General features: G+C 37.9%; 1 protein-coding gene across 1 annotated transcript; it reads left to right on the top strand.

Moving 5' to 3' along the window:
• Window positions 1-70678: 70678 nt before the first annotated feature.
• Window positions 70679-138766, top strand: TNKS2 (tankyrase 2). The gene is made up of 27 exons (XM_043983500.1): window positions 70679-71020; window positions 94435-94659; window positions 95951-96046; window positions 97444-97480; window positions 97637-97712; window positions 98405-98499; window positions 100417-100483; window positions 102256-102442; window positions 104060-104181; window positions 105199-105290; window positions 105368-105446; window positions 107771-107942; window positions 109418-109497; window positions 111503-111648; window positions 112077-112242; window positions 113576-113795; window positions 115473-115582; window positions 116072-116260; window positions 120047-120299; window positions 121044-121126; window positions 123708-123828; window positions 127457-127554; window positions 128420-128494; window positions 132307-132412; window positions 134321-134507; window positions 135663-135819; window positions 136292-138766. The coding sequence occupies exons 1-27, from the start codon at window positions 70816-70818 to the stop codon at window positions 136352-136354; spliced, it is 3507 nt and encodes a 1168-aa protein (XP_043839435.1). The 5' UTR covers window positions 70679-70815; the 3' UTR covers window positions 136355-138766.
• The last annotated feature ends 5413 nt before the right edge of the window (window positions 138767-144179 follow it).

Here is a 144179-nt window from a genome sequence, read left to right as displayed (position 1 = left end):
CTCCCTTCTACCTACCCCAACCCTACCTCCATTAGAAAAAAATAAACAAAAACAAGATCTTTACAACTAATATGCATAGTCAAGGAAAACAAATTCTCACTTGGTCACATTAAAAAAAAAATTCATCTTACTCTACAACTTCATTCCATCACCTCTCTATCACTAGGTATAAAGCTTGTTTCATAATTGATTCTCTGAAATTAGTCAATCATTTCACTGATCAGAGTCCTTAAGTCTTTCGAAGTTGTTTGTCTTTATAATGGCATTATTGTACAAATTATTCTCCTGATTCAGCTCACTTCACTCTGCATAAGTTTATACAAGTCTTCTCAGCTTTCTCTGAAACCGTTCTTTTTGCGGTTTCTTAATTATCCCAATTACAATTATATAACTTAATTTATTCAGCCATTGCTCAGTTGATAGATACCTTCTCAGTTTCCAGTTTTTTGTCACTAGAAAAAGAGCTATGAATATTTTTTGTACATATGGGTCCTTTTTTTCTGTATTTGTTCTCTTTGGGATTTAGGCCTATTAATATTTCTGTCTCAATGTACATAGTTTGGGGACTTTGGAAGCAAAATTACAAATTGTTTTCTAGAATAGGTAAACCAGTTCACAGTCCCATTAACAATGCACTTTAATATACTGTTTTCCTGCAGTCCCTCCAACATTTGTGATTTTTCTTTTTCATAATCTTTGCCAATCTGAAGGGTATATATTGGAATTTTGGAATTACTTTAATGTGCATTTCTATAATTATTAATGATGTGGAGCATTTTTCACATGGCTGTGGATAACTTGGATTTCTTCCTTTGAAAGCTACTGTTCATATAATTTGATCATTTATCATTAGGGGAATGGTACAGCCATATATTTGCCCTATTTTGAACCCAAACAATATGGGGAATACCAGAGCTCAAAGATACATTTGTTTGTTAAATTATTGGTTTCTTTCCCAATCCTCCACATTTTTATGTTTGTGACCTTTAGTTGTCCGTCAAACTGACCTTGTTGCTGGGAATTTGTTAATTGAATCAAAGCCTCTGATACCCTTACATTTTCCATGATGTAACCAACAAAACAGGAAACTATATATGATCAGTATTCAGTATATCACAAGTCTATCTAATATAGTCTACTTTCACTTACCAAATATTAAAAAGACATTAATTCCTTGTTTTTTAAAAAGCTATTTATAATAATATACATAATAAATTACTATTTTGTCTTTAATATCCTATCACTTGAGTCCACTGCAGATCATAATATCACTTCTGGATTTTTGTTCAATTTTAGTAACCTTCATGATACAACCCTGACCTATTTCTTTGCCTCTGCTCCTAGAGATAATTTTATTGTTTCATTAACCCTGTATGACTTTGACGTGGAATCCCCTTCTACTGATTGAATTATTTTATGATCATTAATTTTACTTGAGGTTCACCACTGATTTGTATATCAAATGTTCCTGATTACTGTGTCTTATCAAATAATTACCTAAATCCTTATCCCTGGTCTGAAGAGAAATTAAAATTTATCTTTAATCTTCATGGATTGTTCCCAATTTAGTTTTATAGAAGATTCTGGAGCAAAGTCTGATGTCCTCTGAATCTCTGTGAATCATGCTCTAGTTTATTCTCTCTTTTCTTGTGAACACTGAATAATTTTGTGCAGTTTAAGTAGAAGTACTTTGATAAAAATGAGTTTTTCTTCTTAGTTGTTTGTAAAACCCTCTAGTTTGGGCAACTTTTGTCCAAAAGTTCCTTGTTTTTATTCTAATCCAATGATTTTAAAATTATCTCTCTGTCTTCTAATTCTGCTTTTTTTTTTTGTGGTTGTTTTGTCCTTTGATCTTATTTGGCTGTAATTTCTACTTCTACTGCTTTTTCTTCAATCATGAGAATTTTATTTTCTATGGATTCCATTTCTATATTCACATTTTCTACCACTTCAAAGTTGTTGATTTTTATTTTCAATTTGTCTTGCTCCATATTTACTAATATTGAATCCAGAGTCCAAACCAGAATAGGATAGCTAGAGCTTTGCCCCAGGGCACCAACAGCTGGAAGCAACAAATCTTTCTTCCCTGGGGAGTGGAGTATACTGCCTCCCTGAAATCACCACCCTCTCTGCACCCAGTCTCATGGTAGATCCTTTGTCACTGTCACCCTATGGAGTAAACACAACCAGGCTACCGTCTAAAAGGTGTCAGTGTCTCAGTGCCCTCCTGCCAGGACCTACCTTCCCACCAACCTTTACGGGAACAGGAGCTGAACTATCTAAAAGACAAGCCACACTCTCTCCCAGAATAATTGCCCCATTGACCCTTGCATTGTTGCCAACAACCTTGATGCTGCACCACTGTGCCCCACTCCTAAACTTGCCTCAAACTCAATAATACCTATTTCTAACCCTAAATGGTTCTCTCATTAGAGATGGCAGCTTTTTGGTTACCTAATCCAGATCCTTCATTTCCTTTTCATTATGCAGTCTGATATGCATTAAGTTAGGTCCAGTTTTATTTCTTGGGTTATGCTTGGAGTTAATTTGTTATTTTTTTCCTTTTGTCAAATTTTCTCAAGATTTTTAAGTCTGGAGTGTTTGCTGAAGATTTTATTAGTGACTTTCTCATTTCCTTGTCCTTTTATTTTTTCTTATCTATGAGTCTAGAGTTTTTAAGGCTCTTTGATTTCTTCTTTTCATTTCTCTCCCCTTTGAAAATATTTCTTTATTTAATTGTAGTTTAAAATCTATTAAAAAATGAGGAGTAGAAACTAAGCTCATCTCTTCCACCTCTCCAGCTACCTATCATCTTCTCCTTCTTTCTTGGTTTCATGGTTTTTCTTTCTTTCCTTCCTTCTTCCCTTCTTTTCCTCCATTTATTTATTACTGAGACCTGGGAAAGACCTTAGCTTTAAAAAGCCAAAGTCTCCCACTGCAACTGGGGCCCTCTTCAGCCATCCTGAGGAATATCTTGCCATTGGACCCAGATGTCTTTGGAGGAGAGAGTGAGACTGGTGACTTTGCATAGCCCTCCCTCACTTAAATCCAGTTTACTACAAGTCCAGATGTCATGGTCCTCTTCGAGAAGAAAGAATGAACAACAACAACAACAATCTTCTAAAACTCTCATTTGACTCTTTTTAAGTATGATCTTAACCCTTCATTTTTTGTCTGAAGCAGGAAGTTAAAAATGAAAGCAGTTAAAAGTTTAATGACAATTATTGGAGGGTATATTTTCTTTAGAAAAGAATAATTGTCATTTAAAGGATTTGATTGCTTATAAATCTCTGAAAACCCTAGAGGGTTTTTCTCCAGGTTTTGTAGTTGTCATTTATTTTAATAATACAGAGCAGCTAGGTGACACAGTGGATAGAATGTTGAATTTGGAATCAAGAAGACCTGAGAGCAAATGCTGCCTCAAACATTTCCTAGTTGAGTGACCCTGAGCAAGTCACTTAACCTCTTTCAGACTCAACTTCCTCATCTGTAAGACTGAGATACTTATAGCACCTATTTCACAGGGTCTTAGTAAAAGAGGCACAAAACAAGCACTGAAGAAAATAGCACTTTAAAAGGCAGAATAGATAAAATTAAAATAAAATAAATAAAAGGCAAAATAGGTCAAATGATAAAAGAGGCACAAAAATCCATTGAAGAGGAGAGCTCCTTAAAAAGAAAAATTGACTAAATAGAAAAGGATATTTTAAAAGCCAATGAAGAGAACTACTTAAAAAGTAGAAGTAAGGGGGCAGCTAGGTGGCACAGTGGATAGAGCACCAGCCCTGGATTCAGGAGGACCTGAGTTCAAATCCGGCCTCAGACACTTGACACTTACTAACTATGTGACCCTGGGCAAGTCACTTAACCCCCATTGCCCTGCCAAAAAAAAAATAAAAGGTAGAAGTGACCAAATGGAAAAAGAGATTCAAAGATTCACTGAAGAAAATAACTCCTTACAGAGTTGGCCAATGGAAAATAAGGTTCAAAATCTCACTAAAAGAAATAAATCCTTATACTAGCTGTGTGACCCTGGGCAAGTCACTTAACACTCATTGCCCCACCCCCCAAAAAATTAGAATTGGACAAGTAGAAGATAATGGTTCCATAAGAAATCAAGAAACAATAAAACAAGATCAAAAGAATGAAAAATAGGAAAAAATGTGAAATGTTTCATTGAAAAACAACAAATCCAGAAAGTAGATTGAGGAGAGATGATTTAAGAATTGTTGGACTGCCTGAAAGTCATGATCAAAAAAGAGCCTAGAAGGGCAGCTAGGTGGCACAGTGGATAAAGCACCGGCCCTGAATTCAGGAGGACCTGAGTTCAAACTGGATGTCAGACACTTGACACTTACTAACTGTGTGACCCTAGACAAGTCACTTAACCCTCATTGCCCTGCACCCCCCCCAAAAAAAACAAACAAACAAAAAGAGTCTAGACATCATATTTCAAGAAATTATCAAGGAAAACAGGGCTGATATCTTAGAAACAGAGGGTAAAATAGAAATTAAAAGAATCCACCAATCACCTCCTGAAAGTTATCCCAAAATGAAAACTCCCAGGAATATTATAGACAAATTCCATAGCTCCCAGATCAAGGAGAAAATACTACAAGCATCCTAAAAGAAACAAATCAAATATTGTGAGGCCACAGATTGGATAACACAAGATTTAGCAGCTTCTACACTAAAGTAGTAGGGCATGGGGGCAGCTAGGTGGCACAGTGGATCTCATCTTCTAGATAGGAAATTGTCTTTTTTTTTTTTTTAGTGAGGCAATTGGGGTTAAGTGGCTTGCCTCACCAAAAAAAAAAAAAAAAAAAGAAAAAGAGGGGGGAAATAGGATGGAGAGAAATACACAGTAAACATAATAGAGAAAAAATTACCCCAAGTTTCTTGGATAAAGGCTTCATTTCTCAAATATATAGAGAACTGAGTCAAATGTATAAGTCATTCTTCAATTAATAAATCCTCAAACATTATGAACAGGCAGTTTTCAGAAGAAGCAATCAAGGCGATCTAGAGTCATATGGAAAAAGCTCTAAATTGCTATTGATGAGAGAAATGCAAATTTTTAAAACTCTGAGGTATCACCTCACACCTATCAGACTGACTAATGAAAAAGGAAATTGACAAATGTTAGAGGGGGTGTGGGAAAGTTGGGACACTAAAGTATTTGGGGTGCAATTGTGAACTGATCCAATCATTCTGGAGAGCAATTTGGAACTATACAAAAAGGACTATAAAACCATGCATACCCTTTGACCCATACAAGACAATAATTATTAATAATGGATTTCTAGGAGAAACCCAGACATTAGTTTTTGCTGCTCTCTCCTCCCCCCCCCACACACCAGAAATCTGCCTGGGATGAGTTCACCTTAACCAAAGGAATGCAAATTGATTCTTTTGATTAGCTAGGGGAAGACACACCTACTGCAGGATCTTGCTCTCTAAGATTCATGTCAATCAATGGAGCTCAATGATGCTAACCAATCATGTATAGTGATCTGCCTCTACCAAAAGAGGATAAAAAGACTGGACCACAAAAAGCTTGTTCTTTTACTCTCCACACACCCTCTCCTCTCTCTCTCATGCTGCTCTTAGCTCAATATGCTGGCTTTGTAATTGTTTAGGCCTGTAAGCCTGTGGCTAGTGGGAAAGTCAGGGAGACATGTGGTCAATACTTTAACAATATGTGATATTAATTAATAATAAATGCTTACCGCCAAAACTGGTACAATAGCCATTATTATTTTAATTTTTTTGTTTGTTTTTTGTTTTGGGGTGAGGCGATTGGGGTTAAGTGACTTGCCCAGAGTCACACAGCTAGTAAGTGTCTAGGGTCTGAGGTCAGATTTGAACTCAGGTACTCCTGAATCCAGGGCCATTGCTCTATCCACTGCACCACCTAGCTGCCCCCCATAGCCATTATTATATAAATAGCAGTTAATGAAGCAGCAACAATAATCTTAGTACACCCAGCCTAGTCCCCAAATAATTTAAATAACACACCCAACAACACCACTACAGGATCTATATCCCAAGGAGATTAAAAGGGGAGGAGGGAAGCATAAAGACCTATATGTACAAAAAATATTTATAGCAGCTCTTTTTGCAGTGGCAAGAAGTTGGAAATTGAGGGGCTGCCCATCAGTTGGGAAATACCTGAATAAGCTGTGGTATATGATTAAGATGGACTACTAATGTGCCATAAGAAATGACAAGCAACTAGGTGACGTAGTGGATAAAGCACTAGCCCTGGATTCGGGAGGACCTGAGTTCAAACCCAGCCTCAGACACTTGACACTTACTAGCTGTGTGACCCTGGGCAAGTCACTTGACTCTCATTGCCCCACCCCAAAAATGACAAGCAGCATGCCTTCAGAAAAACCTCAAAGGACTTATATGAACAAAGTGAAGTGAGCAGAACCAGGAGAACAATGTACACAGTAACAGCAATATTTTATGATGATCAACTGTGAATGACTTAGCTATTCTCAGCAATACAATGATCCAGGAAAATTCTGAGAACTTATGATTAAAAATGCTATCCATCTCCAGAGAAAGAACTTAAGGAGTCTGAATGAAGATAAAAGCATACTTTTTAAAAACTTTCTTTTATTTTTCTTGGGGGCTTTTTGTCTGTGTTTTCTTTCTCAAGATGACTAATGTGAAAATATATCTTGCATGACTGCACATGTATAACCTATCAAACTGCTTAGTTTCTCAATGGGGGGAAGGAGACAATTTGGAAATCAATTTTTTTAAATGAATGTTTAAAATTGTTTTTACATATAATTGGAAAAATAAAATATTTTTAAAAGTAAAGAGGCTTCAAGCATTTCCCCAAAACATGCTTAATGTAATTTCATGCATTTTAGTGAATTCATTGTGTTTTAGTTCTTTTTACCATATAGATTTTTTGAAACAATTTTTGCTCCCAGGCACAATGCTGGTTACTTTGAAAGATACAAAATAAATCTAAATTCCTGAGTTTTTAAAATAGCATTCACTCAATTGGTTAGAGCTAATGAAGCTGTAGTGGTAGGTCTGGTCTCTCTAGTCCACTTAGCTTCACACAGAAAAATAATTATACTCTACCCCTACTGATTCTACCCCAAATCCCAGCCAGGAATTAGAAGATAGTTCTAGCACCTTGGTCCCTACTCCAGTAAGTGAGTAGAATCCACCTGCATGTGTCTGCCCTTCTAACCTAAGATTAGCATCTAGGTTCCTGGAGCCATCTACACCCCACAGGCAGACAAACAAGTCTGAGCCAGAGGGTAAGAAGAGTAATCTTAGCTCAACTTTATATCCTGGTTCAAGGTCTTCAGAACTCATAATCTCATTTGATCAGTGCTCACCTGCTCTCTTTGCAGATGTCACTACAGTTGACTTTCTGACCTTCTAGACTCTATCTTCCTAGACCTTTGGTACCTGTCTAGACATATTTATTGTATTAGCCTTGCTGGGCTCCTTGAACTGGTCCAGAACAAATATTTTAGAATACATTTGTTTTGCTTTTTGGTGTTTTTTTTTGGGGGGGGGGGTTGTGGGGCAATGGGGGTTAAGTGACTTGCCCAGAGTCACACAGCTAGTAAGTGTCAAGTGTCTAAGGCTGGATTTGAACTCAGGTACTCCTGAATCCAGGGCCGGTGCTTTATCCCATGAGTCACCTAGCCACCCCCTTAGAATACATTTGAAAACATGCAACCCTCCGCTTATATTATCATCACTGGACACAAATACCTGGATACAGAGTCACACACACCTATCAGTATCTCTCCACACATATCATAGGATCATACAATTATTGAGTCAAAACATAAGAGATTGCAAGCTAAAAGATACCTCATAGACCATCTAATCTAAGAAACTGAGGTCAAGTGACTCCCCTAAATTATACAAATGTTAAGTCTCAGGAGTGGGGAAACTGCTTAAAGGGTATTTAAAACTAAGGAAGATAATATCCTCCTAGGATATGCAGCCAGACACCTCCACCCCAAACAGTGCTGTGTTGATATACCCACCTAATTACAACAGAATTCTGAGCTGTTGTTTTCTTCTGACTTTTCTTTGGATCACCAACTACTACTGCATACCTTACCTATTCCCCCCTAATTAGCCCAACACAGTAAATTGTGGTCTCAGTTTTGTCCTATGGATTCACAGTACCACACCTAAGTGGTGATCTCACATTATCTCTCCCACCTGAACAACCTGACCAGTCTTCTTGTGCTAGTCTTCCTTGCCCTGGAGCTATGTATAATGCAGGGTTGATATTTTATCTACCTCAATCTGTGGGGTCTGCTAGACTATTGATCCTGCCTTCCCAGCCAGTCCTGTTCCACTGCCTAAGAATGCATAGAAGTAATAAAGAGAGGACTGAGGTCAGAGAGAGGAAGGCCATATTTTGTTCTTATTGTTAGGTTTTCTTTGCTTCTATCTGACCCCAGCAAGTTAATCAATCATTTCACCTCCCAAGGGAAAATCCCCCAACTGGGCCCGGGCCTACCACTACAACACTATGCGTCCTTTTGGGTAGGGTTGATTTTTGCTAAACTGTTTTTCCCCTCTTTTTTATTCTTTCTTTTGAGAGATTGATCAATAAATAGGGGAAGGGGATTAGATTGGGATAAGTAGGTGATGTTAAAAAAATTATATCACTTTTTTAAAATTGTAGTGAATTTAGTCACCAGGTACAGTTGACTTTCTCAAGTAATGATGATGAAAGTGATGATGATGACTAGTATTTATGTAGTGTTTTAAAGTTTGCAAAAATACTTTTATAAATATTATCTCATTTTACTCTCACAACAACCCTGGGAATTATAAGATGCTATAATTATCCCCATTTTACAGAGAAGGAAACTGAGGCAGATAGAGGTTAAGTTATTTTCCCAAGGTCACACAGCTAGTAAATGTCTGAGGCTGGATTGATCAAGTCTTCCTGACTCAAAGTCCAGTGTTCTATCTACTGTGCCACCTAACAGTGTGAAGTAGCATCTGAGTAGAAATGGAGAAAATGGATGGTGGGGATAACCTAGGCTTGGAGTTTGACAAGCTATAATTGGCAAAAGGACAAGAAGATGAAGGACTCGGGATAAATGATAGTGTGTGTTTAAACTGGTCAACCATATGGTCAAGACTATGAACGAGGGGAAAAGGAGGGAAGTGAGATCAAAGCTGGGTGTTAGACTGTAAAAAACAGGAATGGGCAGAAGGAGTAGCGTTCCTAGTGTGGACAAAAGATAGATTTAAAAGGCATGAAACAGACTTATGGATTATTGAAAAATTGGAGGTTATGTTCAGGAGAGGGATTTCAGAATTATGGATCACAAAGGCAGAACAATGATGGATGATGGTCCAATCAAGGATACAATGATACCTATGTATGTTTGAGATGGAATAAAGACAAAGGTCATGGAAGTTTAAGAAGTTGATGAACTTGGATGCCAGGTATTCAAGGAGATATAGATGAGAGAGAGAGAGAGAGAGAGAGAGAGAGAGAGAGAGAGAGAGAGAGAGAGGAAGAGAGAGAGAGAGAGAGAGAGAGAGAGAGAGAGAGATAGAGTTAGAGGTAGAAGTAGATATAGATGTAAATGTTGATAAAGTAAGTCAATAAATATTTATGAAGTGACTACAATGTGGCACTGTGTTAAGTACTGGGGATGCAAAGAAAAACAAAAATCTGTCCCTATTCTCAAGGATCTCAGTCTAATAGGAGAATAAAACATGCAAAAAGAAACTGAAAAGGAAAGGAGGAAGAAGAAGGGGGAAAGGGTTCTCAGTGCAGGGGGTATGATGGAGTCCTGCAGCCAGGTGGGAAAAGAAAAAGTGACTGCTTTGAGTGTCTTGCCTTAAAGGCCTAAGAGAAACTCTACTCTGATGCCCACCCTCTACCCACTCCAATAAGAGACAAAGGGTACTGAGAAGGTATGAGTTTGAGTTGACATGCTCTTGCAGGAAGATGAGTTTCTGGAGAGAGATGACGTCCAGGAGAGCAACCAGGTGAGAAATTATGAGATGGTTATCCTGGCCCACCTCATTAAATGGAGGCTCTAGATCTAGCTCTAAATATAGATATGTTTGGGGGGTACTTGCAACCTAGATTAGGGGGCTAGCTTACATTGGAATTGGAGGCTCATCACAAATCTTGTAAAATAAAGAGATTTGTTAGGAGAGGAATATATGGCTGGGGAACAGATCACCTTGGTGACTATCCCCCTAGAGTAAGATAAAACCTGTCTTTTGTATCTTTACAAAACAAAGGGGAGGAAAAGGCATTACAAAGAAGTAGGGTGGAAATGCAACAACAGGGAGGGGATTTTGGAATAATGGGGCATCAGTAAGATATGCAGTACCCATCCATATCTTGCATAACAGTGTACCAGGGTCATGCTAGGCAACACCCATTCCTGAGGTGGGAGATAGAACTGCCCCCTCCCCTGGGAGAGTTCAAGGATTCCTTGGGTTTGGGATCTTTAGGTTTCTTGGGGTCCTACTGCATTCCCATAACAAGAGCACAATTTATAGCCAGTCCACCACCAACCTCAACACCTCACTGACTATCAGTGATATGGATGTATACATCATTCTCCCATGGATGTGAAGTATTCTCACTTTTGGAGCAGGCTGCTAGTAAGTTAACCATCATTTCATCTACCCCACCCTCTGGTTAGCCATTGCCCCAAGACAGAAAATAATGTGTATCTTTGGAACTCAGACCTCTCTAAGCTCCACCTACTCCAGTTAATTGCACAGAAATTCCAAGCCAAAAAAAAAAAAAGATGGATTTTCTCCTAATTATTTTTGTTTTCCCCTTCTTATCCTCACCTACTCTTCCCACCCACCTGCCCTCTGTCCCACTCAGTCAACTAGTCAATAACATTTGATGAGTATCCATGTTGTGCAGACCCTTGCTCTAGATGAAAGAGGAGAGTTGCACAAAAAGGATAGGAATAAGTAACTCATGCCTGCACAGAAGAAAACAGACAGGCATTAAACCTCTAAATATATTAGCTTGGCCTCTTAACCAGCTGATGACAGCAGAGGAATAAGTAGTTATGGTTGGAAAGTTGATCAAATCTACCCTTTCAGGTTCACTGCTGAATAAAACTGATGGGCAAGGGATAGATACGACATTCCAACCAAAGATATTTTTCAACCACAGCCCTACTGATCAAGCTCACATGATTTACCATCAGTTAACATTGTGAAGTAGGGCCAAGGGTATACTTGAGCATCATCTCAAAGTCATTTCTGGTAGGCTAGGACAAATCCCCATACACTTTACAGAACCATAGAATCTTAGAGTTGGAAAGAACTTTTGAAGCTACTGAGTCCAATACATGCCTAAACAAGAATCCCCTCTACACCATATCAGAAAAGTGGTCATCCAACCTTTTCTCCATGATCTTCAGCAATAAGGAACCCTACCTCCCCAGGTGGCTCATTCCCATTTTAAATAGCTAAAATTGTTAAGAAGATTTTACATAGGGCAAGCTTAAGTTTGCCTCTGCAATTTTCATCACCGCATTAGAAAAACAGAAGCATTCTAAGGGCACACTTCCATCTAGGGAGGGATGCCTGCTAGACTTATCATCTTTAATGCAGAAAAACATATTAAGAGAAGATAGAAAAACCCACCACTGGTACTAAGATAGTACTCTACTTTCAAAGATATTGCATGTTGAAATCCATTTCCCACAGGTACAAATGAGATAGAAATAACTAAAATAGTCATATGCATAGAATTTTTTAAACTAGCTCTAAAATTTAATTTAAGAAAAAACTCTGGATACCTACCCCTACTAATAAATCACAACTTTCAGATTTTCTACCTTGGCTTCTGAGCTAGGTTCAATGCTTTCAGGTTCAAAAAAATGTCAGCCAGCACCAAGAGAGGGGTTGCACCAGCAGAGTGGTTGCATAAGTCAAGAATACACATTTCCCCCTACCCAATCAATCATTCATTAAGGACAGCAGCCTGGAAGGGATCCAGAAATAAACTGATTGGGAAATGCTAACTCAACGACCCCAAATTGTCATTGGACTTAAGCCACCAATAGAAAATTCATAGGGGCCCTGTTGGATGTTGTTCAAATAAAGCTATTCCTCCCCCTATTCAGGATCCAGAATAGGTTGTATCAAGAGGATAAGAGTCAACAGGAAGATACAGATTATATAATGAATGCTAGTCTCCATGGCATCTGCTTTATTCATAAAGTGTATGACCCCTTCTCTCTTTCTGGAGGCTTCTCAAGAGGTAATGGATATTTAGTGGTTACAAAAGATACAGAGAGTCAAATCTATTAATCCAGAGCTGTTGTTGTTTTTTGTCCTTGATTCTCAAAGAGAACCATCACACCAGGAGGTGATGTGACGACTTGCAGTGAATTGGATTTAAGTGAGTCAGAACTGTGCAAGGTTACCAATCTCACTCTCCTCCAGAGACTCCACTGAGTCCAGTGGCAAGATATAGATCAAGATGACTGGAGATGGTTCCAGTTGTTTAAGGCAACTGGGGTTAAGTGACTTGTCCAGAGTCACACAGCTAGTGTCTGAGGTGAGATTTGAACTCAGGTCTTCTTTACTCCGGGACCAGTGCTCTATCCACTGTGCCATCTAGCTGCCCCATGAATCTTGTGAAAGATAGTTTCTAAGAAGTCCTATTATTATGGGTCCAAATTACTCACAAACCAATCTAGATTAACAGATAAGAGACCCCTTTTTTTTTTTAATTTGGGAAAACAAATTTCAAAAGATTCATGGAATCCCAGCATGGAAGTGGAAAGTATATTTTTCCCAAGTTGAAAGGGACTTCAGAGGTCATCTAATCCAACCTGGATATGATAATAAAAATCTATCTTCATAACAACATTAACAAAATAGCCATCTAGCCTCTGCTTGAAGACATAAGACATCCAGTGAAGTGAAACTGACTGCCTTCTAAAGTGGCTGATTCCATTTTCAAATACCTCTAAATGTAAAAAATATTTCTTTGCATCAAGCCAAAATTTGCCTCTTTGCAATTTTCTCTCGTTGATCTTTGTTTTCCTCTGAGGCCAAGCAAAATAAGTCTAATTCTTCTTCCATAGCAATCCTTCAAATACTTGAAAGCTATCACGGGTCCCTTCAGTCCTTTCTACAAACTAAATAGCAGTGGTTCCTTTAGTTGGTCCTCAGATAGGATACTGTTGAACCCTTTGACCCTCCTCGTCACTCACAGTATCCCAGCTATTATTTCATTGGAACACAGCAACATGGGGCTATTCAACTTTGTCATTCTATACTCCATGCCTCTCTTAATGCAATCTAAGAAAGCATTAGCATTTTTGGTTTCCATGTTGGTTCCACTATTGATTTACATTTAGTCTAAAGTTTACAAAAGATACCCAGATCTTTAAAATGTATATATTATCTTTCCATACTTCCCCCCTCCTATATTTGTGAAGTTGAATTTTTAACCCAGATGTACAACTTTACCTTTAGTTCTATTATGGTTCATCGTATTAGATTTGGCCCATCACTCAAGTATATTAAGACCATTTGAGATTCTGATCCAGACATCCAATGTATTAAGTGTTTATGGACAACTTGGAGGACATTCTCTAATGACATGTGCCAAAATGATCTGCCTTAGCCTGGTGCTGGTGCTGATCAATATTTCAATTAATGACTTGAATGAAACTTTTGAAGTTATGCTGTTAAATTTATAGATGACATGAAGGTAGCCACAATCCTCTCAAACTCAGGTCATCTGCAAATTAATTCATAACTTTAACAGTTTCATTCAAGCCATTAATTAAAACATTGATTAGCACCAGCACCAGGCTAAGGCAGATAATTTGACACATGGCATTAGACACTGCCCTCCAAGTTGACCATACACACTTAATATTTATTCTTTGAGTCCAAACATTGAACAAAGTTGGAATTCCCCTATCCTGTTATCTAGCCCATATCTCTCCATCTTATCCATAGGGATAGCATGCTTTGCTGAAATCTACTTGTATGATATCCACAGTATTTCCATGATCTAGCAATCTAGTACTCTTATTTAAAAAAACAAAGATATGATGTTAGTCAGCCATGATCTGTTATTGATGAAACCATGTTAGTCTTTAGTGGTCTCTGCTCCCCTTATAAATGCTCACAAATCATCCCATTAACAATATGTTCTTTATCAGTGTGTGAGGGCCAAAATTTGATATATGGAGAGTTATTTGGGTGACTCACCTTAATATTGGGGTCCCAGAAATATGAGGAACATTTTAGGTTCTCCTTATGCTCTGAACTGCCCTTTTTAGATATTTCTCCCAGGCCAATAAGAAAGGATCCTCTAAGCTTTAGTTCACAAAAGGATAAGATTTTATTACTTGGGAATTAATTAAACAACAAAGGTGAAACTAATAAAAATCAAAGATAAGGAAATAGGAAAATAGAAATACAGATAGATATTCTTAACTCTAAGCTTAACCTATTCACTGCCCAGACTGTTCCCAATTAAGCTAGTTCAAAGGAATTTAGGGTTTTCCATAATTAACTCATCAACTCCATACAGTCTACAGTTGTTCACACCATGCCAAGACAGAAGGAACACCCGCCACTGCAAGGAGAGTTGCCAGACAGAGAGAGCGAAGAGAGAGCTTGCCTTCCAGAAGAAGCCTAACGTTCCAGAAACAGTACTCCCCCTCCCTTCAGGGAGCATTCAATCTTTCCTTCCCCAAAAGGGGAGGTCCTTCAAAAACTGCCTATGGAGAGTTTTCCTTCTCAGTTCAGTAGCATACATAACCTCGGGTGGGCCAGGTGTGGCCCCTCCCAAATGAGTTAGCTAAAAATGGGAATATTAATCTTTACCACAAATAATTTTTACCATAACTTTCACTGTACTTCTTTTTCCTCTTCTTCTTTTCCTTTTTTTTTTTTGTGGGGCAATGAGGGTTAAGTGACTTGCCCAAGGTCACACGGCTAGTGAGTATCAAGTGTCTAAGGCCAGATTTGAGCTCAGGTCCTCCTGAATCCAGGGCCGGTGCTTTATCCACTGTGTTACCTAGCTCCCTCCCTCTTTTTTCCTCTTAAATAAAATATTCTTTGCTATATGGAATGACTTTCTGGGAGGAAGAGGGCTATAAGGAGAAATTTATACAATGTAAAACCAAAAGATAACATTAAAATTTATTTTTAGTATATTATATAATTTTGCTTCAATTCTTCCCTTTTTAAAAAATCTGGATGATTTGTCTTCTCTTAACCCTGTAGCAACTCTGTCATTCTGTACATTCTATTCAAAAATCATTGACAGTGGATAACCAACCATTTTTATTAGTCCTTCAGAACTATCTCTGTAGTTAATCTGAGTCTGAACGATACAGAAATCCATTAGCAGTTATTCATTCAAGTCACTGATCCCCATTTCATTCTTCTGTTTTCTTCCTCACAAAATCATTCCTCAGCAATGTGCTTTTTTAGCTATTATAATAGCAAGAAAATTGGGAACAAATTGTGTTCATGGTCACTTGAAAGAGGTCAATGTGAACCTATGGAGCATAATCCCAGATTTTCTATAGGACTAGATATTATATAACTGAATCATGACATTCTGTGAAATTGACTTGTATTATTTTCATCTCAAGTTTGGTGATGTTTTTTTCGAAGTTTGAAAATCTTTAACTCATTGGGAGGACTTTGATGAAATTTTGCTACCTCCTTACTTATCATCAATGTTAAGTTCCTGTCACCTGTTATTCATATATATTCTAGTTTTGCAGGAAAAAATAAAATGGGGAGTGAAAACAGAAATAAAATAAAAGTTAGGTAATTCAGTCTTCTTACCAATGACAATTGTCATTATTCCATTACTCTTTCTTTCATATTTTCCTTATTCCCCAACATAGCTAAACACCAAAGCACCCTTTTGTGGTCCTTAGCACAAACATGTTCTTGTTGTCCTCTCTTTAGAGAGAAAATAGGTATGGCCTTGTGATCAGAGATGTTAAATAGGAATATGTAACTCAAAAAGGAACGAAAGACTAAAAAAAAGAACCTCTGACTCTAAATATAATGACTCCTTTTGAGAATGAAAATCAGAAGGCATCTAAAGAAACCAATGTAACAGCAAAGGGAACTCTCTAATGAACTCTGATTTTAAAATGACATGTATAAAAGAAGATAGGAGGAGCATATGAAACCAAGGGTGAATGAAAGAGTGTCATAAACCAGCATAAATAATATCAGGGAAGCTAAAGCTCAGAAAGAATGTGCTGAAGTTTGGGGGAAATTCTAAAGACAACAACAAAGTGCATTTTTAAAACTGCAAAACAAGAAGAACAAGGTAAGATAGGCATAGTGCTTTAGGGCAGATGGTGTAATATAGATAGAAAAAAGAGGGGGAAAGGCAGGACTACTTGACTCTTATCTATATTCTTGATTGAGGACTATGACCTGAAAACTGGAAAATGCAGAAAAAACAAGGCTAAAAAAGGAACTGAAATTCAAGACAGATGAGGAGATAATAAGAATCACCTAGCCACTCTCAATGAGTTCAAGCCTGCAGGCTAGGATTCTGGAAGAATTTGTGAACATAATTTTAACTACTGGTGAGTTCAGAACTCAGGTCCTCCTGAATCCAGGGCTGATGCTTTATCCACTTCACCACCTAGCTGCCCCCTACATAGAGTTTTAAAATGTATTTTTTATGTGCATCATCTCATTTGATCCACACAACAACCCTATGGGGCAGGTACTTCGTGGGTGGGTTATAACCATAAATAGGGTGAATTTTCATTTCTGCAAAACATCTAACAAAATCTCTGATGAGATCCTTGTAAACAATGAGGAAATGTAGGCCAGAAGATAGTGTAGTTAAGAAGACTCATAGTTTGTTCAGTAGCTTTATTCAATGATAGATTTTTTTATCAATTTGGGGGAAGGATGGGGTGGCACCTCTAATAATATGCCACAAAGTTCTTTTCCTAACGGCATTTTTATCAATGAAGTAGATGACAGAGAATATTTAGAAAGCATACTTGTCAAATTTTCAGATGAACCCAAAGCTGGAAAACATCCTTAATATGTCGGAAAACAGTCATGATTCAAAAATATCTCAGGGCAGCTAGGTGGTGCAGTGGATAAAGTACTGGCCCTGGATTCAGGAGGACCTGAGTTCAAATCTAGCCTTAGACACTTGACACTAGCTGTGTGACCCTAGGCAAGTCACTTAACCCCTATTGCCCCACAAAAAACAAACAAACAAAAAATCTCAATAGGCTGAACTAGTGGACCAAATATAATAACATGGCATTCTGTGTTTGTCTCTTATGCAATTTTGGACAAGTTACTTAACTTATGAAATTTGGTTTCCTGACTTTTACATGAAGGAGTTGGATTAGGAGGCCTCTGAGGTCCTTTCTAGCTCTATCTATATGATCCTATGTTCCTAGTAAAAATAAATATGAGGTAGGTATCAGGCCTTATATTTGCATTTTACAAGCAGTCACACAAGCACAGGAATGAAACATCTGGCTTCCCAGTCATTCATCTGCAAAAGACTTTAAAGAGTTTAAATGAACAAGCTTCCTATGAGACAATAGTATTATGTGGCTATTTTAGACCATATATCATCTTCTCTTCTTTAAAGAAAAGTAGAGTGTCCAGATCAAGGAAGATAAGTGTCCTTTCTGTGTAAAGCACTGGACAGAGTACAACTGAAATACTGAGAACACCATATTTTCAGAGAGGTATTGACAAACTGTAGTATATCCACAAGACTGTGACCAGGATGATGAAAGCTCTGGAAATCAGGTCATGGGAGGAATGGTTACAGGAACAGGATATGTTTAGCTTGAAGAGGAGATAGGAGAATTGTCTTCAAATATTTGAAGGACTAGCACGTAGAAGAGGCAGTAAGCTTGTTCTGCAGAGGACACAACTAGGATTGATAGATGTAAGATAAGGAGATCCAGATTTCTTTTTCAGAGTAGAGCTTAGCACAATGCCTGGCACACAGTAGGCACTTAATAAATGTTTATTGACTGACTGAGTGTAACAACTGGAGCTATTCAGAATTAGAACAAGCTACCTCAAAAAATGAGCTCTTTGTTATGGCACATAACTTGTAAGTCCTTGATTTGAAGGCTGAGGCTGGTGGATCACTTGAGTTCAGGAGTTCTGAACTGCCATTGGCTAAAGCCAATCAGGTGTCTGCATTAAGTCTGGCACCAATATGATGAGCCTTTGAGAATTGGGGGAAAGGGATATAGACAAGGAGGAGGACACCAGGTTCCCTAATGGCCCAGGTCAGAAATGGAGCAGGTGAAAGCTTCCCTAATAATCTGAAATAGTGTCAGACCTATGAGAGACTATTATATTTCCAGCCTCATTGAGTCAACTAGACTGGGATAGATGGATGGATGGATGGATGGATGGATGGATGGATGGTTGGATGGATGGAAAGATAGGTAGATAGATAGATAGATAGATAGATAGATAGATAGATAGATAGATAGATAGACAGATAGATAGATAGACAGACAGATATAAATATACAGATATATATATGTATATATATAATGTGAGATTTAAAATTGGATACTAGAGCATTAACCTCCCCTTCCTAACCTTTTCCTTATTTTATCTCCCAGATCAGTAAGTAAAGAAGCCTCTGGTCTCTAGTTAGAGCTTTTATTGTTTGGAAATTATTACAAGGTGATGTTGATTAGAGGGATAGGAAAGTAGAAATACAAATAGTCTTAAGCCTAAGCTTAGTCTATATTCCATATAAAACTCACCAAAAACCCAAGGCCACCTTTGGGGAGGAGAGCCGCGTCAGGCACGTGCTGCTAATGGTGAGCCGCCGAGTCGAACTCCAGTCAGCGTCTGTCTGAGCAGTGCAGTCATCGGACCAGGAGAGCAGGAAAGACCCTACTTCCGTTCTCTCCTTGCCTTTTAAGCTCGCACCCCAGAAGTGGAGTGCTTGGCAGCCGGACTGAGCCCATGCATGGCCATCAGTCTCCTCCCCGAAAGGGTGGTCCTTTAAAAACTGGCGTACTTTTTGTATTCACTAACTGACTATTAAAAACTTTTTACCACAATAATTTTTTTTAAGAATGAGCCCTCTATAATGGAAACTGTTCAAGCAAAGCCTGGACATTGTAGAAATAAATCTTGGGTTGGAGCTTGGACTAGATAATCTATAATGTGTCTTCTAACACTTATAGTCTAGAGGCAGTTAGGTAGCACAGTGAATCAAGAGCTGGACCTGGATTTCAGAAGATCTGAATTCAAATAAAAGTTCAACCACTTGCTAGCTAACCTTTTTCTGCCTCAGTTCCCTCAACTGTAAAATGAGAGCACCTCTCTCTCAGAGTTGTTGAGAGGAATAAATGAGATAATCTTTTTAAAGTACTTTGCAAACCTTAAAGTGCTACTAAACGCTAGTTATTATTAATATTATATTATTTGGAAAATGCAGTGCTTGGTACATAAGTCCTACATAAATATTTGTTCCTTTTCTTCCTTCCTTTCATCCTGGTATGTGTTTGAGTGACTTTGAATGAGAACCTTTCCTTCCTTAGGCCTGACACTCCATATACATGAATGAATTTCACATTATCTCTTTCATTTAGGCAACACTATATTATAGCTCCAAGCATCATGGACCCCCACAAGTCTTACATCATTTTGTCTTTGTGTTCCATCAAACCAAACCAACACCTGTCAAAAATAGAACAAAGGAGATAGGAAGAATAGAACCTAGGGTCACCCCCAATAGTAGGTGGGGCGGTATAGCAAAAAGAGCACTTGGTTTGGCTTCCAAAGATCTGGGTTAAAATGCCAACTTTAATGGGGCAGCTAGGTGGTGCAGTGGATAAAGCACTGGCCCTGGATTCAGGAGGATCTGAGTTCAAATCCAGCCTCAGACCTTTGATACTTACTAGCTGTGTGACCCTGGGCAAGTCACTTAACCCCAATTGCCTCACCAAAAAATAAATAAATATATATTTTTTTAAATGCCAGCTTTTCTGCTTCTTTACTTGTGTGACCTTTGATGGATTATTTCATCTCTCTGGGGCTTTGGTTTCCTCATCTGTAAGCAAGGGAGTTGGAATACACAATCTTGAGGGTCTCTTCAAATTCTGAGCATCTTCAATCCTTGTCATTCCTCAAGTGTCCCAGTCAGCTCCATATTGTTCCAGGTTTATTTCACACCTCATTGCCTCGCCTTTCTCTCCCCATTTGCCAACTTAGCCCAAGGATTTTCTGAAACTTTGCTTCATCCCCACTCCCACCTTTCTTGACTGTTTGAGCCAACTAACATGCATTCATTTTATCATATAACAGTCAGTTCACTACCTACAGGAAAAAAGGAATTTACAATTGTTCATTTTCATTATCTTGTCAGAATATAAGGTGTGACTGTTAGCTGCTATACATGAAAAGATCAAAATGAGACAGTCCTTGACCTCTGGGAGCTTACATTCTATAGGAAGAGATAAGCCCATAGTAAGTGCTTGATAACTGCTTGTCACACTGAATAGTGGGCACTTCATTAAGTACTTGTTGAATAATAGGAAGGAGAGTTCCTGATCTGTGAAAGTATAAAGGCATTTTGGAGACAAAAGTCCTAGAACTAAAAAGGTAGTTCCTTATACTTCAAAAATTACCAGGTAGCCTCTGAGCTCAAAGGTAATCCTGATTTCAACACAAAAATAAGACAATCCAGTCTCTATTAAGAGGCAAAAAGGAGAGTGAGCTCTTGAACTCATAACACGATCACTCCAAAAAACATCCAAATAATAGGACAATGCCTGGAGCAGCAAAACTCACAGAAGAATATGCTGAAATCATCTTCTAACCAAGAACAGCTTGGAAGGTCAGAAGGAGGGAGCTGCTGTGCTGATACAGGAGTCGAGCCCAACCCCACAGTCACCCTGACACAGATCCAGTCCCAGGAAAGCCTCACCAGAGAAGGAGACCCCCAGAGCCTCTGAATCAGCTGAAGTACCAGTGTTGTCTGGAACTAAACTCACAGTCTGGTGAGAGGGATGAGCCCTTGGCAGGGAGGAGACTATGGGGTCTATGCTGGTGCTGAGGCAGAACTTGGGTTTTTCACCCCTGCTGGGAACCAGGAGGTAGGCTTGAATAGCAATGGCCCAGGTGGGGGAGGGGCACAGACTTGTCGGAGCTGACAACCACAACACACAAAGCTGGCTGATTAGCAAGTTGTTCTGGGGTCATCTACAGACCAGGTAACAGGCCAGGCAAGTGAAGAACCTGATCCTTCTTAAATCATACCACCTGGGACTTCCTGAAGCTTGGAATGTTGCAGCCTGGAAACAGTGCCCCACTTTAAGGAGCTAAAAGTCAAGTAAAAGAAAGGCAAGATAATCAGACAGAGAAAGGTGAAGACCATAGAAAGTTTCTTTAGTGACAAGGAAGATTGAAGTTCACCCTCAGAGGAAGATGTCAACATCAGGGCCCCTATTTCTAAAGCTTCTAAGAAAAATATGAATTGGTCTCAGGCCGTAGAGGCACTCAGAAAGGACTTTGAAGATAAAGTTAGAGAGGTAGAGGAAAAAATGGAAAGAGAAATGAGGGTGATGCAGGAAAGACATGAGAAAAAAGTCGACAACTTGAAAAGCCAAATGGAAAAGCTCTCTGATGAAAATAAATGCCTAAGAATGAGGATTGAACAAATGGAAGCCTGTGACTTTATGGAAAACCAAGACACAATAAAGCAAATCCAAATGAATAAAAAAATAGAGGGCAATGTGAAATATCTTCTGGGAAAAACTGCTGACCTGGAAAATAGGTATAGGAGAGATAATTTGAAAATTATTGGTCTACCTGAAAACCATGATCAAGGAAAGACCTTAGACATCATCTTCCAAGATATTCTCAGGGAAAATTGCCCTGAAATTCTAGAGGCAGAAGCTAAAATAGAAATTGAAAGAATCCACCAATCACCTCCAGAAAGAGATCCCAAAAGGAAAACTCCTAGGAATATATTATAGCCAAATTCCAGAGCTCTCAGGTCAAGGAGAAAATATTACAAGCCTCCAAAAAGAAAGAATTCAAGTACTGTGGAGCCCCAGTCAGGATAGCACAAGATAAAGCAGCTTTTACATTAAAGGACTGGAGGGCATGGAATATGATATTCCAGAGGGCAAAGGAATTGGGATTACAACCAAGAATCACCCACCCAGCAAAACTGATCATAATCTTTCAGAGGAAAAAATTGGACTTTAATAAAAAAGAAGACTTTCAGATATTTATGATGAAAAGACCTGAACTGAATGGAAAATTTGACTTTTAAATACAAGACCCTAGAGAACCATAAAAAATTGGAGTTGGAGGACAATACCTGTGGTCATACAATGGGTGACTATCTTGTGTCTGAGGCCACGTTTTGGCTGAGATCCCCCTGGGTCCAGGGTGGATGTTTTGTCCACTGTGTCACCTAGTTGCCCCATGATGACATCTTTAGGGTTAAATTGAGGGGTGAGGGGAATGCACAGGGGGAGGGGGAAGGGCAGAGGTGAAATCCTACATGAAAGAAACAGGAAAAGGCTTATGGAGTGGGAGAAGAGATGGGGAGGAGCAGGGCAGTAAATGAATTTTACACTCATCAGAAAAGGCTCAAGGAGGAACTAACACACACACCCAACTGGGTGGAATAATCTATTTAATCTGGGCAGTAAATGAACCTAACACTCATCAGAATTGGCTCAAAGACCTCAATCTCTTTAGAATTGGCTCAAGGAGGGAATAATGTACACACTCAATTGGGTGGAGTAATCCCTCTAACCCTGCAGGAAAATAGGAGGGGAAGGGGATAAAGAGAGAGGGGCAAAAGAAGGAAGGGCTGAGTGGGGGAGGGGACAGACAGAAGTAAATCCCTTTTGAAGAGGGATAGGATGAAAGAAGATGGATAATAGAATAAATATCATGGGGAAGGGAATAGGATGGGAGGGAAACAGTTAACAATAGTAATCATGAAAAAGAGAAAAGGGGGAAATTTTGTACAAAAAATATTTATAGCAACTCTTGGTGGAGGCTAAGAATTGAGAATCAATTCCATCAATTGAGGAATGACAGAAGAAGTTGTGGTATATGATTGTGACAGAATGGTCTTGTGCTATAGGAAATGACAACCAGGATGATCCCAGAAAAACCTGGAAAGACTCATGAACTGATGTATAGTGAAGTGAGCAGAGCTGGGAGGGCATTGTGCATAGTGACAGCAGTATTGTTCAATGAGCAATTGTGAATTACTTAACTACTCTCAGCAAGGCAATCATCCAAGACAATCCCAAAGGAGTAATGAAGAAGCTTACTATCTACCCCCATAGAAAGAATAGATAAAAAGAACACTTGTAGATTGTACATATATAACCTGATTGTGGTCTTGTGGAAGGGGGAAGGAAAGGGAGGGAGGGAGGGAGAAAAATTTGGAACTCTAAATCTTATGACAGTGAATGTTGAAAACTACCCTTACATGTAACTGGAAAAAAATTAAATAAATGTTTGTTGCTAAATAAAAATTTTTTTAATTAAAAATTTAAAAATTTTTTAAAAGAGGCAAAAAGGAATCTGGTTATCATTAAGGAAATTCTTCAGATGTTAATGGGCAATGACTGACTGGTTGTTCCATTTAAACCCTTTAGCAAGCAGGCAAGAAAAGATTTCGTGTTCAATGATCATTTGAGAAAAGGTATACTTGCACCGGTTTCATTCCCAAACCCTCAAGGTCAGAATAAAGAATGTTTTTATTTTTTATTTTATTTTATTTTGTGGGGCAATGGGGGTTAAGTGACTTGCCCAGGGTCACACAGCTAGTAAATGTCTAGGGTCTGAAGCCAGATTTGAACTCAGGTACTCCTGAATCCAGGGCTGGTGCTTTATCCACTGCGCCACCTAGCTGCCCCTAAAGAATGTTTTTAAAAGATACATAGAGGTCAAAAGAGGCCCATGTTTTAATTGATCCCCTGCCATATTCTATTCGATGCTGTCCTACCCACAATCACAGGCACTAGTGATCATAGTGACTTTCCCTGTCCCATTTTCAAGTCAACAGCCCTCACTCACTCTCTTGCTTGGTGAGTCTTCCTCAGCACACTGAAAGGAAAGCAGTCATAAATTTGGCACATCACTTTCAAAGTGTTGCCAAATCCCTGATATAGAAGATTAGCTATGTGCTTTTCCAGATGTAGATATTGCCTATTTCCTTTATTCACAATGCTATTTTATATTTTTGGAAATGAAAATATGGAATAAGGCTCTCCAGGATGGGCAAGTAGCCTTGGCAAATAATAACCAAAAATAGAATGACAAATCCTTGTGATTAACATTAGTGTCAGCCAAGTTGTACCTGCTTGTTCAGAAAGACTAGTTTCCAGAAACATATTCTTTTATTAAGTTCTAGTCAAATCCTTGCTTCCCATTTCACCCCCTTCCAAGCAAAGAAGTGTATAGGAAGTCATTGATGTCATTATCCTCTGTTTATTCATTCAGCAATCATTTATTAACCTATTATGTAGCAGTCAGTGTGCTAGACCCTAAAGGTAAAAAGACAAAAATTTAATAGTCCATGCCCTCCAGGAGTTTAAATTCTACTAGGGGAAAAACTGCATTGTCTCACTGAGCCTTACCCCAACCCTGTGGTAGGTACTACAGCTAGTAGCTTCATCTTCATTGTATAGATAAAGTGAGTTGCCCATGCTTACATACCCAGTAAATATCTCAAAAAGGATTCAAACCCAGGTGTTCCTAATTCATAGGCTCATAGATCTTGAGCTGGACGGGACCTCCAGGGCCATCTCATCTAACCCTCTCATTTCAAAGATGAGGAAACTAAGGTGGCAAGAGGCTAAGTGATTTGTCATAGATCATGCAGGAAATAGGCATCAAATATAAGCACAGGTGCTCTGACTCCAGTAAGTATCGTTTCCAATGTGCCATGCCTACTCCAGGTCCACCAATCTATCCACTATGACATTCTGCTTCTCTCTCTGTTCTTTCTTTCCTCATCTTAATCCCAAGAAAAAAAGCTTTCAAAGTAGCCATCCCCCTCCCCCCCCCCCCGCCCATATTCCTCTTTGTATATCATGCATCCACTTTCTTTTCCCTGTGATACTACTAAGAAATCTTCTAGAAATAAGGATATCCCAGTTGCCTCAGGGCAATTCTAAGCTTCAATAGCTATCTCAGATATTTATAGGTTATGTGAGCGTCGGCAAGTCAATAGTGCAGTTTTAAACTGTTAAAACTTAAGTTTTATTGAAGTTTTAATTTTAAGTTTCAATAGCTTTAAAATGCTATGATTTTTGGGACGCCCTGAACAGAAGCAATATTGCTAACCTTCATAATCAACTTTTGGTGGCAAAGAAAAAGTCTCAGATTTGGAATCAGAACCTCATTTCTTGGTTCAGTTAACTAGATATATAAAACTGTAGCTACATACCCTAGGAAAATCACTTACTTTTCTTTGCCTCAAATTTTTTGCCCTATACATTGGGGAAGATGATACTTTGTACCACCTATCTTTCAGAGTTGTGATTAACAAATGATATAACAAATCTAAAAATACTTTAAAAATCATGATATTGGGGCAGCTAGGTGGCACAGTGGATAAAGCACTGGCTTTGGATTGAGGAGGACCTGAGTTCAGATCTGGCCTCAGACACTTGACACTTCCTAGCTGTGTGACCCTGGGCAAGTCACTTAACCCACATTGCCCCACCAAAAAAAAAAAAGGTAATGGGGGCAGCTAGGTAGAGCAGTGGGTAAAGCACTGGCCCTGGATTCAGGAGGACCTGAGTTCAAATCTGGCCACAGACACTTGACACTTACTAGCTGTATGACCCTGGGCAATTCACTTAACCCTCAATGCCCCACCAAAAAAAAAAAATTAGCAAGTAAAAATATAAAAAAAACCACTTCCCCCTGAAAAACCATATTTATAAATCATGATAAAATGTAAGCTACTGTTGTTATTGATGATGGTGGTGATTATTGAGGAAAAAGGCAATAACTTGTCAAAAATAAGTATGTATTGACCCTCAGTCAATTATTTCTGCATAAATCTGATGATCCTAGCATCATTTGGGGCATCTAGTGTTTGTTATAAAATTATTTTAAAGGGAAAGAGAACATTTTATATCACATTGTGATAAGATAATGAAAATAAACTTCCATAAACTTCTTCTCTTGGAATCAATGACCTGAGTGTTATAAGCAATCTAGAGCTTTAACTTCCAATGTCACAATCTCCGATTAGCATATGTCCCACTTAATGAGTAACCAGCTGCTGAATAAGACCTCAATTAGATTGCAGCACAAGATATACAAACCAAACCACTGGGTTGTTTTTTTTTTCTATTTTTAACAAGGTTAAAGACTAACAAAAGTGTTTTTAAAGCTCATTGAAAAGTACCTCCAAAAAAAAGTTTTGTTAGTACAACTAAGAAAATGCATCCTTTTCATTGCTGCTTAGTTTACTCAGATATATTGGGCTTGATTGTTCCCTTCAGACTCAGGGAAAATGCAACAGTAGAATCTAAGCTGCCTTTAGCTCCTACCTAGGTTCTCCATGGTGTTCAATGTCAGACATGGGACAGCAAGGTTCCTGCCTAGCCAAGATCTCTTGACTGATGATAAAAGTTAACCTAAGGTTAAAGGTTAACAGGAATGGCTTGGCAGAAAAATCATTCCATATCACATAATCTGACAGGGGGAAGGAACCTCAGAGGCCAACCAATTCAAGCCATGTCTATCCAAGAATCCCTTCAACAACACCGCAGCAAGAAGTCATACAGTTTCTGATGGAGGTCCTCCAGATGAGGGTCTGCTCCTTTCTGGAGTAGCCCACTTCATTTTTGAACAGCTTTAACTTTTGGGAAATTTTTCTTACATTAAGCTAAAATTAGCTACTCTTTAGCTTCCACTCCTTAGTGCTCCTAGATCTTCTCTTGGGAGCTAACCAGCACAAATTTAATCTCTTCCACAGGATGGTCCTGCAAATTCTTGAAATATCATATTTCCCCTAAGTCTTTGCTTCTCCATGTCAAACTTCCCCAGTTCCTTCAACTAATCCTTATATGGTATGCTATCCAATCTCCTCACAATCTGGATCACTCTCTGTTTTAAAATAGTAGGTAGTAATAGCAAGCATTTATATATTGCTTTAAGATTTGCAAAGTGCTTTACAACTCTTATCTTGTATTATCACAACAACCTGGGGAGGTATTTTATAGATAGGAAAACTGAGCCATAAATTAAGTGATTTACCCAGTGTCACACATCTAATAAGTATCTGGGGTCAGATTTTAACTTGTCTTCCTTCCTCCAAGTTCAGCATTCTATCCACGGTACCACCCTAGCTGCCACTAAAAATCTTATAATTGTATCTTTTAAATTATGCCCTGATATAACTTAGACTAGAAATATCAATCCTTTTATAACAGGAAGCAGTTTATGTAAAGGCAGGAATATCTGAATCTATGCTATCAAATTCAATTGGGGACCACTTAATAAGAATCAATACAAGAAACATTCAGCCCCTATACACTTAATGGGATTGAGTGAATTCTCATCTGAGAAGTAAAAATTAGTTCCTTCTGATTGGAAAAAGAAAATCCTAGAACTCACATGGCTGACATTGAGTGTATTGTGACACCAGACCCTTAATTTCTTTTTTTGTTTGTTTGTTTTTTTAGGCAATGGGGGTTAAGTGACTTGCCTACGGTCACACAGCTAAGTAAGTGTCAAGTGTCTGAGGCCGGATTTGAACTCAGGTACTCCTGAATCCAGGGCCGGTGCTTTAACCACTGCGCCATCTAGCTGCCCCCCAGACCCTTAATTTCAATGATGCCACTATGTTGTCTGTGTTACTGGGTAAATTTTCTTGAGTTGTAGCTAGCTGAGTTTCAGAACATTGGTACATGATCTATTAAATGCTGCCTTTTCACATCAGATACCAGCAAGACTCTTCACTAATTCAAATAATGCTATATTTGTGGCATAATAGAAAGGACACTACCCTTTCTCCACTATTATTAGGCATGGTTCTGGAAATGCTAACTATAGCAAAAAGACAATAGAGAGGAATTAAAGATCAAAACATCGGGGGCAGCTAGGTGGTGCAGTGGATAAAGCACCACTCCTGAACTCAGGAGGACCTAAGTTCAAATCCAGCCTCAGACACTTGACACTAGCTGTGTGACCCTGGGCAAGTCACTTAACCCTCATTGCCCCACACAAAAAAAAAAAGAATGAAAGAAAAAAGATCAAAACATCAGCAAAGAGAAGACAAAATAATCCCTTTGTGTTTATGATATTATAGTTTAATTAGAAAACCTTATCAAATCAGTGAAGAAACTAATCAAAACCAGCAAAAGCTTCAGTAAAATAACCACAAAATTATCTGTATTTCTACAGAGTATTAAAGATGGGCTAGGGACTCAATCTGTTATTTTGTTTGTATAGGGAACTCCCTATAGAAGGAACTTATAATGTTAGTGAGTTGCCTAGAGCATTGAGAAGTTAAGAGATTTGCCCAGAGTCACATAGCCAGTATGGGTAACAGTATTTGAAAGCAGTTCTTCCTGATTCCAAGAACAGCTCTCTATCTACTATATAACATTGCCTCTAGAAAGAAACATCACTTAAAATAACTATAAATTGTATAAAAGATTTGGAAATTAATCTTTCAAGAGTGATAGAGTATTTATGTAGATGTAGGTGTATATGTATATAATTATAAAACTTTCTTTGCAGAAATAAGAGAGAACAGATAATTGGAGAGAAATTAATTGTCCATGACTAGGTCATGCCAACATAATAAAAATTAATTTGTTGATTTAATACTCTTTCAATCAAACTACCAATGGATTACTTACAGAACTGAACAAAATAACATGAATTTTATTTGGAGGAGTAAGTTTTAGAATCTCAAGGGAAATGAGGTTTAGATAGTAAGAATTAAGAAAGCTAGAATTATAGATCTCAAACTATATTATTAAGCCACAATCCTCAAAACTATTTGTTACATACTAAAATATGCAATGTTTTGAAGTTGGTTAGTGGGGTAGACTAGTGAATCAGGACTTGAAAAGAAATGAATCACAGAAGCTCACTATCTAACAAATCTTGAAAAGCAAACCTTTGGAATTCCCTAATCAATAAGAATTGCTCAAAAACTAGAAGTCAGTTTGTCAGAAAGTCAATTTATACCAGCATTTTACAATAAACACCACAATAATCTCCAAAATAGATAAGTAGATTAAATTTAAGGAGACTGGGGTGGGGGGCAGAGGGATAGAATTTGGAACTCAAATGTTTAAATAAAAAAAATTTTTTTTAAACTTTAACAGGGATCTATGATAGTAAAAGGTCTGAGACAAACCCATGCCATGTTAGGAAAAGTAAAAAAAAATTAAGGATTTCTAGCCTGAAGAAAAGAAGATTTTGTGGAAGACATGATAGTTGACTTTAAATTTATGAAGGACTATCACTATGGAAGGGTGATTCAACATATCCTACAAAATAAGGGGAAAGAATTAGGACTAATGAGTAGAAGCTAAAAGGAAGCCGACTTCGGTTCAAGCTAAAGAAAAGATTTCTGACATACAGTTGCCCAACAATGGAGGGCACAAATTAGTAAACTTTCCACAAATTGAAGAGATAGATAGATGACTATCTCTGAGATGCTGTCAGTGGAAGGTTGGACTAAATGACCTCTCAGGTTCTGCTTGTTTCAAAGAGGTCATGCTTTAAAGAGTTCTCCTCATTCTAAACCAGGACTTAATTAATAAATCCCAGGTCACTCTCCATGACTTTAGAGAATTCAATTCAATTTTTAAAAAAATAATTCTGTTTAATTGAGCAAGTATTCATTAGCACCAATCATACCTTCTCATCCTATACCTTTTTTATAATGAAGAATCCCAGTTCTTTCAGGCTCCCCCCACCCATTCCATCATAAATTGCCCTTCTTTGGACATTTCTCTCCATTATTCAACAACCAAAATGGTGCACAGTATTTCCAGTGCTTCTAGGGCATGACAGACACAGGTATAGTGCTTCTATCCAGGAAGGCCCAGGTTCAAGTCCTGCCTCTGACAGAAAGAAGTTCTTACCCTGGGTAATTCCTATGGTCTCTCAGTGTTCTAAGCAAATCCCTAAGGCTGTAAATTGCAGAGGGGACTACTTATATTAGTACAGAAGGTTTCCCCACCTGGGATGTAAGGAATATCAATTAAATACCCTATATCAGGGGCAGCTAGATGGCACAATGGATAAAGCACCAGCCCTGGATTCAGGAGGACCTGAATTCAAATCTGGCCTCTGACACTTGACACTTACTAGCTGTGTGACTCTGGGCAAGTCACTTAACCCTCATTGCCCCACAAAAAAAAAAAAAGAAAAAAAAAAAAGAAATGCCCTATATCAGTGAAATCACAGGTCCAATCCCTATCTCTATTTCCAGTGAAGAGGCAATGTGGTATAGGGGGTAGATAAGTGGCCTCAGAACCAGGAAGACCTCTGTTCAAATCTTTTTTTTGGGGGGGGGCAGGGCAATTAGGGTTAAGTGACTTGCCCAGGATCACACAGCTAGTAAGTGTTAAGTGTCTGAGGCCGGATTTGAACTCACGTCCTCCTGAATCCAGGGCCAATGCTCTATTCGCTGTGCCACCTAGCTGCCCCTCTGTTCAAATCTTAACTCTGAAACAGTGACTGTGTAACCTTAAGCAAATTCTAGACAACTCTCTAAGTCTGTGGCAGAGAAGGTGACAACCTGCATTGATAGAGGAAGCTTTCTCACCCAGAAGTTCCCCATGTCAATAAAATCACAGGTCTACTCCCAACCCCTGTTTCTAGTGCAGGTGCATCATAATTTTTATGCAAAAGGAATAAAGATAATCAGGATTAGATTAAATTTGATACTTCAGCAGCATAACCTGCACCAACCTGCATTGTGTGTGTATATTGTGTGGGTGGGTGGGGGGTGGAGAGGGAACGGGAATTGGAAGCTACATGAGACATGATGAAAATCAACAGCAACGCCATAAACACCCCCACAAACTGTAATCACCACAAGTAGAAGGGTTTCTTGTCAGGATCTTACCAGGAGTTAAATATTTTATAAATGTTCTAATACCCATTGAAGGAAAGACAAGGGGACAGGGTATTATTAGGAAAGAGATGGGTTCAGATTTGGCCCAGGAGGAAAGATAAATAAATACAAGTCCCTCTTTTCATTGGAGAGATGAGGGACTATGGGTGTGGAATGCTATATATGATATCAGCGTCATATGTGTGGGATGGTTTTGCTAAACTGTTAGGGGTACTAATCAATTTTTAAAGACTCACTGGGGAAGGGAATGAGGGAATATATATTTTTTTTTAATTTTTTTTTTTTTGGTGAGGCAGTTGGGGTTAAGTGACTTGCCCAGGGTCACACAGCTAGTAAGTGTCAAGTGTCTGAGGCTGAATTTGAACTCAGGTCCTCCTGAATCCAGGACTGGTACTTTATCCACTGTGCCACCTAGCTGCCCCTGTTTGTTTTTTGAGAAAAAGACAAAACTTTTTTCTAGTTAGAAAAAAGAAATAGTCACAAGGGTTAACAGAGAATCATATTGTGACTATAATCTCTTTTTTTGCAGCAGAGAGGAAAGCTAAGAGCAGCTGATGCCAGAAAGAAGACCACTTCCACAGATCACTACAGATCTTAGTAAAGATGAGATAGAAGGCATTGCTACAGGCTGTGAAAGAAGATATAGGTCTGTTATTCTTTGTTCAAAAAGGAGGATTTTATGAAAGGTGGCAATGGAAATTATTAGGAAGTGATTATAGTATAAAAAAAGGAATAGTAAGATTTATTGTTTTAAAAAAAAGAAACTACAAGAATAGAGACATAACACTAAAAGAAACTATGGAACTAGGCCACAAAAATGCCTAAGGAAAGGGGGGAATAACAATAAACCAAAGACATAAGAGAAAGGGGCTAATGGTTTTTCTTTTTAAAGTCATAAAGGATTCATAAAAGTTAAGAATTAGTGAGAAAAACACCAAAGTGTTCCTAAGTGTTCATTTCGTAGGATCATTAACTGAGAGCTGGAAATGACATTAGAGGCCATCTAATCCAACCATCTCATTTTACAGCTGATGCCCAGAGGACTTAAGTGACTTATGTAATGTCACATAGATAGTAAGTAGCTAAGCAAGGATTTAAACCCAGGTTCACTGACTCCAAACACAGCATATTTTCCACTGGACTGTAGTGCCTCTCTGAATCCTTTTCTAAGTTGTTATGACCATATAAATAAACATATATATATATATATATATATATATATATTCTTTGGAAATGTTATTAAGTCTGTTTTAATTTTTTTAAAACAAATATCAAGTAGAAGAACACACTGATCATCCTTTTAATTAATCATGTTTATATCAAATCCTTGATATTCAAACCATGAGGATATAACCACTCTTGTTATGATAAACTACTTTAATTTCAGGGAAATGAATTCAAGGGTAAATGAACAACCTATTGAATACTGAAATTAAAAACCTAAATTTTAAAATGACAAGAAAAACCCATACAAATATAATAGCAGGATAGCAGTGGCTTCTGGGGCAGTAGTAGCAGACAACAGTGAAGCATTTACAGAGTACTATTGGGAAAAAATCATCTAAGGGTGATTCAGGGAGTGAGATACCTTGGGGTAGAGAGAAGTGCTGCCTATGTACTCAAAAGAGTTATTAATTCTCAGAGCCAAGGACAGAGATACACCTAAGGCAAACCTCATGAGAACTCTATAAAGGGAATAAACAAGACTTTGAGTAAGCTAGATCTACAAGGTATCCCTTTGCCACATATGTTCTCTCCACATGTGCCTCACTACCTTTGTACTTTAAGTTTGAGTACACTCTCCTTTAGTAATCTTTGCTAAAAGTTAATTGAGAATACTTACTGATAATCAGGGGAAACACACCAGTGGGAGCTCATGAGTGACAGTACTAGAAACCCAGCCCCTCAGAGTTACTCCTAAAATCTTGAGGAAAGAGAATAATCAACTGTTTCTGGGGACCCAATCCACAAATGTGAAGTAGAAGTTGCTTCAAACCTAGTCAATTAACAAGCATTTTCTGAACATGTATGATGTTTTTAGCATAATACCAGGTTTTAGCTGGTTAAAAAAAGTTTTGTGAATAATACTTGCATATGAGTTTTTAAATCTAGTTGAGCAGATTACGCATAAATGCATGAAATAATTAGTGACCGTGGCAATGAAATAGGAGTACATATAAGGGAAAGGACCACCTTTCCCAGGAGGCTCCAGACCTCAAGGACAGACTTAATCTAAGCTTCCCATGACTTCAATCCCTATGATAATATGTGCATGCAGGGCAGAGTGATTGAATCAATTGGGCAATAGAGGGGCAGCTAGGTGGCACAGTAGATAGAGCACTAGCTCTGGAGTCAGGAGGACCTGAGTTCAAATTCGGCCTCAGACACTTAACACTTACTAGTTGTGTGACCCTGGGCAAGTCACTTAGCCCCAGTTGCCTCACCAAAAAAAAAAAAAAAAAGAGGGCAATAGAGACCTGAGAAAGAAGAAAGAAGAGCTTCTTGGAAAAGTTTGTTTCAGACATGCCTGATGCAGAAAGAGGAAGAACAGTAGCCCATTCTCCTTGCCAGCTACCAAGCACAAGTCCTAATGAGACAGTGGAAAGCATTAAATGATCTGATCAGAGATTCAGTTGCTGCATGAGTACAATCTTCCCAACCTTTACTTCAGCCATGCAAGGGACATTTGTCATCCCCTCCCCACACTAGAATGTGAGTCCTAGAAGGTCTCCTGTTCACTCAGACAAATGACTTTAATTCTGGCACTATGTGTTTTCTGAGAATGAAGCAGCCAGATGATATAAGTGGATAGAGTGCTGGACTTAGAATGAGGAAGAAAGACCTATAATATATATAATACTCTATAATATTATAATAATATATAATATCATAATGCTGCCTCTAACATTTATTATCTATGTAACTTTTGGCTTGTTTTTTTCTTTTCAGATAAAGTGCCGCAAATTCAGTCTTTATTATTTCCATTAAAATCACAGAATCTTAGAATTGAAACAGACTTCATATGTCATCAACCTCTGCCTTACTCACAAATCCTGTTTACAAAAACCCATAAGAAGTAGTCAGACATTATTTGAAGGTCTCTAAGGTCAGAGAGCTCATCATTCCTCAAGGGAATCCATTTCATTTTGAGATATTCTAACTTCCTCAAAGAAGTTTTTTCCTCAGATTACACTGAAATCTTCTTCCTTCAACCCACTGGCCTCAATTCTATCCTCTAGAGTCAACAAAGAAACTGAATTTCTCTTCTAAAAAACAACTCTTAAAAAACTTAAAAGCAAGTTTTCTCATGTCTCCCTTAAATGTTTTTCTTCTCCAAGCTAAGCAGCCCCTAATTGTGTATAGTACAGTTTCAAGTCTCCTCAGTCTCTGGGTCTCCTTCCTATGGATATACTTCAGTTTGTTAATACTTCCTAAAATGTTACACCCAGGGGGCAGCTAGGTGGCACAGTGGATAAAGCACTGGCCCTGGATTCAGGAGGACCTGAGTTCAAATCTGGCCTCAGACACTTGACACTAGCTGTGTGACCCTGGGCAAGTCACTTAATCCTCATTGCCCCTGCAAAAATAAATAAATAAATAATGATAAATAATAATAAAATGTTGCACCCATATGAAGTTTAAGGAGTCCACCTATGTGGCTTTTGGCAAGTTACTTAACTTCTTTCAACCTCACTTTCCTTATCTTTAAGATGGGAATGATAATACCACTAGGGCTGTTGTGAGGATCAAATAAAATAATATATGCAAAGCACTTTGACAACCTTAAAATGCTATCATTATTACTACCTTATTTCTTTGCTAACTGTTTTAGTTGCATTTAAAAGTTTTCATATAGCAATATATGTTTCTTGTCCAGTGTGCTAGGCTTGTACAAACCAAATTTAGATGACCACAGATAGATATTCTAATCTAGGATGGGGGCTCAAACCAAATAGAACACATTTATCATCCAGTATTTACCATATTGAACCCAATAATATAAGTCAATCTAGAGCTAACAGCCACATAGGATACCATAGTGTATAATAAGGTGTTAAATTATAGGTTGAGAGTTGGAGAATGGCAATATAGAAAGTTTATTTTATACAAAATATAAACAGAGCTAAAAATGGAAAGCATCATTATAGGCTAGAGTAACTCCACAAAGATTTTACAGGGGAGGTAGGCTTGAAGCCTGGAAATGTTATGAATATTTGAAAAGGAAGGAGAGGAGCCATCCAGAGAGAAGACCAGCCTGAACAAAGAAATATGATTGAACCTTGGAGAAAGAGGAAGGAAACTATAAGGACATCAGTCCAACTGGTTTAAAGGATTTTCTTGGAGAATATAAGTTATGCCTGTGAAAAGTTGCTATTCATACAGGTAACCAGAGAAGTAGGTGTATGTAGGAAAAGCATGTGACAATCCCAATTTTGGGGAAAAAAAAATTTAACCACAAAATGTCACTTTATACCCCTTGATACAAATTAAATAACTGTCTGCTAATTTTAATTCTCATTTAATGGATCCTCCTTCCATCTCCAGACTATAGAATAATAAAATGTTAGAACTGAAAGGGACTTTAGAGATAGACTGGTGCAACATCGTTATTTGACAGGTAAGGGAATTGAGACTTGGCCATGGTCACAATGTTAGACACATCAATCAACAAGCTTATTGAATGCTTGCTATGTGTCTAAAAACACATGGGGGGAGGGGGCAGGAGGCGGGAGTTGCAAAAGATTTCTTATGTAAGAAAACTGAAATGTCATCAGTCTAGTGACAAGGTAAAGCCAGAGCCATCTCTACTCTGACAGGACTCTGGGATAAATAGGGCTCTCTCCATGCAGAAAGTAGAGGCCATAGGAAGAAAATATTCTAGAACCTTAGAGTTGAAAGAGATCTCAGGGGCCTTACCTTCCATTTTTGTGACTGTCATTGATGTTCACGCAGAAGTCCTCCACAGGAGATCCACCAATACACTAGGTGTCTTAACTTTACATAGATTCCAGTAGAGGATGCAGACTGTACTAACTGGATTATACTGATCACCTCTCAAGGGGGCCCATTTCATTTTTGAACAGTTCTAAGACTTAGAAAAGTTTTCCTGACAACAAGCCTAAGATTAACCCTTTGTATTTTCAACCCATTACTCCTAATTCTGACCTTGGAGTCAAACAGGAGGAGGAGGAGGTGGAAGAAGAAGAGGAGGAGGAGGAGAAGAACAAGAAACAAGAACAAGAACTAATTCATCTTCTACCTAATGGTCCTTTAATACTTAAAAACGACTAATTCATGCCTTCGTTCCTCTCTGGGGTCTGCTCTTGAATCTCCAGACTTCTTTTTCCTCATAACCTAGAAGCCTTCTTACCCCAGAAAATCACATCACACTGCTGCCCCTTCTGATTGGTCAGTTCCTCCCAGAACCTCCATTTTAAAGAAAGTGTCCAGACCAGTAATATTCATTCCTCTATATGCTCAGAGCTCAGATCCTGACTCTCCAGACTTTTTTGTCCACTATGCACATACCTACCTCTCCTTGACTGACCCCCACCACTTTTCAACTTCAATTTATGTGTTGTCTTCCCTCATTAGAATGTAAGCTCCTTGAGGGTAAGAACTGTCTTTTTGTTTATATTTGTATTCTCAGCTCTTAGCTTCATAAATACTTCTTGGTTTGGTTTGATTTGACTTAATTTGACTCAATTTGACTTGAAAACAGCTATCATATTCCCCCCTGAGTCTTCTCTTCTTCAAGATAAATATCCCTACTTCTGTTGAAAAAACTATCCTCAAAGCACTGGTCCTGGATTCAGGAGGACCTGAGTTCAAATCAGGCCTCAGACATTTGATACTTACTAGGTGTGTGACCTTGGGCAAGTCACTTAACTGTCATTGCCCCCTCAAAAAAAAGGAAGGAAGGAAGGGGAAGAGAGAGAGAGAGAGAGAGAGAGAGAGAGAGAGAGAGAGAGAGAGAGAGAGAGAGAGAGAAACTATCCTTATATGGCATGGCTTCAAGATCTTTCTATGTACCTTCCTCTGTATACTCTCTAGTTTATCAATATCCTTAAACCACAGCAACCAAAACTGAACACAATATTTCAGATGAGCTCTGATGAGGGCATCATCCCCCCTATTCTTGCTTAAAATAGGCCAAGACTGAATGAATTAGCTTTTTTTGGTTGCTACACTACACCAATGCTTCTTATTGAACTTTTAAAATCCACTAAAACCCCAAAAGCTTTTTAGAACAAGAGGTTCTAGGGGCACCCAGGTGGCACAGTAGATAAAGCACTGGCCCTGGATTCAGGAGGACCTGAGAGTTCAAATCTGGTCTCAGACACTTGACACTTACTTGCTGTGTGACCCTTGGAAAGTCACTTAACCCTCATTGCCCTGCAAAAAAAAAAAAAAAAAAGAACAAGGGGTTCTAACCATGCCTCCCCATCTTGTACCTGTAAAACTGATTTTTGTGTGCCCAAGTATAAGATTTACATGGATCACTATTGAATTCTAGCCCATTACATCTAGCTCAATACTGTAACTGAAGACCCACATTGACCACACTTTTTAAAACAATATAAATTCTGCTATGCAGACAGAGCTGGGAAAAAAAGAGAATCATCCAGAAATCATAGATATTAGCACTTCTCTGAAGTTCCCACAGGTCTTGGGTGGAACACATAACTACTAACATGAATATAGGTAGTGGTAAGCTACTAAACGTTTAAAACCAGGTTGGGGGGGGGTGGAATGTATGCACAGCACACTCTTAAGTTTGATCTGCATTATTAACATTTTATCCACCACTTTAAGTCTAGACAATCAACAAAACAGTAAGTCAAAGCCTGATTTGTGTCATTTGCCAATTTATGAGGTGTAAGTGCTGACAGTGAAAATTTGACAATCAGCTCTCTCGTGTTTGTTTTGCCTTTTCATGCTAGCTCCAGCAAACTCCTAAATATGATTCTTCAGTTCCTGATTATAATCATGAATAGAAACAGGCTAGTGATGTTAGCACCACCAGGTGGTTAAATTTAACAGATCATTTCTAAAGAAACTGCCATGTTCTCATGGGCAGCTTTTATAAGAACCCTTTTCTGTTTGTAAATAAAATGAACACAGGAAGTTATTACTTAAAATTTTTTGAACTACAATTATTTTCAACAAGCCATTTAATGTTTTATTCCTTATTAGGAAAGAATCTCCATAAGGAGAGCAAAGAAAATTTGTTAGAACAGGTACTCAGGAATTGTCCCCTTTGACCAGCTGAGAAACCTTTTATTTCACTGAAATCCCCAACATCCTGTGCAATTGTCTACCTTTCCTTCCCCTAAAATGACTTACTTATTTCTTTGACATTTTGCTAATATAATACATTCAAGTATAGCTAGGCAGTGGTGATGGTGGGCATGAGAATAAGTTGTGTTTGGGGTAAGGATAATGTTGGCAAAGAGAAAAATCAGCTTGCTGGTGGCTACATTTGATCTTTGCTCAAGAAAAGTAGTAATGAATGGCATTTTCATAGTTCTCAAAGAAGAATGTTCTTATTTCAGCTTACCTTTTGTGAAACAATGCTTGCTTATTATACGTTAGAATGTTTTTATTGTGCATACCAATGCTTCTTAAAGATTATCATAATTAAACATTTGTAATTTATGAAGTATACTTATATAGGAATACACTTATAATTATAAGTCCAAATATTTGAGTTATTTAATAATAATAATAATGTTTGTTTGTTTTCTGGAATCATCACTGGGGTGATTCAAGGAGACCAAGGGTACTTCTTGGAATTAATCAGGAAAACTTCTTTTGAGATATTGCAATATCCTTTCCACTTCTAATCTTATAATAAGAAATGGTTGAATATATAAAATTAAATAGATTCTTTTAAATAAACCCAAAATAATTTCTGATTCATATTTGAGCCTATCAACCTAAATTCATTCATTTTCCATTATAAACATAAGCATGTCTGTTTCCATTAAATGGCTATCTTTATGAGGAACTATGAAAGAGCTAGTCAGCTAGTGTCAGCTAGTGATAAAGGCTTGTAGAAGTATAGAGATTTTGCAGGCATAAGGATAGGAATTGCACCCCCACTCTAGTTAATCAATCAGCAGAATAAAATAGGCATTAAGGCATTAAGAAATTTTCTGGGGGCAGCTAGGTGGCTCAGTGGATAAAGCACTGGCCCTGGATTCAGGAGGACCTGAGTTCAAATCTGACCTCAGACACTTGACACTTACTAGCTGTGTGACCCTGGGCAAGTCACTTAACCCTCATTGCCCTCCACACACACACACACACACACAGAAAGAAAATTTTAAAAAATAAATTTTCCTATAGCCACAATACAATGTGTGGGAAAATTATTCATCAGTTTGAAAGGATCTTAAGACTTTGGGCTATTCGATGAAAGATGCAGATGATGCCGCAGAAGAAATATCTTGTGGTTAGTTGGAAAAGTCCTACGTCTTAGGCTACATATAAAAAGAGCAATTAGTCCAATGATGATCTGAGTTCAGCAGTGAGCCAGTCAAGTGGTGAAGGACTCAAGACTCAAGAGTGCCTTGAGCAGGCAGACCCTTACGCATGTAACAAAGAGGGGAGGGAGCCCAGAGGGAGCCTTAGACTTTCCCACCCCCCTCTCCATTGACCACATTGTTAGACAGACTGGACCCAGCAGAGACAACAAATCCAACTGAGAACAGAGAGACTTCAGGAGTTCCCAAAGAAGGAAGAAGTTACTTCAGATAGTGCTACCTGTCATGGCAAAGAGAATGAAAGTTATGGACCCTAGAAAAGAATGGATTGTTGGTAGCTGGTGAAGTGCCTTACCTAAAGGAGCACTTTATGAGAGCTCCACAAGGGGAGAAAAGAATTCTTAGTGTCCTCACTTGTTAGGTCCCACTTTGCAAGTACAATGTGTTTGCTATACATGTGCCTCACCACTTTTGTATGTCACATTTAAGCCCACTCTCCTAATGGGACTTATGTGTTCAAAAGGGAGTGTGCACTCCCTGATTTGAGGGAATCTTTTTCTTTCTTTCTTTCTTTCTTTCTTTCTTTCTTTCTTTCTTTCTTTCTTTCTTTCTTTCTTTCTTTCTTTCTTTCTTTCTTTCCTTTCCTTTTTTTTTTTGTGAGGCAATGAGGGTTAAGTGACTTGACCAGGATCACACAGCTAGTGTCAAGTGTCTGAGGCCAGATTTGAACTGAGGTCCTCCTGAATCCAGGGCCTGTGCTTTATCCACTACACCACCTAGCTGCCCTGGGGAATCTTTTCATACCTACAGTTCTTACGATTCCACCTTAATAAATACCCTTTGCTTTAAAAAACATGTAATTGTCTGGCTGCTTATTAATGGGAAGCTCACTAGCTCACTAGTAGGAGTTCTTGAATGACAATACTAAAAACCCCAGGCTCTCAGGGTTACCCCCCTACAACTCTGAATAAGTGGTGGTAGCCACCCTCTGGGGACCTAACCTATCACCATCGTCCAGTTGAGGAGTGGCCCCTGAAGGGTTGCCACAATTTTAGTCTTTGTGTCTTTTTGTTGCCCTGTTAAAAATAAGAAGAAAAAAGGATGTTTTCTTTATTCCAAGATGACCATTTCCTCAGGAAACTAAGTTTTCCCTGGAAGGAAGAGAATAAGATTTTATTTAACAGGGATCTGGAAAGCACATTGTAAACCTTATGTCAGACTAAATAAATCATCTCTATTTTTTTTTACATAGTCATCTCTGTGTGTATGTCCATAAGTAATATGCCAGGAGGAAAATATATATATTGATATTCAAAAATAAGTATCCCTCAACTTTTGAGGAAGGCAACCGTATACTATTGTTATTATGCATTTATGCTGCATCTTTCATCTAAAGGAGAAAATTATAACTAGCTTATTAATATCCAGAATTAGATAAGATATTTCAGAGGAGCTCTGATAAGGGCAGAATATAGTAAGCCTTTCAATTCTCCTTTCCTTGAAGCTGTGCTTCTCTTAAAGTAGCCCGACATCACATGCAAACCTCCTCAGCTATAAGGATCAATAAAGACAGGTCTCATTCTAAGAACATGGACTCCAGGGATATAAATAGTGGTATAATCCTGTTGATAACAGTTTGGAAAATTTTATTCCTATAATGGAAACTTTCACAGCTTTCCAACAGATATAAGATAAATTCCCTTGATTGATCCTATTCCCTCTTCCCTTGCCCAAAACCTCGTACTATCAAGTATCTCTCTTGCATATTCTGTCTCTCCCCCTTCACTGACTCCTTCTGCTTTACTTATGAACATTTAAAATAATGGAAATTTATTTCTCCTGTTCTTAAAAAAAAAAACAATCTTCAATCCTGCTGCCCCTCACCTTAAGCAACTCTTGCCTTCACCATCAAACTTAATTAAAAGATTAGTCTACACTGTTTCTCCACTTTCTCACCATTCACTCACTCCTCAACCACTTTCATTCTGTATTCTACTCCCTCTTCTAAAAGATTGCTAGTAACCTCACTTTCAGTAAAATCTCTTGGTCTTTTCTCCGTCTTCATTTTCCTTGCCCTCTCTACACTATTTTACACGATCGACAACCCTGTCCTTCCTCATACTATCTAGTCCTTTCGCAACTCTGCTACTATGCTTTTGTGGTTCTACCTTTCTGAATCTTCCTTTTCTTTGTCCTACACTAGATCCTCTTTCCTCCATTCTCTAAATGTGGTCATTCCACATGGCTTTGTTTGTCTTACTCCTCTTCTCTCTATATACTTCCTCCCTTTGTAAACTAGTGTATTCTCATACCTTCAACCAGCACATTAATGCAACATTTTTATCTCTGCCCCAACCTCCCTCCCAAATCCACATCTACATTTCTAAGTGTGTTAGAATCTCTAATTGTATGTTCTGCCATCATCTCAAATTCAAGATGTCCAAAACACTCATCTACCTCCAGAAAAAGTGTTCCTCCTCATTAATCTTTCCAATTTCTATTAATCACATTACCATTCTCCTACTCACTAGCATTTGAAACAGACAGTTGAACTCCTTTCTTTCCCTTTACATCCATTCAACTACTAAATGCTGTCAATTCTGACTCCATATATTTCTCAAATTTATCCCCTATTTTCTATTCCCACTTCCACCACACTAATTTAGACTCTCATTTGTTGTTGTTGTTGAGTCATTTTCAGTCGTGTCCAACTCTTCGTGACCCCATTTGGGATTTTCTTGGCAAAGATACTGGAGCTGTCTGATATTTCCTTTTCCAGCTCATTTTACAAATGAGGAAACTGAGTCAAAAAGCTGTGACTTGCCCAAGGTCACACAGCTAATAAGTTTCATATTCCAGATTTGAACTCAGGATAGGAGTCTTCCTGATTCCAAGATTGGCACTCTATCCACTATGCCACCCAGCTGCCCAATTTGCTCATTACCTAAATTTACAATAACTTCCTAACAGTTCTCCCTATATCCACTTTCTTCTCTCTTCAGTCTTGTCTACAAAGAGACCAAGAGCCATTCCCACATAAAGGCATTGATTTAGAGTTGGAAGGGACTTTAGAGGTCATCTAATCCAACTATATCATTTTATAGATGAGGAAACTGAGGGATAGTGAAATAAAGGAAGTTTTCTGAGGTTGCACAGGTATAAACTTACAGGGTCAGGATTCAAACCCTGCTCTTTTGATTATAAATCCAACACTTTTCCCACTATACCAGATTAGTCTTTCACATGCACAGCTTTCGTCACTCTCCTACTCAAAATAATCAATGGCTCCCCTCTACCTACAATATAAAGTACAAGCTCCCTTACCTGGTATTAAATTCCCTCCACAATATGATTTCACCAAGCCTTTTTAGCCTTATTTCTGGTTGTTCCCTTTCATATTTCTTTCTTTTCTTTTCTTTTCTTTCTTTTTTTTTTGTGAGGCAATTGGGGTTAAATGATTTGCTCAGGGTCACACAGCTGGTAAGTATCAAGTGTCTGAGGTCACATTTGAACTCAGGTCCTCCTGACTCCAGGGCTGGTGCTCTATCCACTGTGCCACCTAGCTGCCCCACCTTTTCATATTTCTTAAACTCCCTTTTCAACCTGGACTACTCAATATTTGCTCAACATAGCCCATGTTTTTCTGACTCTAAACTTTTGTTCACCCTATTCCTTATGTTCAGAAAGCTGTCCTTCTAATTTTTAAATCATATCCATCCTCTAATGCCCAGCAGTTAGCACAGTGCCTGGCACATAGTAGCACTTAATAAATTCAAATTGATTTGCTGAATAATTAAAATGTTATCTTCTCCATGAAGCCTTTGCAGTCAGAAGTGATCACTCTCTAAATTCTCTTGAGTTTGTTTATATCATTCTTATAGCATTTTTAACATTAGAATTTGTATTATAGTTACTTGTATACATTTTATTCCTTTCACGAGCTTCTTTTAAGCTCTTGAAAGGCAAAGAACCATGTTTTACTTATATTTATATAAATATGCATTCAATACCTTTTAATTCAACAAAGATTTATTGAATGTATATACTATTTGCCAGGCATCGTACTAAGTAATAGGTATACAAAAAAAGACCCTGTCCTCAAGGACCTTCCATTCTACTGGGAGAAAACAACAATACATTATGTATACAAAATATATGCAGTAACCTGACTTGCCTTTATGAACTGAATAAATATTATTTTGATTGATTATAAGACAAAAGAGTAGACCACTATAACAGAACCTCTTCCCTTGGGACTAGCAACTTTAGACCTCTGGCTAACTCCTGCAGTAATAATAGGCACAATTTCCTCATTTTCCTCAAGAGGGAGCCCTTTAATCATAATTGGAAGAGTCACAACAGGTTCAAAGACCTTTTATCTCTTCATGTATAATATGACTCATCATTGCTTTTTAAAAATCCATTTTGATTCCAAAGACAGGGACACTCTGAGAAAGTCTAAAGAATTGAGGGAATTGGTTTTCCCCATAGTTTATTTGCTAGAGTAGATTATACCCACTGAACTCCCAGTTGGATTTGAATTAAATAAAATAGAAAAGCATTTATTAAGTATTTCTTTGTGCTAAGCACTGGAAATACAAATTTTAAAAATAGTGATAGCTCTTACTCTCAAGGAGTTCAAATTCTATTTGAGGGATAAAATACATAGGAAAGTTCAGTTGCATGGAGAATGTAAAGGGTCTTTAGGGTGGGTCATTAAGATGCAACAATCAGGCTTATGGCAATGCTTGAGAGTCTGGAGGCCTGTTTCAGGGAAGATTGAAAAACCTGGTGATCCTCCATCTTACCAGAAGGATTGTAATTAGTGACTCCCTACTAATTGAGAGTGTGAGAAAGAGGAGATCCTGGTGAGATATGGGGAGGAAAGATGTCAGGTTGGCGTCATTAGGGACAGGAGTCAAATAAATATAATTAAAGTAAATCCAATGAATATTTATTTAGAGTATATAATTTTTCTTCTTTCTTTTTTTTGCAGGGCAATGAGGGTTGAGACTTGCCCAGGGTCACACAGCTAGTAAGCGTCAAATGTTTGAGGCTGGATTTGAACTCAGGTCCTCCTGAATCCCGGGCTGGTGCTTTATCCACTGTGCCACCTAGCTGCCCCTGAGTAAACAATTTTCTTCATGTTCTTCCAGCATTTCACAAAGACAAAGTTGTCATCAAGGTGCATCAACACTTACAAGTTTAAAAAAAAAAAAACCCACTTACAAGGAGTTCATTTCTCTAACTTACTTTCTCCATCAGTTTTTAGAAGGTATCAGGTACCTTCAAGATGTGTTTAGGCAAGTTTGTTTTTTAACTAATTAATGCAGGGGAACAGATGAAAGTAGACTTTTCATTATCTTCCTCTGCCATGGGTATCTGGTAATAACCACTGCATCAATGTAACATAGAAAACTATTGACTGCCTAATAGATAATCCAGAGCATCTTGAACTCTTGATATGGTGCATTGGTTTACTTTAGTTGTTTTGTTCAAGGTCTCATCATCTACATAGACATGTATCCTTTTCATTTTTCTACCAACACTATGGGCAATGCATGTGGGTTATTGAAGTGTGATGACACCATTCACCAACAGGTTCTTAAAATATCAGAGTAGCAGTGGGGCAACTATCCAAACCTAGGTCTACTAGAGTAGTGGGAGGCTAATTATCAGCACATCGGAGAGATTTGTATGGAGAAACTTTACTTGAACATGAGAAAGAGGAGAAGACCATTGGACTGGGCATAGATGCCTTTACTGATGGCAGACACAGGATTAGTATGCCATGGTAGAAGAACCACACTGGCCAAAATTAGGAACTTCCTCAGGAGTTATGGACAACTGAATGATGAATATGACAAACCTAGACTACATGACCATCAGTTGCAATATAGAAATGTAAAACCTTTGAATACAGTAAAGAGAGACAGGCTAACAGGGATCCTCAGTGAAAAAACTGTTTAGTAATGCAGATATGACATGGCAGACTTGTCTAAAAAACTTTTTTAAATTGGGGGAGGTAAAATCAAAGCAAATTCTTGCTAAGCAGGTATATTGTACATTTGTGGCTTCTACATTTCAGCCCAAAGAGCAATCTGTCTATATTCAATATAGACATCAAATTATAGAAGCTGGCAAAGATGGGGGCAGTAAAGCACAAAGTTGATATGAGATCAAATTGAAATGAGTTGTCATGGGCTTGAAATCCAATGAATTAGGTGGCGCAGTGGATAAAGCACTGGCCCTGGATTCAGGAGGATCTGAGTTCAAATCTAGCCTCAGATGCTTGAAACTTACTAGCTGTGTGACCCTGGGCAAGTCACTTAACCCTCATTACCCCACCCCACCCCAAAAAAAAAGAAAAAGAAAAAGAAATCCAATGAATTAGTCATAGTTGAATAGTTGAGACTTTAATTGTAACCTACCAAGTTTTCATTCAGTAATGTCACAGGTTTTTTACATAACTCCTCTATTTCTGATGGAGAATCAAAGACCAATATATGGATACTATTCCCTATCTGCACCTTGGTTGAAATATTACAGCACTTAATTGGGTCTGATAGTATATCCAGAATGTCCTTAGTATTCTTGTTGTTCAGTCACTTCAGTCAAGTTCCACTCTTCCTGACTCCATTTGGGATTTTCTTGGCAAAGATACTGAACTGGTTTGCCATTTCCTTCTCCTTAGTATACAGAGCTGCTGATATCCTTACACTAGCTCTCCTGAGATCCCTGAACTGTTTAACATGTTTATAATATCATCATTCTCATACTCAAGGTCTACTGTCAATATCAGGAATCCCTTATGTGTATTGCATTGTATAAGGAGATAGCAAATTCTTTTTTTTTCTTTTTTTGAGATGGTAAATTCTAAGCTTCACTTTCAAGGATTTGATATATTAGTTCATAATGCCAGTTTTTAACCAATGGCCAAAAATCAATTCAAAAATCTGACAAAACAATTTGGTCAGTTGAGCCACAATATATAAGCATTACTAGAAGCAATGAAATAGTAGGGTGGGTCAACACAGTGGAAGTTATTACAGAGATAGAATTTTGAAAACCAAATGCCAAAGTTAACAACAACAAAAATAACAGAAAATGTCTCCCAGGTAGATAAAGACCAAAGGTTTCTTTTTCCCAGACTGTTTCCCACTTGTGTCTCCAGGGAGAGAAAACTTCAATATAGGCTCATGGTTAAGTCTAGAATGGCTTTTAGAGGTTCCCTTGGTCCTTCCTTAGCATCTGGTCCAATATTTACAGAAATACTAACTCAAAATGAAATAAAAACCATTTATCTTTTGTAGGCAGCAAAAAAGAAGAAAAAAATTTAAGGGTAAGCAATACCAATCCAATGGGCAGTGATGAGGTACAAGAGAAGAGTAAATGGAACATGGAAAAATGTACATGTCCAACTACAGCAGCAAATCCTGTCCAGACAAGTCATTCCATAAGCATGTCAATGAGCCTGATGAAGTTCTATGACTATATTCAGTTCAGGGTCACAGTATCCTTCCCTTTCAATTGGCTGGCTGCTAGCATGAGCTCAAGTCCACAACCAAGGCCCCGTTGGCCACAGAGTTCAAAAGTTCCAGGGCTTCCCCAGCTTCTGTCTCCTGTGGTCCTTTAATCCTACTTCCAAATTAGAAAAACTACCTTTCACCTCAATCCCCTTGCTGATAAAGGACTACACATAGAAGGACTAAGCTGCACATATGAGAAACCCTGATGCTAAGTGACAAACGCATAGTCAGAAAGCTAAAAGAAAATGACTCATTGGTAGGGTCCAAGACTGAGGCACAAGGTACCTGTGCAGTAAATGGGAAAAGACTGGCACAGTATCTGGCTTGATGCTGCCCTCATTTTTACTGAAACAGGAGCTCATGTTTAGCTACCTGACTAGGCTAGAGCTGGGGTCAAGAAATGGGGACTGAGTTCAGATATAGCAGCCAAGAAAATACAATGAGCTAGAACAGACAGCTTTTAGGATGGGAGAGGGGATAAACCATGTTCCCAATATCTAGTGCCTTTTGGTTGTTGCCCTTCTACACAATGTCCCTTTATCTTTAAAAAATAATAATAATAATCTTCTATCCTTTCCCACTGCAATTCCTTTTAACCATTATCCTATTCTTATTCCTCTGTAGATGAAATGTCAGAATGACTGGTCCATACCATACCCATTGCTTCAATTTCTTTACCACCCACTTTCCCCTAAACCAATCTCACTTCTATTCCCCATGATTCCACTGAAACAGCTTTCTCTAAGGTTACCAATTATATCTTTTTAGTTGAATTCAATGGTATTTTTCCAGTATTTATTCTCCTCAAGCTGTTCTATTTGACACTGTTGCTCTCCTCCCTCCCTTCCCTTGTTCCTTTGGCTTCTGTGATATTGTACTGTTACTTCTCCTCCTACTTCTCTAGCTGCTCTCTTTCTGTTTCCCTCACTGCTTCCACTTCCTCCTTCCATCTTCTGACTATAAGTTTTTGTTCTGCCTCCTCTGAATCCTATAGTCAATGCTCATTCTGACCAACACAACCCAAGAGGTTTTGTTCTAATTCATAGAACTTCAACCCATCATGCATTTCTCTGTGTCTTAGAAGCAATAGAGTAATATCCGTATTCCCTTCTTAGATTCTGACTTCTTGTTATCCAGTTCATTTTTCAGAAATTCTAACCTTTTTTCCCCAGTCCCCTGATCTGAGTTCCTGGCCTTTTGGACCTTTACTTTTTTAGACCCAAGACTGGATGTGTATTCAAGTGTCTTTGTTGACTCTTCTGAATATAAACTCTGTCCTGTCAAATTTACAGTACCTGTAAGGCCTCTCCTGTCTTGCAACATTCCCAGTCCTGGTCACTTCTATCCAAATCTGACTTGTTGCCACATCGCCTAGAATGATTATAACTCCCTAACTTTATCTTCTACTTCTCAATAAGAAATCCTTACAATTTGGTTGTAATCTAATCAGTCCTTTCTGTACTCCATCAAGACAATATTCATTCCCTATATCTTTGCTCATGTTGTTCTCTAGTCTTTAATGCCCTCTCCTTTCTTCTTTACCATTCAAATGCTATACTTCCCTCAAGATCTAGCTTAAATTATACCCATTATCCATGAACCCCACCCAAATCACTTTCTCTTTTTCCTGAATTACTTGCTCTGAATCTGCAGTATTAGAAAATATTTGCTTGTGTATACTATCTCCCTTAGTCATAGGCTTCTCAAAAACCGGAATGTCTTTTTTACTTCTTTTGTTCTTACCATGGAGTCTGTCTAATGGTGTTCAGGAAATATAAAAAGTCCCAATTGGCCTGAATTTTTAAAATTTTAAATATTCTTCCAAATCACTAAACTACCATCAAGAGAGAAACCCAGGGGGCATCTAGGTGGTGAAGTGGATAGAGCACCAGCCCTGGATTCAGAAGGACCTGAGTTCAAATCCAGCCTCAAACACTTGACACTTACTAGCTATGTGACCCTGGGCAAGTCACTTAACCCTCATTGCCCCCACAAAAAAAAAAGAGAGAGAGAGAGAGAGAGAGAATATCTAAATCCTCTCTAGGACAGAGGCAAGACAACAGAAACTATGTTGGTGTAGGAAGAACAACCTCTCTTACTAATCTAGTCAGGAAACATGACTATAGGCCCCATTGTACAATTAAAAATTCATCACACATCCTCCAAACTTCCATAAAAGGTAACAAAATTGTCCTCAAGCTTTGACTGGCCCAGAGGACTAAGGCTTGAACACATAGGCATAACTCCCTGGTTATCTAAGGCATAAAACCCTAGTAAATATAATCTAGAAGCCTGAACTTTGGTGAACTTGCTACACAAGATGGAAGACCCTTCTGACCAGGCATGGGGAATTGGGAGTAGGAGAGAGGGGGCTACATCCAACTAAACTAACACTGTATCTTTACTTGCTATCCTTCCTATGCTATTATTAAGTAAGCTTCTTCTGTTAAATGAAAGTATCATTTCATTCCAATCTAAAACCTGAACCACCAGACTGCCCTGAGTCAGAAAAACCCTAAACACTTCAACTAACAGCACTCTATGACAGGATAAAAGGGCAGCTTCATCATCCAGGATTGGTTTCCTCTCTTCCACTAACCTTGGACTCAGACTTCCAGCCTCCTCTGAGATTGTTAGGAACAGCCATTGCCATTGTTTCTCTTGTTACTGCTACTGCTGTTGCAGCCAGAGACACAAGTATCTGGGGGGAGACATTCCATTCCCTGGAACAGATGGGAGGAATTACAAGGAGAAATGATACTAAATTGCCAAAACTGCAAACTACTGTGAATTTCTGGGCTAATGTCTAGGAAATGAGGCTGATTTCTATCACTGTCATCTCCCATTCTCCCTTGTTTCTAATCCTTGATCCTAAAATAGGGTATGGATACTCCCCCCCTACCTTCCATTATTCTTTTCCACAAGCCATGTGGTAGAGAATCCCACACACATACCTAAAGACCTGGAAGAGTAAGTAGAAGGAATGTTAGCAGATGGCTGTAGGCATAGAACTCTATATGGGTGCACTTGATCTATTTCCATTCACTTTTTTCTATGTACAGTGAACTATGTGATCATACTGTACTGTCTTTGTGGGTGGTCATGAACTGAGGGTGGTTTTTTTTTTAAATGAGACATGTTCAGACCAAAGATTTGATATTTGAATATTTTTAATGATATTCCATTTCATCCCCTAGATTAATTACAGTGCTGGCAAATGTTAGCAAAACCAAATTGCCAACACAGTCTAGACATCTGCAGGTTGAACATCCTCCTCTGGTGCCCAGTTCAGATACTGCAGTTTATGAGGAAGGCTGTCACATGCATGTAAGCTGACAGAAACTTAAGAGGCCCCTGAGCTGGTGACTCAAGTAGATCTTCACCTAGTGGGCAGTTGGGATCTTACATTCTTTCCTTAGGTATTAAAACTACCATAGCTGTCTTCCTTTAAGAAGATAGCACCTGGGGCAGCTAGGTGGTGTAGTGGATAGAGAACTGGCCCTGGAGTCAGGAGGACCTGAGTTCAAATCCGACCTCAGACACTTAACACTTACTAGCTGTGTGACCCTGGGCAAGTCACTTAACCCCAATTGCCTCACTAAAAAAAAAAAAAGAAGAAGAAGAAGATAGCACCTGAACCATAGAAGTAGATCTGGCCTGCTTACACTAATAAGAAATTTATACTAAGTTTTCCCTGATGAGCAAGAAATAGTTGAAAGAAAGGAAATTGAAAAATGCAAAAAAAAAAAATCATTCCTGTTAGCTTCTCCTCTCCTAGTCACAGCCTTCTCATGGAAGGGGGGGGGGGAGGGGAGAGAAGTAAGCAAGGGGAGAGACTTGTGTAGCTCCTTGAAACTATGAGCAAAGCCATGTAGAATTACCCAAGATCATAGTGGAGAGTTCTGACAAAAACTGATCTGTTTCCACAAGGAAATGGCCATTTCAGTATCATTGCTGAGAAAAGTCCACAAACAATATTAAAATGCCAGGCACGGAGGTACCACCAGCCTAGTTAATGTATGACTACTTGAAATACACACTCATAGCCTGTGACAACTGTTGCAGGTTGGTGATTTAAAGGATTGGAATGGTCTAAAATAAGGCAACAACACAAGCCTCCTGTGCAAATTTCCAGGTACCCAAGTAATTGGTTTGTATCCTGGGCCCTACAGCCCTCACCCTGGCCTTGTGTGGATGGGTGTGTCTTTGGTTTGGTGTGGATTGGTTTTGCTAAATCATCACAGAAATATAAGGGGATGGTCTAAGTCAAGGTCCCTGAGAATACAGCTTCAATGAGTTTGGGCCAATGCCATTGTTCACTGGTCTGAGTAAATAAGGTTCTCCTGTTACTAGTAGTCCTATCATTTGTCATTCAGCTATAGGAAATCATTCAGAATGTTTGGGGTTTTTTGTAGTGTGTAACTTACTGACCATTGGCTGAGAAGTGAGGTAGTGACTTCTAATGCCAGTAAGGCTCTACTCTAGGTCATGGGCAGTGGGCTGTGGTAAGCATGCACAATGATGAACCATTTGGCAAAAAGGAACTTCTGTTTTTATAAGTCTCAGTATATAACCAAAAGCCTCAATTAAATTACCTAATCTCATTTCCAGAACTGTTAGGGCTTATGAAGAATAAGTCAAAGACATGAGCTGGGCCTTTGATTTCTAGGATGCTACAGAGTGTGCTTCTGACATTGTAGAAATTATAATTGCATCTCTCCTTATCTAAAGTGAGTGCCAGTTTCTTACCAAGACCAATTCTTTAATGCCGTCCAAGAAATTTGAGGCTCCTTATGGTTGGTTTTCTTTTACACATGCCTGGATGGTGGGTTATTCAAATTTACTGGCAGAACCAAATAAGCCACTATAGTTCTTTTTTTTTTTTGTGAGGCAATTGGGGTCAAGTGACTTGCCCAGGATCACACAGCTAGTAAGTGTCAAGGGTCTGAGGCCAGATTTGAACTCAGGTATTCCTGAATCTAGGGCCAGTGCTCTATCCACTGTGCCACCTAGCTGCCCCTATAGTTCTTTAATAAACAAGGATATAAACAAGGATGAAGGCAACAGATTCAAGTGTCATTCAGTAGGAATCTCTTCCATTTGCTTTTATGATCAGATAAATAAGTCCAAACACTCATTGGGCCACCTTAAGACCAGGTGTTATTTTTTTCATATCGCTCACCCATTGCTTCCCAGGTAGGAATGGTATCAACATATTGTACATAAGAAATTCAATAAGGTTTCAATATCCTTTTGAGAGTCTGAATTGAATCAGAATGAATTTTAGTGTATGAGTACTACAAATGATTAGTCGATGACTATAATTGGGAAACAGATTTTCTATCCTGAATGGAGCTCTTTGGGTCTCCCCTGAAAGGTATAAAACCCTTTATAATATGACTTATGTGACAAAGTGCAAGTTTTTGGGTAATCTTCCCTAAAGTCACTAGGTAGTTTCTTCAACTTATAAGGAGTGGCTGAACTATCAGTTTCTCATGGGACCAAACTAGAGGCCTCTGGCACCATCTAGAGGTTATAGATAAGGATACAGGGAAAAAGATTCCTTGTTGGTTCCATGTAAGAGCATTTTCAAGTTGAGCCTGATTTCTGGATTCGTATGTCACTAATATGCGGCTCACAGGGCTATTCTGAGGAATAAACTTGATTAGATTTTTATTCCTCTTCTGAAGATTATATAGGATGGCCAACATAACCCATCACTGTGAGAGCAGATAAAGGATGAGATGCCACATATGGAGATAAGGGCATGAGCATAATAGTCAAAAAACACTTGCCAGATCCTGGACCCCATGATATATTTCTAATTTGGTTGCATGTTTACTTTCTTAGTTTTAATAAAAAGTGAGAAAATGTTGTAGTATAAGGGGTTAACTTGAAACAGAAGCAGTAAAATCTAGAAGTAAGAGAAAAGAAAGAAAGGAGAGAGCATCAGAAGCAAATGGTTCAGGTACAAGGATGAGCCTCTATGGTTTTAAAATAAATGTGACAGTGGTGGATTATTTTTTAATAATCTAGCCTTATTTTATTCAAACAATCATTTCAAGAAATGGAGGTGCTGGTAAGACAGAATTCTTAGAGCTAAGACAAACCTAGTAGTGGTATTGCTGGGTCAAAGGGCATGCACAGTTCCATAGCCCTTTGGGCATAGTTCCAAATTGCTCTCCACAATGGTTGCATCAGTTCGAAGCTCCACCAACAATGTTCCAATTTTTCCACAGCTTCTCCAACATTTATTATTTTCCTTTTTGTCATATTAGCCAATCTGATAGGTGTGAGGTGGTACCTCAGAGTTGTTTTAATTTGCATTTCTCTAATCAATGGTAATTTAGAACATTTTTTTCATATGGCAATAGATAGCTTTGATTTCTTCATCTGAAAACTGCCTGTTCATATCCTTGAAATAATCAACAATTCAATTAAAGAAAATGATAACAATGAAACAACATACTAAGATTTGTAGGATTTGACCAAACCAGTAGGTGGGGAATATATCTGTAAATGCCTCTATCAATGAGAGAGAGAGAGAGAGAGAGAGAGAGAGAGAGAGAGAGAGAGAGAGAGAGAGAGAGAGAGAGAGAGCAGATAAATGAATTGGGCATGTAACTAAAGAAATTTAGAAGAAGAACAATTTTAAATCCCCAATTAAACAGAAAAATAAAAATCCTGAAAATCAAAGGAAAAACCAATATTTTTTTTTTAGTGAGGCAATTGGGGTTAAGTGACTTGCCCAGGGTCACACAGCTAGTAAGTGTTAAGTGTCTGAGGCCGGATTTGAACTCAGGTCCTCCTGAATCCAGGGCTGGTGCTTCACCACTGCGCCATCTAGCTGCCCAAAACCCAATAATATTAAAGGCATAAAATTGAAATAAAACTAGAAGCTAGTTTTATGAAAAACAATAAAATAAACCATTGGTTAATTTAATTTTTAAAGAAAAAAGAAGAAAACCAAATTACCAGTATCAACAATGAAAAGGGTGAATGCACCACCAATAAAAGATGAAATTAAAGCAATTATTAGGAGTTATTTTGTCCAACTATATGTCAATAAAACTGAAAATTTAACTGAAATAGATAAATACAAATTGCCCAGATTAACAGAAGAGGAAGTAGAATACTTAAATAACCCAATATTAGGAAGAAAATTGAATTAGCCAGAAATGAACTACATGTGAAGAATCCCCAGAACCAGGTGGTGTAAATACAAGTGAACTCTACCAAATGTTTAAAGAACAATTAATTCCAATATTATATAAACTATTTGAAAAAATAAAGAATGTGAGGGAAAGTGGGCTCCCCCTCAAAGTTGATTGGAGCTGTCTGGGGGAACAATTACAGGAGATTTAATGTCTGGGAAGTGGACTCAGGTTCAGCTGAGAAATTGATCAGAATAGAAGCCTGTACTCAACGGAACAAAATCACATTACTAGGGAAATCCTAGACTGGTCATGTGGGGGAGAAGTTTGAAAGGCTATCTTTCTGTCACCTCCCCCATTGGCTATACTGCATTCTGATTGGGTAGTTTTGGGAGCCAGTTTTTGGCACAGATTGTAATCCTTGGTAACTGGGGAAGAAGGGAGGGGCCAGTCTCATTAAAGGATAAAAAGGCTCACGAGCCTCCATTTTGTGCCCATTCCACTAAGGGGGAATGGCCCATTCTTGTGAGATGAAAACAAAGCTTTTTGGTCATCTCCAACACTGGGGTCCCAGAATTTTTTTTTTTTTAGTGAGGCAATTGGGGTTAAGTGACTTGCCCAGGGTCACACAGCTAGTAAGTGTTAAATGTCTGAGGCCGGATTTGAACTCAGGTACTCCTGACTCCAGGGCCAGTGCTCTATCCACTGCGCCACCTAGCTGCCCCTCCCAGAAATTTTTGAGTGCTATTTCTCACAGAGTCCTATCAAATTCCTTCTATGACACAATTATGGTTTTGATACTTAAACCAGGGACAGCAAAAACAGAGAAAGCTATAGATCGATTTCCCTAATGAATATGAATGCAAAAAATGTTAAATAAAATGCTAGCAAGATCACAGCAATATGTCACAGAGAGATGCATGTGGAATTTATACCAGGAATGCTTTAAGCATAATTGACCATATCAATAACAAAAACAATAAAAATCAATCATGTAGATAGATACAGAAAAGGCTTTTGACAAAATGCAATGTCCATTCCTATTAAAAGCACTAGAAAACTTAGTAATAAATGGTGCTATTCTTTTTCTTTCTTTTTTTTTTTTTTGGTAAGGCTGAGGTTAAGTGACTTGCCTAGGGTCACACAGCTAGTAAGTGTTAAGTGTCTGAGGCCGGATTTGAACTCAGGTCCTCCTGAATCCAGGGCCGGTGCTCTACCCACTGTGCCACCTAGCTGCCCTATGGTGCTATTCTTAAAAAGATAAGAAATATCTATCTAAAACCAAGAACAAGCATTATGTATAATGAAAATAAACTAGAAACTTTCCCAATAAGAGGTGAAGCAAGGATACCCATTATCACTATTATTATTTGATATTGTACTAGATAGGGTAGCTACAGTAGTAAGATAAGAAAAAGAAATTGAAAGAAAATTAATAAGCCACAAGGAAACAAAAACTGTCCCTTTTTACAGATGATGTGATGGTATACTTAGAGAACCCTAGAAAATCAACTAAAGAACTAGTTGAAACAATTAACTTTAGTAAAGTTGCAGTATATTAAATAAACCCACATAAGTCATCAGCATTTCTATATATTGCCAACAAAACCCATCAGGAAGGGATAGAAAAAGAAATTCTATTTAAAATAACTATAAAGAGTATAAATTGCTTGGGAGTCTACCTGCAAAGACACACTCAGGAACTATATGAATAGAATTATAAAACACTTTTTACACAAATAAAGACAGATCTAAACAATTGGAGAAATATTAACTTCCCAAGGATTATTTTATAGAAACCGTGCTTGTATGAAGTTTAGTTATCTGTCCATGCAAAGAGAAGATGCTATTCTGAATATGTAGAAACTATCCATGCTCCTTTATCTAGGCAGCATCCTTCACTTCAAACAATTTTTTTCCTTTTTTTGTGTGTCCCCCCTCCCCCATGGCCATCATTTAAAAAATAAATCTGATAAATAGATGTATAGAACAGTTTTACATGTGTATAAATACATGCATGTGTGTAAATACCTATATGATATACATGCATATATACACACACACATATATTCAGATTGGCATTGTGTCTATAACTACATTGCTTCCTGGGAGCAGGGATTATATTATCTTTGTCTTCCTTTCTTCAGGTTTTGTTTTGTTTTTTAATCAAAAAGCCTGTCTCTTTTAAAAAGGAAAAATACGTTGCTTAGTTGGGGCAGCTAGGTGTTGGGCCTGGAGTCAGGAAGACTTTATGAGTTCAAATTTTACCTCAGGCACTTACTTAGCTGTGTAACCCTGGGCAAGTCACTTAATTATGTTTACTTCAGTTTCTTCATCTGTAAAGTGAGCTGGAGATATAAATGGCAAACCAATCCAGTATGAAATGTTGTAATAATAATGGCATTCCTTTCAATCCACTGGATTTTGGATAATGCCCCAGGCCCCCCTCCCATCTGGATGATTTTAATGAAAATGTAAAAGTGCTCTACCTTTCTATTAATACTGCTTCATTATTACAACCTATGGATCAGGAGTGATTTCAAGGCATATTATCTACGCATTACATTTGCCCAGGCAATTGCAGCTTTGGATGCAGATAAGGACTTAACATAGAGAGATTTCTGGAAGTCCTATAATATTTATCATGCAATCTGAAATATTACTAAGGCATAGAAAAATGTAACAGAATCATGAAGGAAGGAAGTTTGGAAGAATGTGCCCACAGCTTGTTTCTAAGTTTGTGGATTTGACAAAGATTAACCTTTTGAAGAATTGAGTAAAAAGATTGTAAAATTAGCATAAGAAATGGAGCTAGAAGTGGATGAGAGATGTGGAGTTGACTGAGTCTTCTGGAGAAGTATAATAGAGTGAGGACCTGACTGAGCTGATAACAGCAAAGGTTGCAGAAGAAAAAAGGAAGGTTCAGAACCCAAGATGGAGCCAAAAAGATTCAAAACAAAATAGTTGGCAGAAGCATTTCATCATTTGAGTGATTTTTCCCCTTGTATTGAAAAGATGTATCCAAATACTTGAAGATTTTTTAAAGTTCAAAGACTAGTTGAGGGTAGTATTGCTTGCTATCATCAGATATACATGGGGGAAAAGAAATCGACTGTCCAAACATGTCTTGATAGTTTCATAAAAAAATATTGCACAGCCAACCACCAGTGATAAAACTAGGTGCAGTGGATGGGAAAGGGGCAACATACTACACACCTATGTTAACTGAGTATGCATTGTACAGTACGATGCATACTTTCATTTCACAATTCTGGTAATTATTATGGCACATTATTTAATATATCTGCATTTTAGTATACTTTGTGACTTGTGTAAGGGTATTTTTTGTAGGCTTTTGTCACATAGGCTAAGTGAAGTGGGCGGTGAGGGGCAAATTCACATAACATATGTGATGTTTAAAATCTAAATTGTGGTCGCCTTAAATTAGAAGCTTCAGCACCAGTTTTTGGGCATTAAACATTTATTAAAGCATACAGGTATTCACAAGGAGTTCAGAAAGTTAAGAAAAAGCCTATCTAGCCTAGAGTTCCAGCCTGGTTGGGTTCTTCCTCAAGTCCTCCTCCATGAGCCTGTTTTAATCAGGAACTCTCTAGCAAGCTGATTGTGGAAGCTTTTTATAGGTCTGGAACAGAGGCGGTCCTTACACACTGTTTCAAGCTGATTGGTTGGCATCCTCCAAATCCATTGGTTCTGAAGCTATTCTCAAGGTGTGATTATAATCTAGTTAATTTGAAGTAGGCTAATCAACAGTTAATCACTCTCACTTGATTCAATCAGTCTAGCTTAATCTCCAGGTGGGTGTTTGAGTATCTGCTAAATCTCATTATTTCATCACACATAAAAATTGCTTTAAGTAAAAATCTGTGGAACAATAAAGTGAGAACTACCTATATAGCAGCATAAGATCAAAATTAGTATATGATTTAGACATAAACAGTGATATCATAAGCAAATTATCTGTTATATCTATATGGATAAGGGAAAATTTTATAACAAAACAAAAAATAGAGGTGATTGTGAGAGGCAAAATGGGTAATTTTTATTACATAAAATTTTAAACATTTGTACAAACAAAATCAATACAGCCAAAATTAGAAGTTAATTAGGAAATGGGGGGGATTTAAAGCAAGTTTTCCTGATAAAGGTCTCATTCCTCAAATGTCTAGAGAATGAAGTCAAATTTTTTAATATAAAAGTCATTCCCTAATTGATAAATGGTTAAAGGATAAAATGGGCAGTTTTCAGAAGAAATTAAAACTACCAATAGTCATATAAAAATGCTCTAACACAGGGCTTCTTAAACTTTTTTCCACTCATTCTACTCCTGGGTATATAGGTATATAAAGTATACAAATCAAACACTTACTGTCAAATTTTTTGTGATCCCTATATTCAGTTATATGATCCCATACAGGGTCTAGACTCACAGTATAAGAAGCTTTGCTCTAAAGCACTAAAAATTAGAGAAATGTAAATTAAAACCAATCTGAGGTACTACTGCACACCCATCAGATTGGCTAACAGGACAGAAAAGGAAAATGGCAAGTGCTGGAGGGGATATAGGAAAATAAGTACACTAATGTGCTAATGGTGGAGTTGTGAAATAGTCCAACCATTCTGCAGAACAATTTAGAACTATATAATACCACTACTAGGTTTGTATCCCAAAGAGATAAAAGAAAAAGAAAACAAATATATATGTACAAAGATATTTATAGAAGCCTCTTTGTAGTGACAAAGAATTGGAAATTGAGATGCCCATCAGTTGGGGAATGCCTGAACAAGTTGTAGTAAATGATTGTGATGGAATACTATTGTACTATAAGAAATGACAAAGGAGATAGGTTTAGAAAAACCTGGAAGGCTTATATGAACTTATATGAACAATGTGAAGTGGGCAAAACCAGGAGAACATTGCACGCAGTAACAGCACTATTGTAATGATGATCAACTATGAAAAACTTAAATACTCCAGTCAATGCAATGATCTATGATAATTTTAAAGTATTCATGATGAAGAATGCTATCCACCTGGGGCAGCTAGGTGGCGTAGTGGATAGAGCACTGGCCCTGGATTCAGGAGTACCTGAGTTCAAATCCGACCTCAGACACTTAACACTTACTGGCTGTGTGACCCTGGGCAAGTCACTTAACCCCAATTGCCTCACTAAAAAAAAAAAAAAAGAATGCTATCCACCTCCAGAGAAAGGACTGATGAACTCTGAGTGCAGCTAAAACATGTTTTTTCACTTTTTTCTTGCTTTTTTTGGTAACCTGGCTAATACAGAAATATATTTTGAATGACTGCACATATATAATGGGTATCATACTGTTTGCCTTCTCAATGGGTATGTGAGGAGCTAGAGAGAGGAAAAGAATTTGGAACTCAAAATAAAAAATGAATGTTAATTTTTTTATTTAAAAAATAAAACATTGTAAATACATAAGAACCCATAATGTGGTATTAATATGGTATTAATACAAAATGTCCTGGGTTTAGAATCAGGAAACATGGATTTGAGACCTGACTGATATTTATACAATTTATGACCATAGTTGTCCCTCAATTTTCCAAAGCCTCAGTTGACTTTTCCATAAAATGGGGACTATGTACCACATGGACTTGTTCTGAGAAAAGTACTTTGAAAATCTTTAAGTGCTATAGAAATGTTGAATTTTAACATACAAATTTCCAAGATTCACTCAATATACAATCATACAACCCAAATTATGTGCTGGTAAGAGTGTAGTCCTTAAGTTATAAAGGCAATGTAAGGCATGTAGATGTAACCCCTGTGCCAAGGTCCATTGTTATGGGGTTCTCTCCTTATTGATAGAGGTGATTGCCTTGCCCTGCATGAGAGACAAGATGGAGTTGGCAAAAAGCAAGAGCTTCAGTTCTCAACCAGTCCCCCTTCAGGACTCTTCCTGTCCACTTCCTTTTGGGACTCTTGGAGTATCCATCTTCTTTAGGACTCTTCAAGCTTCAAGTTGCTTTGGGTGCTTCTGGCTTCCTGCTTTGACAGAGAAAATGGAAAAAGCCAACCCCACTTCAAATTGCTGAAGAAGACTCTGGGAAAACATGGGAGGATCTGGCAGTCTCTATCATCTCCCTATTCTCAGCTTGCTACTCTAGAGACTTCAGATAATTTCCCCTTTCGTGAGATCTAGGACACTCTATGTTGTCATTCCATGTTGGTTAAGCTGAATCATCTCACTCCCAGGGGGCTCCTTCACGCTCATATTGTCTAGTATACATTCTCCTATGTATACCTTCCCTTATTTCTGTTTTGTTACCAATTTGCAGAAATGAGTTTCTTATTCTTTTTTTTCTTTGCGTGTTCTTTGCTATGTATGTTCATTGTAGAACTGGTATTAGGTGGGGAAGGGATCAAACCTTGTATATAGAATTTGAGATCCTCATTCCCAAAAGGAGAAAGTAATCAAAAGTTAGATGGAACCCAATATCCCCTGGATTAACAATATTTAAGGAAGCAGATATATTTCTAGTTCAGTTTCCCCTCTATCTGAGGAGACTAGAGCATTCTTGGATGTAGTGTCTTGGTAGGAACGAAAACCTTCCTTGGAAAACGGTGGGTAGGGGCCCGGGGGAGACGCTAGAGATGTCTATTCTGCTTCTTTTCAAGCCACACTAGACCAACCACTCACCATATGTAGTCCCTCTCAACACATGGGGCTCACCACCCCTTCCTTACATAGGTTTAGAGCTGGAAAAAGACCTTAGAGATTATATAGTCCTAAACATTCATTTTATACATGAGAAAATTGAGGCCAAGAAAAAAAGGAACAAAACTTTGTCCACTAGGCACAACGGATGTGTGATATGCCTGATTCTAAACTCCCCCTAGACTCCCAGTAATCAATGACATTTATTTCTAGAACAGCTGACCCAAGGTTAGGGGAGATTGTGTCTATGAAAGAGCAAAGGTAATTGGCTTTTTTTGTGACTTAAACCACATAATTAGGCAGCTAAGTGGTCCAATGGGTAGTGTCAGGAAGACTCATCTTTGTGAGTTCAAATCTGGCCTCAAACACTTACTAGCTCTGTGACCCTGGGAAAGTCATTTAACCCTGTTAGCCTCAACAACTTATCTGAAAAATGAGCTGGAGGAGTATGAGAAAATAGAACTCCAAAAACTTCTGGAACTTGGCATTGATGATGTGTCAAAGGCTTCTTTATTGTCATTCTTGCAAGAATAGGTCATTCCCTAGTGGAATGGACAACAAAATGGAGGCTCACAAGCCTTTTTATCTCTTAATGTGACTGGCCCCTCTCCTTCTTCCCCAATTACTCAAGGATTACAATCCAAGCACCAAAAACTAGCCAATCAAAACTTAGTACTCCTTAGCCAATGGGAGAGGTAACACAGGGACAACCCTTCAACTCCTCCTCCACATAGACACAACACAACTCAGAAGCAGATCTAATTGTGACCAGCCTAGGGTTTCCCTGAATCATGTAATTTTGTTTACTTGGGGGCGGGGGGCCGGAAGGAGAGGCAGACTTTTTCCTCAAACACATCCGGATTGAGAGGCGCCCAACTCCCATTTCTTCACAAGGAGTGGCAAACCACTCCTGTATCTTTGCCAAGAAAACCCCCAAATGGGGTCACAGAGAGTCAAACTTGGTAACAAATCACACAATTAATATCATGCACTAATCAGCTGACATAGCCAATCATACTATCTGAGCTATGAAGGTGTCAAGGGAGGATTGTGATGGTTCATTTTATAATGATAGTTCTATTTGGGGCCTATATCCAAACATGGAATTTTCAAACATTCCTGCCCTCTAGTGCTCACATATAATATTATTTAATACATTAGTGAGAGGGAGAAACAGTTATTAAGCACTCGTCCTATGACCAGCAGTAAGAAAACAAATACAAGCAAGCAGCTTGCATTCTAATGAGTGAAGACCTAGAAATGTTGGTGGGAGAAGGAGAGGGCACACTCTTGGTGGCATATCAGTATGTCATGAAGCAGGCCAATAAGTGGTTTGGGGGTTTAGACCATGCAAAGATAATGCAAAAGTGAAGGTAGAGTCTGAATTACCCGTGAGGAGGTAGTGGATTTGAAAGTCCAAGTAGAAAAGGCATGGCCATGGAACAGGCCACTACTCTCAGTAGTTATTAGCAAATAAATTCTAAATTATGCATAATTGCAAGCTTGGTCTTTCATATGTTTTCTACTATCTTCAAAAGTCTTTATGTTTTTTAAACTACTAGATGAGAGCAATTTCTTATTCCCTGCTCATTGGCTCAGCACACAAAGGTCTGAGAAAAGGAAGTAAGGAGAATATGAGTTTTTGTTGAATATCAGAGGTTCTTTCTTTAACAAATATATGTTAACCTGTAAATTAAGGAAACAATCAATATAGGAGAAGAGAAGGTCTTTAATTGGGGCAAAGGAACTATGGCTCGTGGTATAGCAAAGCCAAAAGCTAGGAATACCCATAGATGGGAACTGGGGAAAGGGTTTTTATAGGGTAACAGAACAAAAGGGAACCAGAAGACTTGGGGGGAGGGGGTTGAAACTAGTAACTACTTAATGTAAATGAACCTTTAACAAAAGAAATTATAAAAACTGCTCCTGAGTTAAGTATAGATCTAAATAGAAACTACTTAATGTAGGTGGACCCTTCTTATATAATAACTTAAAGTCCAGGGAATAAGGCTGGGATCATTTTGCTTGGGGGAAGGTCCATAAGTGGATCAAGAGTCTGGAAATGACAAAAGATTGGTTAGCCCCAGGTAATTAATTTGCCTGGGAAGGGGGAGGGGTGGGGATCAGTCAGTTCTCAGTAAATTGTAGTTATCAATAAACATATTCATATTTAAATAAATATATACACATTTAGACAAACATATTTCTATATTTTCTGTTTTATGTATGCATATGTATATATATTTGAGAAATCTCATTATTGCTGTTGAAGAAAATGACCAGTCAATGAGTGCAAGAGCATGATTGAATTACAGTAATGAGTAAGGTGACATGATAGCCATCTTCAAGTATTTTTAGAGGTTGTCTCATGGAAGTAGGATTAGATTTGTTTTGTTTGGCCCCAGAGGGAAGAACTAGGAACAACAGGTGGAAGTTGCAAAGGAGTATATTTAGACTTCATATAAGGAAAATCTTACAATTAGAACTGTCCAAGAGTGGAATAGACTGCCTCAGGAGGTAATGGTTTCCCATTGCTGGAGATGAACCTATTTGCCAGTTATGTTGTAAAGGGGTTTCTTGTATGGGTTCATATTGGACTAGATAGACTCTGGGATCTCTCCCAAAATCTGACATTCTATGAAACAATTCATAAAACAAAAAGAGACAAAATAAAAATTTATAGAAGACACTGTAGTTTTACTGATGTGTTTTGTGTTTATATTACAAATATTTTCAGATTACTCCCACTTCATGGGAGGTCTCTTGAAAAAAAAATGGTAACATGAATAATATAGTAATCTTGTCTGAAAGTATGTACAACATTTTACATCTGTGGGATTTTCCACCTCTATTAAAAAAATAACAGGAATCTATTTTCTCTCTTACTCCCACTTGATTGAAAATATGTGCATAATTAAACAAATTCCTTAAATGGCTATATGTAAAATACATGTCTCAATCTGCACCCTAAATCCATCACCTTTCTGTAATAGCCTGCTGGTGAGTCTTCCTGTCTCAAATCTCTCCAGACTCCAATCCATCCTCTGTTCAGCCACCAAAGTGATTTTCCTAAGGTGCAGATCTGACCATATTACCCCGCTACTCAATAAATTCTACTGGTGCTCATCACTTCTAGGATCAAATACAAACCCATCTATTTGGCATTCAAAATTCTTTATAACCTATCCCCCTCTTACCGTTTTGGTCTTCTTATAAATAATCCCCAACACATATTCCATGATTCAGTGACACTGGCCTCCTGGCAAGATACTTCATCTCTAGGCTCTAGGCATTTTCTCCAGCTGTCCAGTAGTCCATGCCTGGACAACTCTACCTCCCCATCTCTCTCTCTCTACTAATTCCCCTGGCTTTCTTTAAGTCCCAACTAAATTTCTATCTTCCACAGGAAGCTTTCCCCAGTCTCTCTTAACTCTTGTTCCTTCACTCTTTTATTTCCTAGTTATCCTGTATATAGCTTTTAATAAATTTTTGTTTGTTTCCCCCATTAGATTGTGAGTTCCTTGAATACCAGAGACTGTATTCTGCCACTTTCTGTATTCCTAGTGCTTAGCACAATGCTTGGCCACATATCAGATACTTAATGTTTATTGACTGTGTTAACCTGTAAATTAATGAAACAATTAATATAGGAGAAATAGCTAGTGGTATCACAAAGCAAGATGCTAGGAATATCCAGAGATAGGAATGGAGGACAGAGTTTCTATTTTTTTGTTTTGTTTTGTTTGTTTTTTGGTGGGGCAATGGGGGTTAAGTCACTTGCCAAGGGTCACACAGCTAGTTAAGTGTCAAGTGTCTGAGGCTGGATTTGAACTCAGGTCCTCCTGAATCCAGGGCCAGTGCTTTTATCTACTGCACCACCTAGCTTCCCCAAGAAACATCATCTTTTTTTTTTTTTTTTTGGTGAGGCAATTGGGGTTAAGTGACTTGCCCAGGGTCACAGAACTAGTAAGTATCAAGTGTCTAAGGCTGGATTTGAACTCAGGTCCTCCTGAATCCAGGGCCAGTGCTCTATCCATGGACAGAGTTTATATGGGGGTAACAGAACAAAGGGAACTAAAAGACTGCTCTTGAATTGAGTAGAATCTACTTAACTCTCAATAGAAACTACTTAATGTAAATGGAACCTTTTACATAGTAACATAAAGTCCAGGGAGTGTGAGGGCCAAATTTAATATATTGAGAGTTAATCGAGAGGCTCACCGTAATATATGGGGTCCCAGAAATAATGAGGGACCTCTAGGTCCAAAGCTCCCTCCCCTGCAAACTGCCTTTTTAGATATTTCTCCCAGGCCAATAAGAAAGGAGCCTAACAGCCTCTTTTCCACAAACGAATCAGGTTTTATTAATGGGAATGAAATAAACAGAAAAGGTGAAATTAATAAAAATCAAAGATAAGGGAATAGGGAAAAAGAAATATGGATAATGTTCCTAACTCTAACCTAAGTCTATACAGTCCCCAAACTCACTTCCAGTTCAGCTAATTCAAAAGAGCAGTGCTTTTATGTTAACTCACCACCTGCGGCTCATAGCTTCGATGGAAAATGGCTAGGGCCTGCAGGACAAAAAACTGTTCCTCCTGCTGCTCACACCACTGGGAGGTAAGAGACTCCGGAAGAGAGAGAGCTCCCCTCAGCAAGCGTTTAATCTTCCTCCCTCAAAAGGGGAGGTCCTTCAAAACTGCCTGTGGAGAGTAGTTTCTCCTTCTGACATTAGCAGCATACGTCACTTCAGGGCAAGCCAGGCGTGGCTCATGCCAATCAGTTACCCAAATTCCAATAATCTTACCACACTCCCCACTTTGTTTCTTCAAGGAACACAGGGAGTTTCCTTGATGAAACAGTAAAAAATAACAGAATATAATACCCTATGTTAGCAAACAATATATTAATAACAATATAGAAAAGGGAAAAAGGGGAAATTTTGTCCAGAGGGGCGGTCCCTCATGAACCCGTGCTTTGACACTGCCTACAGAGGGAGGGCCTCTGCAGAGAATACATATTAAAAATGATGTATATAATAACAGAAGGAAAAAAGAATCAACAAAACAAAACTGTTCATTTAAAGTCTTTGAGATCTTGTCTTCTTGGAGTGGTGAGATGTCATCAGGAAAACTGGACTCTGATCTGGACTCTTGTTGTCTCTGGACTCTTTTACTTGTTTAGCTGTTGAACTGCTGGATTTTCACTAATCCTTAGCATAGCATTGTCAGTGATCAAATTAAACAGTGAGAGTTCTTCAAAATATAACTCATACTCAAGCTTTATATATATATTACAGGAGTAAGGTAAGAAATCATTGGGAGGGGATAGTTTATTGGGGGGGGGGGATCCATAAGTCAATCAAGAGTCTAGAATTGACAAAGATTGATTATCCCCAGGCAATTCATTGGCCTGGGAATGGGGAGTGGGTGGGGATCAGTCAGTTCTCAGTAAATTTGTGATTATCAACTGTAATGGATAACATGTTTCATTATTAGTCCTATGGAATCATGAATGGTTACTGTATCGATCCTTGTTCTTACAGCTTTCAAAGTATTTTGTTTTTACAGTGTTATATAAATTGTTCTGGTTCTCCTCATTTCATTCTTAAAGGTCCTTAATATTTTAAAATTTTATAATGTGATTAGAATCATTCTTCTGTTGTTTACTTCACTTTTTGTCAGGTTATATAACTTATATAGGTAATAATTTTTCACCAACCTCAAACTGCCTTAACATCAGATGCTGAAGGTAAGTCAACTCCCCCCAACACACACACACACACACTCTTCTCATAGCTCCACACATATTCAAAGTATTGTCAAAAATTAACTATAGAGGCATGTAGGTGGCACAGTGGATAGAGAACTGGCCCTGGATTCAAGAGGACCTGAGTTCAAATCTGACCTCAGACACATGACACTTACTAGTTATGTGACCCTGGGCAAGTCACTTAACCCTCATTGCCCTGAAAAAAAAATTAACTATAGTTTTTATTTGCCTGTCTCCTACAAAAAAAATTAATAAACAGACCAGAGAAATCAATTTTATAATATCTCCTACAATTTGTTTCCATACCTGTCCTCCTATGAACAAAACAGATGATCAGAGAACATAATGTCTCCTACAGGAAAAACCAAATCAGAGACAGACAGGAAAAACATAATACCAATTAATTTTGTCCCAAGAAGAAACAGCATGAATCATGTGGAGACCCCTTCCTAAGAAGGGAGCTCAAAGACTCCCTCTTTTTAAGAGTATTTAAGATTTGTTTCCTCACTGGTTAGGGGGTAACTTCATTAGAATGATACAAATCAACCCAAAGCAAATACCATAAACTTAAATCAGTTAAACAATACAAATCAGTTTAACAGCTCAATTTAAAGCAGATGCTATGACTAGATTATGTGAAAACAGGAAGGGTTTTTATCAAAGACAAGGATGGCTAGATACTCTCTGGGAAAGAAGATAGTGAATGGGGACTTCAAAGGGGCATTTTTCATTTGTTTACTCTCTTAGGAAAAGAAGTTAGTAAATAGGGACTTTTCTGCTAGCTATTTGGGTTCAGCTTGGAGCTCAGGTGAAGGGCATTTTGCTCCTATTAATCCACGGTTTCATAAACAATACTTTTGGATAATAAAGCAGCTTCATCAAATCCAGGTGATCCATACATTCATATTAACAGTATCAAAGATGGAAAAGACCTGAGAAGCCATCTAGTAGAAATTAAATCTGAACAAAAATCCTCTCTACGATATAGTGGATGAGTGTTTGTCCAGCCTTGACTTGAAGATCTCCATTTGAACTTTCTGTACTTTCTCTACAATTTTTTTTTAAAGAATTGGCCTGTACTCTATCAATTAACAATCAATCAAAACACATTTATTAAGTTCCCGCCATGCTCCAGGCTCTGAAAATACAAAAGCAAACATGAAATAGCTTCAGTATGGATCTGATAGCTATCATTACCTCAGAAACTCCTTAAGGATGCTATATGATCCCTACTGTAGTCTTACAGTGGCCTAAGGCACTTACAGCCAGTATGTGTTCAGGGCTTAAGGCCCATTCTCTCTTCATTGCCAAAATGAATCTGACAACAAAAATGTTAATAGTCAGCATATGTTAAGTGAGAAAATACAATTGTATTAGATGCTAATGCATCTCGAAATAGAAGCTGGAGTTCAGAGTTTATACTGTTTCATCCTCAAGAACAAGGAATGTGGAGGAGGAGGCAGTTCCTAGGACAAATAACATTGTGTCCCTCCCCACCTACTCAACCTTTTTTAGAATTGAAATATGCTAACAAGAGCCTTTAAGGAAAGAGACAGGAAAGTCACAAAAAGGCATCCTGTAGTTTGAGGGGGTGGTTTAGGAAAGGGACTTTCTCTTCAAGCAGCTGGCTTTGGTGTTATGCAGGCATTATGTACATATGCTTTGGCATTCCTATAATTTTAGGTTGATTTATAATCCAGAGCATTTAGAGACCCCAGTAGGCCTTAATTACGTCATCCCCAAAACCAGAAGGTTAGATTGGATAACTTCTAAGGGCCTTTACAACTCTAAATCTTGTTATAATGACCCTCAAGCCCTCTGAAGAGCAAGCTGGGGAATGCTTTACATTAGCTCAGCCCTCTTTTCATTATTATATTACATTTACACAAGCTTTAATTTTTGCAAAGCACTTTGCCTATTATTGATTTACCTATTATCTCTCAAATGTTTTCATAACTCCAGTGAGTTGGATGCTATTATTCCCATTTTATAAAAAGGTCGGGGGGGGGCGCTAGATACTTGACACTTACTAGCTGTGTGACCCTGGGCAAGTCACTTAACCCCCACTGGCCCGCAAATAAAAAAGGTCCAAGGGCAAGGTGAGGGCAAATCTCAGGTAAGATTTGAAATACAATTTCCTCACGTTTCTACCATCTACTAAAGATTTTAGAATTAATAAACATTTGTTAAGCATTTACTTTGGGTGAGCCACCATTCTAAGAGCTAGGGATACAAAGATATTGCCTCACATGTATATAACACCGGAGAAAACACTAGTATTAAGGAGGAAAAGCTGCCAGTAGAATGCGGGGTTTTAATTAGGACCTGAAGAACACTAGTATTAAGAAAGACAGGCTACGTGTAGAACGTGGGATTTAAGCTAGGGGCTGAAGAACACTAGTGTTAAGGAGGAAAGTCCCCATGTAGAAAATGGGATTTTTAGCTAGGACCTTAAGTAATCCAGGGAAGGCAGGAAATAAGGATGAGGAAAGAGAAAATTCCAGGCATGGGGACCAGCCAGTTAAAATTCAGAGTCTGGAGATGGGGTGTCGTGTAAGAAACAAGGAAGCTAGTATTACTGGATCGTAGAGTATGTGGGAATGAGTATGTTGTAAGAAGATTGGAAAGGAAGGAGGGTACCAGGTTATGAAGGGCTTAGAACGCTTTTATATTTGACCCTGGATGGAACTGAGTAGGGGTATTCCTGCATTTTAGGAAGATCACTTTGGCAGAATGGATGATGGATTGGTTTGGGGAGAGACTCCAGGCAGGCCCACCCACCCGCAGGCGTGGTATAGTCCTGGTGTGAGGCGGTAAGAACCTGCCCCAGAGTGGAGGGCAGTACCGGAGGAGAGATGGGGCAGGCGTAGGGAAGTTAAAAATCGATTGGTCTAGGCTAAAAGTGGATAAAGTGAGTAGGAAGTGTCCATACTGCCACTCAGCAGGTAGACTCTACCCTTTTCCCAGGGAGCTTTCATTCATCCACCCTTCTAAGTGCTTATTCATTCTTTCCGCCCCTTTTAAGTGTTTATTCCTTTAAAAGGCCACAGGCACGATTACTTGCTGGCCTCTCCCAGATGAAATCTTTTACCAGACTCTTAGTCAGGAAACAAAAACAAAGCAGTGCCTGCCCTCGGGGTGTTTACACTGGAAGAGGAGGAAGTGGCCCAACACGCACAAAAATAAGCAAATCTAGATTTAAGGTCGGCGGAACGCGGTCGGCTAAGGTGATTCCAAGACATACGGAAAGCAAACACAAATAAGGGGGCGGGCCCTCACGACGGCGGGAATCGGACTAGGCCCCTTTTCCTAGAAATTGCCTACGAGAAACAGAGAAAATGGGAAAGTTTGCAGGGGGGCAGGAGTAAGGGCCTATAGGAGGCGAGGTAAACAACCCGAACTTTCCCTGGAGGAGGCGGGGGTCCCCAAGATTCCTAAGGCCTCAATGCTGCGCCGAAGTTCCCAGGCGCTCCGGCAGGCCAAAACGCCTATAAATGAATCGGCTGAGGGAGCATGCGCAGAAGACGTTAACCGAGCACAGCGAGCGGAAGGGGCCCCAGCAGCCAACATGGCAGGCAGGACCATCTCCGCCTGCGCCTCAACGGCCTCCTTCCTCTGGTCGGCTTCCCAGTAGGCCCCTCCCCCCTCTGAACTAAACCTGCCCGACGCATCGGCCCCTTCTGCGCACGCGCGCCGGTGGCCGTCCCGTGAGCCTCCCGGACTCCCCAGAGCCAGCCGGAGTGGCCTTTGCAGCCACCGTCGCAGCGGCCGCAGAGGGAGAGAGGGGGCGGGGGGACTCGCGCTGCCTGCGCGGCGGGGCAGCCAGGGAGCTCGAGGCGTCCGGGGCCTGGGCGCTAGGCCGGCTTGGGGATCGCTGCGGGGGAGGGGAGTCATGGTCCGGCGCCAGGGCCGGTGACGGCGGGGCGGAGCGGAACGGAGCAGCCCGGGACTTTGAGCACGTCTCTTCCCGGGGGCCTCGCCCTCCTCCTCCTGCCGTCGCCGCCGCCGCTGGCCGCGATCATGTCCGGCCGCCGTTGCGCTGGCGGGGGAGGACCCGGTGCGGGCGCGGCCTCGGCGGGGGAGGCCGTGGAGCCCGCGGCCCGGGAGTTGTTCGAGGCTTGTCGGAACGGAGACGTGGAGCGCGTCAAAAAGTTGGTGACCCCCGAGAAGGTGAACAGCCGCGACACGGCGGGCAGGAAGTCCACCCCCCTCCATTTCGCCGCAGGTAACTAACTTAAGGGGCCGCGGCCGGCCGGAAGTGGGGCGCACGCCCCCCGGGTCCGGAGTCGTCTGAGAGCTGGCAGGCCCTCTCTCCCTCCCCTCCCCCTCGGCCGGGCCCCTGTCGGAACCCCTCGATGGAACCCTGGGCCCAGGTTACTCGAGAAGGGGGAGGTGGGGGGGGGGGAAGCTGTGGGCCCTTGACCCCACCCACCATTTAAGTGGCGTTTTGTTTGTTTGTTTTTAACCTCCTGTACTCGTCACCTTGATTTCCTGCCCTGATAACTCGACTTTGGTCCGGGACCCCGGGCTACTCTATTCACACTTGGTGTGATTTGAAGAGTAGAGAGGCTCCTGCCTCTCCCCACCCCCACCCCCCAGTATGTAGTAGTTATGGAAGATAAGACTTGAATAATTCAATTCAACCAGCGTTTACTACAAAAATAAACATAATATAAATCGCAAACTTAAAGGAAAGGACCAGTCAGAGATATTAAAAATCGAGGGCGAAATTACTTAAGGGGGGTGAGGGTGACAGGAGGGAGTACACAATTAGTTTGGCAGATTTGCTGGCATACTTTTGGCCTTGTCTTATTAGACACTGCACTTGGAAATTTTGGATGGGGGGCGACGGGGCTAGTCAGAAAAGGGCCTAACTTGATAAGTGGATGGGACAAAAGGATTCTGGACAAATTGTAGGCCATAATACATCTACTTGAGAATTTTGTTTGGTACTACTTAATCTTTTCATTAGGATGGGGGTCCAAGAAGTAATAAAGCCTGACATTTGTGTATCACTTCATAATTCGCAAATTTCACATATGTTGTTTTATTTAAAGCTTACAACAACGATTTTTTGTTTCTTTTTTAGCTAAATTTTTTTTTTTCAATGAACAAAAGTATCACTCTCACCCTCCACCCTTTAAAAAAAAATCTTACTAAAAGCATGGGGGAGAAAGTGCAGTACAGGAATGCAAAGTAGAGGCCGGGGTAGAAAATCAAAGTGGGAGATAACCAAAGACTTGCTGTCCCTATTTTATATAATTTTGTCCAAGGCTTTTTAAATGGATACTATCTTTGGCATGCCCAACATGCAGGAACTTCTGTTTGGCAGTGTAGGTTACAGCAAAACAACTGTTTCCTGACTTGGGGCAATTTAACAAATTGATTTGATAATATGAAAAGATTATTTAGATTCCACTCAGTCTGTGAGAAAGGAAAGCATTTAGTAGAAACCCTTTGAAAATGAACAAAAATATAATTTAGATGTCTGTAGTTATGTTGGTTTCTCCACCCCCACCCTCCACACCTTTGTCCAGAGACCTCATGTTCCCTCAACAACCTCCCTACCCCTAAACTTGCCTCACCTTCAGCCTCCAGTTACTAATTATGAGAATTTAAAGAGGAAGGGAAGGAGACTAGAAGACAATTTGAACTTTTTTTTTCTTTCCATTGGAGAGAGTAATTCTGTAACCTCCATTTTATAAACCATATAATGTTGACACAGTGATATTTTGTAAACAGCTGCATTGGAATCTTAACATGGATGGTTCTCTGTAACTAACAGAACATACATAAGCATGTGTATATACACATACATGTTTTTGCTTGTATTTTGTAATAAGATAGAATTTTGAGTAACTTGCTTATCTATAAGGTAGAGGTTGGCTTTACATGGAAAATTTGACATTTTTCTGTATCAGTCAATATTTATAAAGTGTCTACCATGTGCCTACTAGTACTAGCACTGGAGAGATTACAAAAAAAACGCAAAGCAGTCTCTGTCCTCAAGTAGCATTCTGTAGGGCAAAGCTTCTTAAACTGTAGGTTGCAGTCCCATGGGGCTGAGTAACTGAATGTGGGGGTTGAAAAAAAAAATTTGGCTGCAGCAAAAGGCTATGTATACCTATTTTATATTATCTATATACCCGGGGATTGAGCAAAAATTTCTGGGGCAAAATGGAGTTATGAGTAGGGAAAGTTTAAGAAAAGCCCTGTTGTAGGGGATAACAGTACACTGTAAATAAATACATGGTAATTTGTGGAAGAAACACTAATAGCTGGGAAGATTAAGAAATGCCTCTTAGAGAAAAGGGAACTTGAACTGACCTTAGAAAGATTGATATCCTAAGAGTTGTAGGTGAGGAGTGGGATACATTCCAGACATGGGAAGAAACTTATGCAAAAGTATGGGAATTGAGAGCACAGATACAATTTTGACCTTTGTATCCCTAGTGCTTACCATAGTATACAGTAAGTACATAATAAATGCCTTTTGATAGATTGTGTCTTCTTTGATGAGCAGCAAATAAGCCAGTTTGGCTAAACTTTAGAGTCTGTAAAAAAATGATGTGTATTAAGTTTAGAAAGGTTGATTGGATCCCAACTGTGTGGGTCTTTAAATGCTAAACAAAGGAGTGTATGTTTTATCCTAAAGGCAATAGGGAGCTACTGGAGCTTTTTTAAGTTGGGGAATGTACCTGCTACTAAGCCAAATGTCCTTTGAATAAAATCAATTTGACATCTGTGTGGAGGATAGATTAGGGGGAAGAGACTTGTGTAAGAAATATCAGTTTGGAGGCTGTTGTAATACTCTAAAGTGAGTTGATTGGGTGGGGGGGGCGCTGTATGAACAAAGATAGGGGGACAGATTTGAGAGTGATGTTGACTCTTTGTGAGGCAGGAGAATTCAGGGTTGAGGACTCCAAAGTTGTGAACCTGAATAACTAGAAGGATGGTGATGCCCTCTTAACAGAAATATGGAAGTCTGGAGGAGAAGGTGGGGGTTAGAAAGAAAGTTGGGGAGAAAGATGAGTTCTGTTTTAGACATTTGGAGCTGTGAGACATCTAGTTACTGGTAATGCAGGTTTGGCACTCAGGATAGACTATAGTTGTATATGTGTAAATCTAAATATGTAGATTCATCAAATAGAGATAATAGTTAAACCCATGGAAACTGATGAGATCACTGAAAGAGACAATGTAGAGAAGGGAGAAAACTTAATTTTCCTTGGATTCCTAGCCAAATAATTACATAAACAAAAGTCATGGGTTCTCTCCACCCCCACCCCCACCCCCACCCCCGGCCATGGTAGTGGTAATATAAGGTACACAGCAGAAAAAGAGCCATGATAAGTACTATATAATGCCAGGAAAACGTTTAGAATAATTCTAGTTTCAAAAACTTGGAAGAAATACCAACTAAGTCTTGGAAGAATTAACTTTTCCTATAAATTTTTACTTTGTTGACTTTATAACAAAAACAGGAAACTTCAGAATCTTAGATGCATTTCACTAAACAAATATATTGAATACTGTTAAGTAAGTCAGGAACATTCATTGAATTCTTATAGGAAAAATAAACCAATAAAACTGAATTTTTTGATTATGTACCATATTCTCATTTTGTGCGTGTATTATTTTTCATTGTTTATTCCTAAATATCATTTCCCCTAGAATACTCGCCAAGCATCAGTTCAATTTGAACTCTCTCCTAACAATCCCCCAAGAGTTGAGATAAAATGAGATATTTGTGAAGTACTTTGCAAACCTAAAAGTATTAAATAAATGCTACCTATCTAGTATTATGGGGGGGTCCTGCAAAATTAACCAATATGTCAAAAAAAAAAAGTCTTGTGTGATATGGTATTCACCCCAAAAGAACTGTGCTGTAAATATTTTGGTATATATGAAACCTTTCTTTTTCTTTTTTTTTTTTGGTGAGGCAATTTTAGTTAAGTGACTTGCCCAGGATCACATAGCTAATAAGTGTCTGAGGTGAGATTTAAACTCAGGTCCTCCCAACTACAGGGCTGGTGCTTTATCCTACTGTACCACCTAGCTGCCCCCTGATCTTGATTTTCTAGGGGCTTAGTAGTATAGTCTTTGTCAGAGGGTCTAGACATTTCAGTACCTCTCTTCAAATAATACTATATTGGTTCCACGAATGGTTCCCCTAGTTGACAACTACACCATCCTCATAGTACCCCATAAAGGGCAATGCTACACAGACTCTTGTTACCTGCCCTTCTGTCTCTAAACATATCTTTTTTTTTTTTATGTTGGTTGAGTTTATTTTGTGCCTCCACATTTATATCTTCAGGGAACTACCATTTTTATTCATTAATAAAATTGTTTCCCTTTGAATTCTTGTTTTTCCTCACTCTTGGGCTTAATAGCTTCCCTTGTAGAATAGGCTTATGGGTTTCTATCTACCCTTCCACTGAACCCTTTGAACCCTGCTCTCCCAAAACCTAGGGTGAATGTCATTTCCAGTGTTTCCTCTCTTTCTCTATCACAGACTGTTAGGAGGTAGTGGTCACTTCTCTTCAAGGTTCAGTTAAGAAGTATTTATTAAGCCAGTCATTCCCTGAGTGCTGGGGATCAAAAGAAAAGTGAAGACAGTCCCTACTCTCAGCTAACTCACAGTCTAATGGGGAAGACAACATGCAAACAACTATGTAGAAAGAAGCTATATACAGGATAAATTGGAAATAAGCAACAGACAAAAGACTCTAGCATTAAGGGGGTATCAGGAAAGGCTGGTAGGATTTTAGCTGAGATGTGAAGGAAACCAGAGAAGATATGAGAGTGAAGAGTTAAAGATTTTCAAGCATGAGAGAAAGCAAATGAAGATATTAAGATTTGGGAGATAGTGCTAAGTTCAAGGAACGGCAAGGAGACCAATGTCACTTGATCATTTGGGGGGGGGGGGGAAGTAAAGTTCCCCTCCAGCAACTAGTTCTTCTGTTAGAATAAGATTCAGTATAAAATTTACCTCTGATTTTCCTTGGTTGAATTTCTTCTTTTTGAAAGCTTAAATGGCCAATAAAGGCAATTAAGAAGTTACTGAGTGCTCTACTTTTGGTGGAGACTACTGCTCCAGCAAATGACTTGAGTGATCGAAATCCCACATCACCACTATTTTATGCCTCTATACCAGGCTTGTGATGCTTCCTGAACGGTTTCTTCTTTTTTGCCCATTCTTTAATATGTTCCAGATAACATATATAGTCTACACTTGTGCTACTCTTTCCACTGACCTTAACCAAGATGCTGTCCTCCATGTTCTTCCTAAATTGTCTCACCTGAGTATTCCTTCTTAATATACCAAGCTACCTTACTTTTACTTAACCATTTTCCTTTGAGTAAGCTGTATTTATTCAGAATCATATTCCAATCAGATTTCATCCCACTGAGCCTCAGTGATACCTGGGTAGTCAAATTTGCCTCCTTATGTTAAGACCTCTAGTTCAACTCGCATGTTATATAAACTTGGGGTGTTTATGTATAGATATTTTAGGCCCTGGGTTTTTACCAGTGGAAACTTCCTTGGATTTTGCTGTCTGGGAACTTGTGGGTGTCTCAACTGCTAGTCTTTATTCATTGTAGCTACTCTCTATATCTACCTTGGTATATGTACACAGGCATTTTCTTCCTCCCTAACATATTTTATTTTTAAACCCTTTTTATTAAATTTGCAAGGCACTCAGAAAGTACATTCTTGGGGGCGGGGGAATAAGGCAATTGGGGTAAAGTGACTTGCCCAAGGTCAAACAGCTAGTAATTAAGTGTCTAATGGCTGGATTTGAACTCAGATCCTCCTGAATCCAGAGCTGGTGCTCTATCCACTGCGCCACCTAGCTGCCAGAAAGTACATTCTTTTACCATCATTTGTTAGTTGTGCTCTTTTCTTGGTCAGGAATCTGGCATTCCTAAATTTTAAGCCTTGGTGCAGAAATCAAAATCCTATTCTTCGTGTATTCTTTGACTCTTTTCCCTTCATACTTTTTGTAGCCCATAATAAACTAGAAGAATGTGATGTTTAAAATCTAGTGTGTGGTTGCCTGACCTGACCCCAGTGTGGGGGAGAAATTAACTAAGGTTTACTGATAAATTCAGCAACAGGTTAGGCTTTTAAGCATTTATTATAGAGTAAAGATAACACATGGAGTATAGCCTGTCTCCTTTCCTCTCTCTCTCTCTCTCTCTCTCTCTGCCACCAACCCAGAGTCCCAAAATGAAAAAAGGGCAATCCTCACTGCCTTCTCCCAGAAGCCCCTTGTGAAACAGGAAGCAGGGCTGTCCCCACACACACAGCTCCAAGCAAATTGGCTGGTAGCATTGATTGACATGACTTACAGGCGGTTCTATAGACATAACTTCCTGACGCCATGCAGCTTCTAGATGCTTAGTCACATGGTTTCTTTTCTACAGAATCTCTCTTTTTTTTTTTAAGTGAGGCAATTGGGGTTAAGTGACTTGCCCAGGATCACACAGCTAGTAAATGTTAAGTGTCTGAGGCTGGATTTGAACTCAGGTACTCCTGACTCCAGGGCCAATGCTCTTATCAACTGTGCCACCTAGCTGCCCCTCCCATGGTTTCTTTTCAAGGGGGTGTCACCCTGGTTCTCACAATGTCTTTCTCAGCAGGGGGTGGCACCCTGATTCTCACAAGAATATGATTGTATATGTTAGCACCAGATTTAATTCACCTTCCAAAAGCAAAGCCTAATTCTAATAATAATAAATATTTGAGGGGCAGCTAGGTGGTGCAGTGGATAGAGCACCAGCCCTGGATTCAGGAGGACCTGAGTTCAAATCCGGCCTCAGACCCTTGACACTTACTAGCTGTGTGACTCTGGGCAAGTCACTTAACCCCAATTGCCTCACTAAAAATAATAATAATAATAAATATTCGTAAACCAATGTTTTCTTTTGGTGTTTCCTTAATTGGGTAGAATAAGGGGACCAGTTTTCTGTTCTTTGAATGTCCAGAATCATTCCAAACCTGGAATACAGAAAGAAAAATGCAAGACCTTTTTGAAAGTATCTAAAGAACTGAGAAAGATCCACATAGCTGATATGCTGTGGTTCCTTAGTTTTCTGACCATTCGCTCCATTAGATTGTAAGCTTTCTCTCTTTTGCTTCTTTTTGTATTTCCAGCACTTAGCACAGTGCTTGGTACACAGCAGGCACTTAATAATGTTTACTAATTGATTGACCAAAATGAAAAAGAAGAGCCCCAATTCAAGGGCCAGTCTTTTCAAGTAACCTTAGAGTGAACAAAGATGGAAGAGACAAGAAAGAAGTATGGATAGAAGGAAAAGGAAAATTGAATGAAAGAGCATTAATTTTTTTTTTAAGTGAGGCAATTGGGGTTAAGTGACTTGCCCAGGGTCACACAGCTAGTAAGTGTTAAGTGTCTGAGGCCGGATTTGAACTCAGGTACTCCTGACTCCAGGGCCGGTGCTCTATCTGAAAGAGCATTAATTAATTAAGCCCTTAATATGTCATAAAGCACTGGTGATACAAATAGAAAAGTAAGATATTCCACATTCTGATAGGGAAAAACAACACATCCAGGAGTCTTCAGCTGAAAGGCCCACTAGGTTTTAGGATTAGTTTTCTTTTGTATCACTTCTCTTGATAAAACAATATGTTTCTAGGTCTTAGGTTTAGTTTTCTTTTGTATCACTTCTCTTGATAAAACAATATGTTTCTAAATTGAACAGTTTGAAAGCATCAAGGACTTTGGTGGTGAGAATTTAGGAGAGTCTTCAGTGGCTGGGGCGTAGAAGTCTTGGTGTACTATAATACTTGCAGGTCATGTTTCTACAAAGGTTATTCCTTTGTGTGGTGGCAGTGGGCCAGTGGTTGTGGGGGGCAGAAGAATGAGATTTTCCTCCCTCTTGGGCATAGCATTAGGGTCTTCTCCACTGGATCTCAGGGAAGATGGTGGCAGTGGTTTGATTCACCTGGCATATGTTGTTGCCATTTCTCGCTCAAGAAATCTTGTTGATCATGTTGGACTACAGCATACTACTTACTCTCTTAATATGGTGTTGACCTAGATGAGGAAGTCCTCAGAGATGAAAGATTTTGTCACTCTTTATAAAAGGAGAAAATAGAGGGTCTTCTCACCTTTCCAACTTTGATGCCTCAGTCACCCTGCAGAGCACCATCTTCCATTTGAATGATTCACTACTTAGATAAATGCAACCTAATCCCTCCAGAGAAAAGAGGTAGCAGTGGTAGAATAGTGAAGATTACAAACAGAAGGCAGCCAGGGAAGGTGAAATGAGCAGTAGGGAAAGAGCCCTTTAAGAAGAAATAGTGGAACAAATTTCTGAACTTAAGGGCAGAAGCCATTTGTTTTTACTATACCCAGAGCACAGGGTAGGAAATTTGGAGGAGAGCTCCAGTCTGCCTTCCCAACCTTATTACATAATGTTCCTCTTCATGTACTGAATGGTTCAATATGGCCTTCTACATACATAGCTTTCTGTTTACCATTCTCTGTGTTGGCTATTTCCCATATCTAGAATATACTTTAACCTCACCCTCATTTCTTAGAACTCCTAGTTTCCTTGAAGACTTAGCTCAAGTGCCAGCTTCTAGAGGCCTTTCCTGAGCCTCCTAATTCTTAGTATCCCACCTCTCTCACCTTTTATCTATTCCTACATAAGTATGTACATGCTTCTAGAGGGGCAGAAACTGTTGTTTAACTTTTGTCATTCTGTTTCCTCAGAGTCTGTCTATTAATAAATGCTTATTGGTTAAATCCTTCAAAAGCTCTGTGGCCTTTCCTCTGTACTTTCAGTTAGTCCACAAGGCAAATAAAGATACCATCTGAGCAAATATTGAGTATCCTTATTTGAGATCTTAAGTTAAAATACTGCTGGGGGGCAGCTAGATGGTGCAGTGGATAAAGCACCGGCCTTAGATTCAGGAGGACCTGAGTTCAAATCCGGCCTCAGACACTTAACACTTAGTAGCTGTGTGACCCTTGGCAAGTCACTTAACCCTCATTGCCCGCCCCCCAAAGATAAAATACTGCTGAATCTCTTCCAAAGATACCAGAAAAAACATCAAACTGCCTTACTTTTATGTCATATTTCTGTGGGGGAGGGGGGATTGGATCTAGGGATTTAGATCTCAATTATCCCAATTTTCAAAGACATCACAAAAATGCAACATTAGAAATATACTCTTTCACTTCCTAATGGGGGTCCTGCTCACTGATTTTTATTTTCTAAATTGACAGAGGATGAAACTGTCAACCCCAGAGAACCTTTAACTACAGTCTCAGGACAGCTTCTGTATTCTAAGATCACATGTTTAGCCCTCCTAACTTGATTCCCAAAGAGGTATCAATCTTTCCCTTTGTAATCTCTAAACTAATCATAGCCACCCTTTTCTAGACATCAGAAAAATGCATATTCCCAGAAGTAATTATTTCTATTGTGGTGTGATGATCTCCATGTAAATCCATTCCCTTTTCCATCAAAGTCTGTTGGTTCTGCTTTCTCTGCAATCCCTATTATTTTGTGCAGTAGCCAGCACATATGAGTTGCTGCACCTTTGGGACACCAGCCTAGATGGTATCATTTCTTTTATGATCCTATTTAAGGTAAGAGGGGCCTCAGAAGACTTCCAGCCTAACCCCCTCATTTTGTAAGTGAGGAAGTTTAGTTGAGAGCAATGAAGGGATTTGCCCAAGGTCACATGGGGAGGGAGTGACTGGACCCAAATCTGAACCTCAGTAGTCTGACCCCAAATTCAGCACTTTTTCTACACCACCACTTGACTTCTTGTTAGTTCTCCTTAGTCATTATTTTGTCAAGGAGCATGTATGTCACAAGCACTGTTGCTCTCCACAAATAAACAAACATAGCTAAAATTTCCATGTCTCTCAGAAATAAAGAGCTTCATATTTTATCTCTTTCCTTCTTTATACTGCTTATAGGTGTTAGTCCTTCCTTTTTTCTCCCCAAATATTCAGATAGCCTGCTCCACCTCTGTTGTTATTTATCCTTATTATGACATTATTGGCATGGCCTTGTTCAAATTTCACTAAATAAACTCATTTTTGGTTACTACAACCTGGTCCTTGCTAGTTTATTGTTTCTGTAGTCTCATGGAGGACCCAAGTCCCTTTCATCTAATGTCTAGGGAATCTGATTTGAATCTCTGCCTCAAGTACTGTTCCTATATTTGAACATATAGTTATTGATACAATGTTTACAAAAATAATCTGGCTAGACAATCTTAAAGATTAAGTTTGAAATTTTTATTGCTTTGGTTTGAACCCGGTAGAATAGGGTTTCTGAGCCTGTGAAATTCTGAAGTTAGAGCTGAGAAAGGATCTGATTTAATCGGTGTGGGGAATGCCTTTCCTCACTGATGGAATTGTGCAAATCATCTCACTGAGAAACAGTTACCAAAGGCACTAAGGTTTGTGACACCCTATAGTCACAAAGCAATTATTTGTCAGACAGCACTTAAACTCAGATCTTTCTAACTCCAAAGCCAGCCCATTTATTCACTACACCATACTCATTCTCAAAACTAGAGCTGTCAAGGTCAATTTCTAAGTAGCATAGAGAACCATCCTTGGACCTGAACCAGCTGTTGCCTAATACAGACACACACACACACACACACACACACACACCCGAGCTCCTGGCTTCTGCCACTTGAGAGTTTTTCTTTAATCTCTTGGCTCCCATAATATATGGGTTTCTGTTACTCCCAAGGTTGGAGCTCTGATAAAGGAAGGACCTTGGAGCCGCAATCATTTTGGTAAAAAAGTATTCTCACTACCCATAGACATGTTTCAAAGGTGCTTGGGAATGTCATCTTGAACTCAACAAACATTTATAGAAGACCTATCATATACTAGGTTCTGAAGATGCAGAACTTTTTTTTAATGGTCTCTTCCCCTTAGGGTGAAAAACAGAAAACATTTATCTTTTTCATCCTAGATCTACCCCTCTTCCAGACTAAGTATTGTTGAGAGCACCACCATCGTTCCAGTAACCCAGGTTCTCATCTTCAGCATCCTTGACTCATTACTGTCATTCCACACATCCAGTCATTTAGTGGATTATGTAATTTCTGCTGACACAATATCTTTCACATCTGTCCCCTTTTCTCTACTCACATTGCCACCTCTGTAATTCAGACCCTCAACACCTCTTCCCTGGACTATTACAATAGCTTCTTACTTGTTCTGATTCAACTCTTTCCCCACTTCAATCTATCTGCCACAATAGCTACAAAAATTGCTTTACAAGTTTGATATTCTTGCTCAACAAACTCCAGTACTTCTCCATTATTTCTAGGATCAAATATAAACCCCTATTTTTGGCATTTTTAAAGCCTTCACAATTCCACCCCAGCTCACATTTCCAGCTCTATTACACATTACTCCCTCTCCCACACTCTGAGATCCAGCCTTCTTATTCTTGCTCACATATGACACTGTCTCTTGTCTGTACATTTTCACTGGCTGTCACCTGCTCTTGGAATTCACTCGAGTCTGTGCCATAGAATCTTTGGTTACCTTCAAGACTCAGGTCTAGCAGCTACTTTTTACATTGAACCTTTCCTGATTCTACCAATTATTAGTGTCTTCCTCCCCAAAGGACTAAATTATAAGGTACTCAAAACACTTGCCTTTGTATCCAGTGTTTAGCATAATGTCAGGGACTTAATAAATGTTTCTTGTCAGAGTAGCACTATCATCTGTTTTCTACTTACCCTTCTGAATCAGTAATAGTTTGATTTTTTTCTCAGTTAACTAATTTCATATCCATGCTAAGAAACTTTAAAAAAAAAAGCTATCAAGAGAGGGTAGAAACTCTAAGCTAATGGTAAACCTAGATAACATACAGATCTTCTCCCTCACATAATCTTTCTTTTCTTTCTTCCTTCCTTCCTGGGGCAATGAAGGTTAAATGACTTGCCCAAGGCCACACAACTAGTAAGTATCAAGTGTCTGAGGCCATATTTGAACTCAGGTCCTCCTGAATCCAGGGCCGGTGCTTTATTCACTGCACCACCTAGCTGCCCCTCACATAATTTTTCAAAGGCATATATTATCTCTATGATTTGGACCACTATCAATCAACAGGTAAGAATTCAGCCAAGAGTCAGTATTGCTTAAAATGGCCAGTTACTTGCTCTGTGTTTCCTGCTTTAGCCACAATTCACTATATTTTTTCCTCATCTCTGCTTCTTGCAATCCTTCAAGACATAATTCAGGTGTCGTATCCAAACTCAACACTTTTTTGATTGTCATACTTGTTTATACTCCTTCATACTCTATCTCCTGGCCCCAACATAATGTAAGTTTCTTGAGGGGCAATACTGTTTCATTTTTTGCACATAGACATTTCATAAATGTTTGAGTTGGAACCCTCAAAATATTTTTATAACTAAAGAGTAAGGTTAGTACGCATACACTTCTCCATTGGACCCCACATTATATGTGAGATCTAAATGTTTCCAAATTTTAATCTTTAATAAAGTTCATCAGTGACAACAAAAACTGCGTTTTCTGGTTTTTCCATGTGTCTTTGGTTTGTTTTATATTTGTGATTTTCAAAGATTTTCGTGATCATATTTCCCCAAAATAATCTTTTTCCTCTTAAAGTAGGCTGTTGGACTAAATGAAGCTTTAGATATATTTGCTTAAAGATTTTTATTTTTACTATTTCTGAAAGTCACTTAGAATATTCAGAATTTGGACTTGTCATTATATACCAATAACCTTACGCAAGGCAATATTATATCATAAATGGCAAGTCATCGAAATAACTTTTGGCCAAACAAAATCTTAATTTTTCTTGTTAACCCTCCATATCCATAATCAATCACTGATAGTATTAATGTTAATTACAGGTACACAAAAAATAGCCAATATTGAAATCCTGTTTTAATGTATAGCAATTCTTTGGGGGCAGGTGAAGATGCTTTCCCAGTTTTACAAATGAGGCTCCAGAGAAGCTAAATGACTTGCCCTTCAAGAATACAGAGATAATAATTACCTGGTACCTTAAAGGGTTGTTTCAAGGATCAAGGGAGATAATTCAGCTTTTCAACAAGCTTATCTATTAAGTTCCTGTGACTGAACCATCCTGTATCTTTGTCTCCCCTGTTAGAAAATGAGCTCCTCAAGAGTAGGGATGATCTGTTTTCTATTGGTATGTTTGGTGCTTTGCATATAGCAAATGCTTGATACATGCCTTTCTTTTTTCATTCATCCAGCATGAAAGTCTCTGTGCTGTGAGATTAAAATTGGATATTAGATCATAAATCTCCCCTACTTAACTTTTCCCTTAATTTATCTCCCAGACTAGTAAATGGAAGAAGCTTCTGGTTTTCTAGATAGAGCCTTTATTGTTTGGTAGTCACAAGGTGATGTTGATTAGAAGGATAGGAAAATAGAAATACAATACAAATCGTCTTAAGTCTAGGCTTAGTCTATATTCTGTATAAAACTCACCAAAACCGAAGGCCACTTTTGGGGAGAGAGACCAAGTCAAGTGCGTGCTGTTAACCGAGAGCCGGGCCAAGTCAAACTCCAGTCCGAGTCTGTCTGTGCAGCGCAGCCAGGAGACCAGCGGAGCAGAAAAAAGCCCCACTTCCATTCTCTCCTTGCCTTTTCAGCTCGCACCCCAGAAGTCGAGTGCATAGCAGGCAGTCTGACATGCGCAGCAGGCGCACTGGCGTGCGTAGCTCATGCCATTGGTCTCCTCCCAGAAAGGGTGGTCCTTAAAGAAAAACTGGCGTCTTTCAATTATCCTAACCGACTGTTAAACAAACTTTCATATTTTTTTACTACATTTCCCCCCTTTGCTTCCTCAAGGAACGGAATGTTTCCTTGATGGAACAGTAAAAAGAATATAATAACTATTGCTAACTAATAAAATGTGAACAACAATATAGAAAAGGAAGAGAGGAAAGTTTTGTCCAGAGGGGCGATTTTTTTTTTTCTCATGAACCAATGCTTTGACATTAGTCTTGCAAAGGGAGAGCCTCTGCAGAGGGTACATGTTACAGATGATGTATATTATAACAGAAAGGAGATAGTAAAAGCTAATAAAACAAAACAGTTCATATAGAGTCTCTGATTTCTCTTGTCTTCTTGAAGTGGTAAGATGTCATCAGGAGGAAACTGGATTCTGGTCTGGAAAACTGGATTCTGGACTCTGGACTCTGGTCTAGAAAGCTGGATTATCTTCTTTAACTGTTTGAATTGCTGTATTTTTTTACTAAACCTTAGCATAGCATTGTCAATGATCAAATTAATAAATTGCATTACATTCCCTCCTTTATATGGTTAGACTTGTAATAGAGGGTTGAGGTAGTTATGCAATGTGTAACACTTTTTACCACCATGTGTCTGGATCAAAGCCAAATTTAGTATGTGTTCATGACACCTGAAAATGTTATGGAAAGGTTATCATACCATATCTCATGGTTCCGAGACAGCCAGTGATTGTGCTAGGCCACAGGTGAGTTCAACTGAGTGAGATAAAAAGATAAATAAGTTCAGTTAAATTAGGTTAAATTAGGAGGGAGAGGGGATGAATACTGGACTGTGCCTAGTAATTGTGCTCTACATAGTCACCATCATAAGCAAACCATGGACTTACGTATACCTGTCTCTCCTTTTTTTTTTTTTTTTTTTTTTAGTGAGGCAATTGGGGTTAAGTGACTTGCCTAGGGTCACACAGCTAGTAAGTGTTAAGTGTCTGAGGCCGGATTTGAACTCAGGTACTCCTGACTCCAGGACGGGTGCTCTATCCACTGTGCCATCTAGCTGCCCCTTCCTGTCTCTCCTTTTGTTGCACATATATTCTCTCCAGGGCCTGCATCAGAGTTCACAGCAAGTTAGTCTCTGAAATGATACGTTTCCATACTTCCGAAATCTCATTAATTTCACCAAAGACAGTATGATGGTAAAAATGTGTGCTATGCTGCATAACTGAGAACATATTAGTGATATATACAATAATTCCAAACCATACCCAGAGTATAATGACATATAAATAATAAACGAATGTAAATAGCTGATTATATTAGACATTGTTACATAATCTTCTTTTAGACATTATTACATAATCTTCTTTTAACAAGTAGACCACATCATCTTATACATGAATTCTCTAGTATAACAGTAGCAGATACTTAAAGTGGTGATTAATTCATCAAAAAGAAATAAGACTTCAATTAGCAAGATTCAATATTCAATAGCATATACTTAAAATGCCTTTGAAAAGTCACTTAGTTTACAAAATCGGGTTTTTAAAGAAAAGCAAAAGAAACAAAAGTAAAAAAAAAAAAACAAAGCAAAACCAAAAACCAAAAATAAAAAGCAAAAGATTCGCTAAGCACCCTTTTGTGCTCTTAAAGAACTTAAAGGTGTGGTGAATTCCAGGTCTTTTCAGTACCTTTCAAAAGTCAAAATAAAACAAAAAACAAAAAGGATTAAAAAAAAATAGGTATAGGGTAAGGAAAGGGTGGGAGAAATTGAGGTGGGCCAGAAAACTAGGCCATGTGCTTCAGTGCTTTTGCCTGTGGAAGGAAATGCTTGTTAAATTTTAAGGTATTTAAGCTGCTAGAGTTTGGGGTATGCCACATTGTTTTAACTGGTTCCCCAATTCTCTGCAAGCCAAAGTGGCAGGGGTTTCTGAATTGTCACATATGGAGAGAGTCCTCAAGATGGCTGTTTCTACTAGAGATGATCCAAGTTTAGAATCAGATCAGCAGAAACTGCTCCCCCTGCAGGAAACTATAGAACATACCAAAAAAGGAGCACCAATTCAAGACAGAAAAAAGCCCCACTTCCGTTCTCTCCTTGCCTTTTCAGCTCGCACCCCAGAAGTCGAGTGCATAGCAGGCAGTCTGACATGCGCAGCAGGCGCACTGGCGTGCGTAGCTCATGCCATTGGTCTCCTCCCAGAAAGGGTGGTCCTTAAAGAAAAACTGGCGTCTTTCAATCATCCTAACCGACTGTTAAAAAAACTTTCATATTTTTTTACTACAGTGCTATGGTATATGTGTGTATACACACACACGTGTCCTTTACATATGTACATCTACATATATAATATGCATAAATGTATGCTTATGGTAATTTGGGGAGGGAATGTTACAAATGGGGGCTAGAGGGAGGCTTCAAAAAGGGGGTGGCAACTGAAATAACTCGAAGGAAGATAAGGATTCTGAGACCTAGAGGAGGAACACATTTAAGACACAAGGGACAGACTGTGTAAACACATAGGGATGTATGTCACATCCCTAGTCAAAAATGAAAGGCTTGACTTCAAAACTTAGCTAGTAATTAAATTTGTTCAAAATGTAGACTGTGGAAAAGAGAAGACTGAAATAAGACTAAAAAGGCAGATTGGAACACAATTGTGTAGGACCTGTAAATGCCAGGCTGAAAGGTTTTTTGTTTGTTTGTTTGTTTTTTTGCTGGGCAATGGGGGTTAAGTGACTTGCCCAGGGTCACACAGCTAGTATGTGTCAAGTGTCTGAGGTGGGATTTGAACTCAGGTACTCCTGAATCCAGAGCTGGTGCTTTATCCACTGCGCCACCTAGCTGCCCCCTGAAGTTTTATTTTATATTAGAGGCCATAAGGAGCCACTAAAAACTTAAGCATGGAAGTGACATGGTCATATGTATGCTCTAGTTTATTTTGCTGTCATTGTGGTAGATTTACTTAATCTATGTATATGCTGCTTTCTTTCCAATAGATCAGAGACTATTTGATATTTGTTTTTGTATCCACAATTCCTAACACACGGTGAGGGTTTAATAAATGCTGGTAAAATTGAATCCTGGCAAATGATGAAAAGGCCCTGATGTAGTGTGTGACTGCATCATATACCCATGAAGAGAGAAAAATGAACACACCAGAGATATTTTGAAGACAAATCAACAAGATTTGGCAAACTGTTAAGATCATTAAAATGAGAGAATTAATCAAGCATGACTAGTTATCAACTTAAGTGAGTGGGAAGATAGTAGTGCCATCAGCAGAAATAGGAAAGTTTGCAGGGAAGGTCAGTAATGGGGAAATTAAATGACTCTCCTGAGTTACAGCCAAGCTGCCTTTTCTGTATTTCATATTGGATGCTTTATAGGCATCTCAAACTCTACATATCTGAAATCAAACTCTTAATCTTTTACCAACCCCTTCCTACCTTTTTAAACTCTCCTTATTACTATCTAGGCTACCATCCTTCCAGTTAGACAGAATCACAACTTCAGTGTCATCCTTGATTCTTCATTCTTAACCTCACATAAAGAGAGAAAGAGAGCTTGTGTGTAGATAATTGTTTGTATGCAGTCTCTCAGTGAGAGCTAGGACTGTCTTTTGCCTTTCCTTATATCCCTAGTGCTTATCACAGTGCCTTGCACATAGTAGCTGCTTACTTAAAGATTTGAAGTGTACTTTACAAACATGATCCCATTTTATCGGAACAACAAACCTGAGAGATAGGTACTATTATTATCTTCATTTTGTGCTAAGGCAGACAGAGGTTAAATGACTTACTGAGGGTCATACAGGTAGTAAGTGTCTCAGGCTAGGTTTGAACTTGGGTCTTCCTGACTATAAGGCCTTCACTATTCACTGTTCCACCTAGCTGTTTAATAAATGCTTGTTAACTGAAAGGCATTAAGTTCCAATTCTGTACCAGGGGTTGTGCTTAGGTGTTAGAGAAAGATGAAAGTTAAATAGTCCTTATTCTTGTTTTGGGGTTTTGTTTGTTTGTTTTATAGGACAATGAGGGTTAAGTGACTTTCCCAGGATCACGCAGCTAGTAAGTGTCAAGTGTCTGAGGCTGGATTTGAACTCAGGTCCTCCTGAATCCAGGGCCAGTGCCCTATCCACTGCACCACCTAGCTGCTCCAATAGTCCTTATTCTTAAGGAGTTTACTGATAGAATAAACCATGTCTTCAGATAAAATAAATACAAGAAAGAAAATAAGTTTAATTTTGACATGTTGAGTTTGAGATGACAGTGGGACATCCAGGTGGAAATAATCATCAGAGTCAGTACAGAAATGGAATTTAGGAGAAAACTGGTTTTATATATTTGGGAGCCCTCTATATGTAGAGAATTTAATCTTTTGGATTAGATAGTATCAGAGGTACAGCATGGTATAATGAATAGAGTGCTGAATTTGGAGTCTGGAAGGCCTTGATTCAAGTACTACATCTGACTCTAGCTGTGCCATGGTCAAATCACAACCTCTTAGAGCATCAGTTTCTTCATCTTCAAAGTGATGAAAATAGAAGCAAGCTATGTAAAATATTTTGCAAATCTCAGAGCACTACAAAATGTGAGCTATTCTTTTCACCAAGGAAGGGAATGTAAAAAGAGAGAGAAGATCCATAAAATACTATAATATGAACTGTTTTCCTCCAGTATCTGTAATCAGCATTAATTTTACCATTTTAAGTAAATATTGGCACTTTTCCCGAATAACATGTACATTATATTCATTATGCAACCATCATACATTAAAAGACATGTAGAGGGCAGCTAGATGGCGCAGTGGTTAAAGCACCGGCCCGGGATTCAGGAGTACCCGAGTTCAAATCCGTCCTCAGACACTTGACATTTACTAGCTGTGTGACCGTGAGCAAGTCACTTAACCCCCATTGCCTTTAAAAAAAAAAAAAGACATGTAGATCTCAACAGGTGGTAGAAGCTGTTTTTAAGTGAAAGTATGTTAACAATAAAAATAATAGCCCGTGAATAAGAGGGGAAATTATTTTAAATGTGGAAGAGAGAGTAGACTTATGCTTGGCTCCAAAAGACAAGTAGGAGCAATAGGAAGAATTTGTTAGAAGGCAAACCTAAACTCAATATAAGGAAAAACTCCCAAAGAATTAAAGCAGCCCAAAAATGAAAGTCTGCTTCCGAGTGCTGCCTCTGAGGATCATTTATCAAATATAGTATAAAGCAGATTTATTCAAGTATGGATTGGACTAGATGTACTTTGGAGATACAGTGTTCTTCCTCCTAGCCTGAAGGTTGAGGCTTCTGATACTTATTAGCCACACAAAGGATCCTTTAACAAGGTAACCAACTGCCCCCCTGATTTCAGATGTTCTTGGAGCTAGACACAGTTGAAACTAGCCACCCATACACACACTTGAGGTTATGGATGGTTTGCTCATGAAGTAGCAGCATAATAACCATAAGGACTTCAAAAGACATAATCTAATTTATGATCAAAGATGCAAAAGTGAATTTTTAAAAAATGTTTTTGTTCTGAATTTTTAACATCAAAAGTTTCCAAATTCACAATAAAAAAGCAAAGCATGGATTCTTAATAAAACCATGAATCTCCTTTTCATACCGTTTACTTTGTGTATGTACAAAATTCTGCACATAACTTTCAAATGGCCTGATTTATCAGTGCTTCCTTCTGAATTTCTATTTGCTTCCATTCTTTTTTAAAGTTTCTATGTTCTCATCTTTAACATCACTATTTCTAACTCTTCCATCATCCCCTCTTCCCCCAGTGAAAAAGATTCATTATATTGATCAGAGTTAAGTCTTTCAGAGTTTTTCTTTACAATGTTGCTGTCCTTGTATAAATTGTTCTAGTTCCGCTCACTTCACTGTCAGTTCATACTACCTAAGGTTCTTTGCACTTATAGTGCAATAATATTCTGTTATATTCACATACCATAGTTTGTTCGGTTGTCTAAAAGGCATCTAAGGCACTCCCTTAGATTGTAGTTCTTTGCCCCCCCCTCCCCCTTTTCTCTTCCCTTCAGAATCAGGAAGTCTGTATTTTCCTCCCTGGTAATACAACCCCTCCTCCATTCCTTGCTCATTTCCTGTTGAGTTTGATGTATTTCTATACCAAACTCCTTATATGTGTCTGTTCCACCCTCATTTGCCTGTTTTAGATAAGTGAAATTCATCTGATGCCTACCAAGTCCTCCGTGTTTGTATAGACTTCTCATATACCCTAATCACAAGAAAAATAACAAGTTCCACCCCCTCCTCCTCCTCCTTTCTATACTATTGTATTCCCTTTGCCCTATTTTTTTTTGACTCTTCAAGTCCTTAGAAACAATCCCACCTTCAAGAATACAGGTTTTTGGTGTTTTGTTTTGTTTTGTTTCATTTAACTCCTTCAGTAGGAGTTAAATGAAAAACCATTAAGGTTCTAGTAGGACACTTGTTCTCTCCTTTTTTAGAATGCAATTCCTTCAGTTCAAATAAATTTATCTTCAGACTCGTGTGTTTGTATTTCAAAGCTCCTACATACCTTTGGTGTTTTTATCAGAAATGCTTAAAAGTCTTGGATTACACTAGAGATCCATTTTTCTCACCTGTAGGAGTAAACTTCTTTCCATTTAATCATTCTTGGTTTTAAGACTTTTATCTCTTGCCTTTTGGATAATTGTATAACAAAATCTCTCATTTTTAGTAATAGCTTTCAGGTTTGGTGTGATCCTGACATCCCTTGGTACTTACACTGCTTTTTTTTTTTTTGGAAACTTGAGTTTTGTTTTGTCGTGTTGTTGTTTATTGTTGTTATTTTTCTTTTTTTTACCCAGAGCTCTGGATTTTTATTGTGATATTTATGGGACTTTTCCTTTTTGGTCCTGGTCTTCCCTCATTCCCATTCCACCCCAACCCCAACCCCAGGAAATGCTTAGTGGATTCTTTATATTTTCACTTTTGCCTTCTGCTTCCGATAAATCTAAGTCGTTTTCATTTAGGATTTCTTGAAATGTAGTATCCACGCTTTTCCCCAAAAAAATCTATCTACTTTTGACCTTATTGGATCATTTTGATAATCATTATCTTTTTTTTATCTTGATTTTATTTCTTTTTTTTTTTTTTTAGTGAGGCAATTGGGGTTAAGTGACTTGCCCAGAGTCACACAGCTAGTAAGTGTTAAGTGTCTGAGGCCAGATTTGAACTCAGGTACTCCTGACTCCTGGGCCAGTACTCTATCCACTGCGCCACCTAGCTGCCCCGGTTTTATTTCTAATATTTCTTACTGTCTCATGAAGTCATGTTTGGTCTTTTCTAGTTTTCAGGGAGTCCGTTACTTCAGTAAGGTTTGACACTTTCTCTGCCACTATCTCCACCCATCTCACATAATGAGTTGGCCCTCTTCTGTGCCGAGGTACATCTCTCTACATGCACAAGTGGTCCTTTTTTTATCCCATTTTCTCCAGTATATTGCTTCTATTATCTCTACTTTTTCACTTATCTTCAGTCTTTCCCTGTCTGTTTCCTTCCTGCCTACAAACATGCCTATATCTTCCCCATTTAAACAAAAAAACCAAAAAACCTCACTTTATAACTGTTCTCCTTTATCTCTTTCTTTTGTGGCTAAACTCCCTGACAATACCATCTATTATAAGTTCCTCCTCTTCCTTTCCTGTTATCTCTCATCTCCAGTTATTCCTCTTATCTCTCTCCAGTCTGGTTTTCTACCTCATCATTCAGTTGAGTTACTCATCTCTTAATTGCCAAATGTAATGACTTTTTCTCAGTCCTCTTCCTTCTTGACCTCTCTAACCTTTGACATTGTTGGTTGCCTTCTCTTTGATACTCTCTTCTCTCTAGGTTTTCATGACATTACTTTCTCCAGCATCTTTTTCTATCTGACTTGCTCCTTCTCTGTCTCCTTTGCAGGATCTTCATCCAAGTCAAGTCTGCTAACTGTGGGTGTCTTACTGGGCTTTGTCTTGGACTCTCTTCTCTTCTCCCATTATACTATATTTGTTGATCTCATAAGTTCCCATGGAAGCAGTTATCTATGCTGTTGATCCTTAAATCTGCCTATCAAGCCCTAACCTCTATTGCTTTCCAGGCTAATGCCTCCAGCTATCTATTGGACATCTTAAATTCAACATGTCCAAAACTGATTATCTTGGGGCAGCTAGGTGGTGCAGTGTTCCTCCTAGTTGCTCAAGCTCAAAACCTAGGTATCATCCTTGACTCCCTATCATCTCTTATATCTCACATCCAGTCCGTTGCCAAAACCTGTCACCTTTACCTTTCTAACATCTAGCATATGTCCCTTCTCTCCTCTGATACTACCTTGATGCAAGCGTTCATCACCTTATGCCTGAACTGTTGCAGCAGCCTGCTGATTGGTTTCTCCACTCTCCTTCATTCAACTGTCAGAGTGATCTTCCTAAAACAGAGGTCTGACTATGTCACTTCCTACTCAGTTAATTCCTGATAATCCCTGTCAACTCCATGGTCAAATATAAAATCCTCTGGCCTTTTACCTCATACCTTTCCTTTTTTCTTATATTTTCCCCCCTCTTCCCATGTACTTTGCAGTATAGTGACACTATCTTTGCTGTTTGTTCCTCTAACAAGACATTCCATCTTCTGACTCCTGCATTTTCACTGTCTGTGCCCCATTTCTGGAATACTCCTCGTCCTCATCTCTGCCTCCTAGCTAAAATCCCACCTTCTACGGAAAGCCTTTCCTCATCCCCCTTAATACTATTAACACCTTCTCCTTGAAATTTTATCTCCAGTTTATCCTGTTTGTGCATAGTAATTTGTATGTTATCTCCCCCATTAGATTGTGCTCCTTGAGGGCAGAGACTGTTTTTCTGGTTTTTTCTGGTTTGGGGGATTTTTGTGTTTTGGTTTTGTTTTTTTTTTTTCTTTGTAACTCCAGTGCTTAGCACAGTGCCTGGCACATTAAGTAGATGCTTAATAAATATTTAATGATTGACTGATTTTCTCTTATGTACTTATTCTTTCATCTTTTTAGTCTTCTTGAAGGTGTTATGGAGTTATTCTCTTTCAGGGGCTTTCTAGATTTCCAATAATTTTTATACTGTTTTTTGATTACTCATTTCTCCAGCTTTAATTCCTGAATCGAGGCTTTGTGACAGGGCTGGGCTTCACTTCTTGCTGAGTTTTTGAATGGAATGGTCTTGCCCTGCGTTCCTGAACTGACCTCCAACTCCTCTAGTTAGGTCTCCCTGCATCTTTGAGCTTCAAAGTGCTAGATCTTCAGGGCCTTCTCTGGCAACTCAGCACCAATTGTTAGGGACCTAAGAACCCTTGGGCCTGGTGTCTCCTAGTATGAATCTACTCTGCTGTGAAAACCCTTTCAACATTTCTATCCCAAGAGTTTTTTTTTTTATTATCCTGAGGCTTTCTCAGGGCAGCTTTCTGTTCTTGGCTGCCTTTAGTTAGAGAGCCTTTCAAGTTCCATATGTGTCCCTCTGGTTGTCTCTGGTCACATATTCAGAGGTTGGGCTGACGCTAGCTTTTTTTGGAGGGGGAAAAGGAGGAGAGATGGTTAGGGCTACCCTTTTCCTTGACCTCTTAGGCAGTTCAGTGGTGGGAGAAGTATTTTCTCATTGGATGTCTTGATCACTACTCTGGTAGGAATTTCAGGATTTTGCTAAAGTAGGTCTGTGGGAACTGGGCAGTCTGCCTCCCATTCAGGCAGCCATCTTGGCAAGAAGTCAAAAGTGAATATTTTTAAAAGTATATTGATATAGGTATTAAAAATAAGTTTTCAAATGAGTCAGCATTTTGAGAATTTGCTTTTGTATACAGCATCTAAAGGTTTTTCACATAATGTGCTTTTCTCCTAGGTTTTGGTCGGAAAGATGTAGTTGAGTATTTGTTACAAAATGGCGCTAATGTCCAAGCTCGTGATGATGGGGGTCTTATTCCTCTCCATAATGCCTGCTCCTTTGGTCATGCCGAAGTTGTCAATCTCCTGTTGCGACATGGTGCAGATCCAAATGCTCGGGATAACTGGAATTATACTCCCCTCCATGAAGCTGCGATTAAAGGAAAGATTGATGTTTGCATAGGTAATCATTTACTTCCTTGAAGAATCCTCATTCAGGATTTATGTTTAAATTTTGCTAGACTTTTTTTTTTTTTTTTTTTGGTGAGGCAATTGGGGTTAAGTGACTTGCCCAGGGTCACACAGCTAGTGTCAAGTGTCTGAAGCTGGATTTGAACTCAGATCCTCCTGAATCCAGGGCCAGTGCTCTATCCACTGTGCCACGTAGCTGCCCCTAGACTTAATTTTAATAAAAAATAAGATGCTGAGAGCCTAGGTAATGGTTCTGGAGAAAAAAAAGATAGCCAGTCTACAAGCACTCATTAAATTCCTTCTCTGTGCCAAGATTTATAGGGATACAAAGACCCAAAGTGAAAGAGCCGAGATATTTCAAAAGAATATATGAATAATAAAAGAATATGGTCTGTTGGTAACGTGTGCGCGCGCACACGCGCGCGCAAGAGAGAGAGAGAGAGAGAATGGTCTCCCTGTTGCTGTTTTACACTTGAGAGCTTCTTAGTTTGCTTTTTGTTCCACTGAACCTGTCTAAACTAAATGACTCTAGTGATGAAAGAGAAGTACCAGTAAACTTGGACCTAGAAGAAAATGTTCCATTTATGCAAATGTCTGAAACCTTTGGGGCTAGAAGGTAAAACCAGCTTGTTGGAATTAAACACCTAAGCTTCAGTTAAATAATAACTGAAATGCATCCCATATCATTCTAATTTATGAACAATTTACCCTAAGGGCATCAGGCTAGTTTACATAAGATAATTTAAGTATCATGAAGCTCTTCAATTTGATTATAAGGGCTGTTATGAAGACTTTGGTTAACAGGGCCCATCTCTCCTTTTCTTCATTATCTATACCACCAGAATACAGATTTTCAGCTAGTGATGAAAGATAGACTAAAAGACCAATAGTTGTTTTTGTTTTCTTTCCGGCAAAATACATTTCTGATTTTATTGTGGAATTAGGATCACTTAGAGAAATTAAATTTATAAGCAAATTTTGCTTGATGCATCTGATTCATTAGATGAGAGGGATCTTCATATGGTAATATTTGAATCCTAGACTCTTGCTTTTATACAAATGTAGTTTATTAGGATACTTAATACATAAATGGCCTATAGGTCTTTGAATAGATATTTAATATGTCAGGCATAATAAACAAGTATGGAATTTATAGTAATGTCATTAAGACAACCTTTGAGCATCTTCAAGGCTTTGTCTGGTCCAGACCTTTTGAAAATACTAATTTCTAAATGCAAAACCATCAAGTTCTTCTCATTAGAAAAATATCTGCCATTTTGCAGTCCTCTTGCAGCATGGAGCTGAACCAACCATTCGTAATACAGATGGAAGGACAGCATTGGATTTGGCAGACCCATCTGCAAAAGCAGTATTGACAGGTACGGCACTGGTCTATTCTAATATTTCAGAATGAACATAAAGAACAAAGTCTTCAGTAAATAGGTTTTTTCCCCTTAATGGTAATACCTGGTGCATGAATGTATTATAAACACTACATATTATCTCATTTCACAACAGCCCTAGGAGATCTATAAAACAAGTACCACTGACCACATTGTTTAAATGAAGAAACAACAGTTTAATATAGTTAAGCATCTTGTTCAAGATGGCAGTCTAGTACGGGGCCAGAGCTAGAAACTATGTCTTCTGAAATTCCAAGCCTAGTTAATACTTTTTGGCGATGCTGAGTGGGTATGGTCCTTGTTTTCACCCTACACCCTCCCCAAGAGTTAATGACCTTATCTACCCTTTTAAGACAGTATAATATCTATACTGTCTGAAATAATACTATACTGGCAGTTAAAATATGTAATTCTTTTCTGAAAGGAGCCAAAACATCTTTTTCTTTTAAATTAGTTCCGGCATAGATGTTATATCATTGACACCTTGTAGAAAAATTTATTCTCCAAGTTCTTACTCAAGGTATTTTTTATTCATAGCTCAAACTGACTTTTTTTTTGTTTTTGTTTTGTTGGGGCAATGAGGGTTAAGTGACTTGCCCAGGGTCACACAGCTAGTGTCAAGTGTCTGAGGCCGGATTTGAACTCAGGTAGGTCCTCCTGAATCCAGGGTCGGTGCTTTATTCACTGCGCCACCAAGCTGCCCCCAAAATAACACATTTTTGGTAGCACAGTGAGGAAATAAGCTGTTCCATTTAAGTTACTTTTTCCAACAACTGAAACTTATTCTTTTAAGCACCTTTAAAAAAATTAATGGATTTTTTTCTAAAATGTGTTACCTGTTGAACAGGATCTAATGATGTGAGTTTTGGGGTAGTGGGGTGAGCAGGGAGGTGACTTATAGGCTACTTATAGTGAATATGAGTTACTTTTTCTACTTGCTAGAATTTAGTGATGTCTTTGGGGGACCATTGAGATGTATAGTGCTACTTATATTTTTGTAGAATAGTCCTAGACTGCTATGCATTTGGGATCTGCTTTTTATTGATTTTATTTCTTCCTTAGGTGTTAGCTATTTCTTCTTGTTATGTGTCATCTTCTGATAATCAAGCTTATTAAAACCATATTTAAATTAATAGTAAATAGACTTTTTCTAAACCTGGAAGGGATCTTCTTTAAATAAAATTTCTTTGTGCTTACTTCTTAAAGGTGCAATTAAATAGCTAAGACTACCTGATAACTAACCTGTAGATAAATGAGGTATTAATGTAACCAAGAAGTATATAATTAGTTGGGGTTTTTTTTCACTTTTCAATGACTTTATCTCGATAAAAAGCCTTCTGCCAGAAAATTAGTAACTTCTTCATTTTTCGCAGGTGAATATAAGAAAGATGAACTCTTGGAAAGTGCTAGGTAAGATAAAGTAAATGTATATGTTATGACATTTTTAGAAATTTTTAAAAGCTTAACTTGGAAAAAATAGGGGTTTTTTCCTATAGATGTTTGTGTGTATGTGAAGTTAAGATTTCACAAAGTATGTGTATATTACTAAAGTATTTTCTGTTATAGGAGTGGCAATGAGGAAAAAATGATGGCCCTACTTACACCATTAAATGTCAATTGTCATGCGAGTGATGGAAGAAAGGTATTTCCATTTATATACAAATTACTTGTTTATTCATTTGCAATAAATAAGTTGTTTTTTATAAATGTGTTCATCTTATGGTTAAAAGTTTTAAACAGTTTTAGCAAAGAAGAAATTTTTGTTTAAAGAAAATATCAAGCCCAAGTATAAAATTCTCACAAAATTTGTGATACTCCCAGTATTTGGTGTTCATTTGTCTACTTTACATTAACAAAAAAAGTTAATAGCAAACTTGCTTAGTGTCTGTAGTATTTCTTTGGCTTTGTTTGTTTGTTTGTTTGTGGGGCAGTGAGGGTTAAGTGACTAGCCCAGGGTCACACAGCTAGTAAGTGTCACATGTCTGAGGCTGGATTTGAACGCAGGTCCTCCTGAATCCAGGGCTGGTGTTTTATTCACTGCGCCACCTAGTTGCCCCCATATATAGTATTTCTAATGGACTTTTAAAAACCTAATTTGTAAAACTGACCTGGTATAACTGCTTACTTTATCGGACTTTTCAAGTATTATATACCATTGTCCCCTATATCTTAACTTGTGGCTTTGGTATATCCTCTTTAACTTAACTGCAGTTGTAGAACCTCTTCTGCCTTGTCTTTATTGATAGTTAATTCCTTATACTTTATTATGATGTACCTAGTTTATCCAGTATTATTATTTTGATAGATTAATATTAATCTAATTTACTATTTCAGTCAACTCCATTACATTTAGCAGCAGGATACAATAGAGTTAAGATTGTGCAGCTGTTATTACAACATGGAGCTGATGTACATGCTAAAGACAAAGGGTAAGATTGTTTTAATTTTCTACATTATAAGAATGAAAAGGTTTTAAAATCTTTATATAGAGAATTTTTTTTTAAATCATGGCTTTTAAAATAACAAAACTAGTTGCACCTATTTATACTTAAAAAATGAACTGCAGTATCTTGATATCCATAATGCTTTTTTAGTTATTCCCTCCTCCTCAGCCTTACATTGCCTGTATATACTTGTACACCATAATGTTATATTTGTTTTTCTTTGAATAGGGATGTGCACACCAATCTTCTGATTCAGCTTTCTTCACTTTATACATTTTTGTGTTTTTATTCTTAATTATATTATACTATTCCATCATATTAAACATAAAGTTTAGCTATTCACCCATTGTCACACTAGGCTGTTTTTTGTTTCTCTTGTGAGTGATTTTAATATTCAATTTCAACATTAATGAAATTGAAAGTTTTCTGTAGTTTATTTTGGTTTTTGAGTTTGTTCCATAAAGAAGTTACACAAATTTATTTCTTAGTGTTTATAACATAGTAAGATTTTTTTAATATGAAAAGTTGTCTACTATGTATTTACAAGGCATTGTGCTGGCTGTGGTAAATATATGAGATAAAATAAAGTATTTTCCCTAGAGGAGTTTATGATCTAGTTCAGGAGCTAGAATATATACGTTAAAAGGTACATAAGAGTGAATAGTACAAGTAGAAACATTAAAGTTCGGCTGAATCAGTAATCATTGAAAACTAACAGTTGAATTTTGAGCTTAACCTTGGGGAAAGATAGTTCTTAGAACAGCAACAAGGGGGAGATGACAGTATTTCTTGTGAGGAAAAAATAGCATAAGCAAAGATTCAGAGACAGAAATGTTCAGAGAACTGTGAGTTTCATGTCATGCTTGGAAAAGAATTAGTGTGGGAATGGTGCAACATAAAACTTGAGATAGGAGACCAGTTGTACCTTTGGGCGTGGCCATATTAGGAAATGAAAGAGGAAATAGAACCAGTAGAGACAGAGGGATAAGAAAAACCTTTGGATTATGAAGTATCATTAACCTTTTTTGTTTGACTTCTACATAGTTCTTTCTTATGTATTCCACAGAAGTCTATTGTGCTTCTTTGATCCTTGGCCAAGGAGGTTGTAGCAGTGGTAGAAAGAATATTTATTGTTGTTGTTGTTACTATTATTTTATTATTTATATTAGCATTCATTTAATGCTTTACGGTTTACAAAGTACTTTTACATATGTTAACTTGTTTTGGTAGCAATGGGCTAGAATTCCATAATCTGTTTTTCTAGGCTCTTCTTGCAGCATCCTCTGTATTTTCTGTGAATCTTATATATTCCTATTGATAGAAGATGAAAGCAATCCTCCATGTTGTCCTGTAGCATTTAGGTCTCTTTTTGCCTAACAGTATTGCATATAAGTTTGATGGGTTTAATGTTTGAAACTTTCCTTCTTTAATGATAGGTATGAAATTTTATTAATTCAAGTCAGGAAGCAGGAGGTGAGGGCCTACCACTATTTACAGATGGACCCTGCTCAAGCAGAGAGAGGACCAACTGGAGCCATTCAAAATCATTAAGACCATTAATTAGCCATGGTTTAAGTTAATCAGAATAAGGTGATTCATATCAAAAGAGAAAATTGTTTTATTTTTTCAGGCCATCAAGGAAAAAGCCTGAATAGCTTCAAAATATTTTTATAAGTTTGTTTTAATTTTGCTGTTTAGCTTAGAGTAGATGTGATATTTATTTTATGTAAACCCTCTTTCAAAATGAGTTGATTTTAATGTCTCTAGTTATTCAAAAGTAGTTTTGCTTCTGAAATTTTCCACATATGGTACTTAGGCTAAACTGTAATGTAGAAATTTATGAGGTTAACATAAGTGTGTGAAATAGTATATGTAACAACAGATATTTCTGTCAAATCTTAGAGATCTGGTGCCACTACACAATGCCTGTTCCTATGGTCATTACGAAGTAACAGAACTTCTGGTGAAGGTTAGTTCCTTTGTATCACTCTAAAACTTGTTTTTTGTGTTTTATGTGTCCAGGCCTGTGTTTTCCAAAAGTTACCTTAGTCACCGAGAGGTTAAGTGGTTCACAAACAGTATGTGTCAGAGGCAAGACTTAAACCTAGGTCTTCCTATTTCTGAGGCTGTCCACTGTGCGCCATGGCTTGTCCTACAGTTACAATTTATAAAACTCTTTATAATACATTTAAGATGGTAACTTAATATGGGACAGAAGAGCTACCCAAATTCACACACATACGTTTTATATATATATATATATATATATATATATATATATATATATATATATATATATATATATACTTTATAATTTATAATATAAAGACAAAATTGACTTCCTGTGATTGTGGATGTATAATTTATGACAATATTTCAAATTTTAGAACTCCTAAAACATAGGCAATCCTTACTGAAGTCCATAAACATCAAGAAACTCAATGTGTTTTTAAAAATCATTGACAAATTTTGTTTGTTGTTTTCAAAAATGTGCTTTTGTTTTTATTCACTTAATAATCCAGACTGTTGTAAACTAAAGGTAGTCCGTGTCTTAAACCTATCTTTTATGTAGAGCAGCTGTGGAAAAATGACCAGAGCATTGGTTGAGAGGCAAGATCTAGATTCAAATCTTGGCTCTGTTGCTGCCTGCCTTTGTGGCTTTGGGCAAGTTACATAACTTCTGGTCATCAGTTTCATCTGTAAAATCAAGGAGTTGAATTAGATGATCACTAAGAATTTTTCCAGTTCTAAGTCCTTTGATTGTATTAGCCTGAGGGTGTAGAATCTGTGGTAGGCATCTAAATTCCCATCTTTTGAAGGCTAAAGGGCTAGCCTCATGGTTTCTGCATACCTCTTCCCTACCCTGATTCTTATATATTCCTTTCTCCCACTTAATTATTTTTGTACCTTTCCTCACCTCCCCAGCCATTTTCTAAGACGCCACATTTATTTAAATCATATATTGATACCTATCAAAAGAAAGGTATATGGATGATGTCATATCAGGAATGTTTGAAAGTACTGATATTATGGGGCATATGGCCTGGAGAAGAGAAGACTTACAGGAGACATGTTATCCATCTTCAGAATAATTTCAAGGGCTCTCATACTTAAGAGGAAGTGATTTGATCTTTTTGCTCCTGAGAACAGAAGAAACAATGAGTAGAAATTTAAAAGGAGGCAGATTTCATTTAATATGAGTAACTTTCTTACAACTACAGCTATCCAACAACAGAATAACCTCATGGAGCATGTAAGCAGAATATTGTCGGCCAAATTGCTCTATAGAGGAATGCTGTGTATTGGAGTACTGCATTAGGTGAAAGGTTGAATTGGGATGACCTCTTAACCTTAAGAGAGAGGAGTGTAGGGGGGTGGGGGTAGGCATGTATAAGCTATTTTCTGAATTAAGCATTTAGGGCTTTATGGGAACCTATATAATGTCATTTTTATGGAAAGGTGTTCCCAGTTTCAAGTAATCAGCTTAAAAGTTCTTGGAAATAGCTAAAAATATATATATTTTTTTGGTTTTGCGGGGCAATGGGGGTTAAGTGACTTGCCCAGGGTCACACAGCTAGTAAGTGTCAAGTGTCTGAGGCCAGATTTGAACTCAGGTACTCCTGAATCCAGGGCTGGTGCTTTATCCACTGTGCCACCTAGCTGCCCCTAAAAATATTTTACAGTACTAATAACCACAACCTGTGTTTAAAACTAAATGTTAAATATGTGCTTTATTTCTAGCATGGTGCTTGTGTGAATGCGATGGATTTGTGGCAGTTCACACCTTTACATGAAGCCGCATCTAAGAATAGAGTCGAAGTGTGTTCTCTCCTGTTAAGTTATGGTGCAGATCCAACCCTCCTAAATTGTCACAATAAGAGTGCCATTGATTTGGCTCCCACACCTCAGCTAAAAGAAAGATTAGCTTGTGAGTATATATTGATGAATGTTAAACTAGGATGCTTGTGGTTTTGCTAAAATTATTCACTTTTAACATTTTTAATATATAGAACATTTTCGTTTATCATAGGTATCTAGGATTTTTCCCTTGCATAGTAGCACCTGTTAAAACTCAGGAACATCTCCTTGAAACAAAAAAACTAAAATATCTTGAAGGAATGATGCTTCTGATGCTCAGTTTATGAAAATATTTAAATATATTCACTTTTTTTCAAATGAGTTTTATGAATCATGTATCTATGTTGAAGATGATGAGATTTTTAGGGTTAAAACAATTTCCTCAATTTGTTTTTCTGTTTGTTTTTTTGTTTGTTTATTTTATTATATTTTGGTGAGGCAATTAGGGTTAAGTGATTTGCCCAAGGTCACACAGCTAGTTAAGTGCCAAGTGTCTGAGGCCGGATTTGAACTTAGGTCCTCTTGAATTCAGGGCCAGTGCTCGTCCACTGCACCACCTAGTTGCCCCTCAATTTGTTTTAAATAACACCAATGAGTTCTTTCATTCCTAATATAAAATTGGAGTCAGAGGGTGCAGGCTTGAATCCTGGCTCAGCTTCTTAATACTTTTTCAACCTCTGGCAAGTCATTCAAACTTTCTGGACCTCAGTTTCCACACCAGTAAAATGAGGGAATTGGACTGGATCTCTAAAGTCTCCTCCAACTCTACATCTTTATCATTTCTATGAACTATTTTTATAATATTATTTAACACGTCTGGGATAGCTAAAAATGGTCCTGAAGTCTCATTTTCCATTGCTCATCACTGAAGTATATGTTCACCTTTAAGCACAGTATAGGTGATAAATCAGATAATATGTTTGGAATGTTCACATATCCCCTAAGGCTCAGGAAATAATAAAAGAGAGTGATTTCACAAGTTAAAATTTACCCAATTGAAATTTTATAGTATTGGAATAGAATTATAGTGAACCTTAAGAAAATGCTACTTTTTAATCATGGCTTCTGGGGGAAACTCAACTTGTCAAAGCCCTTGTTCTTTGCTCCCATACGAATTAATAGAATGGACAGCTACTAGTGGACCTTGCTCTCTTCACCTATAGGTGAATAATAAAAAGTGAATACTTCACCTTTTAGTAAAAATGACTTAATCGATGTCAATTTTGTTCATTCCTGTGGTAGCATAGAACAAGGGCCTGGATAAGTCCACTGGTTCCCCCAAAAGTCACCTACTGATTAAAAAGTGCAAAGGTATTTTTTCTATGCCTGTTGGTGAAGAGGTCAAACATTATTGATATATTCTTTCTTTAATCAAAAATGCTTTAGAGAGTTTCATCAGGATTCTCTGAACTGAACTTGTTTTGAAGTTATCCAAGTCTACTGAAAGCAGAAAGCTTCCATAGAGCTGAGTTGGAATTAAAACTGGCCCCTGAAAAAAAGAGGGTATTGATGAGACAGACCATTATTAGTCTTCTATTTTCTTGGATTGGGGATGTTCTTAGAACCTTCTTCCAGGTGTTTGTTAATGGTCTAGAAAGTAATTTTAAGGAAAATAAAATATATTTTCACTAAAAAAAGCCCACAATGTTTCATAATTTTCTTTGAAATTCACATGGTTTTCTTCTAGATGAATTCAAAGGCCATTCATTGCTGCAGGCTGCAAGAGAAGCTGATGTTGCTCGAATCAAAAAACATCTCTCTCTGGAGATAGTGAATTTCAAGCATCCCCAAACTCATGAAACAGCATTGGTAATAATTTAGATATATGTTTTGGTTTGAGGGTTGTTGTTTTTTAAGAACAGTGATTTAAAATACGGAACTAAGCATACTGCAGTATAGCTTTCATTGTCTCCAAAACCAGGCTTTTGAAACCTTATATATTTAATATTAGCTGGTTGTTATTTATGCTCAGTGTATTGTCATATTGTTAAAAATTTCCTTTCTTGGCCATGTTTTATAAGAGTATTACTTAAATAATTTGGAAACTTCTTTTTGATACCTTTTTGTTACTTATTGGAATTAGCCATTAATTTACATCAAAATTCCATGAAATCATTTGTTTCTAAGATTTTAGACCAGTGTGAATACCATCTATTTCAGGGTACAGGTCATGATGCCCAGTATATAAACTAACTTTAAATTTCCCCTTATAAAAACTTGGGATTTTATAAGTACAGAAACCTTTAACTGATAGAAAATCTATACTCACATAACGCCTTCCTTTCTTTCTGGCTTCAGACCCCAAAGGACAAGCTATTTCTAGCACCATCTAGGATGTGACTAGCCAGACACCTGTTCTGAGATTCCCAGTCTGCAGCCACTGTTAGAGAGCCAGGAATATAAGTTCTGCAAAATTTACTCCCTATGAAAGCAGTTATGATGTCTTGCATAGGTCATCCCAAATTTGGAAGAAAGTTTTTTTATTTCTTTTGTATTTTTATATACAACAAATTATAACAATCTGAAAAGGAGGGTTGATCATACTCTTCATTTTAGCCATACCCATATGTGTTAGCCAATCTCTATCATAAGAATTCTCCCAAGATATGAAGGAAATAGGAAAAGCAGGCCAGAATAACAAGTAGCTAAAGTCAGCCTAGTACAATTTTTTAGGATTTTGGTTTTTTTAAGAACTGTTATCCTTATTCATTTCTACCAAATAGAGTATAGAGAGTGAAATTTTGAGGAAGTATTATTAAAAACACATTTTAAGTAATAATGTAGTTAATTATAATCCTTGATTATGTTGCAATTTAAATTACTTAGCACTGTGCTGCTGCATCTCCATATCCCAAGAGAAAACAAGTCTGTGAACTGTTACTAAGAAAGGGAGCGAACATCAATGAAAAAACAAAAGAGTAAGTCTGATTTCAGAAATACGTCAAATGGAGTTTTCTGGCAAGTGTATTCACTGACTTTTTTTTTTCCTCTAAAGATTCTTGACTCCTCTGCATGTGGCATCTGAAAAAGCTCATAATGATGTTGTTGAAGTAGTGGTGAAGCATGAAGCAAAGGTATCTCTTTCAATCAAATTGATTTCAAAAGGCATTTTATATTAAAGAACTTTCTAAATGCTGGGTACCGTGCTCAGTGCTGAAAAGACAAGGAAACCATAAGTCCCTGCAGTATACTATATATACACAGATAAATTAGCACAAAGTCATTTCAGGGGTGGAAGGAGAATTCAGACAAGGAGCTTCAAGCAAGGCCTTATAGAGGAGAGGGCACCTGAGCTGAGCCTTAATAAAAGCCATTACAATGCTGGAGGTGGAACTTTGGCCTAGCCTCTCCTGGTTCTAATTCCAATGTTTGTTTGTTTGTTTATTTGTTTTTACTATCCCACAGTGCTTAAGAATATTGGGGGTTTTTTGTTTTTTGGTGAGGCAATTGAGGTTAAGTGACTTGCCCAGGGTCACACAGCTAGTAAGTGTCAAGTGTCTGAGGCTGGATTTGAACTCAGGTCTTCCTGACTCCAGGGCCGGTGCTCTATCCACTGCGCCACCTAGCTGCCCCCTTAAGAAGATTATTAAGATAATATTATCCAAATAATAATAATAATAATGATATTATCCAAATTAAGTTCCGGGGGAGACAAAGAGACAAGAGGGCTATTGTAGTCTAAGAGGGGAGGTATAGAGGCCTAAATTATATGAGAAAAGGTATGAAGGTGGTTTCAGTAGGAGCATTATCAGTAACTTTAAATTAGCTGTCTTTTTTAATAGACTTGGGGCGGGGGGGGGGGGGGGGGGGAATGAGGGTTAAGTGACTTGCCCAGGGTCACATAACTAGTAAGTGTCAAGTGTCTGATCCCGGATTTGAACTCAGGTCCTCCTGAATCCAGGGCTGGTACTTTATCCACTGCACCACCTAGCTGCCTTCTTAGCTATCTATTTGGAGGAAACTTTGTTTTGATAGACATGTGTGTACAAAAGGCTATATTCTTGTCCTTTTAAGACTTAAAATAATATTTGTGTCCCAATAACCTTTTTTTTTTTTAGTGAGGCATTTGGGGTTAAGTGACTTGCCTAGGGTCACACAGCTAGGTGCTCTATCCACTGCGCCACCTAGCTGCCCCCCCCAATAACCTTTTAAAATAATAATCAGTAAATGATAAATTGCAGTGTACTGTTTGCAGATCATTACTTCACATTAGAAGGGATAGTAGACTACCATCTGGAACTTCCTTCTGTTCCCAAACAAGGATGTATTAAAATCTTTCCCCAAAATCTGCCTGCTCTAATATTGAAATATTCCCAAATAAGTGCTTCATTCTCTTCTGCCTTGCCTTCCAAAGTCCCACAGATTATTTTTTGAAAGTACTTACTAAAGTCCAATCTAGATTTCTTCTGCTGTAATTGACTAAATGACATTATATCTGTTTCATCTTGTCATATATATATATATATATGTGTGTGTGTGTGTGTGTGTATATATATATATATATTTTTTTTTTTTTTTTTTTAGTGAGGCAATTGGGGTTAAGTGACTTCCCCAGTGTTACACAGCTAGTAAGTGTTCAGTGTCTGAGGCTGGATTTGAATTCAGGTACTCCTGACTCCAGGGCCAGTGCTCTATCCACTGCGCCATCTAGCTGCCCCCATCCTATATATATTTTTTGGTAGTTACTTTTAAAGTAGTTGGCTTAATAAAGTATCAAAATATTTGATGCTTAAATTGGTGGAAGATACAGAATGAAAGGGTAGCCCATTCAGGTCTTCATTTGGGAATGATTTAATGGAAACTTGGTATTGAATATTACTTAGAGTTATCATAATTGCCTTGGATTAGGCTTCCAGTTCACAGAAACTTCATTTTATACATTTCCTTTTTAGTTTCCAGTGAAAATAAAAAGCAACCTATGTTGTAGTCTCATTTGAAGATCATGAGACATGCTTCCTATGACTAGTTGTGACCACCTATTGCATAAAATAGTTGGCTGATTTCTCAGAATATCCTAGTTGTTCATTCATGAGCTTTAATTGTTTCTTTTACATAGTCATCTCCCCATTCCTCCCAAAATACAAATCATATAGTTAGTAATGTTCCTTTACATAATTAAATAGTAACCCTGGATAAGCCAATACAAAGTTTAAAATATTTTTGTTAAAGAAGAAAATCTTAATGTTAAATAGAGAATTATTTATTTATAGTTAACATTTGTACATTAATGAAATCTTGCTGTAGATTGATTTAAAAAGTTTGCTGGGACTAAAGGCTATGTAAGACCACTTAATAAAGAAGCAGCATGGAATTAATTAAAAATAAATAAATTAGCTTCTCTTTCTTGGCTTTTAATGTCACTCTGCAATCTCAGTGGAATCTTTTCTGCTTTTTTAAGGTTAATGCTTTAGATAATCTCGGTCAGACTTCACTCCATAGAGCTGCACACTGTGGTCATTTGCAGACATGCCGACTTCTCTTGAGCTATGGATGTGACCCTTCAATTGTATCTCTTCAAGGCTTCACAGCTTTACAAATGGGAAATGAAAATGTGCAGCAACTTCTTCAGGGTATGAAATATTTTATCATATGACCTTTAAAAAGAAAGCATATCTGGTCTTTTAAATGAATCTACGTGTCTTTTAGCTCAAATGTAGAAGTAGTCAAAGAAGACAATTCCTGAATTTGTTTTCCATTTCTTCTCTAACCAGATCGGTATATTTAGTGACCAAATCTTCCTAGGTGCTAATTAAAATTTGAATTGTTATTGTCTATCCTCTTAAAGTTGATTGCTTAGGTAAATGACCAGTTTTTAATTGATACCTTAAAGCTCATTAGGATTTCTGAATGGAACAGCAATTTTGATAAATATTATCCTAATCTAAACAATGGAAGGTCTTTCTTTGTTTTATATCTGTCCTATATACTTGTGTATAAGAGGTATAGCACCTAGCACAATGCCTTGCCATTTAGTAAACATTCAGGAAACATTAAATAGATTTATATTAACTTTTATTTATTTAAGCTCTTATTTTACTATTTAAATATTTAGATCAGTTATCTACTCACCTAGAATATCTGACAGAAAAGTAGTCAGTTAGAGCAAGATTACTTCCCACTGCCATGAATTTCAAAAAAAGTTTCCTAAGGAGATTTAAGATAAGAAGACGAAAAATATTACCCTCCACATTTTTAGGATCTTCTTACAAGAAATAAATGCAGGTGGCTTTGGTTTAGTTCACATGGGATGCAGTTTACAGAGAGAGTCTCTTATCCTTTTAGAAACACTTTGTACTATTCCTGACTCTGTTACTGCTAGGGAGCCCTGCCAGGATCTTAGTTGCACCCCCATTGTTCATTTGAAACAACTTGTTAAAAGATGGTGAACAGGTTCTTCTCAGTCACACCCTGTTCTCAATATACTGTATGCCCTACAATGCAGTTACCTGGATACCAGACCCTTTCATCATCAGTACGAAAACAATCAGTGGTCTGTCCTTGACCCAGTTCTCCTTGCATAATATCTAAGTAAATGTGGGGAGGTTGCATAATGCATAATTGTGGACTGACTGATTTTTAAACTGAGACTGCTTAGAATGACCCATTTAACTTAACCATATATCATATATGAAATTTACTCAAATGCCAAAGTTTTGTGGGGTAGAAGGTAGCACAGTATTATTGTTCATGGGGAGGGAAGGAAAGAAGTCATACTTGAAAATACTAGTTTAACTTTTTAATGAGATTTCAAATTATTTGTAATGATAATTTATATTAATTTAAGTTATACAGTAGGCCTCCATTTGCCATATTGTCTGTGGTTATTTGGTTATTGAGTTAGATGTGATCATTTATTCTCACATAACCATATTATATCTAGACATGTAGGGGATTTAAAATAATACTGTTGAAATTTTCATATAGCATAGTCCCCTCTAACCCTACATGCTGGAAGAAAGGCAGGGGAAAAAAACAAAAAGGACACAAACTGATCGATACTTCTTATGTTCTACATAGGAATTAACTATTTTTTCTTTTTTTTTAGAGGGGCTCCCATTGAGTAATTCAGATGCAGATAGACAGTTGCTGGAAGCTGCAAAAGCTGGAGATGTGGAAACTGTAAAAGTAAGATATAAACTTGTTTTTCTTTCTTTTTTTTTTTTTTAAGTGAGGCAATTGGGGTTAAGTGACTTGCCCAGGGTCACACAGCTAGTAAGTGTTAAGTGTCTGAGGCCAGATTTGAACTCAGGTCCACCTGACTCCAGGGCCAGTACTCTATCTACTTCGCCACCTAGCTGCCCCCTAAACTTGTTTTTCTTGATACTAGTTTTTTAAAATTTGTTCAGAATATCCAGATTTTCCCTCCAGAGAACACAATTTGTCATATTTCAAAAAAGAAAAAAAAATTCTTAAATAGTTCCCCTCTGTTCTTTGCTGGTATGTCTTTGTGTCTCATCTCTTTCTCTTACATGCAAGGTTTTTTGAATAACATAAGAAAAAGATTTGCCCTCAATCTGATCTTTATATCAGTATACATAAGCAGACCTTTAAAGTTGTAATAAATATTGTCCCCCAAACAAGGTCTAGCTAGATCCCATGTTTTCTCATCCTTTCCTACTTTGACTCTAACTATTAATTAAATGTATAACTGGAGGTTTTTAACCAAATGTTTTATCTAAAGAGTATTTGGGGATTCACTGACATGGTTTGAGTATGTTGAGTCAGTCCTCAGAAGAATATTTACAGAATCTTTTGGAAGGAATCCTAGATTCTCTAATCTAGCCTGAACCTAAATAGATATCCAATCTATAATATCCTTAATTGTGGTTATTTCCATTTGGAAATACTTCATTAATGGGAAACCCACTTCTTCCTAGGACACCCACTTTGGGACAGCTTTTTTCAAGTTCTTTCTCCATATACTGAGCTTTAACCTTTCTCTCTTTCTTGTTCCACAAGAACTTAAAACCAGCTATCATAGATCCCCAGAGAGTTTTCTCTTCAGACTAAATTTCCCCCAATTTTTTCAGTTGATCCTTGTGGGGGGGGGTCTCCAGCTTCCCTGAACAAGTTCCAGTTTGTCAGTACTTCAGAGAATTTCATGAAAAGTCTCGTCAAACTGTGTGCTCCCTCCATCTGTCCAGTTCTAGCCTGTGCACACCTACACCAACAGGATTCTATTCCATGCAGATATTCAGTGTTCTAGAGGACTTCCTTAGGTCTTAACACAGTCATCCATCTATTAGGCTTCACTATACAACCAGCCTACCTCCTTTTCCAATGATGCATTTCTTGCATGTTATCTTTTATACCAGTTTGGATCTGGAGGATTTATGTAATACTTTTCTAGATTATGAAATACAATAAAGCCAGTCCTCCTTTTTAATTCTGGGACCACTTTGTCTGTTGTCTATGTGCAGCAATCAATAAGTATTTATTAAGTGTCTTCTATGTGCTAGATACTGGGAGTATATCTACAAATAAGTCCTACTCACAAAGAGTATACTTTAAAATAGGAGGAACAATAATAAATATATCTATAGTATGTATGTATAGGGGTTAGGGTAAGAGACTGGACCTGGAATTGGTATAGGAAGCTCATAGTGGGGGGGGCGGGGGGGGGGAACCTCCCTCTCCTGGTGCAGGTGAGCACCTTCTCACCTTCTCTGCAGCTTAGTCTTAGAGAGTTGCCTGGGGACACAGTGAGGTTAAATATCTTGCCCAGGGGCACTCAATTTGTTTATTTCTGGGGCAAGACTTGAACTGAAGTCTTCTGACTCCAAAATCAGTTCTCTATCCACTATACTGGCATACCACGCATTTATAACATCTTATTTTTTAAAAAATAAAATGTAAATTATTTTTGAAATATTTTATGTCTTCATTAGATTATTTACATAAAATAGTAATAATTCTGAAATGTATCAGCTTTACTCAGTCCTGGTATTTGAAGATAAGGGTTTTGATAAAAGCTTTTCTGGGACTGAAGGGGAAATAATGATAAAAATGTGAACAGAGTAGTTATCAGAAACTTAGTTGAATATTTAGCAAATCAGTAAAGCAACAAGGAAAATCACCGCTTATTTTCCTCAGAAAATGTGCTAACTAACATTCTTGGTACATGCTACAGAAATTGTGCACTGCTCAGAGCGTCAATTGCCGAGACATTGAAGGGCGGCAGTCTACACCACTTCATTTTGCAGCAGGGTACAACAGAGTGTCAGTGGTCGAATACCTGCTACAACATGGAGCTGATGTGCATGCTAAAGATAAAGGGTAAAGAGCTTTTAACATGACTGGATTTTCCTTTTTATCCCCTCAATTTAGTAGAAATCATTTCATGAGAATTGTCTGATTCTTTTATTTTTAAAAAAATTTTGTCTCTTGGTATTAAGAGTTACATTTCAGTTCTTCTTCCTAGCATTTATAAAGGCTTATTTGCAGTGTTTATAGTTTTTTTGGAATAATAAAGGAAAGCAAGGTAGGTAACACTGCTTTATTTCGGTTTTATGTTAGAAATATTTTTTCTCCATAAGGATAGACATCTGATACTCTGTTTTAATACTAATCCCAGAATTAAAGTTGCTGTGAAATTTTATGCTGCCTATACATAAATTTATGTCAACTTTCTGAACAAATTATTTATAATAAAACCTTGAAAACCAACAATCTATTACCCTGACTGGATTTTTTCCCCCCCCCAGTGGCCTCGTGCCTTTGCACAATGCATGTTCTTATGGGCATTATGAAGTTGCAGAATTGCTTGTTAAACATGGAGCAGTGGTTAATGTAGCTGATTTGTGGAAATTCACACCTTTACATGAAGCTGCAGCAAAAGGAAAATATGAGATTTGTAAACTTCTTCTACAGGTATAGTCAAGTATTTAAATTGTGTATAATGGCATGTAATTTATGAACCTAGTCTAATGATATACTGTGACTTTGGACAAGGCATTTCACTACTCTGGGCCCCCTTTTTTTTTTTTCATCTGTCAAACACAGGGATTAGACTAAATAATCCAAGAGTTCCTGTGGCAAAATGAATAGATAGCTGGACCTAGAATTGGGGAGACCTGATTTCAAATTTGACCATGGACATTTAGTACCGATGTGACTCTGGGCAAGTCATGCAACCATCGATTGCCTTAATTCCCTCAGTGTAAAATGGGAATAATAACAACACCTGTCTCTCAGGTTGTCATGAGAATTAAATGAGATATTTCTAAAAATGGTTAGCACAGTGCCTGCCATGTAGTAGGCATTATATAAACGCTTTTTCCCTTCCTCCTACTATTCCCTTTCATGATCCTATAAGCCTTTGATATTTCCAATAGCAATAATAAACTTAAACTGCTTAAGAAAAAGAGCCAACTCCATTATCTGATTATGTCTAGGGAGGTAAACTATTTCAAATTTCCCATGCTGCATTCAAATCTATTTAACCTCTCAGACTTAGTTTCTTTTTCTGTTAAATGGGAATGATATTTTAACTATTGCACACAGTTTTTATGGGAGAAAAGTTTTGCAATCCTTGAAATAATATAGAATTATGAGTTAATACTACTACCACCACCAGCATGGGCCCCAATTTCCTCATCTTTCAAATTGTTGAATTATCAACAGATACTAGTACCTTAGTGAAGTCATATGACATTTATTTTGAGGACGGATAAGGCAATTGGGGTTAAGTGACTTGCGCAGTTAAGTGACAGCTGGTAAGTGTCAAGTGTCTGATCCAGATTTGAACTCAGATCCTCCAGAATCCAGGGCCAGTGCTCATCCACTACACCACCTAGCTGCCCCATATGACATTTATTTTTAATCAAATGATGTTTATAGTCAAAACTGCTGGGAATTGTTGGACTAAATGATGCCTCTTCCATCTTTAAAGCCTATAATTCTATAAGAAATTTTTACTTCATTTGAATCATTAATTGTGGAATCACACAGTATAAATTCGTCCTTGGATTGAGAGCTAGAAGGGAGCATTAGAGATCCTTCCCTCCAATCTTCTCATCTTATAAATGAAGAAACTGAAGACCAAAGTTTAGGGGACTTGCCTAAAGTCACCTTGGTAGTAAAGAGAGCAGCTAGAATCCGAAGAGGAAAAGCAAGATACTTTTCTTTGACATCATTATGTTGATTTTTTTTTTTACCAACAAAATCAACAGCTTTTATGCCTGTCTGATTTCCCTGTGTTTAGCATGGAGCAGACCCTACAAAGAAAAACCGAGATGGAAACACTCCCTTGGACCTTGTTAAAGATGGAGACACAGATATCCAGGATCTGCTTAGAGGAGATGCAGCTTTGCTTGATGCAGCCAAGAAGGGCTGCCTAGCCAGAGTAAAGAAGTTATCCTCACCTGATAATGTAAATTGCCGGGATACTCAGGGCCGACATTCAACCCCATTACATTTAGCAGGTAAGTGAAAGAGACTTTGCAGATTCATTAAGGTGACATTAAGGATCTTTTGGGATAAATTATTGCCTCTGTGTGAGCTTGAAATACTCAAAAAAACATTTTCTAAAGCTTTTAGAATTATTATCTAAGTGTGTATTATTAAGATTTGTATACCAAAAAAAATAATTTGATAGGGAGAGAGGTATAAATCCCTGAAGGAATCAGGGAAAAGCCTCATATAGGTTGGCCTTAAGATGAGCTTTGAAGAAAACCAGGGATTTTGAAAAGCAAAAGTGAGGAAGGATTCAGTTTCAGATATGGAGACAGCATGTGCAAAGATAGATGGGGGAGATGGAATGTTGTACATGAAGAATAGCAAAAAAGCCACTTTGAGCCATTGCTATAGTTGAAAATTTTGTCACTCTTCCAGTCGACCTGTTGACAAGCTCCTCCATACTTTAGACTCGAATAGAAGACAGTCCATCACTGGGCCTATAGTAAAAGCCTTTCTAGTTTGATAGGACCTGCAGGAGTTTGTATTTCACTGACAGCCTTCAGGAACTCGGGGATCTGGAAGGATATTTGCACAAATCGACCTGGGGTTAATATTGCCCATCTTAGAGGGAAAGTTTAATAGATTTAGTTGTTTCCACACTGCAGGAGTCCCTTCCATTTGGCAGGGTGTTTGAGTCTTCTAAATCACCGTGTTATTTGAGTCACCTGTCTTTCTTTCATAAACTAATCAACCAAGTATTTATGAAATATCTACTATGTGCCAGGCACTGGAATGCCCAGGACAAAGGTGGTCTAATTACAGAAACAAAAACGAAATAGTTCTCACTTTCAAGGAGCTTACAAACTATTTGGAGAGACACTGTTTGCATATATAAATATATACAAAATACAAGGTCATTTGGGGAGGAAAGGTCGTAGGAGTTGGGCAATAACAGATGAGGCTTCATGTTGAAAATAGACAGTTTCAAACCCATGGGGAAAAAAAGAAGGGAAGAAAATGGATTCCTATTTAAATAGGCCTCTCAGGAAATAGAGGCTATCAGTTCTTGTGAAAGTAGATATTTCGTGTTTTCTTCCATATGATCCTGTCACCTGCAGAGGAGGAAAACCTAAGTCTCACAACAGATACATTAATCTGCCTAAAGCTTTTATATTTCTCAGTCTCTGTTTTTTTTAACTACATATCTTTACCGGTGCATGTCTACAGTATTATATTTTCACTGTAATTTTGCCAACAGTTGTGAGGTAGATTTGGGGTCACGGGACCAGGAAGACCATGGGCAAAAAGAGACATTAGTCTCAGGATCTGTTTTCTCATCTGTAAAAACGAATGTGTTGGAGTAGATGACTTCTGAGTTTCTTTCCATCTCTAAATATGTTATTTAAATTATGTTAAAGTGGTCTGGAAGGTTGTTTGTAAAATATAGCCAATGGAGCATTAAAAGGAGGTTTGGGTGGTTTTTGGTTTTATGTTTAATGCTCTTACTATATTTTTCCAATGAAATTTGTTTTCCTCTTCTCAAAATATTTTTCAATCAGCAGTTTCTGGCACTATAGAGAATGGTATTTTCAGTATGAAATTTCTTAACACATAATTTTTCATTCTTGTATCTGTTTTGTAAATTGAAGTGTAATTACATTTTACTTTTATGTAACCCTTTCCCTCTTCTTTTTCTATATTAGCTGGTTACAACAATTTAGAAGTTGCAGAATATCTTTTGCAACATGGAGCCGATGTAAATGCCCAGGACAAAGGTGGTCTAATTCCATTACATAATGCAGCATCATATGGGGTAAGCTGTCCTTTTGACACCTAAAAAATAATCTATGGGAACTTTAAAGTAAGTGGCAGTATAGTAGCCTGCAGGTAAAATTTTTTTCTGGCATCATCATTTATTCCTTTTTTTTTTTTAAACTACCTTGCTGCGATAGCACAGAGAATTTATAAAGTTCATGGAGACCTGGCTATAAATTCAAATTATATTGACCTCCTACCTTAGAATAGCATGAATAATTAAGTGTAACTGATATCTCATATGCAACATCTGTCCTTGCACAAAATTAGAAAATGATTAATGTAACATAATTGTTTTAGTTGGTTTCCTCAGGTTACCAAAATCTATGAATAATACTTGATTGTGGTGTTAAAAAAGAGTACATCCCTTTCTAAAATTTTCAGAGTACATTTAAGAAATAAAAATGGCATACAACTGTAGTTTCTTCCTTGAGAAACTAGTATGATGGGAGAAACTGATAAATGCCACATACATTTTCATTCACAGCATGTTGATGTAGCAGCATTGCTTATTAAGTATAATGCTTGTGTAAACGCCACGGATAAATGGGCTTTCACCCCTCTGCATGAAGCAGCCCAGAAGGGAAGAACCCAACTTTGTGCCTTGTTGTTGGCGCACGGAGCTGACCCTACACTGAAAAACCAGGAAGGACAAACCCCATTGGACTTAGTTACTGTAAGTCGTTGGTTCTTTTGTTCCTGACTTTAGCTGGATTTCTAAGAATAACTTATGTTTACAGAATGCTTTGAGGATTAGAAAGCATTTTCTCTGTAGCAAATCTGAGGAAGATAATACAATTATAGTATCTCTTTTGAAACTGAGACCCAGAGAAATTAAATAACTTTCAGGTAGCTAGTGACTGTTGTAACTGCTGTAACAAGGACTCTGAGAGAGATCTTACTCCTAGTTCAGGAGTCTGCCTTAAAGCGACATGGACTAAATCTGAGTATCAGCTCAGTGTTAGGTTTTTATTTTCCAGATACTGAAAATAATTGATAAAAACTAGTACGTTTGACCAAAGCATACAATTTTTTACTTTTTATTCAAGTTTTCTTGCATCAAATGACAAGTATGGAAATGTTTTTCATGATTGCACCTACATAACCTATATCGGATTACTTACTGACTCAGGAAAGGGATAGGGAAGAGAGAGAGGGATAGAATTTGGAACTCAAAACTAAAAAAAAATGTTGAAATTGTTTTTACATGTAATTGGGGGGAAATAAAATGTTTTAAATGGTTAAGAAAAAACTAGTAGGTATATTTAAGCAGATATATTTAGTGAATAGCTACTCTGTGCCTAACACTATGCCAAATTCTTTTTAAAATATAGAAAAAGTATGGTCCCTTCTCTCAAGGAGCTCACAGTTTACTGTGTATTTGTGGAGACAAGCCAAAAGACAAGTAAAATGAATCCCACTCATTTTTCTTCCTTGGCTATTCTCCAAGTGAATTTCCCTTATCTCTCCTTCCTTTTCCCATCCCTTCCCTGCCACCACAGTTGTGGGGAATTTCCTACTCCCTTTCTGACCTCTTCCTTTCTCAGTAATGGAGGTTCTGTCATCTACTACCCCCAAGAACTCCCACCAAAGCTCATGTTAATTGCCCTTCTTCCCACCTTCCAGCTATCCTGATGAAGTCACACATGAGACACCTCTCAATGTTTGCATAGGGAGGATTCCCCCTTCCCCATTTAGGGCAAGGATTAGAAGATCTAGTTGTTACTTGGTCCATTTTTCCCTAGAAATGACAATTATAGTAGTTTTAATACTATCTATAGATAAGTTTGGGATTAAATAGATTTCTGTGGGCAACTGAAAATCTATGAATGCTTCTCTAAGAAAATGAGTTCTAAATTCTAAGCAACCTCTTTAAAAGAAATATTTGGAAAACAGCCTATTTTTGTAAGTCAGAACTAAATGACAAATTGTGTGGCACAGACTACTTGAACCATAAGAATTCAGAGAAAAAAGGTGATTAAATATTCCCGGGGTTGGGGGGTTAATTGAAATTATGATACTACCCGATTTGAGGACATTTGGCCAACCAAATAGACTATCTCTGGAAAATAATGTTCTTTATCTAAAAAATTGCATTGCTTCTATAGACAAACATGATAACATTGCATTGAACATTTTCCTAAACATGTAACATTGTCATTCAGTTTGATTAAACTAAGTATAGGTTGGAGGTTGCCTTGATGCAGTACCAATACAATTAAATCTCTCAGCCTTATATTGATCTTTTTTGTGCCATTTTCTATACACTTTAGGGGGAGGAGCAGCAGCAGCAGCAGCAGCAGCAGCAGCAGTAGTAGTAGTAGTAGTAGTAGTAGTAGTAGTAGTAGTAGTAGTAGTAGTAGTAGTAGTAGTAGTAGTAGTAGTAGTAGTAGTAGATGAAGACAAAGATGAAGAAGATTGTATTCATGCTGAGCTACATTTCACAAATTTATATCATTTGCTCTTGAGTAGGTCAAGCTAATATTATAAAAATGACAATTCTACCTAAATTAATTTACTTATTCAGTGCTATATAAAATCAGACTACCTAAAAATTATTTTATAGAGCTAGAAAAAATAATAACAAAATTCATCTGGAAGAACAAAAAGTCAAGAATATCAAGGGAACTAATGAAAAAAAATACACAGGAAGGTGGACTAGCCATACCAAATCTAAAGCTTATACTATAAAGCATTAGTCATCAAAACTATTTGACACTGGATAAGAAATAGAGTGGTAGATCAATGGAATGGGTTAGGCACAGGAGACACAGTAGTAAATGACTATACTAATCTACTGTTTGATAAACCCAAAGACTCCAGCTTCTGGGATAGGAACTCAGTATTTGACAAAAACTGCTGGGAAAACTGGAAGATACATAAAGGGTGATACAATAGGTAAATTCAGAAAGGAAGGAATAGTTTACCCCTTAGTTCTATGAAGAGGAGAACAATTTATGACCAAACAAGAGATAGAGAACATTTTAAAATGCAAAATGGATGATTTTGATTACATTAAATTTAAAAGGGTTTGTACAGGGGGCAGCTAGGTGGCACTGGCCCTGGATTCAGGAGGACCTGAGTTCAAATCCGGACTCAGACACTTGAGACTTACTAGCTCTGTGACGCTGGGCAAGTCACTTAACCCTTATTGCCCTGCAAAAAAATTAATAAACGAGTTATTAAAAAAAAAGTGGGGTTTGTACAAACAGAAGCAATGCAGCCAAAATTAGAAGGGAAACAGAAAGCTGGGAAACAATTTTTATAGCCAGTGTTTATGATAAAGGCCTGATTTCTAAATTATAGGGAACTAAATCAAATTTATAAGAATGCAAGTCATTCCCCAGTTGAGAAATGAACAAAGGATATGAATGGGCAGTTTTCAGATGAAGAAATCAAAGTTATCTATTACGGTATGAAAAAATGCTCTAAATCACTATTGATTAGAGAAATACAAATTAAAATAACTCTGAGGTACCACCTGACACCTATCAGATTGGCTAATATGACAAAAAAGGAAAACAATAAATGTTGGAGAAGCTATGCATTGTTGGAGTTGTGAACTGATCCAGCCATTCTGAAGAGCTATATGGAACTATGCCCAAAGGGCTATGGGACTGTGCATACCCTTTGGCCCAGTAATACTACTCCTAGGTCCATATCCCAAAGAGATCATAGAAAAGGGGAAAGGACGCACATGTACAAAAATATTTATAGCAGCTCTCTTTGTGGTAGCAAAGAATTGGAAATCTAGAGAATGCCCATCAATTGGGGAGTGGCTGAACAAGTTGTATATGAATGTAATGGAATACTGTTATACTGGAAGAAATGATGAGCAGGCAGATTTCAGAAAAACCTGGAAAGACTTAAGTGGACTGATGCTGAGAGTGAAGTGAGGAGAAGCAGGAGAACATTTGCACACAGTAACAGCAACATTGTGTGATGATCAACTGTGATGGACTTGGCTCTTCTCAGCAGTGCAATAATCTAAGACAGTTCCAAAGAACTCATGATAGAAAATGTTCTCCACATCCAGAAAAAAGAATTGTGGATTCTGAATGCAGATTGAACCATGCTGTTTCTACTTTTTGGCTGGTTTTTTTTCTTTTTCTTTTTTGAGGTTTTCCCCTTGTGTTCTGATTCTTTTTTCACAATATGACTAATGCATGAATATGTTTAATGTGATTGTACATATATAACCTATATCAGATTGCTTTCTGTCTTGGGAGGGGGGAGGAAAGGGAGGGAAAAAAATTTGGAGCCACATTTGACAAATTTATCCTGATTTTCTAGAGCATGTTTGTTTTCCCTGAATGTTGACTTGTTTGCCTTCATTTTTTTTTTATATTATGGACTAGCCTTTTTTTTTAAGTCTATTTCTGTTGTATTTTAGTGGCTTCATATCTTAAAAATAAGAGATGAACATCCATCATGTCTGTAATTTTTTTGTTTTGACCTCTAGGCAGACGATGTTAGTGCTCTTTTGACAGCAGCTATGCCTCCTTCTGCCTTGCCATGTTGTTATAAACCACAAGTCATCAATGGTCTGAGAAGCACGGGAACTGCATCAGATGCTCTGTCATCAGTTCCTTCCAGCCCATCAACTCTCTCTGCAGCCAGTAGTCTTGATAATTTATCTGGTAGTTTTTCTGAACTCTCTTCAATTGTTAATTCAAGTGGAACAGAGGGTGCCTCAGGTCTGGAAAAAAAGGAAGGTGAGATCATTTTCCAGTGAAAATCTTTAAACAATCTCACGTCGGTATTTTGCATGAGTGCTGAAAAAAATTGTCGGACTAGAAGTGCAGAAATAAGTACCTAATTCAGCTTATCAGAAAGAACACTGAACTCTTGCTCTTGCTTTTCTTTTAGTATGATGAGTAGACCTAATAGTAATTTTTATTATTCCAGGCAAGAATTGATGATCTAGACACTACCATTTCAGTAATGTTTTCTAAGTATAAATATTCTTTCTGAAGGTTAGCAACACTTATTAGGCAAATGGTTTTGCCACTTTTACAGAATCATAAGAGTTTTGCCTTACAGTTGTCTCCATTTTAAAATAGTTTGTACAGCATGATATGACTAAATAAAGCTTTAAAATACATTTAAAACTTAGTGCAGAAAACATAAAAGTTAATGCCTTAAGGCAAAAATGTTCTTTAGGGTGTATAGCTAAAAGATGTCCTTTTTTAAAAATTATTTTTAAAACACAAAGCTCCTTTCATTATGACTTGCTTTTAAGGATTTTGAAATCTTATCACTTTTCTCTCTTTTTTTGCCATTAAGAAACAATGCAATTAAATATTGTTCACCTAAGTGACTATTATTTTTATTAATGTTCTTTCTAATGCCTATATTGATATTGTGAAATTAAATGCTATATAATAAAAAATATGCAGATTGCAACATTCTTTACATGAGATTTAGTATATTTTCTTTTTCTTTTTTTTCTTTTTCAGTTCAAGGAGTAGATTTTAGTATAAATCAGTTTGTAAGAAATCTTGGACTTGAGCATTTAATTGATATATTTGAAAGAGAACAGGTAAGTAGCTATATTTTATAGCTAGATTTGGTAGAGTGTTGCATTTTTTTCCCATAAATGATTTCTGTCACTTGAACCATTCTGGGGAAGAGTATTAATCTGCTTTCGGGAGGAAACAGCACATTTGTTGTTAAAGGTTTTTTCTTTTTTAATTTCATAGGCAGTTCTGACAGTTTCTACTTTTTCTGATTTTTAGAGTTTCCTATCCATTTTTTGGAATATAGATTATTTCCTTAATACTATTTTACATGCATTAAAATTGAATGAGTCATATTTTATAGAGCTTTAATTTAGTTTTTAAAGGTATTCTTTTAGTCACCATTTGTTCATTTCTGTTGTAACCACTTAGTAGGATTTATTGAGCATCTGCTCTGTGCTTAACTCTCTGCTAGGTGCTATGAAGGAAGTGAGAGAAATATACAACAAAGTCCCTGCCTTAGGGAGAGAGAACTAACACATTAACAATTAGAAAATAACAGAAGACAGTATGTAATGTAAAAATTATGTTACAGAAATTCAGAGAAGGAAAAGGTCAGTTTAGTCTGAAGTGCTCAGGGAAAGCTCTTTGGAAGAGGCAGGCCTTGAATTGAGCCTCACAGGATAAGGATTTGTTGATCAGTATTTCTGATCAAAGGATCCTCAGAAGCAAAGAGGTGAGAATTAGTTTGTGGGGAAGTGGGTTAGAGGAATATTATGTCCTTTGTGAATTTGGAGTTGGAAGGAACCTCAAATGATCTAATCTATTCCAAAGCTCCTGTTTTGTAGACTGAGACCCAGAGAGATGATGTCATCTGTTCAATCAAGTAAGCAGCAGAGCTGGAATTCAAACCCAGGTCCTCAAATTCAGTGCTCTTTCCACTGTCCCACATTGCCAAGTCACTTAACCCAATTGCCTTAAACATCCAGTCCCGTCTCCTGATATATAGCTTGCCACTGGACCCAGATTCCTCTAGAAGAAAGAGTAAAGTTGGTGACCTTGCACAGCCCTCCCTCACTGAGATCCTGTTTATTGCAAGTTAAGACATCTCAAATGGGGGGAGCTAGATGGCGCAGTGGATAGAGCACCAGCCCTGGAGTCAGGAGTACCTGAGTTCAATTCCAGCCTCAGACACTTAACACTTACTAGCTATGTGACCCTGGGCAAGTCACTTAACCCCAATTGCCTCACTAAAAAAAAAAAAAGACATCTCAAATGGTCCTCTTCAGTAATGAAGGACAAACAACACCCAACACTTGCCAGATTACTGAAGATCTTAAAAGCCAAGCAGAGGAATTTAGACTTTGTAAAAGAGACGTCATCATTTATATTTGTGTGGTTACTTGCATTAGGAATAGGTAGTGGGCAGTAAGATAGGTTCTTTAGTAGGTGAAGTGATGTGATACAGTAGCATTGTGTTAAAGACCATTTAAGTCATCTGAATTTAGTGATGGTGACGTGACAGAAGCGGTGGGCTGGGGATGAGGCCACTTGGATCCCACCTGTAGTTCCCCTAAAGGAACTCAGGCCCTTCCAACCACTGTGTGAAGGATTCCACAGAGAGTCGTCTGGAACAAATTTAGAATAGAAGCTGAGGCCCAGAGCAGGTCTGTAAGGTCTGATTCCTTTTCTCCTTCTATGGCATTCTCCCCTCTTCCACCCAACTCTGCATTCCTTCCCCCAAATCTTTACTTCCTTAAAGAAGCTTCTGACAATAATGAACACATAGGGTAAATGGTCAGAGGAGTGTTCTTCCTTTAAAGCTGGATTTGAAGTCAGACAAATTAAGTTCAAATCTCAGCTCTTCAATTTCCTGTCTAGATGATCTCAACTGGGGGCAGCTAGATGGCGCAGTGGATAAAGCACTGGCCCTGGATTCAGGAGGACCTGAGTCCAAATCCGGCCTCAGACACTTGACACTTACTAGCTGTGTGACCCTGGGCAAGTCACTTAACCCAGATGATCTCAACCACATCATGTCATCTCTCTGGGTTTCTGTTCATTATTTATAAAATTGAGAGGATTGGATTAGTTGATTTATAAGGTCTCTTCCAAATCTAAAACTCTGGTCCCATTATCTGTGTTCCTTTTTGAAAATTAGAATGGAGAGACTAGAATAAGAAAGACTGTGTGGAGGTTGGTTGGATTTAAGGTCTAAACTAAGGGCTATGATGCATTCAGGGATGGCAAAAATGGGGACAAAATAGTAAATCCAAGAGAAATTCAGTATAATACACTGGAGTTGGTAATTTCTAGCTTTCTAAATTTAGGCCCTAATAAAATAGTATGCTTAATCCCAACTTCTCACAATGAATTAAAAACTTATTTTTGTTTTGCTATTTGATTCTGTTGTAAGTTCTTGTACTTAAATTAATTTTAGATTTTGAGTATTTTGTTTGTCAGTTGTTTAATTAATCCTAAATCTTCACAGTCAATATCAGTGTATGAGTTTCATTTCATACATTTCATTTCAGTTTCTGAAATATTTTCAATATTTCAGAATGACTGTATATGTGTCTAAATATTCTTTATAATGATAGTATAACATCAAATGTATTTCCATTAATAACTAAACATTGCTTCTTTTTTTAAAAAAAATACAAGATCACATTGGATGTTTTGGTTGAAATGGGACATAAGGAGTTAAAGGAGATTGGGATCAATGCTTATGGGCATAGACATAAAATCATTAAAGGAGTGGAAAGACTTATTTCTGGACAACAAGGTAACATTTATTTTTTAAATAATTGTTCTCATAATTTTGTTATCTGGTTATAGATATTTTTCCCAGCTTTAAAAATATTTGTGTTCCAGAAATTTTTCTGGAAAGGCAGCTTGTCATTATAGCAAAAGCCCAGTTCCTAGGAATTGATATCTCAGAATGTTTGCCCTGAAGATGACATACCTTAAGGAGGAACCTAATGACTATCTTCAGAGATTTGAAAGGCCCCTCTGTGGAAAAGGGATCCTATTTCTTCACTTGGTCCCAGAAAACTGGCAACAATGGATAGAAGATACCAAAAGGCAGATTTAGGTTCAGTATAAAAATAAGCTTTCTAAATAAAGATCTGTCCAAAAGTACAATAGATGGACAGCCTAAGGACACAATGGGTCCCCCTCATTGAAGGTCTTTATGCTAAGCGGTCACTAATACTGTAAATTCTTTTGTTAGCTACAGTTTTTACTAGGGATTTGCTATTATTATCCCCATTTTACAAACAAGGAAACAGACTGAGAAGTTTTAAGTGACTCACCTAAGGATATACATAACTAGCAAACATCTGAGGCAAGATTTGTGTTTTGTTTTGTTGTGGCGGGACAGTGAGGGTTAAGTGACTTGCCCAGGGTCACACAGCTAGTGTTAAGTGTCTGAGACTGGATTTGAACGCAGGTCCTCCTGAATACAGGGCCTGTGCTTTATCTACTGTACCACCTAGCTGCCCCACTGAGGCAAGATTTGAACTCAGATCTTCCTGACTACCTCTGAGGCAGCTTCTAATTCTTAGGTGCCATTCTAGTCCCATCTGTGCTACTCTGTTATCCTGGGCAGGTTGAGAAAGCAACTAGATGACACAGTTACATTTGGAGTCAGGAAGGTGGGAGTTCGAATCCTGCTGCTGAAGACACTTAACAGTAGTATGTCAAGAGTCAGGTCACTTAATCAGTCTCTGCCCGCTTCCTTATCTATAAAATGAGGATAATAACCCCTATTTGATGAGGTTGTGAGAACTAAATGACATGTATAAAGTGCTTTGCAGATCTCAGGTGCTATCAAAATGCTAGCTGTTATCCAATATTATTGTCTCTTTGCCCTTACTTTCCTTCCCTCTAAAATGATGAGGTTGGTCTAAATGATTACCCAGAATCCTTGCCAATGCTAAGAAATCTGTGACTTTAAAATGTTTAGAACTTTGAACATTTTCTCATAGAGCTAATGCTACATATGTTGGCTAGGTTCTTAAACTAGCCCACAAAAGCCTATTTAATTCATATTGTAGCTGAAATTCTATATATTTGTAATGTAAGATAACAGAAAATAATGTCACAGTATTTCTGGTCATTAAACCCCCAAAATATTTTAGTTATTTTATTTACCTAGACTGCTGGTACTCAAAGGAAAAAGCAGGTTTCATTAGAGGAAGATAAGGAATTAGTGCCTTTATGGAGGTTCTAAAATGGAACTTTGAGGTACTTTTCAGGTTTGGGGAAGGGATTGATGCCCCTGATTCTTTTAAGTCTAATTTCACTTTAAAATTTATGGCTTTCGGGGGCAGCTAGGTGGCGCAGTGGATAAAGCACCGGCCCTGGATTCAGGAGTTTCTGAGTTCAAATCCGGCCTCAGACACTTGACACTTACTAGCTGTGTGACCTTGAGCAAGTCACTTAACCCCCATTGCCCCACCAAAAAAAAAAATTTATGGCTTTCTTTTTTCTCACTAGCACTATGAGCTATGGTTATCTCCTTTCATTTTATTTTATTCTATTCTATTTTATTTTGGTCTCACAAGTGGAAGGAAGACAGGGGAGGAAGATTTTTCTCGAGGTAACTGGACAGAAACTAGGTAACAACGGAAGGAGGAAGAGATCTTAAAGAAGGCAGATATGTTTATAAGAAATAGTATTCTGGGGTAGAGTGGAAATTTGAGGAGCAAAAGATAAAAAAATCCACTTAGCATTTGAACAGTACCAGAGGGGGAAGAAACGAGGTGCCTAGACAAAAGGTGGGTACACATGCCAACCACTGGGGATGCTCTGCACCCCCTGACAGCAGGCATTGCTCTTCCCAGAAGAAAGGAAAGTTATTGTTACAAAGTCAAAAAGGAAGCCTGAGAGAGCTTCATTATTTTACCTTTAAGCAAATGAAGGTCTAAACCAGCTAGGGCCAAATAATTGTCTCTAGTTCTCCTAAATAACAATGATAATAATAATAATGGCAACAATAACAGGGCTGTGTAAGATCTGCAAAGCACTTTACATTACATTCTCATTTGATTCTCACAATAACCCTATAAGGCACCATTTTATAGATGAAGAAACAGGCTGAGAGAGGTTGACTTGCCCAGGGTCACAGAGCTAGTAACTAACAGGATTAAACTCTGGTCTTCCTGAATCCAAGCCTAACACTTTTTCTACTGTGCCACCTAGATGTCTCTAAGATCTTGTAATCTCCAGGATGGTGACCATAGTCTCAATCAATTGTCTTTTCTAGTATTTTATTACCCTGACATTGAAAAGCTCTGTGTTTAGTCAAAATATCTCTTAACACAAGCAGAATTCTTGTGCCATACTTAGTGAACATGAAAAATGATTGAACACCTTCAAAATAAATATCAAGTCGGGAGCAACTAGGTGGCGCAGTGGATAAAGCACCGGCCTAGGATTCAGGAGGACCTGAGTTCAAATCTGGCCTCAGACACTTGACACTTACTAGCTGTGTGACCCTGGGCGAGTCACTGAACCCTTATTGCCCAGCCAACAAACACACGCACACATATACACATATATATCAAGTCACCCATCAATCACTTCTGGACTGTGTAATCTCTTTCCTTGAAGGAAACTAATTTTGGATTCCTTTCATATTTCTCTCTCAGTTTTTCTGTATCTTTTCTAAAGTATGGTAAACAAAATTGGGCATAATGTAAATGTACAATTGAAACAGAAAATAAAAGGAAGTATCTTATTTTTGTGGGGCAAAGAGGGTTAAGTGACTTGCCCAGGGTCACACAGCTAGTAAGTGTCAAGTGTCTGAGGCCCCATTTGAACTCAGGTCCTCCTGAATCCAGGGCCAGGGATTTATTCACTATGCTACCTAGTTGCCCCTAGGAAGTAATTTTTTACTTAGCCTCATGTGACACACTTTTACTCTATCCCCATATTATTTCTGGTGATTTTTATTTTTAAGCAGAAGCAGTGACATTCAATTTGTAGCTACCTAGAGTCATAGACATTATAGAGCCGAATGAAAACTGAGATCATCTAGTTCATAGTCCTGTCATTTTACAGTTGAGGAAAAGCTAAAGGTCTTACCTAAGGTCAGATAGACAGTTGCTGGTAGAACTTAGGTTTAAACCCAAATCGTGCGACTCTGGTCCAGTGCTCGTCATGATTCATTCCATAAATCATCTCATTCAATGTTACAACTTCTGGGTGTTTTTTTCTTTTGTGAGTATACCTATTGAGCCTCTACCCATTTTCAAAACAAATATGTTCTGCCAACGAGCGTCAATTAAATCTGTTTTTATACTTGTTGCACCTAATGCAAGTAGTTAGAAGTTATTTTTGGTTACAGCTGATGAAATGATTTTTTTTTTGAAAAGTGTTTTATAATAACTTTAAAATGTGTTTTGTAGGTCTCAACCCATACTTGACTCTGAATACTTCTGGTAGTGGAACAATTCTCATAGATTTGTCTCCAGAAGATAAAGAATTTCAGTCTGTGGAAGAAGAGGTATGATTTCACATGCCTTGAGTGTTTGAAAAGGATGAACAGGCAACATTCAAGTCTGGCTCAGTTAAAAATTTCTAATCATAATTCACAGCTTGTACAGAATTTAAGATTCTTTCAACTTTCTGAAGGATTCTAGATTATTAGACATAACTTGCAATAAAGGTAAAAGTCACATTTCCTAGCAGCTTACTAAGCAGATAGGTTTAAAAACCAGCATTTCAGATATCTTTGCAATACATACCTTCCTTTTATTAATAGGGATTAGTATTGGAGCTAAGTAAAATCTGCATGGAATTTTTTTAAAGAATAGATTGTCTGGTGGGAGGTGGCAGGATGAAGGAAGAGGGAAACAACAGTTTACAATCCAGAAAAGCTTATTCAGCAGCACTGCCTTCCAGTGGCTGTGGCTAGACAGTGGCCCTAGAAATATCTTTCTAGATCTTAACTAACTTCAGTCTTTGACTAAGCTCCTTATTAAAGCAGAAGGAATTGGAGCAAAGAAGTCATTTGCTGCTTCTTTGATTTATGTCACAAATGATGCTGTTATTAAATTAAATCTACCTTTACATTCTCATTCTCACCTAAAAAATAACCAGACCATCCTGGGAATTTTTATATTTGTTTATAAGTTTATATTCTGAAGATGGATAAAAATGATTCAAGCATTATATTTGTAGTCAGAAGTGAGATTTTTATCTTGCTAAATGACTTAACTATGAAGAAGTTTTTTTCCTGATTTGTGAAACAGTAATAATAATATCTCTACTACCTACTTCACAATGTGAGGACCATTTTATAAACTGTAAAGCACTAGATAAAGAATTTTTAATAATTTACATTAATCCTGAGGTTCCGGTTTCTTCAGATGCAGAGTACAGTCCGAGAACACAGAGATGGAGGTCATGCTGGTGGAATCTTTAACAGATATAATATTCTTAAGGTATTTTTTTTAATTAACTATAATGGTTAAAGGTTTCAGTGGTCTCCAAAATGAGAATTTTGGTATAATTTCAGGGTGTGTTATTAGTCAATAAGACAGGAGGATGAGTCACCCTAACCCCTCCACAATAGTTAAATCACAGGCTTGACTCCAACACAACTACACCACCCTATTTGCTCCTCATCATTCATCAGTCCCCTGCTCTCCCCCCTTCCCTCCCATTGTGTCTGAAAATTAGCCCTGGGAATGAAGTGTCTCAGGCACCTGCAGCAGTTGTATAGGTAAAATTCCAGCTCTCTCCCCTCACATCCTTCACCACCCTCCTCTCCCATCAATTCATGTCTTTGGTAAGCCCTGCACTTCAGGGGAAGTGGCCAAAGAGAGTTCCACTTCATCACAACAACCCACTTTTAATTTTTAATGAGTGGCTCAGAAAAAGCAGGTATGAGTAGGTGATGATCTGTATCACAGATCTCATTGAATTAATTTATCTTTTCCCAAAAAACTACTACATCTTTCTGGTTATATGAGATCCTCACCTCCTCCCTTTTCCTAACCTTGCTTGTCCAGTCAATTGCTAGAGCTTGTTTTTCAACCTACATGACATGACTCACATCCGTCGTCATCATTCTCATAAGACTCACCACCCTAGTTCAGGTCTTTATTCTCATCACATTTGTCTTTCTTTCTTTCTTTCTTTTTTTGTGGGGCAATGAGGATTAAGTGACTTGGCCAGGGTCACACAGCTGGTAAGGGTCAAGTGCCTAAGGCTAGATTTGAACTCGGGTCCTCCTGAATCCAAGGCCCGTGCTTTATCCACTGCACCACCTAGCTGCCCCATATCACATCTTTCTTGCTTAGGCTATTAAAATGACTTCTTAGGTGTAGGACCTACCTCACAGAGTTGTGACATAGATATAAAAAACTTGGTAAATTTCAAAGCACTATAGAGTTGTCAGTTTAAATTAATAATAATTCTCATACCTTCTTGGCTGTAATAAGCTTTCACTTAAGAATACAAATTGTATCCTTGGCAGACTCATGGACCATCCGGCTCAATATCTTTTTACAGGGCTATTGCTTCATAAGCTTAGGAATAGACTGCAAGTACTCCTACCTTTACTTGACATGTCATTCCTTTAGAAGCTTGTCAAATATTTTGAACTTTTTTGCCTAAACTTTCTCTTGAAGTAATGAGTCAATCTATTTACTACTTCCTATTTAAAGTATCATATGCTATGGCTATTAAAAAGTGAGATAGAGCCCTAAAATGCCTTCCAAGCTCAGATGTTCTATAATTTTATTAAACCTTGTAACTTGTGGAATTCAGTCATTGTTTCCGATCAGTACTTTATCACTTATGTCCTAATACAGGACTCTTTACCCTAGATTATCCACAAATAAACAAGAGACTTTTATTACCCTTCTTTGAAACTAATGGAGAAGGAGGGTGGTCTTGTGTAAAGAACAGTGGCCTTGGATTTAAGAACTGGACTGAGTTGAACTATGTGTCAGTCAGTATGTCCCAGGTACGATGCTAGGTACTAGGGATAGAAGTTTAAAGAATGAAATAATCTCTACTGGAAAGAAGCTTGCAGTCTAATGAGGGAGAGAAGTACACATATAAATATGTAGCATAAATGTAAAGTTAATCAATACAAATATGTACAGAGTAATTAAATAGAAAATAGTTTGGGAAAGAGGACACTGGCAGTTGGGAGAGTCGAGAAAGGGATGATATAGAAAATGGTGCTTGAATCATCTTGGGGGTGGGGTCTCTAAAGTGGATGTAAGGGGAGAGAGTGTTCATTCTAGGCAATTGAGAAGGCTGGATAAAAGGCACAGATGTGGGGTTAAAGTGGCCAGTTTGGTTAGATCACAGCCTTGTGACCCCATACAAGCCTTAACCTCTCTGGGTGTCAGTTTCTTCAGTCAGGCAATAAACATTCATTAAACTTCTAACATGTACCTGGCACCGTAATAAGCTTTGGGGATACAAGAAGAGACAAAATACAGAACTTGCCCTTAAGGAATTCATACTCTAATGGAGTGTATGACAAGCAAACAAATATGTATAAATGGGCTGTGTTTAAGATAACTAGGAAATAATTAACAGAGGGAAGGCACTAGAATTAAGAAAAGTTGAATATAATAAAATTTGCAATACTTCACAAAGTGGTTATAAGGAAAGTTCACTATAAAACATAAAGCTTTATATACATGCAAGTTGGGGGTTGTGAGTAGCACAGTACACTGCAAATGGCAGATGCTTAATAAGGGTATTTTTATTTGAATTAATGTTTTTTCAATTATTTGTGGTCCTTCAAAAAATTAATTTTTAAATCCATTTATCTCCATACCTGTGATTTGTGCTCTTTGAGGTTCATAGTGGCATTATGAGTAGTTTAATTAAAACACCCTATTTATACCAGCACATGTTGTGTGTTCCATTCCACATCACTCCTTTGGCTTCTGAATTTCACCCAGAACTTGAAGACCAGCAGGGGGCTATAGCAGACTCAGAAAAGCATCGAGGAAAACAGCTTGCTCCAGGACTGCTAAGTCTTGAGAACACAGCTGCTAACATTCCCATTTGGTTCCTTTGAACTCCTTAGCCAGATAGAAGGATATTTAGGTGTCCTTTTGGGAGGGCTGGTCCCTCTTTTTTTTTTTTTTTTGGTTTGTTTTTTTGTGGGGCAATGGGGGTTAAGTGACTTGCTGAGGGTCACACAGCTAGTAAGTGTCAAGTGTCTGAGGCCAGATTTGAATTCAGGTACTTCTGAATCCAAGGCTACTTTATTCACTGTACCACCTAGCTGCCCCCAGTCCCTCTTTTTTAAGTGATGATTTTTAAGTAATTCTTAAATGAGATTTAAGACATTTTTTTTTAAATAAAAGTCTCAGTGATTCTTTTTTTTTTTTTTTTTTTGGTGAGGCAATTGGGGTTAAGTGACTTGCCCAGGGTCACACAGCTAGTAAGGGTTAAGTGTCTGAGGCCAGATTTGAACTCAGAAACTCCTGAATCCAGGGCTGGTGCTTTATCCACTGCACCATCTAGCTGCCCCTCAGTAATTCTTTTAGTTTCATAAAGAGGTAAAGTACTAAGCACTTCTAAAAGGCTTTTATATACATCCATGTTAAACTTTAAAGCAGGGGCAGCTAGGTGGTGCAGTGGATGGAACACCAGCCCTGGAGTCAGGAGGACCTGAGTTCAAATCTGACCTCAGACACTTGATGCTTACTAGTTGTGTGACCCTGGGCAAGTCACTTAACCCCAATTGCCTCACTTAAAAAAAAAAAAACTTTAAAGCACATTGGTTATACTTCTAACTTGGAGGGGGGCTGTAAACTCGAATCCATTTATCTTGTCAGTATAGTAGTCAAACTGACTCAATCTGTGTATTTATAGTGGGAAAAGTGCTGAACTTTGGATTCAAAAGATCTAGAGTTGTATCCCACTTCAGCTATTTACTAATGTGGTCCTGGGCAGGTCACAGCCTCCAAGCCATTTTCCTCACATGTGATAGAGCAGTCATGGGGAGTAAATAAAAATGTGTTTAAATTCTTTTACAAACCAAAAGTGATCTATATATGTAAACTATTAATATAATTTTTATTTCTTTACTGAAGTTTGGACTTTAGTTTTTAAATTCCTTGTTTTCTTCTACAGTTTTGGGGTTCCAGAGTTTTGTTGTATATATAACTTTTGCCTCCCTTCTAATTAAAAAAAAAGGGAAATGTTTGGCTAAGATGAACTACAAGATTGCTATAATGCCAAAATAGAAGCTTGAATTCTGGCTTAATTTTTGCAGATTCAGAAAGTTTGTAACAAAAAACTCTGGGAAAGATACACTCACCGAAGAAAAGAGGTTTCTGAGGAAAATCATAACCATGCAAATGAAAGAATGCTGTTTCATGGTAAGATCTCCAAGCTATTTGAATAGCTTTATTCCCTGCTATTCATTCTGAGAAAATTACATAGCTAGATAAGCCATCTGTCTTAAAAGATAATTTATTTCCTTCTGTTCTTGACATAAATGCAATTTTAGCAATATTTTTTTTTATTTATTTAATTTATATTTTTTTTGTGGGGCAATGAGGGTTAAATTGATTTGCCCAGGCTCACACAGCTAGTAAGTGTCAAGTGTCTGAGGCTAGATTTGAACTCGGGTCCTCCTGAATCCAGGGCCGGTGCTTTATCCACTGCTCCACCTAGCTGCCCCGAATTTTAGCAATATTAATGTACAAAGTGCATTCATTTCCATTTTCTTTGATTGTAGAATTTGTTTTTCAAGAATGCAAATGGTTTCTAATATTAGCTTTGAATAAATTTTATTCTGATCTACTAATTAAGATGGGCTTGTTCAGATGTGTGCTTTGTAATGGCTATACCAAGGACGAATCTCAAAATAGAATAAATGCAGTTGATGATAGTCTAGGCTATTTTTCTAGTACAGCAGATTCTGTTTGGTTTGGGAAGTGACAATATAATTCTTTTTTTTTTTTTTAAGTGAGACAATTAGGGTTAAGTGACTTGCCTAAGGTCACACAGCTAGTAAGTATCAAGTGTCCGAGGCCAGATTAGAACTCAGGTCCTCCTGACTCCAGGGCCAGTGCTCTATCCACTACGCCACCTAGCTGCCCCAACAATATAATTCTATTAATTCATTAACTCCATTAAAAGAAGTAATAGGAAAACACCTATATCCTGTTCAAGTTCAAATTCAAAAGTTCAGAACTAAAGTGTAAGGGTTTAACTGAAGGGGAAGTTTTGTGTGTGGTAGCTTCCTACAGTTATCCTTCTTTGAATTAATGGCAGAAGCTCACTTAACTCTTGCCATTTCAGTATTTTAGGAACACACACATGCATTACTTGGGCTTTCAGTTTTAAAGCAAAGATGTTAAGTATTACATGGAAATGTTGTATTTTATGGAACCTTTGAGGTCTGCCTTAGAACCTGTTGAGGCTAGAACTTGGGTAGAGAAAAGAGGGAGGAGATGGTATAACTACTGTTTCCTTAATTTGGCCAGGAATAATTTCAGAAAGTTGTGAGATGTTTCAGTCCCTACACAAAACACAGCTCTTAAGCACAATGCTGTCTTAAACAGAGAAGGAACCTGGGTCTAGAGCTCAAAATGCTACAGAGGTGTGTAATGAGCAAAGAAACTGAAATCTGTCATTTGGTTGCCAAAACGCAGTCATTATACCACCACTAGGCACAGTACCTAACACTGAACTCAAGCAGAATAAATATTTTTTGGTTTGATTTACTGATGATAATGAGTGATCTTTACATGTAAAAATGTACACACGGTCTTGCTTCTCCCTTTTTAATCCAAATAAACAGCTCATTCTCTTCATCAGTAAATTCTGTAAAGTGGAATCCCCAGTATTCTCTTTGCTTCTCCATATGAGCATAGACACAGTTTGTTGATGAATCAATTAGCTGTGCAGCTGCTGTAGTCCTTCTGCCCACCCTCTCACCCCACTCCCTGGCCCTGATCCAGGGCTTACTACCTACTTCCCCTTTGGCTTGGGGCCTACATTGATTGGCGCTATGAAGTACATGAGAGGATGGAGGAGGAAGAAGGTGGCATTCAGGGTTTAAAGAGAAAATGTACCATATTTATAGTTACTTTGGATCTGGAATGGAAGGGTGAAACAGAATAAAAAAAGATCAAGGCATAAGAAAAATTACTATGTATGTTGCCCATTTTGCCAGTAAGTCCATGGCATCACAGAAAAGAAGATTGGATTCAGTAATATTGGAGAAATGAATTAGACTTGTGCCTGTGCCTTATCCATATCAAACAACTTTATTTTAGGTTCTCCATTTGTGAATGCAATTATTCATAAAGGTTTTGATGAAAGGCATGCCTATATAGGTGGAATGTTTGGAGCTGGCATTTATTTTGCTGAGAACTCTTCCAAAAGCAATCAGTATGTATATGGAATTGGAGGTGGTACCGGGTGTCCAGTTCACAAAGATAGATCTTGTTATATTTGCCACAGGTAAGTCATTTATTTACACCCATCTGCTTGCTTCTATTTTGGAAGAATATTCCAAAGAAAAGTATTGCCAGAGTTTCTATTATATAGAGAGGATTTTCCAGATTAGGAGTGTTGTGAATAACATTTATGGGTCTTGCTTAGTAGGAAGCTATTTTGGGGGTAGGAGGAGATAGGATTTATATAACCATAAGAAAAGCACCTTGAGAACTCATCCACCATTTACCTTCCCAACAATTTAGATCAGTTAGAAGCTATTTTTCCCTTTTTAAAAAGTGTGTGTGTGTGTGTGTGTGTGTGTGTGTGTGTGTGTGTGTGTGTGTGTGTGCCTTGCTAGAAGAAAAAAATCTAGCAGTCCAATAGGCTACAAAAAATAGCCGAGAACTTTTATTTAGCAAAATAAACAAACAAAAGAGTCTCAGAAGGGGAAAAGAGCCATTATTAATAAGACCTTAAAATTTAAAGCTAGAAAAAGGACCCTAGAGATCATATAGTTTTTAAAGTAAGCAATTCACCCAAGATCATACACATACCATAGCCAGGACCTGATTCCAAATCCACTATTCTTTCTATTGTGCCTCCATCCATTCTGTTTTGTTTGACTTGAGTAGTTAATGTGTGCTTTCAGAATTTGGTACTTGAATTCATGGAGTAGCAAAACGGGTGTGATTTTTTTTTTCCAGGGAATAGAATTTATAAGGGTTGGGTTATAGGTAGAACCTGAGGTGGAAAGCCTAAGCAGAGAGCTTTTAAGCCAATAGCTGAGGTCAAAGGGTCTACAGTTTATAGCAATGTACGGGAAAGGGTAGGTTCATTGTCAAGACCCCCCTGTGCAAAGGAAAACAGCTCCCCTATAGTCCCTGTTCTATAAATTAGGTTTTTGCAGGAATAGAAAGGTGACAAGAGCTTCACTTCTGAAAAATTACTCATTTTTTTTTCATTGCTGCAGACACAGCTAGGAAAAGTGACACATTATTTTGAGGAAAAATTTTATTTCCCCATTGTGCTTGAAAGATCATCACCAGAATTGTCTTGAGATGAAATAAAATAATAGGTAGAGATGTTCTTTGACAAGCACAAAATGTTATAAAAGCAGAAGCCCAAGTTATTTCCCAAAGACTTGTTCTTTTGACTTTTCTTTTTTCCTTTCCAACACAGGCAATTGCTATTTTGCCGGGTAACATTGGGAAAATCTTTCCTGCAGTTCAGTGCAATGAAGATGGCTCATTCTCCTCCTGGACATCATTCAGTCACAGGTCGGCCTAGTGTTAATGGCCTGGCATTAGCAGAATATGTCATTTATAGAGGAGAACAGGTAATAGTTATTTATCATATCTTCAAAAAGTGCTTGAGAAGTATACTTTTTTTTTTTTTTAGTGAGGCAATTGGGGTTAAGTGACTTGCCCAGGGTCACACAGCTAGTAAGTGTTAAGTGTCTGAGGCCGGATTTGAACTCAGGTACTCCTGACTCCAGGGCCGGTGCTCTATCCACTGTGCCATCTAGCTGCCCTGGAAGTATACTTTTTGAAGTCTGTTGTGATAGGTTTTATTGACAAATATTATTTTCTTAAGAATGTGATATTTTCCAAAGTTTAATAAAATTCTGTATATTTCTATATTTAGTGAACTCATTTAATCATAGCAAAGTATAGTATCATGCTGCCTAGTCCCTGTGACAGTGATATCTCTAATAGGGTCAGAAATATTGATAAATATTATCTGAATGTATAAAAGAAAAAAGTAAGTTTTACTGCTAAATCTTTCTCTTTCTCTTTCTCTTTTTTCAGGCTTATCCAGAGTATTTGATTACTTACCAGATCGTAAAGCCTGAAGCCATAGCTGAGGGATAGATAAGTGAAGGGCTGTTTCAATTTGTTTTTTTGTTTGTTTTTTTAAGACAACTATGCTGAGCATGAACACATCCAAGCGGCTGGTGACCTCTCAGTTTTACTCTTTGCTGAAAAATTCTGTTGGCCACAGATGTGGTATAAAAAGAAAATGTGAATGAAATTTAACATTCTGACTTGATAAAGCTTTAATAATGTACAGTGTTTTCTAAATACTTCCTGTTTTTCAGCACTTTAACAGATGCCATTCCAGGTAAAACTGGGTTTGTCTGTACTAAATTATAAACAGGTAACTTGAACCTTTTTACATTATGCATTGAATTTAGCAGAAACTGTGTAACTATGTCCTCGACAGGAATTTGTCATACTAATACTGTGTTCTTTCAAACACAACATTTACACTGAATACAATGTCATTTGTAAAACTGTAAATAAGAGCTTTTGTACTAGCCTTGTATTTATTTACATTGCTTTGTAATATAAATCTACTGTTTCAGAATTGCAACCTTGTACAAAGTGTTTTTCAAATGTATTGCTCATCTGTATTTGATCTTGTACAATAGAGAGACTTTTTGCTCAATTCCAGAGGCTTTGTTGGCAAGATAGCTGAGCTTATTAACAGTAATTTCAATCAGTTGGGGATGTTTTATTTACCAGATTCAGTTTTTTTTAATTATGGAAGCATCCAGCACACTTTGAAGATTCTTCCAATTAAAAGAATTACTAAATATTCTAGAGAGGTTTTCATTTAGTGGTTACTTTGTGTACATCAAATACGTATTCCAAAGAGCCGTGGCTGTGATAGGTACCAGTTTGCTAATGGGGCTTTTTACCTTGGTTTCATGGTAGAAATTTTTTTACATCATTATGTGGAAATCTAGAGCAACTTGCTCATAATTTTTAGTGACTAAAATCTGTCTATATAGTTAAAGATTTCTTTGATTGTAAATAGTGAGTTTCTGGAGGATTTTTTTCCCCTGGGTGAATCCCAAATTTTTCTATATACCTTGAGTCCATTGGAAACCCCCTTTTTCATTTAGCAACTGTCTATTAAGTGCCTACTATGTGCTAAATACTTTATTAGGCACCAGGAGAGATACAAAGCTAAGTAAGACATTGTCTCTGCATGCATAGACCTTCCAGTCTAGCAGGGTTCAGTAAACATACGGTGTGGTAGTATAGCAAACGACCACAAAGTATATCTTAGGTGGGCCATTAGATTTTTTTTTGTTTTGATGTTTTGTTCTGTGTTTTTTAATTATCCTTTTTTTATCTGCCTCTCCATTATTATCATGACAGTCTACATGTGTAACAAGTAAATTCTTTACAGGGCCCACAGTAGTCCCAGTTCTCTGCCATCATATCTATCATAAATTCAGTGAGACTGGTACTTCTGCTTCCCATACAGCTCCACTGGGAAGAGCAGCTGCCTGACTGGAGCCAGGCTTAGCAGGGTAAAACCCAGGTAGAGCACCATGAGTTAGCATGGTCTTCCTTCATGTTGGCAGCTATCGCTGGAAATGATAGGCCATCTCTCCATTGAAGCATGCTCGAGAATCTTGGTACAGAAACGTGCCCATCTTCAATCATTTTTAAACATCTTTCTATCCCTCACATTTCAAGGAAGAAATTTGCCCATTAAAGGTGTTTTCTACCTGAGGGCATTTCTGATTTTTTTATCCTCTGTACCAGTTTGTTTACCTTGGTTCTATATTTCTGAATTTCATTGTTTGCAGTGAATTATTGTAAATAGTTATAGAAAATCATGATTCTGTCCTGAGAGAAATGGAGCCCAGATATATCTGGGGTGTTTTTTAATTGCTTGATATTACTGTATTATTGGCTTTATTTAAGAAGGCAAGTTGGGATTTTGAAGTATTTTTAGATGGCACTCTAATAATTGCAGATATAATCCTAAAATGACTTTTGAATACTGGTAAGTGTGCCAATTTTGTATAGTCTTTCAGGGTCAGAAAAAGATCTGTCCACCAATCCCTCCCAATTTTCTGATGAAGTAAATTGAGATGAGTTAAAAGAAGATTATATTTAGGTACTTTTTCTGCCAACATTTGTCCCATATTACTCACCCTGAGTGATTCTGGAATTGATTGTCATACCAGGTTTACAATAATGTTATATGGCTTAATTCTGATATGTCATTTCCCATGAATAATTGTATCTTGTTCAGTATTTTAGCATGGAAACATTTTTTTCAAATAGTTTTTGTTTTAGGTTTATGCATGACATGCCTTATGTTCTAAAAGTGGACTTTTATCATTGTTTGGTGACTCTTTTTGAGGTGAATTTGAACCTCTTGTGCAGTTAGTGCTACCTAACTCATCCTAAGGTGTTTTACATGTACTGTCTCACATTCCGTACCCCATTTAACAAAAATAAAAAATTTTGTTCACTGGTTTTTTGAGTAATTGTCAGAATGGTATAAGTGTATCAAATCATATTTGAGAAAATGGATGAGATTGCAATAAACTCAACTTTCAGAGTAATGTAGCATAGTTCTAAATCTACCAGACAGGAAGATGCATCCCAAAACTTTTGAAGGACTTACAAAGGGACTGTAGAACTTAGATATGGAAGGGACCTTGGAGACCATCTAGTCTAACCTCATTTGCAGATAAAGAAATTGAGCCCAAGAGAGGTTTAGTAACTTGACTAAGACATAGACCAGTCAGCAGGGTCAATATTTGAATCTGTTCCTTATCCCTATAAATCCAGGATTCTTTCCTCTAAGCTAAAGTGATGGAATGTTGAACATTGTAATCACAACTCAGTTAACTTTCAGAAAATCAATGTTCAAATGATATAATGCAGTCAGGAAGCCTGGGCTCAAATCCTTTCTCTTCCACGTACTAGTTGTTTGTCTTGGGGCACTTAACCTCTCTGCATCTCAATTTCTTCATCTGCAAAAAATGTACTATCCCCTACTTCACATAGATGGTGTGAGGAAAAAGATTTCATTCAAGCAACACAACAGTAAATCTCAAAATTCGTCTGTAGAAGCTAAATCAAAACTACCCTTTATAAACAGTTCCATCGTTGTGTTTCATGTCACGAATTAAAATCTTTATTCTTGGTGCAAATTCACATAAATACATATACACACATACACACGATACATATATAAATACATATAACTAAATCAGTTGCCAAATGAAAATTATAACAAGCACTGTTTCATTTTTTTTTTCCTTCCTTGACTGGGCTTGTCAGAATCTCTAATTTTTGCACAGACTTCTATAAATGACTGTTTTGTTAAAGTACAAAGACTCGGCATTTCAAATATTTAATCAAATTTGTAGATAATATTGATAGAGGCCTTTATCTTTTAACCACACCCACCTCTGTGTCTTGCATCATTAGAACGGGACAGTAACTTGTATTTTTCTAGACAAATCTAGGTATAAAATCTGACTATAGCTTATAACCAATGTTATTTTTTTTTTCATTTCTATAATATTTTATGATGGAATTTAGAACTGGAGACTGGACCCCAAAAGTAAGCATTTGGGGATTTAGGTCTTCAGTGGACTGTGCAAAGACTTTGCCCTGTGGCATCCAATATTTTCTGTCAGTGACTTAGATGAAAGCATAGATAACATGCTTATTAAAATTATATGACATGAAGTTTTGTGCCTAAAACAGATGACAGAATCCAAAACTCAATAGGCTAGAACATAGGGCCTAATCTACTAAGATAAACTTTTAATAAGGAATAAGTATAAAGCCCTACATTTAGTTCAAAGTATCACTTACACAAGTACAGGATGGGAGATGGTATGGCTAAACACCATAAGGAAAAATATCTGGGAGTTTTCATGACTAGAAATTCAGTATGAGTTAATATGACATGATAATGAAAAAACTAATGCTATCTTAGGCTGCTTTGAGAGATGTACTCTTCAGAGCAAGAATGAGGATAACTTCACTGTGCACTACCCTTGTTTTAAACCCCATCTGATTGTTGTGTTGAGGGCAAGGTGCCACATTTTTTGTGTCTGTGGCCAAAGGAGGGCACTAAGAGATTTAGGGGTATTGGAGACCAACAGAGAGATTGATGGATGAATTGGTTGAAAGATAAGACATGAGAGCTATATTCAAGCAGTTATCATGGGGAAGTTTGTCCTGCTTTACTCCCAAAGGGCAAAAAGTATTTTATTATTTTCCAGTTACATATAAGGATAGTTTTCAACATTTGTTTTCATAGGATTTTTAGTTCCAAATTTTTTTTCACCCTCCCTTTCCTCTCTCCTCCTCAAGATGGAAAGCAGTCTGATATATGTACAATCACATTAAACATTTCTACATTAGTCATCTTGTGAAAGAAGAATCAGAGCACAAAGGAAAAGCCTCAAGAAGGAAAAAAGTCCAAAAGTAGAAACAGTATGGTTCAATCTGCACTCATAATTCATTCTTTTTTCTGGATGTTGAGAACATTTTCTATCATGAGTTCTTTGAAACTGTTTTGGATCGTTGCACTGCTCATTAGAGCCTAGTCTATCACTATTGTTCATCACACGTTCAACATTCATTTTTTTATAAGATTTAGCGTTCCAAATTTTTTTTCCCTCCACATGACAGTGACCAATCCGATATAGGTTATATATGTACAATCCACAAGTACTCTTTTTTTTTTAGTCTGTGTTCAATCAATATCAGTTCTTTTCTGGAGGTGGATAGTATGCTTCATCATTAGTCCTTTGGGATTGTCTTAGATCATTGCATTGCTGGGAGTAGTTAAGTCATTCACAATTGCTCATATAACAATACTGAGGTCACTTTGCACAGTGTCCTCCTGGTTCTGCTCACTTCACTATATATCAGTTCATATGAGTCTTTCCAGGTTTTTCTAAAATCATCCTATTTGTCATTTCTTATAGTACAATAACATTCCATTACAATCATATACCACAGCTTCTTCAGTCATTCCCCAATTGATGGACATTCCTTTGATTTCCAATTCTTAGCCACCACAAAGAGTTGCTATAATTATTTTTCGGACAACTTTTTTTTCCCTTTTCTCTTTTTCACAGTTACTATTGTTTGGAAATACTTTTTAACAATCAGAGGTTTTTCAAAATGGAATGGACTAGCATAAGTTGTAACAAGTTGCCAATTCCTGGAGGTCTTCTAGCAGAAACTGTCAAGCATGTGATTGCTGTGAACAGCATACAAGTTCAATTCCAGTATCTCAGAGTTGGAAGAGACTTTCGAAATAACCTAAGGCAATCTATACCTTTATCATATACAAGAAATGGTCACCTTTAAGTACCCAATGCAGTTCTTTCAGGAAGCCCTTCTGTGCCTTGGCCTCCAGGACCCTCATCTACCTAGTCATTCTTTGTAACTGAACTGCCAAGCATTCTAACTCTACTGCAGAAAGCACACCTCCAATGGGCTAGCCACATTCGAGTGCCAAAAGTATGTTTGCCTAGAAGACTATTTTACAGAGGACTTACAAGGCAAGTGTTCACATGGAGTTCAGAAGAAGCTATACAAGGATACTCTCAAAGTCTCTGAAGAATTTTGGAACAGTTGGGAGACACTGGCACAAGACCAGCCAACATGGTGTGCACACATCAAAGAAGGTGCTGTACTCTATGAGCAAAAGAAATGTGAGATGCGCAAATTTGGAGACATCTCCACTCTGTGTTTATATGGACTAATTGTGGCCAACCTGTGATAGAGCCTTCTGAGCTCTCATTGGTCTGATCAGCCACATTCAGACATACCACTCCTTGATCCCAACATAGTGATGTTATTTCGGTCCTCTTTGAGAACAAATAACAACCAAACTGTTACTTCTTTTTTACTTGTATCCCCAGCACCTAAAATAATTAATTATATTAATAATTAATATTCAGTACAATAGGTACTTAATAAATTTTGTTGCTTTACTCATCACTTGGGCCTAGAGTGACACTGTAATTGTAAAACACTAAAGAATCAGAATTAGCAACACATGTCACATAATCCAATCCATACTTGAAAAGCAGCCTTTTTTCAGTGTCTGTAGGAAATGGTCCTCTGGCTTTTGCCTTGAAGACCCTTGGTGATAGGCAGTCCACTATTTCCTGAGGCACCCAGCCACTAGGTAATTAATTTCTTGACCTGACCTGAGTAGTTGAACAACTGTGATGACTATTGAGAGGGGTTTTTTTCCCTTAGGTGAAGCCTGAAGTGTCTCTGCATCTTGCACCCATCACATAGTTCTACCATTTGAAAATACAAATGAACTTGCATTCTTTGATCATACATCAATAAAGTATCAGGGAATAGGTGTGTTTCCTTTAACTCTCTGACCAATACTTAGAACTATACTTACAAACTATCATGCAACAAAATTCCTGTCATTCAAGTCCCAACTAAGGCTTCACCCAGTGTGCACCATGTACCCCTGAAAATGAGTTAGAAAATATAAATCGATCTCTGGATCAAGTAAGCCTAATTTTTTTTTTCAATTTGCCCTAAGTAAAATTGGCCACTTCTGAAACAAGTTGAAAGGGAAAAAAGTTGAGCTGGGGGGAGACAAAGGAACCAGGTTCTTGTTCCTACTCCACTACTAACTAATATTCAGCAAGTCAGTTAACCTCCCGGTCCTTCATTCCTCGTCTGTAAAATGGAGAAGGTTGGGGAAAGAGGGTTGAACCAGAATGTCTTTAAGGTTTTTTCCAGCCTTGATGTTCTAGAACTCAGAGTTTGCAGAAAATGTGATTTGTTGATTTGTTTATTGGGCTTGTGATTTCATCCATGTAAAGAGCTCCAATGGGGAACTTCTTCCTTTATCAAAGTATAGATACTGGGAAAAGTTCATTCAACCAAATCTCAATTTTCATCTTGCCTGAAGGAGTTACGAACTTGGTGGGGAGGGGAAAGAGGGTTCAAAAGCTACCTAATCAACTAATTGTTTCAGATTCTTCCTCCTGAATTCTATGCACAGGTGATGTTTGTACTTAAAATTCCTAATCAAAATACATTTTTAGATAGTTTTTAGGGACTCAGGGTACTGGATTAGACTGTAATAAGAAATTGAAAGACCAATGTAAACGATTCAGGTCAAATAAAAATAAAAATAAAAACCCTTGACTACAAGTGAAGAGAGTGTTTATGCTTTTACCCCAGAAGAAAGTCAGAGTTCATCTGGGCAGAAATAATATAGCCAAGGTTCACTAGATTTTAATATAAAGGGGCTAGATAGCTTTGTCATCCCAAAGGAACTATGCTTAATTTGTATTTATAGGCAGGGACTCAATAAAACTTAATCCTTCAGGAGACGGTGATTGTTCCAAAGCAAGATGGGTCCATCAGCATGGGAAGACTGGCAAGTGAATGTGAAATCCATCGCTCAGAGTACAGAATGCAGCTCAGGGGAGACCACCAGTTCAGATAATCAGACATTCCCATTGCCTACTGTTTTGTCCTATTGTGTCCAAATGTGAGAAGCCTCTCTGGAGCCCCGCAGTACAAAGCTCTTCATTAGTCTTTACTGAGGCATAAGCCAAGGCTCCTAGACTGAGGCTGCCAACCTGACGGAGGGTCTGCTTCGTGGCATCTGGTAGCCTGGCTGGGGATCGGGTAGATTTATGAGCTGTGAAAGATGGTCAAATTAACATCCTCTGCATTCTTGATGGGATTAGGGCTTTGGAGCCGCGCAGGCATTTGCATATTGCCCTGACTTCCCACATTTGTATTGTGGCTTTCGTAGCTCCTCTTGTTGGCTTGCTGGGGACTTGGGGGGGGGGGCGAGTGGAGAGTGGGAGACATCCCATTTTTTTTCGTTACTAATTTAAAAAAAAAAAGTGTCACCATTGTG

This window comes from Dromiciops gliroides, chromosome 2, assembly GCF_019393635.1.
Source record: "Dromiciops gliroides isolate mDroGli1 chromosome 2, mDroGli1.pri, whole genome shotgun sequence".
Taxonomy (NCBI): domain Eukaryota; kingdom Metazoa; phylum Chordata; class Mammalia; order Microbiotheria; family Microbiotheriidae; genus Dromiciops; species Dromiciops gliroides.
Note: the sequence above shows the minus strand (reverse complement) of the source record. Positions and strands in the feature narration are given on the sequence as shown.

Excerpts from the sequence above, each read along its gene's own strand:
- TNKS2 (XM_043983500.1), top strand. The coding sequence starts at position 70,816 with ATGTCCGGCCGCCGTTGCGCTGGCGGGGGAGGACCCGGTGCGGGCGCG. Across the intron at positions 112,243-113,575 it reads TTTGTAAACTTCTTCTACAG|CATGGAGCAGACCCTACAAA; the intron begins GTATAGTCAAGT and ends CCCTGTGTTTAG. Across the intron at positions 128,495-132,306 it reads ACAGATATAATATTCTTAAG|ATTCAGAAAGTTTGTAACAA; the intron begins GTATTTTTTTTA and ends TAATTTTTGCAG.